General features: G+C 34.7%; 4 protein-coding genes across 26 annotated transcripts; 3 read left to right on the plus strand and 1 right to left on the minus strand.

Moving 5' to 3' along the window:
- Positions 1–23,815: 23,815 nt before the first annotated feature.
- On the minus strand, positions 23,816–28,931 carry LOC18430847 (cysteine-rich receptor-like protein kinase 2). Its single transcript, XM_006840987.3, has 7 exons — positions 28,181–28,931; positions 27,951–28,076; positions 27,724–27,860; positions 27,128–27,338; positions 25,616–25,850; positions 24,732–24,867; positions 23,816–24,459 (listed from the first exon to the last, which is right to left on the minus strand). The coding sequence occupies exons 1-7, from the start codon at positions 28,926–28,928 to the stop codon at positions 24,145–24,147; spliced, it is 1,908 nt and encodes a 635-aa protein (XP_006841050.1). The 5' UTR covers positions 28,929–28,931; the 3' UTR covers positions 23,816–24,144.
- A 16,964-nt stretch (positions 28,932–45,895) lies between these two features.
- On the plus strand, positions 45,896–58,744 carry LOC18430848 (cysteine-rich receptor-like protein kinase 2). 2 transcript variants are annotated; one of them, XM_088860197.1, is made up of 10 exons: positions 46,005–46,157; positions 47,001–47,127; positions 47,980–48,101; positions 49,883–50,677; positions 51,998–52,111; positions 54,741–54,880; positions 56,957–57,167; positions 57,392–57,626; positions 57,837–57,987; positions 58,202–58,744. In XM_088860197.1, exons 4-10 carry the CDS (start codon positions 49,909–49,911, stop codon positions 58,523–58,525), a joined length of 1,944 nt encoding a protein of 647 aa, XP_088716323.1. In that variant the 5' UTR covers positions 46,005–46,157; positions 47,001–47,127; positions 47,980–48,101; positions 49,883–49,908; the 3' UTR covers positions 58,526–58,744. The 2 variants fall into 2 exon arrangements, with proteins under 2 accessions (XP_006841051.3, XP_088716323.1); XM_006840988.4 differs by lacking the exon at positions 47,001–47,127 and having other exon boundaries at positions 45,896–46,157.
- A 16,350-nt stretch (positions 58,745–75,094) lies between these two features.
- Positions 75,095–92,101, plus strand: LOC18430849 (cysteine-rich receptor-like protein kinase 2). 6 transcript variants are annotated; one of them, XM_088860198.1, is made up of 8 exons: positions 75,095–75,274; positions 87,195–87,974; positions 88,134–88,250; positions 88,346–88,485; positions 89,892–90,102; positions 90,258–90,492; positions 90,654–90,804; positions 91,480–92,101. In XM_088860198.1, the coding sequence occupies exons 2-8, from the start codon at positions 87,236–87,238 to the stop codon at positions 91,801–91,803; spliced, it is 1,917 nt and encodes a 638-aa protein (XP_088716324.1). In that variant the 5' UTR covers positions 75,095–75,274; positions 87,195–87,235; the 3' UTR covers positions 91,804–92,101. The 6 variants fall into 6 exon arrangements, 2 of the variants coding, with proteins under 2 accessions (XP_088716324.1, XP_011622120.1); XR_016050792.1 differs by lacking the exon at positions 75,095–75,274 and adding an exon at positions 86,540–86,668 and having other exon boundaries at positions 90,258–90,485; XR_016050793.1 differs by lacking the exon at positions 75,095–75,274 and adding an exon at positions 86,540–86,668 and having other exon boundaries at positions 90,258–90,352.
- A 3,460-nt stretch (positions 92,102–95,561) lies between these two features.
- LOC105420369 (2-phytyl-1,4-beta-naphthoquinone methyltransferase, chloroplastic-like) lies at positions 95,562–110,666 on the plus strand. Of its 17 annotated transcripts, none has more exons than XM_020665196.2 (8): positions 95,562–95,818; positions 95,941–96,005; positions 96,156–96,246; positions 106,241–106,329; positions 106,451–106,584; positions 107,919–107,980; positions 110,030–110,129; positions 110,323–110,666. In XM_020665196.2, the coding sequence occupies exons 1-8, from the start codon at positions 95,672–95,674 to the stop codon at positions 110,421–110,423; spliced, it is 789 nt and encodes a 262-aa protein (XP_020520855.1). In that variant the 5' UTR covers positions 95,562–95,671; the 3' UTR covers positions 110,424–110,666. The 17 variants fall into 17 exon arrangements, 14 of the variants coding, with proteins under 14 accessions (XP_020520855.1, XP_088716328.1, XP_088716331.1 ...); XR_016050798.1 differs by lacking the exons at positions 107,919–107,980; positions 110,030–110,129; positions 110,323–110,666 and adding exons at positions 96,648–96,723; positions 97,526–97,571; positions 100,651–100,724 and having other exon boundaries at positions 95,575–95,818; positions 96,111–96,246; positions 106,451–106,493; XR_016050796.1 differs by lacking the exons at positions 107,919–107,980; positions 110,030–110,129; positions 110,323–110,666 and adding exons at positions 96,648–96,723; positions 97,526–97,567; positions 100,651–100,724 and having other exon boundaries at positions 95,575–95,818; positions 96,111–96,246; positions 106,451–106,493.
- The last annotated feature ends 9,905 nt before the right edge of the window (positions 110,667–120,571 follow it).

Below are 120,571 nucleotides of genomic sequence, written 5' to 3' on the forward strand. Positions count from 1 at the left end.
GTAGTTTACAATTTTTTTGTCTTCATATTCATAATTTTCATGTTAAAGATTAAATATTCTCTAAAAATTAGGATCAAATTATATTTTAAAAATATATTTATCGTCAAGCCCGCATTTCTACATGTGCGGGCTTGGCCGCATGCTAACCGCGACGCATCATGAGATTCTAACTTGCGGACACGGTAGTGGCTGTATATGAGAGGGTAAAATAGTAAATTTGCTGTTTTTATTTAAATATTTTAAAAGTTAATAGCCGTGAATTATGAAAATTGGAGGTCAGTGTGGTCCACGCGGGCGCCAAGGGAAGCTTCTAAAAGCTCAAAACATCAAATTAATCTCAAAACATAAAAAAAAAAAAAAAATCTCATAAGTAAGAAAATATATTTAAAATAAAATTAATCAAAACACAAAGTTAAAAAAGTAGTAAAATAATTGATTTCTTTTTAAATCAATTTGTGACCGAGGTAATTTAAAAAAAAGTACTTCAAAAATAATTTTAAAAAAGAAAAAAAGAAAAAATAAATATTCATATCCAAAACACTTTCCAATCTTTATCAAAATGATAAAAAAACATAAAAAACAAATTATAAATAAATTTTTTATTTTTAAAATTTTTTGAAACTTTTTTTTAAGATCCTTTAATCTGACCACCCAACTCAGGATACTCGAACTTGTCAGGATAACAAGTTCGAGCTACTTGGACAAGTTTTCCCTACGTCTTGTCCAAGTTCGTCAAGTTTTACGTCTTGTCCAAGTTCGTCAAGTTTTCCCACTCTGGGTCTCTATATATATATATATATATTATTATTATTTTATTTTTTCTATCACTTTTTATTTTTTTTTAACTAAATTGTGGGAACATTTGCCTTCTAGTGAAAGCATTTCAGGGAAAAATTTATGATAGGGTATTGTCATCAATGTTCCTAAATTTAGGACCATGGTTCAATATGTACCATTATCCCAAGTCAAAAAAGTGAAATTCTTAGCACTTGTCCTTTTTGCAATCTCTCTCTCTCACAGGTGTGAAATCCCCCATAAAGATTTGCAAGTCCTTGTTGACTTAGCCCCCGACCCTGGTTCTCTTACATATGGATGTCCCCTTAACAGTTCAGTATGTCATATCGATTCCCTGGTTTTACAAGTAACACAAATTACAATGGCCAAATGGAATGGTTATAATTTGGGGTTTAAAATTACCCATTAGGGATGGATTCGGTAGGAGCCCAACAAGGTTCTTTAATGAAACCCGGATTGGTTCGGCTCGGTGGGAATTGTGCCTGACTCTGTCAGTGATCTTGGTAGTTTTGTCAGCGAGATTTACTATTTGATTCAAAGAAACCCAATTCTCATTTTGTCTTTTTAATTTTCAAATTTAGTTTTTTTTTCTTTTCTGCGGATAATTGTCTATGTCAGTCGACACAGTGGTTGGCCGATCCCATGCCTGATGTTGGGTTGTAAAACCCCATTATAAATAAGAAGTCGAGAAAAGGGTTGGGGTTGTGGTGGTAGCACCACGACACCATAGTCACCATGTTGTAGTTTTCAATCCCACTAATATTTTCAAAAAAACTAATTCGTAAACTATCTGAAAAAATGAGTAGGGACTTGTCTTTCCCACTAAATTACCGAAAAAAAAAAAACAAAAAAAAAGTGTAGCAATTGAAGTGGTCACTATGAAAGAAGCAACCGTGTGGTAGCAATTGAAGTGGTCACTATGAAAGAACCAACCGTGTGGTGTGCTTGTCCCCGAGATTTTGCAACAAGTCTCATTTTTCATGACGCTGCTAGTGTTCCCTTGAAAGGGTCGTATGATTCTTCATGTAATATATTTTTTTTTTGGCTTTTTAATAAATGGGTAAGGCCCGATATGCCCACTGATTCACTTGAAACAAAAACGAAACAAAAAAAAAAAAAAACAAGGGTGGGGGTTCAGTTTCCAGTAGTCCAAATGCGACCATGTTATTTCATTGATTTGAATAATGGAATATCATTTTGGCCTTAAGATGTACAAACTATTTGACTATTCAAGGATTCAACTAATACATACATATATTTGGGCAGTTAGATTAATTACATTTAGTTTATCCTAGCTCACTCAACCTTGGCCAATAAACTAAATAAGGGTCAATAGATTAAGAGCCTGCCTCTTGACTTGTATAATAAAACCTTGAGCGTCATCCATTAGGGTGTCGTCATTTTCTTTCCTTTTTTTTCTTTTTTCTTTTTTCAAAACCTAGAATGCAATATGTAAAACCTTAAATTTCTAATTAACCATCATTTTTTTTGGCTAATTCAGAGGGAAAGACAGGTCCTACCATATTTAAAGTAAATTAGGAGTTAAACTTTTTGAAGGTGTTAGTCGTGGGAATAAAAATTACTTTTTTAAAGTAAATTAGGGGTTAAACTTTTTGAAGGTGTTAGCCGTGGGAATGAAAATCACAATGTGGTGACTAGAGTGTGGGGGGTGGATCAAATTGTTTTCAAATAAAAATTAAAAGCATTGAATGAGTGGCATGCTATATATGTGCTGAAATGGTGTCCCAATTTGTTCATATATATAGTGCAGTGTATGAAAACTTGGGCGATCCAACTTGGACTCATCCGAGTGACTTAGACTTGGTGAGTCTGAGTATCTTCGAGTTGGGTGATCTGACTTTAGGATCTTAAAAAAATTTCAAAAAATTATAAAAACCTAAAAAAAAGAAATTTATTTTTACTTTATATATATATATATATATATATATATATATATATATATATATATATATATATATATATATATATATATATATATATATATATATATATATATATATATATATATATATATATATATATATATATATATATATATATATTCTATCATTTTGGCAAAGATTGGAAAGTGTTTTGGTCATAAATACTTATTTTTGTATGTTTTGATTATCTTTAAAATATCCCCTGTCACAGATTGATTTTTTCAAAATCTATTCTTTCATTGCTTTTTTAAGTTCATTTAGATATGCTTTGTTTAATTTTACTTGAAACGTATTTTTCCTATTTTTTGGGGATGTTTTATATTTTTTATTTTATAACACTTTTTTGCTTGCTAGGACCCGGCACGACTTGAGTCGAGTAACTCGGACTCGACCTGAGGTACTCAGCTCGGGCATGGGCTGAGTCTTGTCCCCAAGTTGTGCTTTTATGCACTGATACAAAGAGAAATTCAATTGCTGATGATTTAACTAAGGTAGGTGTTAGTGCTAGTACGCTAACAATTTTTTAAGAGAATAAACGTTTTTGAATTTGTAGAATTAGGAATTAACTGATTGTTTTTGTACATTTGGGCTGATGGCTTTTCTTTAATATATGTAATAAGTATTTTCTTTGAATAATAAAATTTGTTAAAGAAAAGATACTAAAAATGTAGCATTGTTTTATTGGGTTCACAGTCACTGTTATTTTACGTATTGTGATGAGAGTTCCCTTTTCAACTTTTAACATCACAATGCCCCATGGTGCAAGGATGCTTTAGTAATAGCTGATGCTTAGGGCTTGTTTGAATGTTATTTTAGTAAGAGTTTTGTTAGGCTATACCCTTTGGTGGTGTAGATTTTTAAAGTGCTCAATATTTTATGACACTAAAATATCTTTGAATTGTAATATAATTTTTTTTAAGTATATGCATTTTTGGTCATTTAAAAAGGTAGAATGAATATTTTTATAAAAAATAGTGACATTCTATTAGTAGTTAAAACAATTAATACATCTTGTGAGTGATGCCACACACCATATTTGTGATGTCATTATCCACTATTGTTAATAAATGTTTTTGTTTTTATTAAAAATTTCTAGTTTACCCTTGACTAATTACTTCAAATACCCCTAAACAAAAAATTACTACACTATAAGATAAAGGTATCTAAATATCTAAAAATACTTAGCACTTTAAAAGTCTATACCACAAGTGGTGTTGTCTGAGAAAAACTTTTTAGTAATTGATAGGATGCTCACCAATTCCTATGGGAATATTTGATATTTAGGGCAAGTGTGGATGGACGGCTAATTTTTATTATTATCTATGTTACATAGAAATGGATGTGTGTCTATCAGTAAAAAATGATGTCTGAATACATGACATGTCTGTACAAGATATAGGTTTCTACGTATATCCAGATGTTTATATATATATATATATATATATATATATTGAAATTTATGTGTCATGCACATCTGCATTTTACATATTCAACAATTCATACTCATAACAATGGTAAAGCATTACAAAAAAAATCAAAGTAACAGTTACTTTGTGAATTATAATTTTATTCATCAAAAATTTTTTATACTCCAAAGTAAGGTTGTTCCATAAAAACATGGAAAACACTAAAAAGCATTAGCTAATTATTAATTCAAAGTATAGCACCCTTATTGTATGGCTATTGAATTCATCCAAAATCATATTCTAAAATATTTTTATTTTTAAAACGAAATTATAATTCATTGAAAAATGACATTTCTAAACAAAGCATTGCCGAATTCCAAAATAGAAATGTGTCCAAAAAGGGGCACACCATTAGACACTCTATAGAAGTGTCGTATGCATTTCTAGAAGTATCGAGATGCGTGTCCATATCTACCAAGTGTCCACAGGTAGTCAGCCCTTTAGACACATATGTCCATTTTTAATAGATGGAAAAAGTTTATATTAGGGTGAGGCCTTAAACAATCAAATCAAGGTACACCTAAAAAATTCACTTGAAGATGTTGTTTTGATGTAATTTTGTTCCATAATAACAGTGAAGGGACTAATAACCCAAGGGGCATGGTCCAGTTGTCCCTAGTGTACCATGAAACATGTTCATTCAAAAAGAGTAGATCAAGGGACTACGAAAGCTATAGTCCTTTGGATATATATATATATATATATATATATATATATAAGGAAAAGATAGGATTAGCCCACTAGCTCATATGAACATATGAGCCCAACGTTCCAGATTGATTATGGACCGATCTGGCGGTCACAGATGTCTGATAGTATTTGAATTTTAGTTTTTTTTTTATAAATCCAAATCACTTAAAATTTTAGGTGTGTTTTATAAAAAATAAGTGAATCTTCAAAAAATATCAAAAAAATATTTTACATGAAATAAATTGATCAAAATACCCCTGAAAAAATTCAGAGGGTATTTTAATCATTTTGTTCTTAATTGTAGTATACTTTCATGAAAAAATCTGCACTACAATATGTGAAGTCTAAAAATAATAATGTCTTATTAGTGAAAGAAAATGTATACAATGAAATCTTTTACTTTTGATATAAAGAGGCCACAATCATTAATGACCATTAGATGTGAATCGGGTGGCTGAGAATGTGTCAATAGTTGAGCACAAAGTCCAATTCTCGAATGTTGTTACACGCTTCACTCTATTGAATTTCACATATAATGGTAAACGATGATTGTGACTTTCTAGTACTAATAATAAATAGTCACATAGTATACAATCGTTTTATAAAATACTCCATACATAAGTCCATTTTTTAAGGCTTAGTTTGGATTGACCACCCACTTCAAATATTGCCATTTTTTTGCCAGTGCTACATCCAAGGTTTCAAAAACATGGATCGATGACTCAAATTGCCCATTCGAAAAATTGACCCAGATTGGCGATTCGGCTAGGTGAACTGGCCAATAAAAATTGTAAACAATTAAACAACAAAATACAAAAAATTTAACGTGGAACCAGTTCTCTAATAGAAGTGGGTGGTTCTATTAGAGAACTAGCCGGCCGATTTTGTCAAAGAACCAGCCAGAACATGTTCATGATACTTTGGCAGAACTAGAATGGCCCGACACGTTTGCAATAAAAAACAGCTGGTCCCAGTCCAATTCGCTGACTTTTTAAAACAATAGTTATATCGATCGATTGTCGTATTTATCACATATATAAAGCCCATAACATGTTAATGTAAAAGAGCTAGGATTGGCGTCACAAGTCCAGCTAGACATCATTTGGAATAAAACAATAGACCTTTTATTCCAAACCATCAAAGTATGGTTTGCATAAGGTTGCAAGTTTAAACAATCAAAGTAAAGTGCACCTGCAAAGTTTATCATAAGATGTAATTCTGATATCAAATTCTTTTAGGATGGTATGAGAATCTATTTTCATCTCTAGTCATAAAATTTTAAACTCCAAAAATGGTTTGTATCAAGTAGATCTATAAATACGCGAAAATCTTGAAAATAGATGGTTCAGATAATGCATTACAAGATACAATATTTTTAGGGATCGAAATTAATTTTTTTATATCCATATATCTCGATGTCAAGATGACCAATTAGAGGGTTTTCTAACATTAAAATAACTCTTTTTGATGGAGTTTTTAGGTGCACCTTTATTCTACAATTTAAGGTTGCACCCTTATATTAAACGTTTTTCTAATATAATGTTTTCTTTAAATACATAAACCACAAAGTGGCAAAATTGTAGTGCATGGAGCTCTCATGCAAAATCTCCCATCACTCTAGTAACTTAAAATAGGGAAATTTGGTCTGCTCTAGCAAATCAAGAGAATTATATTCACTCATCCTCAATGAAAAAGAAAAAAATAAAAAAGAAGTAGCAAACCTCTCTTTTTGCTATGTCCCAAATCGTGACAAAGAGATAGAATTATAGATCACATTTTGTGACGCACGTCCCAATGCTCCCCAAGAACTAAAATATCATACAAGTAAAATATCATAAATGACTTCCATTATAATTTTTAGTTTGTTAGGTCTTATAACTTAACAAAATTACCAAAGTGCTTGTGTTGAAACTTGCAACTTAAATGATGGTTTTGTAGGCACGTATAATAAAAGATAAAATTGCTTCCAGGCAAAAGTGATATGCAACTAGTTGGAAAATCTAACATATTGATAGCTATATTTGAATAAAGTTGAAGGAAGAAAATTTTATGGTCCAAAAGATAAAATATAACTTGGGTAGTTTTTTGTCCAAAGTTTCTCTATCATCTTTGATTGCTTTGTGAACAACTTTGAAAAAAAAAAAAGAGTCAAGGCTTTGCTCTCTTCAAACCATAGAAAAATAGGCAGTGAAAAAAATTTGTATTCATTAACTATTATCAACATGTAAGTCTGAGTTCAATGAAGATAAATTACGATACGTAATGTACATATGAAATATACACTTTCTATGTACAATATGATACAAAATAAACACAGGATCTTCAATGATCTCTATACTCCCCTTCAAACTGAGGCTAGTTGAACAATATTAGTTTGTCAATGAGATAATCATGATGAACACAAGTCATTGCTTTGGTAAAAATATATGCAAGTTGTTGTTGTGAGGCAATGTGTGGGAGTGTAACTTCTCTAATAATGAATTTTTCATGAATGAAATGACAATCAAATTCTACTTTGTGCACTCATGAAACACTAGATCGGAGGTCATATGTATGACGTAATCGAAGAAGAATATTTAGGTCTTGTAGGAGATATGTCAACCAAGTAATTTCATTGCAAGCAGAGGACGAGGCTCGGTATTTAGATTTTGCATATGATTTTGACACAGTTTGTTGTTTCTTACATTTTCATGATATGAGAGAATTCCAAGAAATACACTATTCAGTGGTTGAGCGTCGGGTATGTGAGCATCTGCATCAACATAGGCTTGTAATTGAAAAGAAGAGTCAAAGGAGAAGAATAACTCTCCATGGCATGTACCCCATAGATAACAATTGATGCGATCGACAACTGAGAGGTGGATACGATGGGATATGCAACAAATTGGCTAATTACCTGCATAGCATGTGATATATCAAGACAATTCATAGTGAGATAAAGTAGATTGCCAACCAATTGTTTATAAAAACTAGGACCTCAAAGTCTGTGTCTATCAGTCTATCTATATTTTACATTCGCCTCCATTGATGTATTTGCTCACTTATCATCAGTTAGTTGGCCAGTTTGATCAAATATTTGATGTACTTTCTTTGATTAACTATAGGTCCATCAGGGACTAATGAATCTCTAAGAAAAAAAAGTAACTTAGTGGACCCAAATTTTTCATTTTAAATGAGTAAATGAGAAGCGCTTTTAAGTATTGTGTATTGTTATGGTTCTCTCTTGTGATAAGGACATCATTAACATATAAGAGAAAAAGTGTTATCCCTGAAAAACAATAGTGAGTAAATAGCAAATAATCATGAGCACTTTTACGAAAGAATGACATGTTGAAATTGTGCAAACCATGCTCTTGAAGCTTGTTTAAACCATAAAAGGATTTTTTCAAAAGATAGACTATAGATTTGTTATGCCAATACCTAGGAGGAGGTCGCATATATATTGTCTCTTTCAAATGTCCATGAAGAAATGCATTTTCTCATCCATTTGAGTGATAGTCCCTTGACGATTAGCTGAGAGGGCAATTATTGCACGTATAATCTATATATCCTACTGCTGCTTGTAACCTTGAGAAACTAGCCATATTTTATATCACTCAAATCTCTCCATCAAATTTAAGCTTTAAAGAATAAACCCATTTCCTTCAAAAAATAGATGTATTAGGAGGGAAAGGTACAAGTTGCACATATCTCTGCATTCATGATCTCCTTTCAATGGAGCATAATAGAAACTTGCTAATAGGTGAATGAAATATCAACTGAATCTAAAGGGGCAACAATGATCTATGAAGTAAATAAAGATATAGGGTATTGGGAAAAGTCAATATCATCAGGGGAAAAATCATATTGGTCAAGTAGGTGAGTTACAAGTGAGGAATGTCATAACTTAGTAGAATTATCAAAAGAAATAGGGTTAGGAGAAAAGGAAAGGGGAAGATAATCACTTGTAAGTAGGGCGGAAGTCTAAACTTGCTTTGGTTGGTGAGCTATAGGAGGCATAGATTGATTTTGTTTGCATGTTGTTAATGCATCAAAAGCTGTGGTGATTTATCAATGGAACAAACAATTGAGAAATTTAGTAAGAAAGAAGCATAAGTCCTTGTTGATTAGCAATTGAAGAATAATAAATAAGCTTTCTTGAAAGATGATATTGTCAGAAACATGTACCTGATGAGCAATTGGATCATAACATAAAAATCCCTTTTGGTCGGGACTATGACCCACAAAAACACAAGTGGTTGCTTGAGCAAAAAATTTTGCTATTTCATGTGCATGAAGATGAACAAAACAAACACATTTAAAACTATGCAAGAGAGAACAATCAAGATTAGCATTAAATAATGAATAACATAGAGTATCTTTATGTAAAACTGAGGATGTGAGACGATTTATGAAATAAATAGTCGTTGGTGCAACTTCAAATAAAAAACTATAAGGAATATAAGAGTCATGCATAAGGGTTCTAATAACTTCTAAGATATGACCATTTTTCCTCTCAGTTATGTTATTTTATTGTGGAGTATAGAGACAAGTTTTCTATGATTGAATACATTGAGTTTTCGAACAGTTTCAAAAGTCATGTGAAAAGTATTTCCCTCTAGAGTTTGGCAGTAAGGTTTTTATATTTGTACCAAACAAGGTTGCAATCATGGATAAAAAAAATTTTGAAATAGGAGAACACTTGAGATTTATAGCACATAAAGTATATCCAGGTATAACACGTACAATCATCAATGAACAAAATAAAATACTTATATTCCATCCTGGATAAAAATGGAGGAAGACTCCATACACTACTATAAATAAGATGAAAATGTGCAGTTGCTTTATCTATTTAAGTAAGAGAAAAGCAAACTAGTGTTTTTATTTAAAAGAACAACCAATACAAGTTTTATTGACAAAATTTAAAGAAAATGCTTTATTAAACAATAAACCAAAACGAAACTTAAAATGTCATTTACTTGCATTCGGATAACCAAGTCTTTGATGCCACATATGTCATTGTTTATTAGAAACAAAAAAATTAGAAACCGAATAAGAAATGAAAAAGGCATTACGACTTAGTTTCTCAAACTCTAAAGCAAACAAACTACCAATTCTACGCCCCTTCCCTTTTATTGTCCCAATGCGTAGGTCTTGTGTCACACAACCATCACGAGAAAATTGAATATTGTAACCATTATCAACAAGTTAGCCCACAAAGATTAGATTAATCATTAATTTAGGGACCAAAAGAACATTATGTTAATGAAAATATGCATCAAGCAGACATAAAGTGAGAGATTATCAACCCAGTAATATCCACTTTCTCCCAATTAGCTATGAGAATCTAACTATTATATTAGTATGGTTTAATAGATGAACTTATATTCACTCCAATTATATAATTAGAAGCACCAGAGTCAATGATCAAAGGGGAATCACAATAGGGGATAGGTGAGAGTTCATACCAGACAAGCCCATAGCAGAGAAGCATAAAATATAACCTTAGACACAGAGTTTGATACCAGTTACTGAATATCACATGACATAGCTACGGTCTGGGACCCAATCATATTTATAGTGTGAATAGTATTTGTTCGAGGGATCTCTGACCTTGTATCTACCATTAATCCCTTTGATGCATTATTAACATCTTGGTATGCCATGTAAAAATGTTTCCTTGTATCTGATACCAGTTTGCCTCGTTGAGGACGATCTCGACACTCTATGATAATATGCCCAAGACATTTGCAATAATTACAAAAAAATTTCTTCTTACAATGGGATGCTATATGACCATACTCTTTACATTTATAACATTGCAGCAAAGATGAGTCTTTTTGTAATTACTTTCCACTGACCCATTACTCTACAAAGATAGACTCTATATCATTTTTTTCCCTCAATGGTGACCTATATTGTAATTCTCGTTTCATCACGAAGTAACTCACTTAGAAGGACACCCATGTTGGATAATGTTTCGTGATTTAAAATATTAGCTCAAAATATCTCATATTGTTAGTGCAACTTTATTAGGAACTGCATCACTTTTCCATCATCATTTATTTCCTTTGAGTTTTTAATGCAATAAGCACTAGTGATAGTCTTCGTACTTATAGATTTTTATTCAGCCCACAAGTTCATAAAAGCAACATAATATTTTTGGATGCTTTTTCCCCCAGCCCCTAGGTAAACATATCAAACTTGATTCGAAATCACCTTGCAAGATTTGATTGTTGATAGATCTTTTTCAGACAATTCTCATATTTAGTTCGTAGCGTGAAAATCTCTCATTGGCCTTCCAATATCTATATCTATAAAGCTGATGATCCATGAGATAATTTTTGCATTATTAATCTTCCATTGTTGGGTTTCTTAAGTGTTGGATGGAGCATGTTGTTGTTCAGCTCTATCAATATACCCCAATAAACTTTTTCTTTTAACAAAAAAATTAAAAATCAAAGCGTTAATCGGGATAGTTTTTTCCATCAAGTTTTATAGCCAACACATCTCTTTTTTTAAAAAGCCATGTTCAAATGGTGAGAGCGCCCTCAATGATATTCAAAAAACGCGGTCAAAAAGCGTATAAAGAAAAATATAAAAGAGAGCGAGAGAAACATAGAGAAGAGAGAATCTCATCCAATAGAGAGACAAAGTTGGATAGATATGAAGAGAGAGGAGAGAGAATAAAAAGTTATTTGAGTTTTGCACAATGGGGTTCATGTAGATACATTTTTCTTTTTTTTTTAGTCAACTTTGACTTTTAACTTTTAATTTTAAAAAATAAAATTGCTAAAAATATATTACTCATGTTTTTTTATTCTTTATGCCCTTGGAATATTATGAAATATCATGTTTACTCGCATCTTCTTTGGCTTAATCTTTATTTTTCGGCCGAATCGACCCAAACCTGGCCGAAACAACTAAATTAGGCTGAACTACTTGATTTTTTCTTCGTTATGCTTTGGTTCAAAGTAAAAACCGAAGGCTTCGGCCAAAGCAAAGCGCAACACATTTACCAACACTGACTTGTACAACAAGATAGATTACATATGAAATATATACTTTCTATATATGATACGATACAAAATAAATACAAGATCTTCAACATTTTCTACAGTTCCCACATGGATGGTTCAGGGTCTACTAGGAAATTGATTTGGGCTCAACTTTTTTATTTTATTGAATTTTTTTTTTTTTGTTGAAGAAGAGTACTTACTTTTTATTTACTAATAAAAGGGGAACCAGACAATGTTTAGATAAGAACAGAAGCAACTCTCAAATATTCCAATTGAACCCCATTCTTAAAAAGATCATCCGCTACCACATTAGCCTTCCTATAAACGTGCTGAAGAGTAACCACCAAAGGAGACAACAAGTCCATCACTTAGAAGTAGATTGATCTTAACCTCCAAGGTGGTTTCGATATATTTTATTGAATTTATTATGGGCACAACTAAAAATGACCTATGCAATTTTAATAGAAAAAAGTTCCTAAATGTGTATTTAGGGGGCAAGACGACCTAATTTGTATTGGATATGGTGATATCCAAAATTACATCTATGAGGAAATTCTATATATTTTTGGATTGAGGGCAAATTGATATTGATATTGATATTGATGAGTTTGATATTTATTGAGATTCCTAATTTGTAGGATGTGAAATCTCTTATTTTTAGGGGATCAAATTATGCAAAAATATGTTTCCCAATGGCATAAGGATTTATATTTGTTATGGGATTTGTAATCTTATATATATATATATATATATATATATATATATATATATATATATATATATATATATATATATATATATATAATGATTTCATGCAACTGTTGTATAGTAATATGATGCAACAACTTTAAAAAACCATCTTACGGCCATTTGTTTGATCCAAATTTTGAAATATATACTATTTTCATTCTAATGAATAATCAACAAATAAATAAATAAAAAATTGAAAACACAACCTAAAATGTATTTTTTAGCCCAATTAACATAGGCCGTTCATTTTGGTGAGATGCTTAGATCTAGGCCTTAGGATGATTTTTTCATTTCCAATTTTTTTGGATGGCTTTATTATCATTAGATAAAAAATGTTAAAAAAAAAAAAAATTGATTTTGAGTTTATAAAGGTTAAGATCTTGAAACTCACAAAATGAATGGTCTAGATTCGTTTTTGGAGCTAGGATTCAAATTAAACTTTTTTTTTTGGGGGATTGATTATTGAGATGAAGGTGTGTGAAGAATTTAAGGTCATACAAATACCATAAATAAGGTCTTCTTGAAATGTCATTACATTATACTATGATATGACCATTGCATTAGATCATTGCTATATATATAGAGCAATTATCCAATCCAACGGCTCCAATGCAACGGTTGTATCATAGTATAATGCAACGACACTTCTAGAAAAATATGTTTGTGGTATTTGTATAACCTCAAATTTTACATACGAACTCTTTTCATCTCAATAATCAATCTCCTAAATAAAAAAGTTAAATTTGAACCGTAGATATGGTCAAAATGAGTTTCCCTCAAAAAACGAATCCAGACCATTCATTTTGTGAGTTCCAAGATCTTAGCCTTTATAAACTCAAAATCAGTTTTTTCTTTTTTAACATTATTCATCTAATGATAATAAATCCATCCAAAAAAATTGGAAATGAAAAAAATCTTTCTAAGAAAAATGAATAGCCTATGTTAATTGGCTAAAAAAATGCTTTCTAGATTCTGTTTTCAATTTTTCCTTTTTTTGTGATTGTTTATTAGAATGAAAAGAGTGTATATTTCAAATTTGGATCAAACATATGGCCATAAGATGGTTTTTTAAGGTTGTTGCATCATATGACTGTACAACGGTTGCATGAAATCATTGCCTTATATATATATATATATATATATATATATATATATAAGATACTACAAAACGCCTATAGGCAAAAATGAATAGTGATTTCGCCTACCCTCATCACCGTCCAAAGTTCATCACACGGTCACGATTGTCTGGTAGTGTTTCATTTTTCATTTGTTTTTCTACAAATCAGAATGACCTGAAATTTGGAATATGTATTCATAAAAAATAGGCGAATCTATGAAAAATATCAAAAAATATTTTACATGAAATAAATTGATGAAAATACCCCCAAAACTTTTAGGGGTATTTTAGTCAATCATTTTTTGTAAATTAATTTTTTATATTTTTATTAGATGCATCTCACTAAGATGTACACACGGTCTAAATTTCATATCACTCTGATTTGTAGAAAAAAAAAATAAAAAATAAAACACTACCAGACAATCGTGACTATGCGATGAACTTTAAACGGTGATGAGGGTAGGCGAAATCATTATTCATTTTCACCTATAGGCGTTGGGAAGACTTTTCTTATATATATATATATATATATATATATATATATATATATATATATGTGGATGTGATATATATGGATGTGGTTTATACATTATTAGGATTATCTCATAATCTATTTTTATATCTAAATAAAATTTAAAATTCTAAAAATGGTTAAAATCAAGTAGATCTATACTTGAAAATCGACAGTCTAGATAATGTATTGCAAGATGCACTATTTTTGGGACTCAAAATCTTTTTTTTTTTTATATTCCTACATTGCGATGTTGAGATGACCAATTAGAGGTTTTTTAAACATTAAAACAACTTTTTTTGATGGATTTTTTAGGTGAATCTGTGACTACATTTTAAGGATGCAACCTTATATAAACTTTTTCCTATATATATATATATATATATATATATATATATATATATATATATATATATATATATATATGTGTGTGTGTGTGTGTGTGTGTGTGAGACATATTTGAGTGACCTTTTGGGAAGTAGACTTTCCTCTAGAGAGAGGCAATGGTCTATGTATGGGGCAGGAGCCTCTAGAGAGAGAATTGAGCTTTTGGTAAGAGAAACAATTTACCTATGCCTTACGTGAAGAAAGATGTTTGTTTCTTGTAGAGAACCGGTTCTCCATTGAGATTTTGGATAATATCCCCTATTTGAAGAGAAAATTGGTTTCTTGTTGCTCTCTCACCTCTATTTGGTGTGGTAGATAATAGTTGTTAGAAGTAAAGAAAAGGAAGAACAACATGCGGTATAGGTTGTGGTTTCAAGGGTTTTTAGACTGGGCATTCTCAAAACACCTATTGTATCCCATAATACGGGATACATTCTCATGAATAGAGTGGAGTTTCCCCATGCCCATGGACATAGTCACATATGTCATAAACTATGTAAATCCTAATATAGTCACATATGTGATGAACCATGTAAATCTTGGTGTTTTTTTTGTGTTAGTTTTTCTTGAATGTGGTTTGCTTATTTGTGGTTTTATTCTTTCTTGGTCTTTATTTGTCAAAAATCAACCTTTTGAGTTTTAAAGCTTTTGCGCACCACAATTTGTTCCTTCAAGTTAAATTGACTAAGTGAATAAAAGAAGAGTAATGATCTTATAAGACCCTTCCCCACCCATGTGTGTAAGACCCCAAAGGGGCACCATTAAATTTGGTACAGATCCCTAAAAATGTTATCACATGAGTATAGAACTTTATTTTTTAAAAAATCCATGTCAAATTTAATAGTGATCATTTAGGGTCCTACATATATGGGTGGAAGAGGGTCATATAAGATCATTTCTCATAAAAGAAATAGAAACAAATATTTTTATAGAGATATTATCTACCGTTATTAATGTAAGGACCGTTAGAAAACATTACACAAAGGGTTCAAATATAATAACCGAAGAACTACTGTATTTTATTTGTTCCATGCCTATGCTAAGCATTGTTCTATATGCGCAAATTACATATGTTGTTTTTTCTTCATTGAACAACAGAGTATATGATACTTTATGCTGTTTTTGGTAGGTAAGAACTCTCCGAAAATGGAGGAGAAGAAACCAATTGATTTGTTTCACTTGTAGCTTCCCTTTATACAAATAAAAATGGAAACTCATCATATATGTTTTGAAATTTATTTTATAAAGCAATGTGCATTCAAACCCACGCTAACACCGTAGAAAGAAAATTTTTTTTTCCCTTCTTTTTTTGACAAATAGTGAAATGCTTACTTATGAACAAAATAGAGAGAACTAAGAAAGAGATGAACAAAAATAGAAAGAAGAGAGAGAGACGTTTTTGTTTTTTGAATGTTAAAAGTAAGTATTCATTAATAGTATAGTTCCAAAGAGGAAAAACAAGCCGCACCGACTTGAATCCTCATCAAAGCACCTTCCATTATGCAAGAAACACACATGCCAGGGGTCGGGGCGAAATACTCCCCATGGCAGTGTCTAAAGGGGTCGGTAAAACCAGCAGCCAAAAGTAGGGTAAAAATGAAAGTCGACGAAAAGAGATAGCAAGCAGGAGGGTGAGAAGACCATGACAAGGGTGGCGATTGGTAGATATGGAGAAAAGAGATGACATGAAAAGGAGGAGTTAGCTGCACAGAGCCCAAACCCTAGAAGACAAACCCTAGCAGAGCTTTTTCAGGAGGGAGTTATTGATGGGTAGAGGAAGAGACCGCTGCTCCTATTGCTGCTCTGCTCTTGGCGGTGGTGGCTAAGGCGATGGCTACTGCTAGACGAAAGAGGTGGTGGTGGCGACTGAGTCCAAATCCTAGCAAACCCAAACCCTTGGTGAAATCCGAGAGAGAGAGATATATGTTTATTTTGGAACCCGAGGGATAATCTGTATGCAATTAGAGATCCATCGTTTGGAAAAGCTACTTGGGAAACATATTTTGATCTGAAACTTCAGGATCCACTTCAGAATCTCCATATGATTAGTTTAGAAAGCGGATTTTGAGTTTCTCTAATACTTAGATTTGGCTATCAGAAAAATAAATCATTTTTAATTTTTTTAGTTTTGTCTTTTTTGAAGTTAAGAGAATATATCCCAAAATTTCAGGTACTAAAAATATTCCTATAATGAGATTTACCATTAGAGTAAATAGACGCTATGCTCCCCCATGTCAAATATTTTGATTTTGATACTCACGCTTACATCACAATTTTTAAAAATAATTATCAATATATTTTATATATTTTTATTTAGACATCATATAGAATTAATCATATGTACTCAATCACATGGATACCTGTCCCTTCTCTTCTAAACTCTGAAGCAATTAACAATGGTTGCACGTTGTCTGAAGTGTCAAAACTGTAAACAATGGACGTAAGGGACATACCCAAACTTTGTTGGAAGATAGAATTTTGGTGCCAAAATCTCTATGTTGGCATGAAAATCAACTTTCACCCTTATTATTTAATTATGAAAATTAAAGATAAAAAAATATTTTATATCAAGTCAATCTATAAATATTTGAAAATCTTGAAATAGACGGTCTAAATAATGTGTTACAAGATGTACTAATTGTATAATTTTTAAATGTTTTTTTTTCATATATGGTCGTCTCTAGGTCGAGACAATCAATTGAAAGATTTCCCAACATCGGAATAATTTTTTATCAAGTCTTTGAGGTAGGCTTTACTCTTGTAGCATAACATTTATACCATGCATAATTTTTTTTCCATAACTAAATAGAAACCACTTATGTAATAATACTAATAATAATAGATTTTTTTTGCGTAGACATAATAATAATAAAAGATTATCTATCAAATTTATCTAGAGGTACATTTATGAGATAGAAAACTTTATGATGATTTGAAAATGTATTTTCATCTCTAATTATAAAATTTAAAATTTGAAAAATAATACAGGTTGAGTGGATCTTTTAACACTTCAATAACTTTAAAATAGAAGGTTTAAATAACTTTATACAAAATGCACTATATTTAAGACTTAAAATATCTTTTTGTCTTTGCATCCATATTCTCAAAGTTGAGACTATCAATCAAAGGGTTTTCCAATATTAGAACATAATGTTCTAAAGTATTTTAAGGTATACTTCAATTTTTATTTTTTTTGAGTAATTTAGTGGCAATAACAGGCTCTTATAGGGGGATATCAATGAAAATGAAAACCACAACATGGTGAGTAAGATGTGGGGGTGCTACCAATACGATCGCAATCTCTTTCCCAGATGTACCTCACTTCAATAGAACAAGGCCCACACCTTATATAAAGCTTTTCTATAATAATATCCACATTTTCTACTTTGCCAGCTTTGGGTCTTCCTCGGCAGCGGCACGGTGGGTGGGTAAGATTTCACTCTCTTCATCTCTAAACTTTCTTCCGCGCATGTTACATGCTTTTTCCTCATTTCTTCAGTACTTCTTGCCTGTGGGCTCTATAAACCACTGTACCCACCCATGTTCTCTCTCTACCCAATGTGTACCTCGAGACAAGTATATCACGCCACTTTTTAATCTTTTGTGGTACCCAATGCTGTATAAATAAGTGTACAAAATTATTGAATACAATAATAAATTACTTTATAATATATGAACAACCTAACATAACCCATATATATATGGGCAGTGATTTCATGTAACAGTTATATAGGAATATAATGCCACAATCTTTAAAAATCATGTTAGGGCCATTTGTGTGATCCAAATTTTAAAATGTATACTTTTTTCATTATAGTAAACAATCATAAAAAATAAAAATTTGAAAACACAACTTAGAAAATATTTTTTAGCCCAATTAAAATAGGTCGTCTATTTTGATAAGATGCTTAGATCTAGGTTTTAGAAAGATTTTTTCCTTTATCAATTTTTTAGATAGCTTTATTATCATTGGATGAACAATGATAAAAAAAAAAAAATTTGATTTTGAGTTTATAAAAGCTAAGATCTTGAAATTCACCAAATGAATTGTCTAGATTCGTTGTTGGAGGGGACTCATTTTGACCATATCAAAGGGATTGATTATTGAGATGAAGAGAGTGTGTCCAAAATTGTGGGTCATACAAATACCACAAATATGGTTTTTTAGAAATGTAGTTGCATTATACTATGATACAACTGTTGCATTAAATTATTGCTATATATATATTTATATATATAGAGACGAAGCTCTAAACAATCAAATTTGAGCCTACCTAAAAAATTTCACTAGAACATATTGTTTTGATGCCCAAATATCTTCAAATCGATCATCTCGACATCAAGATACATGGACATGAGAAAAAAAATGGATTTCAAGTTTTGAAAATAGTGCATTTTGTAACACGTCTTTGGACCGTCAATTTTCAAGATGTTCAAGTTTTCATAGATATGTCGATCTATACTATTTTTGAAGCTTTAAACTTTATAAATGAATATGAAAATATATTTTAAGGCTATTACAAATATTTTCAATATTAAAACCACATTTCTTGACACTAATTGAAGGTAGGCTATAATTTGATTGTTTAGGCCTAAGCTCTATACAAACCACACCCTATATATATGGAAAAAGCTGGGATTAGCCCACTAACGCATATGAACATATGAGTTCAAGGGCCCAGATTGAATCTGGGCAATCTGACGGTCATGACTTTATTTCGTGTTTAAATTTTAATTTTTTTTTTACAAATCCAAATAACTTGAAATTTTAGAGTAATGATCTTATAAGACCATCCTACACCTATGTGTAAAGGACCCCAAAAGATCACTATTAAATTTGGCACAGATCTCTAGAAAAGTCAAGTCTCACACCCTTGTGATAAATTTTCTAGAGATCGGTGTCAAATTTAATGGTGATCCTTTGAGGTCCTACACACATACGTGTGGGAGGGTCGCATAGGATCATTACTCTATATATACTTGAAAATATAAATTTATTTTATGCAAGAAAATATTTAAAAGATGTTTCTATTTCTTATTTTCCAAAATGATGCTTTTAAAACGTATTAGTAATACTAATAATATTTTGCTTAATATTGTTAATATTTTTTTGTAATTGTGTTAGTAGAAGTATTAGTATTTTTTTAGAATATTCGAATCTAAAGTCCTGCAAAGTATGGTATAAATTTTAGAATGTACAAATATTTACCTTTTATATATGGAAGTCTTAATCATTGTTGTCACTTAAATTTCAAAAAGGGTGATTGTGAAAGCGTCATTGAATAGACATAAAGTTCTAAAACAATTTCTCGAACTTCGTGACTCAACCCAAGCTATTCATTTTGAAATCTAATGAATGGAAATAATTGTGATCTTCATGTACAAAAAATAAATAGTCTTTTTATAAACAATCCTTTAATTATGTCCACATACATTTCGAAGTTATGACTAGAGCGGAGTGGTAGCACCCATGATGCAATATAATAATCACGCCATTGTTTTCATAAACCCTCAACTCTTCAAGAGGTTAGGAGACGTTTTCATAAAAAGTATTGACACTATGCTCAGAATTGCAATCATCCACCTCGCACAGTCATGTGTTGATAACCTGTCTAACCGTGTCGATATGCGACACTTAGCCCCTTTGAAGTGTCGAGGTGACACTCCCACAAATATTCCCTCAATCCCCTTTTCCCTTGTTTACTAGTTTCATAACCAATATCTTGGTCCAAACAAACCGTGGATGGAATTTTTGGCCAGGCATTTCAACAGAGTTTATAAAAAGTTTTTTTATTAATTGGGACAAGGCTAAGGCTCGGATGATAAGTAAGCTTTTACTGATTCATATATTTTGACCAAAACACTCACAATTTATGCTGAAATATACATTTAATGGACTCATCACAAAATGTTGTTGAATTTCTTCCGAATATCGATGGCGTCAAATCTGATCAAAGTTACAAAATGTGATGGGAATTTCACACCACATTTGTTGGGTCTCTAGTGATGCCAAAGACTTATAACATTCAACATCATTACTTGTTTGATCAACACTGAATTTTGTCCAAAGAATCCCACTAGAAATACTCCTTTTGATCTTGATTGAAATGCTTTGAACGGCCAGATTTGTTGACCCGACGGATTAAGGAAACGTTCACCAACTATTCATTATGTGCTAAATTTCTTCTAGATTAGTATATACCTAGGTCCGAAAGGTTCACCAACTCTCAATAGTCTTTCTATGGGAAACCGCACGCAGTTTTGGAATATGTTATTTTAATATTATAGAGATAGTGGTTTTTTCCAAGGTTTAAAAATACGGTTCAGTGACACGGATCGCCCATCTAGAGAATCGGTCTATCGGTGGTGAACTAGTGAACAATTTATTTTAAAAGAAATATTTTTGGGACAGGCTTAAAGAGTTTGAAACTTTGATCTCCCTTGTTTAATCACTTAAACAAAGGGCAAAAGACAAATTAATATAAAATTTTGAATACTAGAAATCAGTAACGGGATGTCTACAAAAAGTCTTTTTTATTTTTGCATATGGAGGTCACAATCATTCCTACTTACAAATTGGATAGCATGGGGTGAGTCACGAAATTTGAGAATATTTTTTTTGGAACTGTGTCTGTTCAATGACACTCTTATAACCACCCATTTTGAAATTTAAAAAACAAAAAATTTCGTTCTCTTTTGGTTGAGTCCGTGGCCCAAATGGAAATGTTGTTGAAATTTGGGGGTTGAAACCCAACTTTTCCATAGAGAAAATTTCTATGGTTCCCTATAGTTCAATTATGCCTGGAACTCATTATATGGTTGGTTACAAGCGTGGACCTCAAGGTGTACCACGTTTTTGCATATTCATCTTCCTGGTAGAAAACCATACTGAAAATTTATTGGAAGGCCCATGGGTATCACATGTTTACATTTCCTAATCAAAACACTGAGTGCTCCCTATGGCGCAAAGTATAGCGTGCTTAATTAGCGCATTAGATGGTGGCTTTGGGGACCATGCTATATCTGGTACTCTGTTCCTGTGAATCTAAAACATTTTATCATGAATCATTCACTAGATGTGTGTTGTAATGTATTTTCCATTCGCATTATTTCAAAAAACCATTTTTCCAAGGGTCTAACTCTTTTAGATCAACCTTACTAGAATCTTTTTTCATTGAGATGTGCATGGGCCCTCTCCCTCGCCTTTCGGCATTGATCTTCTTCCTAATAACACTGACCTAGCGATCAAATATAGTGGATTTAATAACTTTCATGGTAGAGAAAATCAGAGAAGTCTTAGCAGAATGATGGAATAGGATTGATATAGCCGACCCTAAATAGTTGGATAAAACTCGGATGGTGATGATTGATAGAGAAAGAATATCCTTGTAATTAACTTAGGAAAATGTCTTCTATTACAATTTGTAATAAATTCTTGAAGATTAGATACATGTCATTTTCATGCTTTTCCAAATAGAGGCCAGGTTCTCTTTCTACCACCCCTATTGATATGAGAATGATAGGCCCACCCCTTCCCCCTATCGTGCTGTTTAGGAGCAGTGAAGGCAATGTCGGTTACGAGCAAAGCCTATGGTAGCAAGGACAAAGCCCTCAATAACGAGATCTTTGACAAGAATTGGCTACCTGCCATAGTCGCGAGTGCTTTGATCGTCAACTGGAGTTCTCACTTTACACCTTACTGATGTCCCTCCTTGACATCCTAACAAGAAGGCCAAAAAAAAAAAAAAAGGACCCCACTCTTGTCTTCTTACCCTACTAAAAAGAGAGAACTAAATCATTTATGGCCTTAAAATGTGGAGAGCTTGTACCTCTCTAGAGTCCAAATTTTGTCAAAAACAAAGGCAGAAAGCAGCATTCATATACTCAGTGAAAGAATCATTGGTGGTCTGCAAGTGAACTTGTGGCTTTATTAGGAGAGTGGCGGACTGTATATAAGATAGGTGTCATTCCACTTAGAGCTGGCCTACGCATTCATACATATTGCGGCTTCTTGTATTCACACTTATAATTCTCTGCTTAAAATCCTCTTGGTTTGACCTTTTGTGAGACCTTTAGTGGTGGATACTACTCCTTGGGTCCCTGGCTAGCCCTGGCCCTGTTAGTGCTTGGGCTGGACCAAAAATAAATGAATAAGAAAAAGAAGAAGAAAAAAGAAAAAACGAGGCTCGGCCAGGCTGAACCAGTAGGGTTAAGAATTTTTCGGATCGGGTCTGGGTCCGAATCCACCCAGATCCAGATTTGGATCCAAAAAGTATAAAGATCAATTCCAATTTTGTATATTATGAAGTTAAAATATAATTATAAAAGTTAAAACAATTATATAAATAAATTAATAAATATATAAGTGGTGACATATATTATATATTATTTTAAAAACCTTGGTGGGGTCCACCTATTCCCAAATCTGACCAGAATTTACTATTCGGATCTAGAGTTTGGATCCAGATCTGAATTTCAAATCCAAATCGTAGATCCATACACAAATCCAGATAGGATCTGAATTTTGGGTTTGGGATCTAGACTGGATAAATTCTCAACCCTATGAACCTGGCCTGCAGTGGCCCTAGCTCTGCCCTGGGGCCCTACCTTTTTAGGGCCAGGCCAGGCCCATTGCCAGCTTTATTCGTTCCATATCAACCATTGTATCAGGAGCAACGTTTTCACCTTCTTAGGAGATTAAAGCTATGAAGATATATGCTCGAATATCTTAACAAGCAATAAGTGCTTCACAAAACATTGATGCCAAAAGAAAGTATTAAAAAGGAACTTGACTAATGTATGAATTATAGTTTCATGTATAAATACATGAATTATAGGAAAAATGATCCAATTGCACCTAAGAGTTGACCTATCTGCCTTTTGATGTAATTTCAAACAGTTCATCGTTATTTTGATCAAATTTCAAATAACCTAACAAATGACTCATAATTGTGGATTTGAAATCACACTTACTGTGAAATTTTAAGTACCTTAACTTTTGGTACAAGTTGATAAATTTCTCTAAATTATATTGTTGCTAATTTTATGTGCAAATCCTTAAATAAGAGAGAGATTCTGAACTTTTCTTTTGTGTGCCCCAAAAGATTTTTGGTGCAACACGAACCAACTAAGGCTATACCTTGAAAAGACATGGATACCATATCAATAGGCTTATCCTAAAAGGTTTCCTTAATTTGTTTGAAAGGTACATTCAGATTATGCGTCAGTTTCCTCCATGGCAGGCCTTTTGACAAAAGAAAGACCTTCAATTACCTAAACAAACAAAATGAACGTGAAATTATCAACAAATGAGTGGGTTATGTAAGGTTGCAACCCTGCATGACTACATGTTCTTTGAGTATATCACATGGTTAAAAAAAAGGGGAGGGGGGATCAATCATCCATCCTCCAAGGGATCAATCAAAGGGTGCTTAATGTCTTTGGGGACGTGACGAAAAGCAGAGAAGACACAAGGGGATTACAGTCATCTTGGCTCCAAGTCATTGTATGATTGAGAATAGGAAACTGATAGTTTCAATGGAACTTCAGGGGACTCAGATGTGCTACAGCTACCCGCACCTAATTCATCCATGAACGGAGGTTTAGTAGGTGAGGGGAGTTGTACAGTCTGCTTACTCAGGTAGTCAACGACTTCGGCCATGCAAGGCCGCAACGACGGGGACTCTTGCGTGCAAAGGAGACCTATATGGATAACCCTTGTTACTTCTGCCAGATCCATGATTGACATTGATGGATCAACTATTCGCATGATTGCATCCGACATGAAAAGCTTCCACGACTGTAACAGTGAAAATTGAAAGGAGTTTGAGAAACCATGAGTATGTCGAACAATGGTAACATGAGAGAACCAATAACAAATAAAACATACGATAAGCAAAGAAAAGGGGAAACATAAAAACAAGCAAAAATGAAGATCACTTAGGCCTTTTTTTCACTTGATTTGCAGGGTTACCTTTCTTATTTCTATCTTGTTGAGGGAAGAGTTGGTGCCAATGATTCAAAAGGGAACCAAGAAAAATGAACAGGAAAGAAAAGAAGATTAGGACATACAGTTGGGACAAGGGTGTCAACAGATCTGTTGTTTTGTTTGCCACTGATTATCTCCAAAACAAGCACTCCAAAACTATACACATCTGCCTTCTCTGTTAATTGTCCATGAGCAACATACTCAGGTGCCATGTATCCCCTAATGAAACAATCCACACCAATTTATAATTATCATTCTGGTGATATTATAACTAAATAAGCAGCCTTTCAATGAAAAGAATGAAAGCATAAATGAATTTCTCAAAGTTAAGATTATAAATTATTATGGCTCTTAAAATTTACTTTCTTATTATGGTATCTACGTTTCTTTCACTACTTTCCATTTTTTCATAATTGTTATTATTGCAAGTTTCTTGTTAAATAAATTATTTTCTAGAGAAATAAATCCTTAATCACTTTTATTTTAATTACTTCTTTTTCCTTTTCTTTTTTGCCTTTTTGCACTTTCTTTGTTAATCAATTTCATTTTTTTGGTTTTTGAATTATTTCCTTTTCTTTTTTAAGAATCTTTGTTTTCTTTTCCATTTCCACTCAAGTTCATTTTTCTTTGGATGAAAAATTTGTTTTTATTTTTTTAACCTTCTTGTCATATTTGTTTTTCTATTTCTTACAGGTATTTTCTCAATTTTCGTCATTGGTCTGAGCTATTAATTATTTGGGTATGAAATTTATTTTCTTGAGTTTTGTTTCGTATTTCAATTTTTTTCAAACTTTTTGGTTCATTACTTCCTCCCTGTTGACTGCTAAATTTTCATTAAGTGTATATTAATGCCATTGTGTAGATGGTACAGAATCTTGCCTTTGAATATTGGCAGGACTGCATAAAAATTATATCTAAAAAGGAAATTGGATGAGTCCATAAAATTGAGATAGGTCAAATTGCTTACAGAGTGCCGGCAATTGCAGTGCTTATATGGGTCTTGTCGCCAGAGAAGAACCTCGCAAGGCCGAAATCTGCAATCTTGGGTCTGAGCCTAACATCAAGTAAGATGTTGCTGGCTTTTATATCTCTGTGAATTATTCTCACCTCACATTCTGTATGCAGATATTTTAGGCCTTCTGCAGTCCCCACAATTATCTCCAACCTCTTCTTCCAATCAATTTCTTTCTTTCTAATTGAATCTATGATTGAGAGGAAAAGAGAGAGATTAAAGCAAAGATTTACAGTATTTTGACCGTGAGCGATGCAGCCACAATGCAAAATGTAGTTATAAAAGTAATACTCAATGTCAGAATTGTATACCTAATTGACTACTCTAATTATATAGCAAGATAGGGATACATTTTCACCTAAAACAGAATTTGCACTCACTTACAATTTAACTATTGATTAATTGAATGAAGGATTTTGATTTACAACTAGTGATATAGCAGTGATGTCTCCAAAATAAAATCCTTTCGGTTCTTTTAATGTAAAAAATTTAATATTTGGACAGTATTCACCAAGTTATTGGAAATCATTTTGCATTATGTAGAGCTGCACATGGTATTCAAACTATTTTGCATTATATTTTGGTAAATATCAAACTATTATAAGGAACATAAAGCTGATTGTAAAGCGATATTCTGCATTATAAGATGGTAGAATGCTTTTCTACTAAAGAATAAAATAATTAACACACGAAGATTTTTTTATGTATAAACTGCAGATTTGATCCAACCCTTTGCAAAGAAAGGAATACAATAGAAGCAATGTACTAACAACAACAACAGCAACTACTTAAAACAAAAGCATATGAGTGACAAGAATTATTGTGCTAGAGCAGTTCTGACATAGAATAATTGGGACTTAAAAAATTTAGTTCTGACAAAGAATAATTGGGACTTAAAAAATTTCATAACATTAAGCTCATGATAATTTTAGACCTATATTGATTTATTTCCAAAATAAGGAAAAGAAAAAAGTGAGTTTTTCCATCTTCTTAGCAATACTTTCTAAATCACATTCAGAAAAAAATGAGTACAAAACTTAAACATCATATGAATAACTCCCATACATCAAGATGAATTCATTGACATTTGAGTATCTTTCAAAGGAAAATACAAGGAATTTTACTGACTTCCATATAGGAAACTACACTTAGAAGCACAAGTAATAGAAGACACTAATTCTATATCAAAACAACAGGAAATACCTATCAAAAACAATTATTTTGATCAAGCTCACTATGTAATATCTAAAGTAGAGATTACTGAAAATATGCTTAAAAGGAAAATTCGAGTTTTTTCCCTTATGATTTTTGCTAGATTTGTTAACTGCTATACAAATACTCCATGTAATGCAGTTTTTCTGAATGATATCTCAGAATCACAAATGTAGCAACCTTAGAGACACAATTACTAATTCTGAAAAAACATTGGCACTCTAATGTGAAACATTGAGGGATTATTTCACACACCGAAAAGGAAGCGATCGAGGCTCTTGTTGGGGAGGTACTCATAGACAAGGAGGCTGTCAGTGCCAGAGAGGCAACAACCTAGAAATCTCACGAGATTTTTGTGCTGCGCTCGACTGATTACATTCATTTCATTGTAAATATCGGAACCCCTGTTCTTTGGGTTCATGAAGAGCCTCTTCACTGCAATCTCTCTTCCATCTAGTAAGGTTCCCTGATGGAAGTATAGAACAATATTAGACTAATAAGTAAAATTGCATAAGGAGAGACAAAACAGATCAGGTAATGAACAGAGGAATCATAGGATCCCTCCATGTCTCGAAATGGAGGAAGCTTCTTCTGTCAAATTTGAGTATCACACACCACTACTTATGCCAAATTTGGTTTCCCTCTTCACAATTTTAACGAATTATGGTTCGAATGTGGCATTTTGGCTTGGAGAACACCAAAATGGTGGTATTCAGGGATCAACAGTCATGGATTTTCTCTTCTGCAATTATATTGGATATGGGAAGCATGTCCTCACACCTATAGGTGTTATTGCCTTTTTAATGAACTCAGAATGCAGGTTTTGAAATCAGAGGTTTGTGTGAGATTACCTTATAGACTTCACCAAATCCTCCTTGACCCAGCTTATTAGATTCTCTGAAAGAGCCGGTTGCTTTTTGAAGGGTTGAATATTTGAAATTCAAGCTTCTTTTAAAGAGTGAAGCATCCATTTCATCATGTTGCATTCCTGCAATTTATGATATAGTTGTTTATATATACAGACTACTAAGAATGGAGAAACATTTGTTTCGGGTCGTAGATTGAGGGTCATTGTTACCTGTGTTCTTGATTGCAGTCCTTCTCTCCTGTATGGATTTAGCAAGGATCACTCCGACGATGATTGCCACCGCAAGCACAAATATACCAGCTGCCAGAGTTCCAAACGATTGCACCATCTCACCCACTAAAATCAAACAAACATAAAAACGGTTAATGGCAGTTGGTATAAGGCTCGGATAATGATGATGATAGATTTGGTGCGAGTAAAGGAGAAGGAGGAGGGCTCACTGTTATTGATCTCGATGGGCATGTCATGGCCCTCATTCAAAAAATTCTGGTCGGAATATCGGAGGAAGCAGCCTGCATTCATGGCCCTCCCCTCAGTGGTCGGTAAGCACGAGAACACCGCAGCGGCTGCCTTCTTCAGGCATGCTGAGCATGACTCCTCATCGAGGATCCGCCAGCAGTTGGCCAGCCCATAAACCCTATCCCCTCCCTCTCCTGTGGACGACGCCCTCCCGTACCCGCCATTCCCCGGTGCCCACTCCACCAAATTGCTCACCAAACCCCTCGCCACCGCCTCATATCCATCTCTCGTCGTGCTCCCGCAAACCTTCATGTCAATGTTGGACACAGCCTCAGAGAAAAAGCTGTAATTTTCCGATCTAAGGAAGCACCCGTCGAGATAAACTCGACCACCAGTAGAAGGGAAGCAGCCTGATTGGATGGCCTTCAGCTGGGCGAAGCAGGTGGCGCAGTCTTGCATGGAGAGATCCCCCATGCACTGGGAGAGGGTGTAGAATTTGTCATCAGTGGTGCCGGCCGCCGCGAGACCGAACCCGGTGGTGGTGAGCTGCGCGGTGAGGGCTCTCGTGGCCTGCACGAAGTTGGCCAGGTACGTGGTCATGTTGTGGGCGCGGCTCTTGGTGCAGTAGACGGCCACCACATTTGTGCGGGGGTTCGAGAGGGCCACCCCAATGTGGACCATGATCACGACCAGGAGAAGGAAGCGGCCATGGCTCAGATCATCAGCCATGGTAGAGAGAGAGAGAGGCTGGCATTTCCATTGCCATTGGGAAATGGCTACATTATGGAAGAGATGGTGGGTCCTGGGCTGGATCAGTTTTGCTTTCCATTTTTGGGTTTTTTTTTTTTTTTTTTCAATTTTTATTTATTTATTATTATTATCCCTTTCAATGTTTTTTTTGGTTTATTCTTTTTCTTATTTATCTTTTTTTTGAAAAAAATTATATAAGGTTGTAACCTTATACTGTTGAAGTAACCTGTACCTCCAAACTCCTACAGTAGAGGGTTTTCCTATGCAATAAAACCCTCCAACTGATCATCTCAATCTTGAGATGAATGTTCATGAAGACAAAAAATAATTCTAAGTCCAAAAAATATTGCATCATGTAACAAATTATCTTGATCGTCTATTTTCAATATTTTCTCTTGTTTCTTGATCCGCTGGATCTCTACTGTTTTTGAAATTTTAAAATTTACAACTATAGATAAAAAGATATTTTGAAGCCATCATATGGTTTTCGACGCCCAAGTGACAACTCTGAGTACATTTTATATGTGCGTCCTACTTCTACAGTAGAACAAGGTAACCTCATACAAACCTCACCTTTGTTTTTTTCTCTCCCTTTCAACGTTTTTTTTGGTTTATTCTTTTTCTTGTTTATCTATGTCTGCACATATTATGCTCCAGCAGGAGTAGAGGAAATCTTTTGCCATTTTTAATAGTTCTATATAGTGTTTTTATTTTATTAATTAATAAATAATCTCAATACCAAACTTCCTATACTCACTCGCATGAACAACACGTGGAATGCTATATCAAATAGATCATTGGGCCCTTGGGACCCCTCTAGAGTGTTCGGTTTCAGATTTCGTTGAGTAACAAACTTTGGACAAAAATGGGTTTTTAAAAAAGTAGGAAGGAAAGATAGGAAGCTCGAAATTTCAGACCGAAAACATAGGAAGCCCGAAATCTCGAGGGGTAGTCTAGAGAGAGTGAGAAACAGATGGAGAGAGGTATAAGAAGTTGGAACAAATATAGGGGAAAAAAAATGAAAACCCCTATAATTTGGGGTGGTGGAGAGAGAATCACTTATTTTAGTGCCATATTTGAGAACGGGGTTGGAGTTGTGGCGGTAGGATCACTGCTCCACATGCTAAGGTCTAAGTTTCTAATCTCATTTAACATATATTAATGATTTGAAAAAATGGAACCCGTCATTCCCACTAAATTATCAAAAAAATATATAGAAATAATTTCCACTGAACTACCAAAAAAATATACAAAAGGAAGGTTCTCAATTCTCGTCATCCCCACTGAATTATCAAAAAAACATACAAAAAGAAGGTTCTCGATTCTCGTCATCCCCACTGAATTACTAAAAAAAATACAAAAAGAAGGTTCTCGATTCTCGTCATCCCCACTGAATTACTAAAAAAACATACAGAAAGATGGTTCTTGGTTATCTCCATCCCCAATGAATTACAAAACAACGTACACGATTCTCGTCATCCCCACTGAATTACCAAAAAAAATACAGAAAGAAGGTTCTTGATTCTCGTCATCCCCACTGAATTACCAAAAAACATACATAAATAAAAAATTAACCATAACCAAAGGTTCTCGATTCTTGTCATCCGCACTGATTTACTCAAAAACATACATAAATGAAATTAACCGTAGCTTTTGTTACAGTGATTGCCTTGTGGGGTCCAGCCCCATAAGAAGACAGAATTATCAAAAAAAATACAGAAAGAAAGTTCTCAATTCTCGTCATCCCCACTGAATTACCAAAAAACATACAGAAATAAAAAATTAACTGTAGCTTTTGTTACCGTGATTGCCTTGTGGGGTCTAGCCCCATAAAAAGACAAAAAGGATTAGAGAGAGTTTTTTTAGAGAGAGAAAAACAAGGGTGTTTTAAGATAAAGAAAATAGGGCTCGGTTGAGAGACTCTCTTGCAATAAAAAAAATAGGGTTTTTGAAGGCCCTTGGCTAGAAGAAAGTGCAGGGCTGCAGTAAGGTTCCTATCACCATTTTAGGTCATTCTAGAGTTCATTTCTGCTATCTCTCAGGCTCAACACTCAGCTGGAAAATCGGAACAGTTGGTGTGCTCTCCGGTTACATCTCCAAGCCATTGGAAGACCATTTTTTTTGGCCTTTTTGAGGTGGGACAGAGATGATCTTGTTAGTCTTTGTGATGTAGCTTTATATTTTCTCCAAGTTATTGTTGTTCTCTCTTTTGGATTGTAAGCATCAAGTTTTGGGTAAAAACTTGAGAAGAAACTCATATTGTAACGTTCATTTGATTTTAGTGGATTCCTCACTCAGATTTGCTCCATTGTTTTCCCCTTCACATTGAAGGGTTTTCCACATTAAACCTTGTGTTGTGATTGTCCTTGGTGGAATTTTCCTTTTTTTGTGATTTGTGATTTCTACATTTCTTGGTACTTAGCAAATTGCCCATTTTTTGTATTTGCACAAACGTACATTGTGAGATTTTTTTTTTTACCATTGATTCACACATAGAAGGGAAGGGCATTGCTTCCCAATAATTAGTATCAAAGCACACCAGGTTTGGTTTTTTTTATTCGTGTGTGAATCAAAGATGGATACAAATACCTCTACATGGTAGATTAGTTTGAATGGGGGTAATTGGTCAATTTGGAAGGCCAAGATGGAAGACCTTCTCTATTCAAGCGACCTCTATTTGCCAATTGAGGGGATAGAAAAGAAGCCGGAAACCATCATTGATAATGATTAGAAGAAGTTAGACTGAAAAGCAATAGCTTGCATCCGGCAATGGTTGGATGATACCGTGTTCCACCATGTATCAACAAAAACTAGTGCAATTTCCTTGTGAAAGAAATTGCATGATTTGCATGAGAGAAAGACGACAAAAAATAAGGCATTTTTAATTAGAAAACTTGTAAACTTGAAGTTTAAGGAGAACAGGTCGATTGCGGAACACTTGAATGAAATGCAAAGCATTGTAAATCAGTTGGCAGCCATGAAAATGGTGCCAGTTGATGAGCTGCAAGCATTAATGTTGTTGAGCTCATTGCCGATACTTGAGAGACCCTTGTTGTATCCCTTAGCAACTCTCAGCACCCAATGGGGTTGTTACCATGAGCCAAGTTACAAGTAGTTTGTTGAATGAAGAAGTGAGAAGAAAATCTTTAGATTTGTCCCACTCACACGCATTAGTCATTGAAGAATGTGGGAGACCAAAGAATAGAGAAAATCATAACCGAAGAAAATCAAAAGAGAGATACAAGTCGAGAAAAGAGTGATGTGTTACTATTGCACGAAGCCCGGATATATGAAGAAGGAGTGTCGAAAGTTCAAAAGAGATAAAAAAGAAGGAAAATGTACTGATGAAAACAAAGAACATCTGGAAACCATTGCAGTTGCATCCAGTGATGTTATAATCTTCTGGACATGTGGTGAAGTTTGTGTTAGTGCAGCATGTGATGATTCAAATTGGGTGATTGATTCAAGAGCATCCTTCCATGCTACTTCACACAGAGATTTCTTTACCATGTACAAGTTGGGAGACTTTGGTTCGGTAAGAATGCGAAATAATAAAGTATCTAAAATTGCTGGAATGAGTGATGTTTGCATTACTACCAATACTAGCTACAAGTTGGTCCTCAAGGATGTGAGACATGTTCCAAATTTCACACTTATGTTGAGTGTCAATTTAACGAGCGAGTGAATTAGAACTAGCTTGCCTGGAAGTTTTAGCTTATAGGATTGAATCAGAATGTCTAGTGGGCTTAGCTGCCCTTTCCTTTTCTCACAACACCTGCCGTGGATCTAGACAGACAAGGGAATGCAGACATGCTCTTTTGCTCTCATTCTAAGCATATAGTTTACCAGTCACGATCTCCTTTGGAACCAAAGGACCCTCTCCCCACGGCGGTAGCTAACGCTCACTTGATGGGCGAGAATGCTCCCTTCCTTAACTGCAAGGCAAGCTCGCACTCCCGAAAATCTGATCAGTCGAATGTTTCCCTTTGATATGTGTTGTAAAGCGTCTCCCACACTTCTTGAGCGGTTTTCAAATCTCCGTTGCTTTTGCGCCTGATCTGACGGTGCTTCAAATCTCGGGTCTTCATTTAATGCCCTTGTTCCTCTCTCCTTCGAGTAACGGAATTTTGTCAAATACCCATGGATTTGCTGTTTGCTTATTGGCTTCATATAATTCAGGAATTGAATTTCTTCCTTTTTCTTGGAATGTTGGCACACGTTCTATCTATTTCCTTAGCCCCCGGATCAATCAAGAATGTGAATCTCATCTCAACAGGAATGCTTGATGATGAAGGGTATGAGTCACAGTTTGGCAATGAAGTGTGGAAGTTGAAAAATGGCTCTCTTGTTGTGGCAAGAAGCAAGAAATGCTGCTCTCTCTACAAGACCGAGGCCCAGCTATCCAAAGGTGAGATGAACACTACCTTTGAAGAATCTTTATTTGACTTGTGCCATCAGCGACTTGGTCACATGAGTGAGAAAGGTTTGGAGATTTTTGTGAAAAGAAATTCTCTTCCAAGTCTCAAAGGTACGCCCACAACCCCTTGTAATCATTGTCGAGTAGGAAAACATCATTGAGTTTCTTTTTCACATGCAAAAACTAGACGGGATACTGAAATACTTGATTTAGTTTACTCTGATGTATGTGGCCCTATGACTGTGAAACTCTTGGTGGTGCTTTGTATTTTGTCACCTTTATTAATGATGCATCCAAAAAAGTTTGGAGCTTTGCCATGAAGAGCAAAGACCAAGTATTTGAAATTTTTCAATAGCTCTATGTCACGGTTAAAAGATAAACATCAAAGTCCTTGAAATGTCTTCACACAGATAATGGTGGAGATTACACCTCAAGGAAGTTTGACGACTATTGTGCCACGCATGGCATCCGTCATGATAAGATTGTTCCGTCCACACGCAACATAATGGTGTTGCAGAAAGAGTGAATTGTACTATAATGGAAAGCGTTAGAAGCATGCTTTCCTCAACTAAGTTACCAAATGAGTTTTGGGGTGAAGCTATGAATACGACGTGCTACTTGATAAATTTATCCCATTCGGCGCCATTGGAAGGGGATGTGCCAAAAAGAGTGTGGACCGATATATCCTACTCACACTTCAGAGTTTTTGGATGTAAAGCTTTCATACACGTACCTAAAGAGTATCGAAGCAAGTTAGATGACAAAGTAACCCAATGTGTATTTATGGGTTATGGAGATGATGAATTTGGATACAGGTTGTGGGATCCCTAGGTCAAGAAGTTGCATAGAAGTTGAGATGTGATCTTTTGTGAAAACCAAACACTTTTTGATTTTGATAAAGAAGAACCACCAAAGAGGCTTGTAGATGAGCTGCCAGAAGCACAAGTTCCTTTACCCATACATGATGATAATGGGCAGCAAGTTCAAAATGAAAATGACCAAGTTTGGGGTAGTGAGACTCTTAAAATAGATGATGTGCATGCCAATGATGACATACATGGTGATGTTGAGCAAGGGGAGCAACCTCCTCAAGAAGAATCGCTTATGATGACCTTCTCACAAAAAGAACGAAAAGCCTCAACAAAATATCCATCATCAAAGTATGTCTCACTCACTAAAAGTGATGAACCAAAATGTTTTAAAGAAGCTATGGTACATGAGCAAAATGAATAATGGAAGAAAGTCATGAAAGAAGAACTTGAATCCTTGCATAAGAACAAAACCTATGAGCTTGTTAAGCTACCAAAAGGATGAAAAGATTTGAAGAACAAGTGGGTATTTAGGTTGAAAAAGAATAAAATGAGGTACAAGGCAAGGCTAGTTGTCAAGGGATTCGGGCAGAAAAATGGTGTTGATTTTGATGAAATCTTTTCTCCCATTGTGAAGATGATTTCTATTCGCACTATCCTTGGTCTAGCTGCTAGTCAAGATTTTGAGTTTGAGCAGTTAGATGTTAAGACAACTTTCTTGCATGGAGATCTAAAAGAAGAAATATATATGGAACAACCATAAGGTTTCTTAGTGAAGGGCAAGGAGCACATGGTATGCAAGTTGAAGAAGAGCTTGAATGGATTAAAGCAAGCGCCACGTCAATGGTACAAAAAGTTTGACTATTTTATGATGAGTCATAGTTTTATTAGAACCACTGCAAACCATTGTGTTTACCATAGAAGGTATTCTGGATCTTCATTTATTATTCTCATGTTATAAATTGATGATATGCCTATCGTTGATCAAGATGCTAATTTGATTGACAAGTGGAAGAAAGAATCGAACAAGGTTTTTAACATGAAGGACCTAGGGGCTGCAAACAAATTTTGGGCATGACAATCAAGCGTGATAGGAAAACAAAAAGTTGTGGCTATTACAAGAAAAGTACATTGAGAAGGTACTTGAAAATTTCAATATGAAGAATGTCAAGCCAGTCAGTACACCATTAGCTAGTCACTTCAAGTTGAGTGCCAAGTTATCTCCAACCAGCAGTGAAGAGAAGTAGGAAATGGAGAAGATCCCCTATGCTTCAGCCATAGGGAGTTTGATGCACGCTATGGTGTGCACAAGGCCTGACATAACACATGCCACTGGTGTAGTTAGCAGATACTTGGCAAATCCAGGCAAACAACATTGGGAAGCTGTAAAAAGGATTCTAAGGTATCTAAGAGGCACATATAAAGTTTGTCTATGTTTTTGAAACTCATTACCTTTGGTGGAAGGCTATATGGATGCGGAGATGGCAAGAGATCTTGATAGAAGAAAGTCTACTTCGGGTTACTTGTTTACTTTTGCAGGAGGAGCCATTTCTTAGCAATCAAAGTTGTAAAAATGTGTTACACTCTCGACTATAGAGGCAACCACAGAAGCCTATAAGGAAGTCCTATGGTTGAAGCGTTTTCTTATGGAGTTGGGTTTGAAGCAAATGGAGCATGTAGTTAGATGTGAGTGTCAAAGCGCCGTTGATCTGAGCAAGAATGCTACATTCCACTCTAGGACCAAGCACATTGAAGTGCTGTACTATTGGATTCGAGATGTCTTAGAAAATGGCGTGATGAAGATTTGCAAGATTAATCCCGATCGAAATCCGTTAGACATGATGACGAAGACAGTGCCAAAGGAGAAACATGAGCTATCTAGAGTTTTTGCAGGCATGGGTGCCATGTGAGCATCCAGTATGAGGGAGCCCTCCTCATGGGTCTGGAGGGGGAGTTTGTTACGGTGATTACCTTGTGGGGTCCAGCCTCATAAGAAGACAAAAAGGGTTAGACAGAGAAAAGGGTTAGAGAGAGTTTTTTTTAGAGAGAGAAAAACAAGAGTGTTTTAAGACAAAGAAAAGGGGGCTTGGTTGAGAGACTCTCTTGCAATAAAAAAATAGGATTCTTGAGGGCCCTTAGAGAGAAGAAAATGCAGGGCTGCAACAAGGTTCCTATCACCATTTTAGGCCATCCCAGGGGTCATTTTTGTTTTCTCTAAGGCTCAACACTCAACTGGACAACCGAAACATTTGATGTGCTCTCCGGTTGCATCTCCAAGCCATTGAAAGATCGTTTTTTTAGGGCTTTTTGAAGTGGGAAAGAGATGATCTTGTTAGTACTTGTGAGGTAACTTTGTATTTTCTCGAAGTTATTTTTATTCTCTCATTTGATTATAAGCTTCAAGTTTTGGGCAAAAACTTGAGAAGAAACTCATATTGTAACGCTCATTTGATTTTAGTGGATTTCTCTCTTGGATTTGCCTCGTGGTTTTTCCCTTCACATTGAAGGGTTTTCTACGTTAAACCTTGTGTTTTGATTGTGATTGTGATTGGTGGAACTTTTTTTTTTTATGATTTGTGATTTCTACATTTCTTGATACTTAGCAAATTGCTCATATTTTGGTATTTGCACAAACATACATTGTAGAGTATATTTTTTTTACCTTTGCTTTCCAACAACTTTCCATTGATGAAATGAAAAATTACAAAGAAAAAACAAAAAAACAACAAAACGAAAGGAGAGAGAAGCAGAAGGTGTAGTCCGAAAAAGGTCAAACCGCAATGCCCTGGTCAAAGCATCAGCACTTCCATTTCTCTCCCTATGAACATGTACAAATTGCATCTCCTTACGATGAAGGCATTGTTCAATACGATCCCATATATAAACCTACTGCCAAAGGGTAGAAAAAGATTACCTACACCACTTAATAATATTTAGAAAATCTCCTTTAGTGACCGCAAGTGTCGTCAAACCTGCTGACCCATTAAAGAGGGCTCAAAGCTCAGCGTCACATATTTTACAAGTAAGTACCTTATTTTTTTTGCCTTTTTTTATTTACCATAAGGTTAGTTTTTATAGAGTTTGACAGTACAAGGTTCTTTTTGTTTCTTTTTTACAATTTTTTTCAATATGGCAGACTATGGCAAGACTTTTTTCATAATCTATAAAAAAAGGTTTTCTTTTCGTTTTATTTCCTATTTGGCTTACTATAAGATGGAGTTTTTTTTTACTGATTTTTAGTTATATTGTGGGTTCCTTTTGTACTTAGAGGTTTCAAGAAAGTAGAATGTTTACACATTTTACAAGAAGTTTTTTTTTCTAATTATTTTTCCAACTAGGTTGTTTCTTTATGAAATCTAGGAATCCATGGATAGCAAAGTTTTTCTTTTTCAGATTAGGTTTTTTTCATAAATTGGAGTTCTTAGCTATTTTACAGGTAAGTTTTTAATCCTTTTGGGTTTACTATATGGTTTAGTTTTTACATATTTTTATAATATAGGTTTCATTTTGTTTCCCTTTAAAAAAAAATTATAGAGTAAACTTGTCATCAGCCATGGTAGAGAGAGAAACGCGTTGTGCGTGGAAGCTGTAAACCCGATGGGTTGATTTTTTGGCAAATAAAGAACGAAAAAAAAGGATCGACAAAAAACAAGCAACAAAAATAAAGCATGAAAGAATGACAAAAAAAAAAATACCAGGATTTACGTGGTTCGTCACAGATATGACTACATCCACTGGTGAAGACGATCGATATTTTTTACTAAATCAAAGAAAAAAAATTACAAGGCATCTTACCTGTGAGAACCAAAAACTCAATCTCCCACAAAGTCTTCTTGTCTATAATTTAATCTCTCTAAAAAAACCCCAAAAGTTTTTTTTCTAATTTTCTAGAACTTTTTCTCGCTACAATATATCCCAATATAGAGAGAAAAATAAACCAAAGAGTACCCCATGTGATGGCCTCTGCTTTTTCCCATAAGTTTTCTCTCTCTACAAAAATAATTTTATGTAGAGAAAATAAATCCGCCCAAAAGTGGTACATTTTTCCTGAGCTTTATCAAAATGTAATTTTGTCCGTATCCATGTGGACTCAATGCCTCATCCTAATCTAAGTAGGATTTATCTATAAAAAAAGATCTTACATAATGTAAATTATCTAAAAACTAGGAAATCTAAATTAAAAAGAAACAAATCCCATAAACTAGGGATCAAGAATTCAAGAGAATTATCATCAAATCTCCACCTTGGCTTAAATTTTAAAAAAGATTATTAGCTGCCGTCTTCTCTACACGCGCCCTTATAGGCGCTTACCTTGGCAACATATTTGTCAAGTCCAAGCATAACTTGAATTTCTGTAATGGAACCGACTTTGTCAACATATTTGCAACATTCTTCTTGATGTCAATCTTCAGTAACAAGATATCACCTTCAGCTATGATCTCATGGATAAAATGATATCTGACATCAATATGCTTTGCCTTTACATGATATACTTGATTTTTCGCCAAATGTATTACACTATGACTATCACAATGTCACATCCTGTCATAAGTCCAAATCGCTTACAAGCGCTCTAAGCTAAATAGCTTCTTTCACTGCTTCGGTAATAGCCAGGTATTTTGCTTCAGTCGTAGACAAGGCAACCAGGGGAGCTCCTGTAAGTGTAAATATGTAACTTGTAATAGATCTCCTACAGTCGAAACAACCTGCAAAGTCAACATCAACATAACCAACAACCTTGTCATCAAACTTACTATCTCTATCAAATACTATACCCACTTCTGATGTACCCTTTAGGTAATGCAGAATCTATTTTACCGCATGTCAATGTTCCTTTCTTGGATTAGCCATATATTTGCTAACAACACTAACGACATGATAAATATCTGAACGAGTGCAAACCATTGTATACATGAGACTTCCAACTACACTCGCATAGGGAACACATGACATGTATTCCTTTTCAATATCTGAACTTGGAGAAAATGATGCCGACAATCTGAAATGTACAGCAAGATGAGTACCCACAGACTTTGAATTTTTCATCCCGAATATAACGAGGACTTCTCAATGTACTCCTTCTGAAATAGCCACAATTTACCCCTCTTTCGATCGCTGCGAATCTAATGCCCAAAATTTTCTTTGCTAAACCTAAATCTTTCATATCAAATTCTCTAGCAAGTTGAGTCTTCAATTTACTGATTTCTGAAGAATTCTTTGCATCAATAAGCATATCATCAACATAGAGCAATAATAGATGAACGACCTATTGGTAAATCTCTTAAAATAGATACAATTGTCATATTTACTTCTAACATACCCGTGTCCAATCATATGAATGTATCAAAGCGCTTGTACCATTGCCTAGTAAATTGCTTTAGGCTGTACAATGACTTCTTCAACTTGCAGATATGGTCCTATTTTCTTTAATAATAAGCCCTTATGGCTGAGCCATATAAATTTGTTCTTCTAACTCTCCATGAAGGAATATGGTCTTGACACCAAGCTGCTCTAACAATACCCGAATAGAAGTATGTTTCATAACTGGAGAGAAAATATCATTATAGTCAATCTACTCTTTCTGCATATAGCCTTTTGCAACCAAATGTGCTTTAAATCGATCATCACCAGTCTCAGGTGACCCATCGTTTTTCTTATAAACTTATTTACATCTAATGACTCTCTTGCCTTTAGGCAACTTCACAAGATCCTAAGTATGATCTTTGTAAAGAGATTTTATTTCTTTATCCATGACATCACTCCACCTGCTACTGTCACTATCCCGTGTAGCTTCCTTAAAAGTTGATGGCTCTTAGCATATGGCAGTCAATGCATAAGCCACCACATCCTCAAAACCGTATCATACCACAGGTGTTTTTATTCTCTTTCCATTTTCAAACTGAAGCTCTTCCTCAAGTAGAGTAGACTCAGTGACCTCCTCATGATCAACATCTTCATCCACTCTCTCATAGGGACTTTTTGACACATATTTTGGAGTATTTTCTGGAGTTATCAATTCCACCCCAACCGCATCACTACTGCTGTGATTTTCTTTTTATGTACCCTTCTGAATGTGCTTTAACATGGCTGACTCATCAAACTTGACATCACAACTGATAATAAACTTAGGTGACTTAGGATCTGAGCACTACATCCTATAACACATAACCTGATTTGCATAACCAAGGAAAATACACTTATTGATCTTGGACTCAACTTATCATCCTTCACATGAATATAAGCAAGACAACAAAAAATTCTTAAATGAGAATAAACAAGAAGTTTACCAGACCATTCATCTTGTTGTGTTACATAATCAATTGTTGTAGATGGTGTGACCTGTTGACGAGGTAACACGTTGTATTGACCGCCTCTGCCCAAAAGTCCTCTGATAAACTAGCGTTAATTGATATGTTGTGGGCCTTCTTTAGAAGTGTCATGTTTATGCGCTCAACAACTCCATTCTTTTACGGTGTCATCGGAGTGAACAATTTTTTTGCTCTTGCAAAAATTCACAAACTCCGTTGAAGTGTACTCTCCACCATTATCAGTCCTCAAGCACTTGATCTTCTTCCCAATCTGTCTTTTAACCATAGCTTTCCAATGTTTGAATGTATTAAATACATCTGCATTTTCTTCAATGTGTAATCTACACCTTCATTGAAAAATCATCTATGAAGGAAACAGAGTATAGAGATCCACCTATTTAGACAACCGATACAGTGTCCCATACATCTGAATCAATATAGTCAAAAATACCTTCTGTGGTATGTTCTAACGAGCGAAACTTCACCCTACACTGCTAACCATAGACACAGTGCTCACAAAAGTCCAACTTGCACTTCTTCACGTCACTGATCAATTGACATTTGCTAACTTATGTCAAAGCTCTCTCACCCATGTGGCCCAATCGCCTATGCGACAATTGGTCAATTCAGAATCATCATCATCAGATATGGAAGCCGCTGCTTTATTTGTGATAGTATTCCCAAGCAACACATTTAAATTCGATTTGATCTACGTGCCTTTTATAACAACTAGAGCACCCTTAAGAATCTTTAGAACTCCACATTCTCCAACAAATTTACAGCCATTGAAGTCTAACATACTCAAAGAAATAAGATTATTCTTCAAATCTGGAATCTGTCTAACATCAGTCAAGTTTCTGACAACTCCATCATACATCTTGATAGTAATTGTCCCAACACCAATGGTCTTACAAGCTGCATCATTCCCCATCAAAACTAATTCAACATCAATGCTCTTGTATGTGGTAAACCAATCCCGATACGGGCACATATGATAGGAACATCTTGAATTAAGAACTCATGAGTCTTAGAGTTGTCACAATTTATCGAGACCGACAACACATTATATGTTTCACTTACTGAGCTTCCATCAACTATATTGGCTGCTTCAAACTCTCATATTTCTTTCTCTTTGAGTTTCTAACATTCTTTTATTATATGCTTATTTTTCTTACAGTAATTGCAACAAATATTACCTTTTATTGATCTTGATTTGGATTTGAACCTACCCTGTCTTTTCTATCTTTTTTCACTTCTTTCAACAGATCTCCCTCTAGCCATTAAACCATCTACATGTGGTTGAGCATCTACCTCGCCCGGGCTCCCTCGGGGACCTAGGTTCAATTGACCCCGTCTCGAACAACCGCCTTGACCCCATGAGCACGTGTACGGCTCATGTGTCATGTGCTGATATGTATGCCCAACTATGATAGGATTTTAAAGCGATGAAGAGATGGACTCGAGCACCTACCTCACTGTGGTTTGAGTTCATGAGATAAGTCCGGGCTATTGCCTTCTTAAATCAATGAACGAAAGCCCTCCGGCTGTCAAGCAATTCAGTTTGAATTCGACCCCTTCTCTAAATTCAATACCTCACCTCAACTCTTTACTGAAAAGCTGCTAATAAAATCCAAATGTAATGTAATCCTCTTTTATGTATTTTATAGGTTAATGGTTCTAGTTTTGGGATAAAGTGGTAGGACAAGAATAAGAGGAGATTGATAAGAAATTGGTTAAGAGATGAGAAGAAGAAGAAGAAACAAAAAAAAAAAGAAGTAAAAGAAGTAATGGATGAACCAAAGAAAATTGGGTAGTCTCCCCGGTGTAACCTCTCCCATGAGTTATTACCAGAGATAAGGAAAAGTACGAGGCATAAAGCCTTGGTACCTAGAGGAGTTGGAAAGAGGAGTTACAAGACTGAGCCTATAACTATGTCACTAAAACAAAGAGCCTCCTAAATGTGATTAAGGGAGAGAAGAAAGTGAGAAAGAGAGAGAAAGAAAGAGATGATAACCTCTCATAACCCGAATACTGTGTGACTCGGTGGTTAGAGTAATGAAAATGTTCGAACTCTAAAGAAAGCTAACTCTGGATGATCCCAACTCGAGTGACTAAGTGTAAGATAATCAGTGTCTCTTATGACCCGACTTCACTGTACAAGCTGATGGTTAGTGTAGCAATCTGAGAGTTATAACCCTAGGGCATTATCTCACGACGCCCCAAATCGAGTGCTCAAGAAGGGAAAGAAGTAGTAAGTGAATAAGAAAGTAAAAGAATGATGAAATAGAAACGAAATAAAAATGAATGAGTAGGTGGGGTATGATTTAGAGAGAGAAGAAAATGTTTAAAAATGAGAGAATGGGATGAATAGGGTCACGAAATGATGGACCCACCTAAGGTGCAAGTCCAGGCTACGTATAAGATAGCTTGGGGTAAAAAAGGGTAAGTAGGGATGAAAGGGGATAGGGAAGATAAGAAAGAAGAGATGGAGAAGATGGACCCGCCTATGGAGAGGGTCCGAGCTCTGGGGAGGTTAGAGAGTAGAGGGGAGAAGAGAGTAGGAGAGATAGAGGAGCAGAACCGCCTATGGCGTGGGTCCGTCAACTAGGGGAGAGAGTAAGAGTAAGAGAGGAAAGGAGAGAGGAGCGGACCCGCCTATGACGCTGGTCCGTGACACGAGCGAGAGGGAGGGAGAGAGAGAATAAAGAAAAGAAAGAAGAGAAGGGAGAGGGGTGGAGCCGCCTATGACACGGGTCCGTAACCCGAGCAAGAGAGAGAGAGAGAGAGAGAGAGAGAGAGAGAGAGAGAGAGGAAGGGAGAGAAAAAGATAAAGGAGAGAAGAGAATGCCGAGCCCGCCCTAGGCACGGGTGCGTGTGCTCGGCCGTGAGAGAGAGGGCGTGGGAAAGAGTGAGAAGAAGAGAGAGGTTCGAACCTGCCCTGGGTCCGAGCAAAGAAAAAGGAGAGAAGAGGGAGGCTCGGACCTGCCCTGAGTCCGAATAAAGAAAGAGGGGTGAGGAGAGAGGCTCAGACTCATCCTGGGTCAGAGCAGAAAAAGAGAGACAGGAAGGGAGAGGAAGAAGTGAGAGAAAAAAGGAAAAAGAGAAAGAAAGAAAGAGAGAAAGAAGAGAGAGAAAGACGGGAGGAAAGAGGAGAGAAGAAGAAGAGAACAGAGAGAGAGAGAAAGATGAGAGAGAAGGAGAAAAAGAAAGAAAGAGAAGAGATAGAAAGAGAGACATGAGAGAGAATGGATATGGAACGGGCTTGAGCCTAGGTGGGCTTTCATCGGTCCCTTTGCATGCACATGAGAGAGCAGTCTTGATCTTATTGGGTCAAGGTTAGGACCTAAGGTTTAAGTGTATGGCTTAAGTCAGTTAGGTTAAGGTATGGTGTATAGGAACTAGGGTGTATAGTATAGGGTAGGATGTAGACTAACTAAGATGTATAGGATAGGTTAAGGTATATGGTACACTATGGTGTATATTGTAGGGTAGGGATTAGGCTAGCTAAGGTAGAGTATATGAAGTATGGAATATGATTAGAAGCTAGCGGTTCTAAAGTATATGGAAGCTACGAGTCTTAGAGAGCCCATTGAATTACGCACACACACAAAAAAAATTTGATACAATCCTTCTTCATATAGGTAATGAATGCTATGATTGCAAGTGGTGCCAGTATCCTATTAATTGATGGACGATGATGTAGCGGGGAGGGGGCGTCGACTTGTCTCACATATCCTTTAGTATGGTTCTTCCTGGGCTGCCATCACCATCCGTCAATTTATTGGATGGTACTATAACGTATCACCCCATGATATCGAAGACAACATATAGTATGATAGATTATCTTATGTACTCAACGACCCACATCCAAACAATAAAAGTACAGCATGATACATGATTGCACAAAATCTACTGTCCCATCGCGAAATTGTCATCACACCATCTAATGAGTCAAGAGATAGACCATACAAGCCAAGTTGTAGGTTTAGTTCTCCCCAAGAACATCTATTAGTCATGTATTTTATTTTTTATTTTTATTTAGATAATATATTTATTTGAATTTTGGGGTATAGGTTTATTTTTTTAGATCAAATTACAAAAAAAAAACAAAATAGACGTTCTAAGCAATTTACCCCCACCTAAGTTTTCCTAGCAACTTCCCCCAAAACCATGTTTATTAGCAAATACCCTTCCAATATAAAAAGTTTATTTTTTTTACGAAAATACCCTTCTTTTACATAACAAATCATTTTCACTGGAGAGGGCGGTACGGCATTTGGAAGAGGCAGTTTGGCGATTATTTTGCTCGAATGGCCGGTCCGGCGATTATTTTGCTTAAGTGGCCGATTCGACATTTCATTGTGGCGGCCCAAGGATTATGCTATTGGAGAAACGAGCAGTCGGCGTTTTGAAATAGCTGTCCGGCATTTTGAAGGGACGGTCTAGTATTTTGAGGCAGTCCGACGTTTCATTGTGGCGGTCCAGGGATTATGCTATTGGAGAAATGAGCAGTCGAACGTTTTGAGATAGTGGTTCGGCATTTTGAAGGGGCAGTCCAACATTTCATTGTGGCGGTCTAAGGATTATGCTATTGGAGAAACGAGCAGTCGGCGTTTTGAAATAGCTGTCCGAAATTTTGAAGGGGCGGTCTAGTATTTTGAGGCAGTCCGACGTTTCATTGTGGTGGTCCAGGGATTATGCTATTGGAGAAATGAGCAGTCGAACGTTTTGAGATAGCGGTCCGGTATTTTGAAGGGGCAGTCCAACATTTCATTGTGGCGGTCCAAGGATTATGCTATTGGAGAACTGAGCAGTCCGTTTTGAAATAGCAGTCTGGCATTTTGAAGGGGCAATCCAACGTTTTGAAGTGGCGGTACGACATTTTGAAGGGGCAGTCCAACGTTTTGAAGTGAGCAGTCCGGTGTTGTACAAGTGTGGTCTGGGATTTCCTTTTATTGGGATCTGAGTATGATTTGTTATGTACGGGAAAGGATATTTTTGTAAAAAAAAAAATGAACTTTATGGATTGAGGGTATTTGTTAGAAAACATGTATAGTGGATATTAGCTAAGAAACATGGGTTTTTTGGAAATTTACTAGGAAAAGTTAGATGGCTAAATTGCTTAGAAAGTCCATGTTGGGGGGTTTTATGTAATTTTTTTATTTTTTTATTTTCAATAAAATTTACCAAAGAATAAAAATAATCAAAGAATATTTTCAATAAAAATTTACCAAAATATCTCTAAATTTATTTGACCAATATTGCATATTTAAATATATATTTTTTATTTAATTCTATATATAAAAATAAAAATGTATCCTAAATTTGATACTAAATTATTTTTAAATAATAAATAAATAAATAAACAAAATTTAACTTATGCTCTGGTTGAATATGAACCGAACTATTAAAAGTGGTTGTAGACTCTTTAAGGGTACACAGCATGTGTACGCAATACCAACCCATAAATAATCTTACTGCCCGCGTGGTTTATAAATATTTACGAATATTTAAGACGCGTGTGTAAGAACTCCTCAACTGCCCTTCTCCAAAAGTAATTGACGCAAAATTCTCTCTACTTCTCCCATGGCCTCTTTGCTTTAGTTCTTCAGTGGAGGCGTTCGCCTTGGAGCTCACAGTACTCCTATGATATCTCCTGTAACTAAATTTACAGGTAACAATCTCTCTCTGCTCTGGTTTTTTCACTCTTGGGTACAGCTTTGCAGATCTTACATGAAATTTCCTTTTGTTTATCTCATTATATTGGGCAATTATGAATGAAGTTTTACTGGATTTGGATTTCAAATGTATTGGAAGAAGTCTTGGAAAGTTACAATCAATTTAAAGTAATTTCGCTTTGTTTCGTTTTTTTAATGAATGAAATAACTGATCAAATTTATCGAAAAGGAAATTGGATTTTAGAGTTGTCCCTTCTGATTGACTGTTCAATTCAGCCATGTAAATTTGCACTTTTGCTTTCATGGAAGTTAAACTCTGCTTCTTTTCTCTCTCTCTCTCTCTCTCTCTCTCTCTCTCTCTCTCTCTTTTCTTTTGTTTTATTTTTTTAATTTACTTCTCGAAATTTCCAAAAATTTCGAACGAAGAATTAATACAGAGAAAAGAAGCCCTCCATATTTCATTCAAAATTCAATCCAAATTTCACCGGAAACCAGCGGTTTTCCCTCTATTTTCCCTGGTCTCCAACCGAAAATTTGCCCCAAATCCTTTTCTTTCATGAACAAATTTCGGACCTTAATTCGTTTCACACGCGAGTTTGAATTTGATCAGCTCCCTGACATTTCCGGGAAGTTTCTCCGAAATTTCGTTATCTTCCGTACAAGATGGGGCGAAATTTCAGAGCGCGGTTTTTAATGCGATTTTGTTGTGGTCCCGAGAGCTTACTTGAGTTTGTGATTAGAGATACTTTAATGGGGGTTTTGGAGCCCGGGAAACTTTTCATTTCCATGAAATTTTTAATTAAGGAACGTTACATTATTTTTTCCATGGAATTTATTAGTAAGTGGGGGAGGTAAACCTACTCTTGTGAGATGTGACGATAGCGATGCTACGCCGAGACATGTGGCGCACCAAGCGGGCACCCAGATCGACGGTCTAGATTGATTCAATGAGATCAATGATTGAAAGTAAATCTTCGTATATTTCCTTGCATTGCATGTTCAATCTTAGTGCGAGCTTAACGCCTTCTCTCACATGAGCCATTTGTTTTTTTAGTCTCTCTCGCCAAATTTACACGTGTCATAAGTCAAAAACACTTCACGCGCTTCAAACTTAATTAAAACAAACTAAAATAAATTGGCTTAATATATGAAATATCGGGCTCATGCCTTGCAAAGATATTTGGGTTCGGGTCTGATATTATTTTTTGGGTCTTAATATACTAAATATAATTCGATATTGTAATTTTTGAGTTGGATCCGATCTGAGTCCCACACTATTATTTGGGATCTGGGTCCCAGGCCTGCTGGACTGGACCCGACCAGACTCATTCCCAACCCGACTCAGACCACTGGGGTTTTGTCATTGACACATCATTATAAAGTTTTAGTGCATTATAGCTAAAACCATGGTGTGAACCCTTCGGCCCACCCTGTTTTAGAGGGCTGGATATCTGTTCTCTTTTTGACAATGGACTCGTCCTTACTGCACCCTTCTTTTGACTATGGGGTCATTCTTGCGACTTTTTATTTATTTTTTATTCCATACACATTTGACTTTTTATACCTGACAGAGAAACTCAATATAACATTATAGCTCTGTGAAAATGGTTGTGGCTTAGAAAATTGGACTTTAAAAGATACTCCAGTTGGTTTGTTTTTTACCATGTAAAATTAGCACTTTTGCTTTCACGGAAATTTATACTCTTGAGCAAGGATCTTTTTCTTCTCTCTTTGGTTTTAAATTTTCTTACTTACTATCATAATAAAGTTTTAGTGCATTATTGCATCCTTTTGTTTTTTGTTCACATTATTTTACAGGTGGAGAGGGTTTGAATGATGCTTTTATGGAAACTTGAGCTCGACGGCGACTTTTATCTCAGGGGTCTCCTTTGTCGGTTTTGAGGGGTGTGTGCCGTCGAAGTCTTGAATCATGACATCTGGTATTTTCCATACAATTTTGGCTTCTTCGAATTCGATTCCTGCCGCTTAACCACCCGAATAATTAAAAAGTTTCGTATCCTTCTCAACAGCTACCATTTATTTATATATATATATATATATATATATATATATATATGGAAAAAGATAGGGTACGCCGCTTTAGATAAGTTAAATGCACAAACGGCTTAGATTGAATCTGGGGATATCTGACGATCACTGATGTTCGGTAATGTTTGAATTTTAATTTTTTTCTATAAATCTAAATCATTTGAAATTTTAGGCGTTTGTTCATAAAAAAAAAATAAATATTTGAAAAATATTAAAAACATATTTTACATTAAAAAATAGAAACAAGTTTAAATAAGAATGGAACCTTATAATGTAGAAAGACAGATGCACCTAAAAAATCCATTGCAAAATGTAATTTTAATGATGAAAAACCCTGTGATGGATCATCTGGACATTGAGATGTATGACCATGAAAAACAAAAAGATTTTAAGTCTCAGAAATAATGCATTTTACAACATATTATCTACAATGGCCATTTCCAAGCGTTATATGTTTAAAGCTCTACTTGATTTTAACCATTTTTTAAATTTAAAATTTTATAATTAGATATTAAAATAGATTTCAGATAATCCTAAGAACATTTTACATCAAAATTATATTCTATGATAACATTTGAAGGTGCACCTTATCTCTACACCTACGGATGCATCCGTATGCCAACACCATATATATATATATATATATATATATATATATATATATATATATATATATATATATATATATATATATATATATATATATAATATTATAATATTCTAAAACAACTGGGTTGGGTCCAGGGTTCACCTGGACCCAAACCCGACCCAATTCACTATTCGGGTCTAAGATTTGGACCCAGACCTGAACCGGGTCAGGTCTGGGTAAATTCCCAGCACTATTTGACCCCTATGAGGTCTCATCCGAATGACTAAAATACCTCGAGTTGTTCTGCGTTACAAATAAGGACCATACTGTTAAGTATTAGTGATGCAGAACATTTAAGGTTATTTTTGTCATTTTACATTTAAACGCTTTGCATGTATCAAATTATGAAGGTACCCTTAGTTGTTTTGTATTACTAATGCTGAAAGAGTATTTTTTAATTATAATAAAAGGAACAAATAGAGGTATTTTTGTCATTAGTTGAAAACTCTTTGGATCAAATTATTGAAATGCCCTTCTGTTACTCATTTCAAATACTAAACAATAACAATTTGGGTATTTTTTAAAAAAATTGAAAGAGTTATCGAAGTAAAAAAAAAAAAAAGTATACCCTCATATCTCATATGATAGGGTAATTTGACCTCTTTAATGACCTTTTAAGGGATTTCATGCCCCTGAATGATATTTCCCTTATTTTAATTAATAAGACTGTCAGCATATTGCTCAATAGTTTAGCGGAATATTAGTCCTCCAGTGTCAACAACAAATGGTTGCTGTCAACCATTCATCTGTTTAAGTCTGTCATAACTCAAAACTGGATCAACCTTTGACATCTGCCGTGGATTGTTGGTGAGTGCTGGGTAATATTTCAGGTTGTGCCATGTTATACTTTCCCATGGAAAATGAATCCCCTCTTCACTAGAAATGAGTTCCTCCTTGGTCCTTACTCGCCCCAGAAGGAAAAAAGGCCAAAAAATGAAGAAAAAAAAAATAAAAAAAATGATGCTATTTTCTCATGCTTAAGTGTTTGTTAACCCCATCCCATTTGTAATTGTTCTTGTTCAGGAGCTATGTGAAATCAAAACAAGAACATGGAGCAACCATCTATTATTTCCCGTCCTCTTTTGCCTCTGCTGGTTCTGCTGCTGGTTCTGCAATTTCTATATACAGGACATGGCGATTCTCGCAGTCACAGCATAAGACTCATATGTGGCTTGAAACCAGAGCACAACGCAAGCTTGTATGTGCCCAATTTCGTGTCCACAATGGAGAAGATTAGCGACCAAATTCGTGTAAACCGCAGCAACTTTGGTCTCGCAATCACTGGCTCGGGCCCTGACACGAGCTTTGCAATGGCTCAGTGTTATGGAGACCTGACACCAAATGACTGCATCTTGTGCTATGCAGAGGCCCGTACTCTGCTCCCACAGTGTTTTCCAGTAAATGGTGGACGCATTTTCTTGGACGGATGCTTTATGCGAGGAGAGAATTATAGCTTCTTTGGGGAGTTTTCGGGGCCTAATGACACCCACATTTGCGGGAATTTGAGTAAACCGGGTTCTGAGTTTAGAAGTGCAGCACAGAGAGTTGTGCAGAGGGTTGTGCTCGAAGCCCCTGGCAATATGGGTTTTGGGAGGGGGTCGGAGGGGGTGAATAATGCATCAGTTTACGTGTTGGGGAATTGTTGGAGGACATTGAACGAGAGCGCGTGCAGAGCATGCTTGGGGAGTGCAGCAAGGGCCGTGCTCGGGTGCCTGCCGATGTCTGAGGGCCGCGCCCTCTACACTGGCTGCTTCTTGAGATACTCGGACTTTGATTTCTTGAACAATGTCACAGCTGCAACTGGGGGACAGTCTAGAGGTGTGTGGTGGCATAGCTCATTCATCTACTTCACTCTGTCATACATACATTACATACACAAACTCAAATACGTCTATGCGTGTGCACGCACACACACACATTCGGTAACTCAAACACGCATACAAGTAGGTGCGCCCACACACATTCAGTTGCATACAAAAACAGGCTTGCATTCTTGCTTACACACTCTCCTCAACAGGTTTGCCAAGCTGACTGTACACCATTTTATTGAGTATTAATGTTGAAATAGTTTGAAAAAGGAATTTTGTTTAATCTATTAAATTAAATCCCTTAAAAAACTAAAAATTAAAAAATAGTAGGAAAAACAAAAGAAAATATCGTCATTACTGTGCTCTTCAATAATCGTGAAGCGGAGCTGCACAATGAGATATTTGCTTATACTTTGCTCGGGCTTGAGACAGAGCCGAGTAAGTTGGACAAGTCCTTCTGGACTTCCTTAAAGAGTGTATGGATCCAAAAAGAGTTCAAAAGAAATTCAAAAATGGTTTTAATTTTTTTAAAAAAAAATCAAACGAAACTATAAACATATTGAAACTCTAGAAAAGATGAAAAAATATATAAAAGATTAAGTTTGGAAAAAAAAAACATTTATTATTATAAACAATTAAGGAATATCTAAACAAGAAGAAAGTAGAGCATCTCATAGAAAAACACAAAACACAAAACCTACTAAAAAATATCATAATTATATATAAACATTTTATACATCGATCTCACAAATTCATTTTATGATTTTATTATGATTTTTCATATTTGCGAGTTTGCACCTAAGACTCGGATCAACAAGTTACTGAGTCAGACTAACGCAGCTGAGTCCTAGTGGACTCGACTAAGATTTAAAACCTTGGGATTTACTGGTCTAAAATCAATGAGGCTATTCCTTATAGGAAAGAGTTTATTGCAGAGCCGAGGCTCTAAACAATGAAATTAGAGCCCACCTCAAAAAAAATTATTAGAAGAGGTTGTTTTGAAGGTCAAATATCCTCAAATTGATCATCTCGACATCAAGATGCATGGACATGAAAAAAAATGGATTTCAAGTTTTGGAAATAGTGTATTTTGTAATGCATTTTTGGACCATCAATTTTCAAGATATTTAAGTTTTTATAGATCTGCTCTATTTACACTATTTTTGAAGTTATAAATTTTATAATTAAAGATAAAAATATATTTTAAGTCCATCACAAAGATTTTCAGTATTGAAACTACATTTTTCGACACTATTTGAAGGTGCACTCTACTTTGATTGTTTAGAGCCTCGGCTCTATACAACCTTGGACTGATCATTGGTAATTGCAGGCAATATGGTGGCCATGGTGGTCGGCATTGTGAGTGCGGTAGCGGCGTTGGCCCTGGGTGTGGTGCTAGCTCTATTTATATTTAAACGCAGAAAAATTCAAAAGAAAAGGCGAGGTATGGGAGATTTTAATTCTTTTTCATTTTCGTTTTGTTTTAGATTTTTTTAAAAAAGTTTTGTTTTTAGAAAATTTAAATTTAGGGAATTACCCTTTGGTTTACATTTTTGTGAAATTTACGGGGAGGCTTTTTTCTTTTTTATATTTTTTATTTATCAGTTTTGCTCTCGATTCAAACATCTTTATTTTTTCTATTTTTTATTTTTTTTCTTTTTAACAATTTGGTGGGCCATCCGTCCGATGGACAAGATATCTCTGATACCCGTATGTTAGTTGGGTCCATACTTCAATTTTTTTAATTAAATATACCTTCATCATCCCCTGAACCTTTGTTTGGATTGGAACATTAAAAAAAAAAGAATGGATTATATCATAGGGTGGTCCGATGTTGCTATTATCAAACCGATGTAGAAATAGCACCGGCCGATATCTTATCATCAAACCGCTCTACAAATGCCAAAAAATAGAAATATAAAAAATAAAAATGTTTAATATTTGAAACATAAACATCGAATCAGGGAAAAACTATGATTATATCATAGGGTGGTCCGATGTTGCTATTATCAAACCGATGTAGAAATAGCACGGGCCGATATCTTGTCATCAAACCGCTCTACAAATGCCAAAAAATAGAAATATAAAAAATAAAAATGTTTAATATTTGAAACATAAAAATCGAATCAGGGAAAAACTAGAAAAAAATAAAAAATACAAAAAAAAAATAAGACTTCACCATCAATTTTCTAAAAATATAACCCAAAGGGTAATTTTGTAAATGTTACCAAGTTGGTACGAAATTTCCCTTTGATTTTTTTTTTCCTGCTTTTATGCGGGTATACTAGTACTATTAGCATACTTAAGGCCAGTGTAATGGGACTCGCCCGAGTCCTATTCGACTTGGAATACGGCGCAGCCAAGTTACCGCGAGCTGTGTACAACTTTGGGGTAAAAATTCAAAAAATCCCAAAAAGGATTGCTCTATTTTTTGAATACATAAATTGGATTTTTTTGACAAAGATTAGTGAGTTTTTTTTGGCATAATTTTTTTTAAAATATATTTTAATTTTTTTTTTAAAATATCTCCAACTATAATTTTTTTTTAAAATCTATTCTCAATATTTTTTAAACTTATTTGGATTTTTTAAAGTCTTTTTTGGTTTTATTAGACTTGAAGCAGCTTCATTTTATTTTTTTAAATTTTATTAAAAAAAATTTATCTAGGGGTCTTGGCCTGATACTAGGCTCAGCCAAATCCACTGGTGGCCGAGGATAGTTCCTAATCATTGGCATCCTGATCTATCGTAAAAAAATTTAAATTCTACATGACGTGTAATAGTTTTTTTTTTTGGTTAAATATATAAGATGTAGTTGTTCATTCTTAAATAAATGCAAGTTTTAGTTGTGCTCTCCAATTGATTAAAATAGTAAAGACCGAAAGGCCCCAAGTTTTATTTTGATTGTGCAAATTTACATATTATGTCCTAAATTGGTAAGCAACGTTAGCTCTCTTCCCATATATTAACAATCCTCAACTGATTAAATTGTACTTTCTTCAACGCCCCTTAAAAAGGAGTTTTGGCTATTAATTATTTCTCCCAGGATATCCCAATTAAGACCAACGAATTTTATTTTATTTTTTCTTTCATTTTGGTTAGGTGTGGAAATGGGTTGGGTCGGGTCTGGTTGACTTGGAATCGGACCCAACTTTGATCCAGGGTTTTGGACCTGTTGACTTGGAATCGGACCCAACTTGGATCCAGGGTTTTGGACCTTGGACCTGGATCCAACCGAGTTCAGGTCTAGAACCCAATAAAAACATATATATATATATATATATATATATATATATATATATATATATATATATATATATATATATATATATATATATATATATATATATATATATATATATATATATATATATGGGTGGAAAAGTCTTTCCAACACTTATAGGCGAAAATGAATAGTAATTTCGCCTACCCTCATTACCGTCCAAATTTCATCTCGCGGTCATGATTGTCTGGTAATATTTTATTTATCATTTTTTTTCTACAAGTCAGAGCGACCTGAAATTGAAAGGTATGTACATCTTATTGAGGTACATCTAACAAAAATATAAAAACAATTATCCGTGAAAAATGAATTGATCAAAATACATTCGAAACTTTTTGGGGGTATTTTGGTCAATTTTTTTCATATAAAATATTTTTTTTATAATTTTCAAATATTTCCCTATTTATAATGAATTTACACTCCAAATTTCAAGTTATTCCGATTTGTTAAAAAAAATTGAAAAATAAAACACTACCAGACATTCGTGATCGCACGATGAATTTTGGACGGTAATGAGGGTAGGTGAAATCACTGTTCATTTTTCGCTAATAGACGTTGCGTGGTGTTTTCTTATATATATATATATATATATATATATATATATATATTTGGACCCAAATCCAACTCGGCTCCAAGGTTTTAAACCCAAATCCGACCCACTGGATCCAAAAGTTGGACCCGGACCCGAATCAATTTCCACGCCTAATTTTGCTCATTTTGGTATCGGAAGATGGCTCTCCTGCTTGATATACTGTAGATTAGGGTTGCTCAATACTTCAATGGAATTGCAGGTTCTAATTATGGCACAAAATTGACACCATCACTGTACAATAGTAGCTTGAATTTTAAGTACTCCACATTGGAGAAGGCCACAGGATCATTTGACCCTGCCAACAAGCTCGGACAAGGAGGATTTGGATCAGTTTACAAGGTAATTATGGCCATGCTAACATGTCCTGAATTTAGTAAATATTCTTACCTCGTTAAGGGGAAAGGGTTTATTGGTCATTTCACGTATGTTGAAGATTCGAAGAAAGTAAATTTTGGTGGTTCCCTAGGGTTCCTTCAAAAATAAAACCCTGTTTTTGGATCGGCCAAGCAATCCGCCTTTCTTAAATTTGGTTTGGATCCGTGAACCAAAAATATCGAATCGGTGATAGATTTGATCCAAAAAAATAAAATAAAATAATTTATAAAAAATAAAATGTGAATACAATAAAAATATAAAATAGATGAGAACTGGATTATTCACGCGATCTGGATTCCTTGGTCCTTGGTAGATTCGACTAGTTCTTTGACAGAATCAAGTGAGTCCATCAAAAGCGATCAGATCAATTCTTGTTCCAGACCTAGTTTCCCGATCTAGATGGACAAATTTTGGAGCATTACAATAAAGATTATGCATATAGCGACAATATACTATTACAATTGATGTGTGTAGGTATGTGCTTGTGTATGTGTGTACCCACAATAAATTTCTTAACATGTGTGTATGCAACCATAGCCTTCGGCTTTCATTTATTTAATCATAAGTGACAAAAAAAAAAGCAAATAAAGAAGATTATATCTTATCCTAAACCAAGTCCATCATGTATAAAAAAGTTTATCTCTACTAACAATCGTAATTGCTGTTAAAGAAGGAAACCTTCCTTACAAAGTCCTAATAAATAAGGTTTTCATGCATGTGAAAGATAATTTAAATTTAATTTATTTTAAAATTTAAATAAAGAAAGATGGCACTTTCCTTTTCATTTTTTAAATTACATTTTTTTTAATTGTTTAAAAGAATTTTTTGTGCTTGCAAGGGTTTAGTTTAATCATAACTTTTGTACATACATTATCTTGAGGCTAGTGAACAATCTCGAACTACTTAAATAAATAAATAAAAAGAGCACTAGATCTCTTTAGGGTAGAAAAACTTAAGCGAGTGTCACCATATAAGCCTTTAAGAGCCTGTTATTGACTTTTAAAAAAGAAAAAAAAAATTGTTATTTGGGGATGATGAGAACATCTACAAACTTTGGGTCCAAGTAAATCTCCCAAAGATGTCGTCTATCACCATTTCTCTTTTCTAAATGGACGGTTTGTGTTTTGCATTTTCTCTCAAGAAAACCATTTTTTGGATTTATTTTGTTTTTTTAGATTGTTTATAGGGATGAATATATGTCGCATACAAAATTTGGGTTCAAACAAATTCCATCTAGATAGATATATTTAGGAACTTTTGGACCCAAAGCTAATGTTATAGCTATTAGGTGTGCATTTGGGTATTGAAAAAGAAGAGAAGGATGACCATTCACTATATTTAGGTAATTAGGGCCTCCTTTGTCTAAACTTTCTTTTAACAAAGATGACATAAAACAATATTCGGTGTAGTCCGCATAAGCTTGCAGCCTTAAACAATCAAAGTAAGGTGCACTTCTTATCTTTGTCATGAGATACAATTTTGGTGTTGAAATTTTTTAGGATGGTGCGATAATCTCTAATAATATAATTTCAAACTTCAAAAATAGTTTATAGCAAGCAAATCTATAAACGAATGAAAATTTTGAAAATAGACGGTCTAGATACTGTATTGCAAGTTGTACTATTTTTAAGACTTGAAATTACTTTTCTCTCTCCAAATTTATGTATCTCGATGTCAAGATAAGCAACTAGATGTTTTTCCAACATTAGAACAATCTTGTTCGAAGGATTTAGAGGTACACCTTAATTCTACATTTTAAAGTGTCAACCTCATATAAATGTCTTCCAACAATATTTAAGTAATTATCATTATCATCGCCACCTAAGTCTTATCCCAATTATTAGAATCGGCTACATGAATCTTGTTCTACTATTATGCTCATAGGTCCAGGATTTATAACAAGATTTAGCAAAGTTTTATGTTGGCTACCCTACCTAACACAACCCTGCTCCTTTACTCGGGCTTGAAACTGACATGACGGGCTTGGGGCTGGCCAAGGCAGAGTTCTTACAATTTAAACAAGTATATGTCATTTTTCAGGGGGTGTTGGGAGATGGAAGGGAAGTGGCTGTGAAAAGACTCTTCTTCAACAATAGGCATCGTGCTGCTGATTTCTACAACGAAATTAACATAATCAGTAGTGTGCAGCACAAGAACTTGGTCAAATTACTGGGTTGTAGCTGCTCAGGACCAGAGAGCCTTTTGGTTTATGAATTTGTTCCCAACAGAAGCCTTGATCGCTTCCTCTTTGGTATGTTTCTATGGAACCATATTTTCCCCTTTCTTCTTTTAAGAGTGTTAACGTTCATGATGCTTGAAATAGCTCTACCACTTTTTAATCTCTCTCTCTCTCATTCATTTTATAACAGTGGGATTAGCCTTTGCGTTTGTTATTATTTGATGAATTCTGTATGCATGTGTGCGTGTACAATTTACTATGTGGATCCATAAAACCTTGCCTATTTTATACATTAGAACCTGAGGTGGCAAAGGAGTTGGACTGGGAGAAAAGAATGGAAATAATCACAGGAACTGCAGAAGGATTGGCATATCTCCATGAGGAATGTGAGATCAAAATAATTCATAGAGACATCAAAGCTAGCAATATCTTGCTTGATTCAAGGCTCAGACCGAAAATTGCAGACTTTGGCCTGGCTAGGTCCTTTCAAGAAAATTTAAGCCACATTAGCACAGCCATTGCTGGAACACTGTAAGTGTTACATGCATGCTTGAATGAAGTTATGGCTTGGATGTTCACACACAATATACATTTGCTCGACTCTCTCACATATAAGCACACAATATGCATATCAATGCTCTCTCTCACGGACACACATACACACACGTACGCACAGATCTCCCTCTTTTAAGTTATTTAACTTATTTTCTATTTTATTTTATATAAATCTTTATTTTGCAGAGGATATATGGCCCCTGAGTATATAGCCCATGGTCACCTAACCGAAAAAGCAGATGTTTATAGTTTTGGTGTTCTCCTCCTTGAGATTGTTAGTGGAAAGCAGAACAATAGGAGCAAATCCGTGGAGTACATGGACAGCTTACTCACAGCGGTATTCCTCTTCCCACATTTATTCAACCCTCATTCACATGCCATCTCAAAGTTACCCTGCCATTCTTTCACTTCACACTTCTTCCCTTCTGTCTTCTCATAGTATACTTACTTTCCTTCTTTCTACTCTATAATGTGAAGGTAGTTCCTCAAATTATTTGCAGCAAACCTTTGAATTTGTTTCCTTTTTTCTTTTTTTTTCTTTTCTTGAAAAGGCATGGAAGCACTTCCAATCGAACACAGTTGAGGGACTCATTGACCCCATTATTTATAGCAATAACAATGAAAATGTGAAAGCAGAGATATTAAGGGTGGTTCATGTTGCACTTCTGTGCACACAAGAAGTTCCAACATTGAGACCATCCATGTTGAAGGCCCTGCAACTGCTTGTAAAGAAAGAACAAAATCTGGCATTGCCAACTAGCCCCCCATTTATCGACGAGAAGACAATGGAATATAGTGACGCAACTGATGGCCCTCCCCGCCCTCTCTATCCTTCATCTGCGACAGTTTCTTATAGTGAAGTTTACCCTAGATAGCTGACCATATGGACAAGAGAGAAAAAGGATATGAAAATGTCCCATAAATGGCATACTTGTGGCCATGGGAGCAATGGGGCCTTCGGCATCGCAGAGTGCATTTCTGAGTGTTTTCTTTTCTTTCTTTCTTTTTACGAGGAAATTTTTCCCTGGATAATTGTGTACAAGAAAGAAAAAGAAAATAAAGTTAATTGAAAAAGGGCCATGATTATCTTCAAAGCAAGGGTTAGGTGGGGCATCCAGGATTGTGCTGTATGTATTTTCAAGTGTATCTTTCATGTAGAGAATTCGGTCTACATGCATGTCACACGCACACACAGACATGGACTCATACTTACACATGCACCAAGCAATGTTAGATTCAATCAAATTTGGCCTCGGCACCTCGCCACGTAGGGGTTTTGAATCTAAGAGTGCCATGAATTTAACCTTCATCATGCTAGTGGTAAAGAAGGATGCCATAGAATCATTGCATGACGTTAGGCTTATTAGCCTGCTCACCAGCCTATACAGAATGATAGTAGAAGTATTGTCTTAACGCCTAAACATCATTCTTCAACAATTATTTCAACATCTTAGTTGGCTTTCTCTAAAGACCCCAAATCTTGGATAGTGTCCTCACTGTTCATAAGTGTGTTTATTCTAAGTTCTAGGTAGTTGGACTTTTAAGCATCAAGAAGGATTTGGCAAGAAGATCCCTTATCCCCTATTGCCTTCACTGTAGTAGTTGAATCTTTCAGCCAAATGATTAGAGCTGTTAATGCAAGAGGCCTTCTCATTAGTCTTGAAGTGACAAGAAATGTGCTGGAGGTGCTCAACATACAGTATGCTGATGATATGTTGATATCTTGTGATGACTCGTGTTTTAAATGAAGAATCTATGAATTGCACGTGAAGAGGGGATTATCCGTTTACCATAATTGGTTGGTTGCGGTGTCGTCTCCCTCCTAAGTAAACACCTCTTACAGCGGGTAGAATTTCAATACCATTATGGGATTCGGTGTTGAAACTTTTCATAGGAAGCTTGATCTTTGGAAGACTAGATACATTTCTTAGGGAGGTAGGGAAACATTGATCAAATTCACCCTATCCAACATACTCATGTATTTTACTCTGTTCCACTTCCTAGGTGGAGTTCTCAGATGATTAGGAGGCATTGATGAAGCAAATATTATGGTGAGGGGCTGAAGACAAAAGGAAATTCTACCTAGTGAATTGGGATGTTGTATGATCTCCATAGAGGTTGAGTGGGCTACACATTAGATGTTTGAAGTTCATGAGTGAAGCTTCTCATATAAAGTGGTACCGGCACTTCAATGTAAGGGCAAACATACGTGGAAAGAGCTGTTAAAAAGGAAAAGGTTTACACACTTTCCTTACGGTATAGAAGTTCTATACTTTACCCCATCCAGCCGTCCAATGTTGATCAAATAAGCCATTGGCCATTTGATCTAGATCTGATGCATCAGAGTATCTTATTTTTAGTTTTTATTTTATAAACTATATAAATATGAAATTTGGTATGTGTGATCATCTCAATGGGATGCACCTAAAACAAGTATTTTAATAAAATAAAATGATCAAAATACCTTTGAAAGTTTCAAAGGTATTTTGGTCATTTTATTTTATCGGGAATATTTTTTTATATTTTTTGAAGGTGCAAGTTTAAAAGAAGAGTGGACGCTCAAAATTTGATGTCAAAATATTATGTAGAAAAATAATAAAAATAAAACGATGTAGAGGCATGACATTGTAATTAGATCCATCTCAGCCGTTCATTTAGATCCTATGGCTAGGGGAAGTATATAACTATTATACATTAAAGGAAGTATAGAAAGCTTGCTTATAAAAAACAGAAATATGGTATGGATCAAGGTGGTATGACGAATAAAAGATAATGGCCAGCAATGGTGCATCTTTTTCAAAACCTTCGCTGGCCATTATTGAAGGTTTTGAAAAAGATAACACAATTGCTGGCCATTATCCTCTTGACCTATGTAGTGGTGGGAAAAGGTGTGAGGACCGGCCACAAATGGTTGAAATATGTAGTTCTCAAAAATATTAAAGAGAGTGCCTACCAAGTGCGATATAAATGAAATTATTTATGGATCTGGCCATAACACCTTTGTGGTCCCTCAAATTCAAATACCGCAGGATCAATGACCAAATTCCCATGAAATTTACTACTCTACAAAGTAGCCTACATCAATTCTACTACCATCAAGAGTGAAAATTTCTTAGTTGGCAGACGATATATAAAATAAAATAAAAAACAAAAAAATAAAGAGGACCAGGCCAAGCCAAATCGGGCTGGCACTAGCCTTAGCCTGGACCTCCTGCCTCCATTTGTGGCCCAAACTCTACTTTTTTATCGCAATGCCGACCGGGCTGGGCCCCATAGTCCATTTTTTGAGAAATGCGAGATTCATTAAGATAATGAAAATACAATACAAGAAAGCAAAAAACAAACAACACAACCAAAAAAATGTCGCATGGTCCAGGCCTAATTGTATACTTGACTACACTCTGATGGAATGATGCAGCCTGCTCATACAACTTCAAAGGTTTGGAGCCTTCTCCACTCCACATAACAGTCAAGCTTTTGCATAGTTAGCAGCAAGGAACAAGACCTTGACAGTGGATAAGTCAAGGGAAAGTGCTAGGCCCCCATTGGATGTCTGTTTAATGTGAAGCACCAAAGCCCCTTTCTTTAGAGGCCAAATCAAAGAAGCCTTTATCTGTATATCTATATTGATATATATCATTATGAATATATACTCTAATACAAAAAGCCTCTATCTATATATCTATATTGATATACATCATTATGAACACATACTCTAATACAAATATCATCACATAAGCAAGTAATGGCATGAACAAAGGAAGTTCACAAAGAATTTTCCCATAAGCATGCTACGATCTAAAATCAAATATTTCCTTCTTTTTAAAGAAGGAAAAGTAGTTTATGCGCCGGGGACTCATTTCTACATTTGCGTTCCCCAGGGGATAAACCATCCATCTAAAGATGGATGTAAGTGATGGTCCCTCAAAAACGAGGTAAATTCAATGGCACAAATTTTTCCTTCTCAAAATATCATTTTTAGTTTTAATTTTTTTTTAACACATTAATGATTTTCATGTTACGGATTGTATATTCCTTAAAAATCAAAGTCAAAATTTATTTCAAAAATAAATGGGCCCAAATTTCTACATATGAGTCCAGAGACTCGTAGAAACCGTGTCATTGAAAGAAAGAAATAGCACATACGCCATCTCTTGGGGACATGCATCGATCTAAACCTATTGATGGAAAAAGAACGATCACTTATGCAAAAGCTTAGAAAATATTTTTATATGTTAAAACATGTCCATCAAGTTAAAATTGGCCATCCAACTAAAATAGCACTTCCACACTAAAACAACTGAGTATATATCTCAACAAAATAGATATATATTTGTGAAAATAATTGTCAACGTTCAAAATAAAAAAAACAAGAAATTGATAAAAATAAAAGAGGAAATTACATATTGAAAGAAGTACTTGTAAATAAAGAGAATGTACCGGTAAGGAGGAACTCGGGGGGGTGGGGGGGGCCGCGGGTTATGCGTGTGTCCAAATGTAAATTTTTAATCCTAGAATCCCCTAACCTAAATAGGTTCTCTCTAAAATATAGATTACTTATTAGAATCATATTTTAAATAGTTCATAAGCTCATCTAAAAAATCAGTTTTTTCCAGATAAATGCTACTTTCTATGGAGTTATAATTTCGACACCTGCATGCTTTCATAAAATGTATTTTAATTTTATAGTTTCTTGTAAATTTATTGCATGTAATTATCTTTAAAAAAGACCAAATTTATCTTAGATATTTATTTCCAAACAATTAAAGCTCTCTCGTCTATTTATGCTAATTTTTTGTCTGACCAAAAAAATTGCCATTACCTACTACTGCATAACATAAATTTGATTAGCCATGAGAGTTGAGCCTGGCTTAACCTAGTGTAGGCCAGGTCTAATAGATCTCTTTATGCGACCAAAATATACTCCTCGAGGTTGGCCTGAGTGGCCTGTGGTTCTAGCCCATTTCAAGTTTCAACACCATTCTGTAGGGGTGTAAACGGGTTGGAATTTGGTCCAGGTCAACCCTTACTTGGACCTAGGTTTGGTCAGGTCCAAGTCATTTGGACCAGGGCCTGACCTGGATCAGCACAACAAATTATAAAAATCATAAAAAATTATTTTATGTATTATTTACCATATTTTTATTTCTTTTGTATATTTTATGACAGGCAAGGTTAGGTCGGTCGACCCTGCCGACTCGATAGGGACTCGGTACTCAGATCCAACCTATCAGGTCCAAAATATAGATGCAGACCTGGACCCAGTTCGGGTCGACCGGCCCGATCTGATTGCCACCCCTATCGTTGAGAGGTACATCTCCAAATAATACTTTCAACAATATTGAGTAACTAGAGCTAATGGAATGCAATAACTCAAACCAAATGGTTTAAAAAGCGGATCGGTGACCCAGATCGGACACCTTAAAATCGATCTGGATCGACGATCTAGATCGAGAATCGGGTGAATCGGTCAGAATAAAGCTTCAAAAAAATCCATAAAAATTATTAAAATTCATTATAAATATTATTTTTTAGGAATTCAATAAGAAATGAGGGTACTCCATTAAGAATTTTCATGTTTTTGCATGAATATGCGAATATTGATATGTTCTTTCCCTGCGTGAACTACTACTCAACATTTAATTTACATCCCACAAAAGGATAAACATAGAATTATCATGGAATAAGTATATCAACATACATGGGCTACAATAAAGTATACAATTAGTAACATACGATCTAAATATAAAATAACAGACGACGATGTTGTTCTTCTTGGTCACGCTGGTGCCATTGAATGAATTCGTTTGACACTTCATTGATTCGATCTAAAACAAATCATCGATATTAGCAGGCGTCTGACTATACCCAAATCCCTGAGTATTAGTGTTTTGTTGTGTTCCCAATCCAAAATCCCTAAAGCTTGTCCATCCTTCATGCTCACCTACACTGTCGTGCTCATCCCTACACTGTTGCTGTTGGGACTCGATATGTGAATAATATGGCTGGGATAGGGTGGCCTCAGAATCATCGTCTCTCTCATTTTCTCTTAGACCCCCTTCCCACTCTCCCTCATTAGGTACAATATCACTGACGAATTGTGGATACGTTAGTTGGCCGCTTCCTCTTTCATGTTGCTCATCACCTTCTTCCTCACCAATAGCCTCAAGGAACGCTCTCTTGTGCAACACTGGCTTCTCCTCTTCTACTACCCATTGGTCTGCTGTGTCTGTGACAAATATTGTATCTAAGTCTATCGGCCCATAGTCTTCAAGCTTCCTTCTTATTTGTCGCTCTTGGAGGTTTAAATTATAATGAACGTACACTAGTTTATAAAGTTTTTCAGAAGCAAGTCGATTCCTCCTAGTAGTGTGCAACCATTGGAACGTACTCCAGTTGCGCTCACAGCCAGTAGCAAAACATGTCTGGGAGAGCACCTTGATTGCTATCCTCTTTAGGTGAGGTGCATCAGTACCATGTATCTCCCACCATTCAGCTGGATTAAAGTGCAAAAAGCACTGTAAGGGCAAGAACAATTCATAAGATTAAATATATGAATGAACAAAATATTAGTGAGGGGATAACCTGGATCCATCATAGTTCGAGAATTTCTGGCAAGTCTAGTTCCGAAGGATCCTATAGCATCCCTATACATAGCAAGCTAAAACAAATATATTACGTTTTAGTGCATTATTCCTCACAAATATAACAACTCAATGAAGTTCTTACCCAAACATTAAATAATACCTCTTCTTTTGCTGCTACTTGGTTTCGATGGCTTATCTCCAACCTTGCAATAATGTATCTGACCCCTTCCATAATCTTGTGGGGATGTTCAGGTGTCAAATAGAAAAATTTTAGGTTAAAGTAGTAACGTACAAAATATATAGATAGAAAAATGTCATTTACAATTTCATAAAAAAATGATTTAAAATGAAACATTGTAATGATATAAATATATATTTACCAGCATAATGAATTGGCGTTCAAATTTGGTGTTCCACCTCCTTTCTATAATCTCGATCACTTTGCCAGCAAAACTACACTTCTCCCCAATAGCTGATTTCGCCCTCTCAATACCTTCATAAAGGATACCCATGGTAGCTTTCTTGTCAGCATCCACCATTCTTAACACCGTGACCAAAGGGGCAGTGGCCTCTATAACACTGGAACTTCAAGACCAGAACCACCTATTTGAGACTATGTTGTCCACTTTTATGCCGGTACTGGACTTCGAGAGGCGGTCATTTAACCACTCTTCACCGGTAAACAATCTCTTTAATGCACCTTTAGATTCTCGAATGGAGTCCACAGCTAAGTAATCGGTCGCAAAGCGGGTTATGGCAAGCCTGATTATTTTTTTTTTCTTAGAGTGTTCTCTAAACAGAAATAAAATTTTAGAGTGGTTGTATATAAATCTCGACACCAACCTTGCTTCATCTAGAGTCTCCTTCACAAGTTTGATCTCACCGATCTCTTCTAACATAAGATCGATGCTGTGTGCAGCACACGGGGTCCATACTAGATGCTTCTTCTTATCCATCAACTAGCTGCCCGCAGAAACACATGCACGCACATTGTCCGTAATAAACTGGACTACATGCTTATCTCCTACCTCCTCCACTATCTGATCATATAGTCGTACGTAAAGTTTGCATCTTTCTTCGTCCCTGATACTTCTTTGCTAGACCAAAACAATGTACCCTTTGGGGAATAGGCCAAGAAGTTTAAAAACTCATTTTTGCTAACTTTATTCAACCAACCATCACTCATGAAAGTAATGCTTGTCCTTGTCCAAATATGTTTATATTCTTCAATCCACTTTGTAACTTCCTCCACCTCTTCATCTAATAGTGGCCCAGTGAGTTCATATGTCGTTGGGGGTTTTACCCCAGGCGCGACTCTCTGGATTGCACTGACCATAGGTAGAAAATATGGGCTATTGGCTGCATCAAAGGGAATCCCTTTATCGTAGAACCATTTACCAACATATCTCCCCAACATGTTTCTTGTACCTTTAACCATGCCTTTTAGGGTCATCTGTTGTGACTTAGGCTTTGAGAGAAATGAGTCTTTACGACCATGACCTGCAATACTAGCACTCCTAGATAACTTAGAAACAATTTCTTCAATATCTGATTCTCCTTGATACATATTGCCACCAACCCCTCCATACATATTTGAGCTGGACCCTCCATACATGCTCGAGCTGGGCCCGCCATGCATGTCTAAGCTAAGCCCACTATGCATGTCTGAGCTAGACGCTCCGGGCATTCTAAACCCACGTTCCCTCTGATATTGTTCATGTAAACTCAATCTTGTAGCCATGTCCAGGTCATTATTATATTGTTCTTCTAGGTCATTATTATATTGCTCTTCTGTATCATTCCTGCTTGATAGCGTATATAAACTAGCTATCTCCTCATTCATCCTATGTTTGGCAATTTTTTTACCTTTGTTAGCATTAAGAATTGCCGCCATCTGTTTTTTTATATTACTAGGGACACTAGTGCATGCAGAAACATCTCCCTTAACGCCTGCCAAGTGTTACTTGGACCTATGTACCCCACTACTTATCACTCTTTGACAATAATTACAAATAATTTTGTCTTTTTTGTTGGGATCAAGTCTGACCCCATATTGCCATGCAGGGTCTTCTGTAGATCTTGACATGATTCAACTGTTTTAAGATGTAAAAAGTTAAAAATTAACCTGACAGTTCAACAAGAAAAATAATCACCATGTGTAGTGATAATATGTTGGGGTAGTTCATGTAGTCATATTTGTTGTTATTTGTTATTGCAAAATACCTCTAGTGACAATAATATTTTCGTACATATCAATTACAAACATTCAGGATAATATAATACAAAATGCAAGCTCCAAACATAGCTACAACTCAATTATCAAGAACATACATTTTTTGTATTAAAAAATTAATAATAAAAACAATTCTTCACAGAGCCACCTAACATCAGTCATTCCAACTAAAAATGCATTAACAACAAATTAAAAAAATACAGTTTTGCATTAAAAATATAATAACATGCATTTTTTTGCATAAATAATCTATCAACATACAATTTTTCAACAAAAACTTTAACAATAAAAATTTAAAATATGGTTTAATACCTCATGATAATTAAACCCTTGTCACAATTTTCACATCTTTTCGGAAAATCATCATTTTTCAAAAAATTCAATCATGAAAAAAAAAAAAAAAAGTACAGCAAACTCAAACAATAAAAATTAAAAATTGGGTTTAAATACATCATGATAATCAAAACCTTATCACAATTTTCACATCTTTTCAGAAAATCATCATTTTTCAAAAAATTCGATCATGGATGAATAAAAATTTAAAAAAAAGTACAGCAAATTTTCAAAAAATTCGATCATGGATTACAAAAAAAAAATTCAATCATGGATTAAAAAAAAAAAATAACAAATTTTCAAAAAATTCGATCATTGATTACAAAAAAAAATTCGATCATGGATTAAAAAAAAAAATCAAAAATTTTCAAAAAATTCGATCATGGATTAAAAAAAAAAATCACAAATTTTCAAAAAATTCAATCATTGATTACAAAAAAAAAAATCGATCATGGATTAAAAAAAAAAAACACACAAATTTTCAAAAAATTCGATCATGGATTAAAAAAAAAAAATCACAAATTTTCAAAAACTTCGATCATGGATTGAAAAAAAAAATTACAAATTTTCAAAAAATTCAATCATGGATTACAAAAAAAAATTTGATCATGGATTAAAAAAAAAATCACAAATTTTCAAAAAAATTCAATCATGGATTACAAAAAATTCGATCATGGATTACAAAAAATTTGATCATGGATTACATAAAATTCGATCATGGATAACAAAAAAAACAAAAACAAAAAAAAACAAAAAATTCGATTATGGATTACAAAAAAAGAAAAAAACAATTCGATCATGGATTACAAAAAATTCGATCATGGATTACAAAAAACTCTATCATGGGTTACATAAAAAAACAAAAAACAAAAAATTCGATCATGGATTACAAAAAAAAAAAACAAACATTTCGATCATGGATTACAAAAAATTCAATCATGGATTGGAAAAAATTCTATCATGGGTTACAAAAAAAAAAAACAAAAAACAAAAAACTCGATCATGGATTACAAAAAAAAAAAAAATGACAATTGGATCATGGATTACAAAAAATTCGATCATGTATTACAAAAAATTCGATCATGGATCACAGAGCCATCTTACATAAGCCATTTTAACTAAAAAATCCACGTCTAGGTGAATAAATTACATCCAATTGAGTACATTTTCAGATAAACAACAATATAAGGAATCAAAACCCTAAATTTTGAACACATTATTATCAATAAATCAAATCAAATCGATTAAATTGAGCAAAAAAAAAAAACGTAGTTTTTTTCTTCACAGACGAGTCATTGAATCTAAAAAATGAAGCTCAAATTGAATAAATCTAATCAAATTGAATACATCTAATTATAAACAACACTATAACGATTAAAAACGTTAGAAATCTAACACATTATTTGTAATATATCATGAACAAAAAATCGAAAGGCGGAAAAAAAAAAGAAACAATAGAAATTTTTATCCACAGACATCATTGTGTTCATCTAAAAATTCATGCTGTAATTGACCAAATTACATAAAGTTGAATACGTTAAATCATAATAGACACAATAAAGATTAAAAACCCTACAAATTAAACTCATTATCTTCAAAATATGCAGTGAAATTAATCATATGGCGGAAAAAAAAAAAAACCCAAACTTCTTACCTGGTTTTGTGAACCCGAGCCTTCAATATCCAAATAACTATGTTTTTCTCAATGATTATTACAAATTCGTAACAGAAGGTTTTGATGAACAACTTTACGATCAAAATGCCTACAAATTTTGACAGATTCATGCCCTATTTGGCATGAAACACAAGGAAAGGCAGAAACCCTAAAAATGCAACTTTCATGATCCAAAAACACAAAATTTTTTAACCATTTAATCTGTGAAAAAGCTGAATAAAGCTGTTTAAAGCCTGCATATTAGATCACATGCCAAAAAAAACAAGAAAAATGATAAAAAAATGACAAATTTTGAAGAATCCCGTGAAGAACACTGTGCAGCCCGTGTTCTTCACGGGACTCGCCGATTCCGTACAGTGAATTGGTGAGTCACTGTACAGAATCGCCCGGTTCTCTCTAGAACTGGGCGATTCCCGATTTTTTGAGCGATTCGAGACATCTACTGTCGATTCTCGAGTCGAACCGGGCGAGTCCGACGGTTTTTTAAACACTGATCAAAACAATGAAGGATAAGAGGACGAAAAGGAGTATCACTTGCTTCGTCTAATCAAATTGTGATGGGTGGGATGTCTCTTTCACCAAAGATTAGGCTTATTATTAATCAATTAATTGCGCACCTCCAAGCAAAATTTTGTACTAATAGTCAATACCTTGCTCATGAAGTGTGAACCACTTACTCGAATCAAATTGCGAATGGTTGGATGTCTCTTTTGCCAAAGACTGGCTTATTACTAATCTTTTGATTACTCGTAATCTCTTGAACATGGAAGCATATTAGTTTAAAATTCATTCATTGAAATAAAAAAACGAAAACTGAGTCAAACTCATCGCACAACATGGTAAAGGGACCTAAACAACATGATTTAAGTATTTTGAAACCTTTGACTAGAGCACAATATAAAAGGGAACTAAACTAAGGAATAAAAGGATAATTTTTCACTCTTAGTGATATAAAGTCATCAAGAGAATCTGTATTCTAAACTCTAAGACAGTCATAGTAAATCACATCTCTATACCTTGTTGGAAGATGGAACTAAAAAACACATATGATAATAAAAAAAAGTATTTTAACCCCTAGTTATGAAATTTAAAACTAAAAAAATAGCACGGTTCGAGCATATCTATAAGCACTTGATGATCTTGAAATGAACGTTCTAGATAAATGTGTCACTAGAAGCACTATATTTTAGGACTTGGAATCCTTTTCTTTTCATTTTCCATATATCTCCATGTCGAGATGACAAATTAGAGGGTTTTCGAGCATTGGAATAACCTATTTGGCTGCGTTTGTTAGGTATGTCTTGCTTTTATAGTTTAAGTTTGATGCCTTCTACAAGCATTTTTGCACACATATGCAAACACACAGATATAACAAAAAAAATATTTGAGGTCTGGCATTATGATAAAGATAAAGTTGCACCTCAAAACCCGTCAGGAAAATGTAGCTCCAGTGCAATGCGAGCATCCAATTTAATCGTCTTGATCACAAAAATTGTGGAATTGGAAAGAAAAATAGATTTCAAACCCTAAATATAGTGTATCATGTGGCATATTAACTGGGCCATCTATTTTCAAGAGTTCGTAAATCTGCCAAATTTGCAACATAGAGTTTCAAATTTCATAATCACGGAGAACGATAAATTTCCCAGCCGGTTTCTAGCATTAAAACTACATTTTTCCTTGAGATTTTGAGGTTAGATTTTACTTTTTCGCATAAAGCCTCAAGCCTAGGCCTTATGCTAGCTGCACCCTATATTTAAACTTCAAACACACTCAATCGTCTCTATCCGGAATTTTTGAGAAATTTTCTCTAGCTAAAAGAGCCCTTATATATATATATATATATATGAGCGATGATATCATGCAACCGTTGTATAGTAATATGATGCAACAAGGTTAAAAAACCATGTTATAGCCATTTGTTTGATCCAAATTTTGAAATATACACTCTTTTTATTCTAATGAACAATCACAAAAAAAGAAAAAATTGAAAACACAACCTAAAAAGTATTTTTTTAGCCCAATTAACACAGACCATTCATTTTGGTGAGATGCTTAGATCTAGGCCTTAGAAAGATTTTTTCATTTCCATTTTGTTTGGATGGTTTTATTATCATTAGATGAACAATGTTAAAAAAGGAAAAAATGATTTTGAGTTTATATAAGGCTAAGATCTTGAAATTCACAAAATGAATGATCTAGATTCGTTTTTGGAGATGACTTGTTTTGACCATATCTAGGGTTCAAATTTAACTTTTTCTTTTTTTGGATGATTGATTATTGAGATGAAGAAAGTGTGTGTGCAGAATTTAGGGTCATACAAATACCACAAACATGATTTTCTAAAAGTGTCGTTGCATTATACTATGATACAACCGTTGCATTGGATCATTGTTATATATATATATATATATATATATATATATATATATATATATATATATATATATATATATATATATATATATAGGAAAACACTACGCAATGCCTATAGGCGAAAATGAACAGTGATTTTGCTTACTCTCATCACCGTCTAAAGTTCATTGTGCTGTCATGATTGTTTGATAGTGTTTCATTTTTCATTTTTTTTTTATAAATCAGAATGACTTGAAATTTGGATCATATATTCATAAAAAATAGGAGAATCTTTGAATATTATAAAAAAAATATTTTATATGAAAAACATTGACCAAAATATACTAAAAAAGTTTCAGAGGTATTTTAGTCAATTTATTTTTGCTGATAATTTTTTTTATATTTTTATTAGATGTGCCTCAGTAATATGTACATATCGTCCAAATTTTAGGTCATTCTGATATGTAGAAAAAACATAAAAACTAAAACACTACCAGACAATCGTGACCGTCCGATGAAACTTGGACGGTGATGAAGATAGGCGAAATCACTATTCACTTTCGCCTTGGTAAGACTTTTCCATATATATATATATATATATATATATATATATATATATATATATATATATATATATATATATATATATATATATATATATATATATATATATATATATATATATATATCAACACTTTTCAAAGATACACATAAGACAAAAAACACTTTTCAAAGATACACATAAGACAAAAAAATATATATATATATATATATATATCAACACTTTTCAAAGATACACATAAGACAAAAAAAACTAGATGGTCCGAAGAGATTTTGAGATTTTGAGGAGGATTACTAAGCAATTTCCATTTTTATTAATTTAGCCCCTTCAGCAACCGACTAAGCTCGAGTCTCTATTGAGTCACAAGACTCCTGTTTTGTCTTCTAATTTTGGAATGAATTGGAGGATTCATTTGGTACTTTTGAGAGTCAATGCGACTCAGTTCTGCACTAGGTCAAGTTCCAACTAGAGTATGGCATTTTGTAATTTTGGTTTTAATATTTGACTTGTCAATACACACACCATGACATTTTATATTTTCAAGGGATTGAGGAGACCCAAAAAACCATTCTGAATCTGAAATTTATTTTGGCGTTAGAAAATGGTTTGAAGCTACTTGGCCACGACCACCTTATGGATTTAGAAAAATTGATTCAGGGTTAGAGAAATTTGAAAAAAATTAAACAAAAAGAGGAAACCATAATAATAGTGCATATGGAAAGAAAAACTTACAAATCAATGTGAAAAAATATAAATTACATATATAAATTTAGTAAGGGTGTGGTTTCTATAAGGTTGCAACCTTAAACAATCCAATTAAGGCGCACCTCCACGTTTTATCATAATATGTAATTTTGGTATAAAAAATTCTGAGGATTATCTCAAAATCTAATTTCATATCTAATTATAAAATTTTAAACTCCAAAAATAGTTAAAATCAAGTAGATCTATAAGCATATTAAAATCTTGAAAATGGATGGTCTAAATAATATGTTGCAAGACAATCGTTTTTCGTTGTCATATTCATATATATCGATGTTGAGATGATCAATTAGAGAGTTTTTCAATACTAAAACAACTTTTTTGGATGGATTTTTTACGTGAATTTTTAATTCTACATTTTAAGGTTGCAACCTTATATAAAGGTTTTCCTTTTATTAATTCTATACTTTTTTATTTTTATATTTTTTATTCCTTAATGAGCTCGAGTTTTACCCAAGTAGCCATCGCCAAGGAGCCAAGGCCAGATGGACTTATCCAAGTCCTTAGAGCACTAGGTTCCATGAATGTTAGCTTCATTGTTGAACAAAATTAGACATACTGGGATCCTTAGAGAATTGAGTTTTACCCACGTTTATAGAGAAGCCAACCAGAAGGCAGATATATAGCTAAACAAGGTGTTTTGGGCAATAGTACGGTTGTACATGGGTACTAAGAGACAATTGTTGGAATATTTGTATAATCTATATTTTTGGGCCTTATGGCCCCAGAGAAGATGTATTACAAAACCCCCACAATATTTGTGCAAGAACCTTATTTTTATAGGGTTATAGGTTTATTTTTATAGGGTTATAGGTATAGTTGTTGGAAGTGGGAGTGGAATTAGTTGGGGGAAACGCTGAACCACCATAGGGTGGAAGCTCATTGGGGTTAGGATTGGTGCCCATATAGTTAACAAATTAAAGACCTAGATCCTAACATAATCGGGAGCGAGATCCCATACCATTGGGATCAAGGTTTTGACTTAGAGGGATCTAAGCTCTGCTATACATAAACGAGATAAATTAATGGTATATGATAAATTGGGATCCAGCCAATGCCCGCTCAATCTACTATCATACATTATAAGACTCCAATTTACTGTAATAACATACTTCAATAATATCATAAATTGGTTTACCGTAATATTAAGCTGCAGTTTTTTAATACCATAGCTTCAGTATACCATGATGTGATATGCACCATGGTTTAACATATCCTAATACCAAAGAGATGACTAATACCCTAGTTCAATTAATAGTGTAGCTCCTCTCCTTGAAGGGATCCTACAAGCACGTAGATCGAGATCACATTTTATAGGGAGCACGATCCCTATTTCTCTAAGTCTAGCTCCCTCTAAGATCCCTTAGAGGAATCATGGGATCGAGTTCTTAAGATGGGACCGTGGCCTTACCTCCAAGGTTCTTGCAACTTTGATTATAGGAATGGTAAACAACAGGTATACAGAGCGTACAAACTATTCACAAAGTCATTAAAAATGCCTACATCTATGCATATCTGCACAGGTAAAAAACGTCATGTTGTGCATGTAAAAATAGGCTGCACAGGTCAAATACAACTTTCACTTTCCACCCTTCCCCTCAAGCTCAATATGCTTTAAGAGAAAGCAGCTGAAGTTTGGATAAGAAAAGGCAAGGCTTAAAAGCAAGGCAAGAACAGAAGAAGCTTGAGCAACAACAAATCAGCAATCCTCATAAACATAAGCTTCAAATAAAGTAGGTAGGAGTAATAACAAATTAGCAGGCCTCAGGAACAACCAGCCATATCAAAGTAGATTCAAGCAATCAAACAAAAACTCCAGATCTTCGTCGAAGATAGAAAAAACAATCGAGAAAACATAATGGTGATTGGAAGAGCCAATAAACCTCGATGTAAAACCGAGACCCATCCAGCTGCTCGCAGACAATCAGACATGATCGAGTAACGAAAAACTCAACTATACAAAAATGGCAGCAGCTAGTAAACAATCAAACAAGATCGAGCAACGGACTTGATTATACAAAAATAAATCGAGCAATAGAAAACTCGATCATACATAAATGAATCGAGTAACGGAAAACTCGATCATACATAAAAGATCACAATCTAATAGAGTAATAAATTCTATCATATATAAATAGACAATGATTTTTTTATTTTTTTTAAACAGAAAAAACCTACTATTTTAGTGGTCTAGTCAACAAAAAAAACATTCACTCTATTTATAAAGCCTATAACAAACAAGACCCACCAAATTCAAAGGAATAAGATAGGCCACCATAGAACATATAAGGGGCACCGACCAACCCCCCCCTTTTTCTTTAATACATTTGTTTTTTGCAAGCCTGCTTATTTTTAACATGTTAGTGAGAGAAAATGTGACATCAACCAAAAACCTAACAAAGAATGGGAAATTGGGAAAAAGAATAGAAAATTGTGAATAAATGAATACTTACTCGAAGTAACTATTGCAAAATTGTAAAAATTAAGTGTGGTCCCTAGGACCATGCAATTTGGGTAAGAAAAAGTTTAGAGGGAGATCGAGAGAAAAATAGTGGCTATGGGTTTTTTTAGAGGGGGCAGAGAGAGAAGAATAGGGCAACACAAATAAAACGAGACAGATCTTAGCTTGAAACTGGGAGCATCGATCAAAATGAAAACCTCAAATAAAGGTAAACAAAATGTGAAGCTTGATGTGCAGATCAAGTAAAGAAAAAAAGAGATCTGATCTCAAATACAAACCAGAAGGAGCACAAATCTGATCCAAGGCAGATAAAGTAGATTTGAGGCAAATAAAGAAGATCAAAGGGATTGACTATGTTGGGGCGTGATGCTAATCACCCCTTATGGCATTAACTCTTTTGATAAAGGGCATCCTCGTCAAGAAAATATGCTTTTCGGTGAAGGCCCGTAAAAAGGGATTTTTTTAAGAGAGAAAAACGTGGGTGAATGAGGAAAGGAAGGAAACCTTGTAGAGAGAGAAGCATGGGGTTGGAAATTGGGGGTTTTTGTAACAAAACCCTAACACCACCACTGGGGGCTCATCTTGGGTCGTTTTTTGGGCATTTCTTCGCGGCATCGATGAGTCGAAGAAAAGAGTCCATTGTAGGTGATTTTGTGGTAAGATGTTCTTTGATTGAGCATTCCTTGAGATTGTATGAGGTAACTCTGTATAACCCCAATCTTGTAATTTTTCCTCTTGATAGTGAATACATATTTGCAGTCTTACCCGTGGACATAACCCATCTTGGGTGAACCACGTATATGTGTGTGTCTTTCTCTATTTTCGTTTATGTTGTGCTTGGATGATTTCCCATATTGCTTGATTTATTGTTCTTATTTTTTTTCAATTATATTGCACTTGTTATTGTATCTTGGGCATTTCATTTGAGTGGTGAAAATGGGATTTGAGATATCCCAATTTGTTCAAAGTGGGGATTGGGTTATCCCAATTTTATAACAAGTGGTATCAGAGCTCAAGGAATTAGTATAGTATTTTTTGAGAAAATGACATCTCACAAGTTTGAGGTGGAGAAGTTTAATAGGAAAGATAGTTTTTAAATTAAAAATGCAAGATTTATTGGTACATTGAGGGAACCACAAAGCATTACTTGGAAAAGATAAGAAACCGGTAAATATGACCGATGATGATTGGGATGAACCTGATATGAAGACACGGGCTACTATTTACTTGTGTTTAGCGAATGAGATTTTGTTTAATATTGTTGACGAAAAGACAGCAAAAAGATTTGTGAGAAAGATTGGAAAGTTTGTATCAAACAAAATCTCTCACAAACCAAATTTTCTTAAAGAGAAAATTGTATACCTTGATAATGAAAGAAGGTGCAAATATGTCACAACCTTTGAATGAGTTTAATAACTTCATCTGTCAACTTTAGAGTATTGGTGTGAGAATTGATAATGAAGACAAAGCGGTCACCTTGCTTTGGTCATTGCAGGAATCTTATGATAACATTGTTACTACATTGAGTTGTAGTAAAGAGGATTCTCTTGATTTGGGCTCAGTGTGTAATGCCTTAATTGCCGATAAACTTCGAAAGAAAGCATTTTTGTGAAGTTCGGTAGAATCGAAGACGGAAGCTCTTGTGACAAGAGGTCGATCGAATGAACGAGGTGATTCATCGATGAATTATTCAAGAACTAATTCAAGATTTCGATCAAAATCTAGAGGGCCCAATAACAAGAATGTGTGTTAGCATTGTGGGAAGCCCGATCATATAATGAAGAATTGTTTTAAAAGAAATTGAATGAATTCTTCCAAAGCTCCTAATACGGGAAGTGAATCCAAGAATGAAGCAAATCAAGTTAAAGAGTCTACATCTGGTTTCATTGAAGATGAAGTATTTATGGTGGCATATAATTCAATGTTCTATCAAAATTGAATACTTGATAGTGGAGTCACCAATCACATATGCCCTCATAGATCATGGTTTGACTCATATGAGTTATGTGAAGGAGTATCGATATCCATGGGAAACAATTCCACTGGCAACGTGGTTAGAATCAGTTCGGTTCGCTTAAGGATGTTTGATGGGTCTATTCGAGCAATTAAGAATGTTAGGCATGTGCCAGAACTAAAAAAGAGTTTGATTTCCCTATCTTTTTTAGATTCGAAAGGTTATAAGTTCACCGATCAAGGTGGAGTAATCAAATGATCAAAATGGGCTTTAATTGTGATAAAATGAGTCCTAGTTGGGAGCTTATACAAGTTATTAGGAAGCACAATAACAAATAATGAAGTGAATTCCGTGGTTGAAGGTGAGGAAGTTTCATATGGCCTATGACATAGAAGATTGAAGCATATGAGTGATAAGGGTATGGAGGTCTTGATGAAGAAAAATTTTATTACTACACTTAAAATTGATGAATCTAAATTTTGTGAGCATTATATCTATGAGAAACAACATAGACAACATTTTAAGGCTGAGAAACATACAAGCAAGCGTAAGCTTGATTACATTCATTGGAATGTATGGGGCCCTTCACCAACTGCATCTTATGGTGGTGCATTATATTTTATTTCATTTGTTGATGACTTCTCAAGAAAAGTATGGATCAAAACTCTCAAGTCCAAAAGTGATGTGTTTTATGCATTTAAGAATTTTAAAGCTGAAGTTGAAAAATCTATGGTGAATCACATCAAAGTTCTTCAGATCGATAATGGTGGGGAGTTTGTATCAAAGGAGTTTGACAATTTTTGCAAGGCCGAGGGAATTACGAAGCATTACGTAAATGCCTACCATCCTCAACAAAATGGTATCACCGAGAGGATGAATCACACTTTGATAGAGCGTACGAGGTGCATGTTAAGCCATGCCAGCCTAGAGCAAGAATTATGCGCGGAAGCCGTATCAACGGCTTGTTATATTATCAACTGATCACCTTCGATAGCATTAAGAAGTAAAACTCCTAATGAGGTATGGTATGAGACTCCAAGTGATTACTTCGATTTAAAATTTTTTGGTTGTGGTGCATATGCAGTTGTTCCAAGTTGCCAAAAAAACAAGTTGGATCCAAGATCAAAGAAGTGCATCTTTGTGGGTTATAGTAAAAGTGTGAAGGGTTACCGGTTATGAGATCCAAGTACCCAAAAAATAATCACTAGCCATAATGTGCATTTTGATGAAGCCAAAGTATTGGCAAAAGGGATGATGATAAAGGACAATTATGCAACAAGAGAGCCAAGAATTTCAAGGCAACCCCGAAATACTTCCATCAAGTACAATTATGTCTTATTAGAATATATCAATTGATCATGGTGATGAGCATAAAGGACTAAGAAGTCAAGATGAAGAACCACATGGATATCATGATGAAGTTGTGCCTTTAGCACAAAGGCGCCTACTAGAGAAACTCGTGCACCCGGGTGACACAAATATTATGTAAATTCTAATACTTTGCATGCTTTGATCGTTGAAAATGAAGAGCCAATATCATTCCGTGAAACCATTGATAGCAATGATACCGAGCATTGGAAAAGAGCTATAAAAGAGGAGATATTGACCCTTCAAATAAATAAAACTTGGGATTTGGTGGAGTTACCAAAAGGTAAAAAGTCTGTTGGTTCCAAATGGGTGTTTAATATAAAGAAGGGGCTTGATGACAAGCTTGAAAGATATAGGGCAAGATTGGTGGCAAAAGGTTTTTAGCAAAAGGAAGGGATTAACTTTGATGAAATTTTTGCACGGGTAGTCACGTTGGTTTCAATTCGCTTGGTGCTTGGGTTAGTTGCTATACATGATTTAGAGCTTGAACAAATGGATTTGAAAACAACTTTTTTGCATGGAGAACTTGAAGAGGAAGTGTACATGCAACAACCGAAAGGTTTCATAGAGAAAGGCAAAAAAGGACTTGTGTGCAAATAGAAAAAGTCCTTGTATGAGCTCAAGCAAGCATCAAGACAAATAGTATAGAACATTTGATATGTTCATGTTGAGAATTGGGCACATAAGAAGTAAGTATGATCATTGCATCTATTTAAAGTTCTTTGATGATGGTACATACTTGATTTTAGTCTTATATGTAGATGACATACTTTTGGTGTGCAAATATAAGGCAAAAATTGATGAGCTCAAGACTTCGAAGAGCAAAAGATTTGAGATAAAGGATCTCGGGCCGGCAAGGCAAATCCTTGGGATTGAAATTGAAAGGGATTGACAAAATGGAATTTTATCATTATCTCAAAAGGGTTACATAGAAATGGTACTTGAAAAATTTGGCGTGAAAGATGCAAAGCCGGTAAAGACGCCTTTAGCGTCTCACTTCAAATTGTCTTCAATGTAAAGTCTGAAGACGGAAGAAGAAAGAAGAAGCACAACTAAGGTTCCCTATGCAAATGCGATTGGAAATTTAATGTTTGTCATGGTATGTACAAGATCGAATATCGCACATGAGGTTGGTGTTCTAAGTCGGTTTATGGCAAAGGTTCATTAGGAAGCAACAAAATGAGTGCTTCGATACTTAAGTGGTACAACTAGTTATGCAATCACATTTGGAAAGGGCTCAACCCAAATACAAGGTTTTGTGAATGCAAATTTTGCTGGTGATCTTGATAGAGGTACGTCAACTACCGCTTTTATTTTTCGGTTTGCAAATGGACTGGTAAGTTAGATGTTAAGGCTCCAAGACACGGTAGCATTGTCAACTACCGAAGCTGAGTACATGACGGCAACAGAAGCATCGAAAGAAGTTGTATGGCTTCAAGGATTGATAGGTGAGATGGGCATTATATGCAAGTTCATGGAATTATTTTGTGACAATATGAGTGTTATCCATTTAGCCAAGAACCTGGTTCACCACAAGAGGTCAAGGCACATATTGGTTCAATATCACTATATCCTACAAGTTGTTGAAGATAGAAGAGTTCGATTGGTCACGATCAAGACCGAAGACAACTTTGCGGATATGCTTACAAAACCATCCAAGTAGAGAAGTTAGAATTGGGGCGTGATGCTAACACCCCTTATGGCATTCACCCTTTTGATAAAGGGCAATCTCATTAAGAAAATATGCTTTTAGGTAAAGGCCCATAAAAAGGGTTTCTTTGAGAGAGAAAAACGTGGGTGAATGAGGGAAGGAAGGAAACATTGTAGAGAGAGAAGCTTGGGGTTGGAAATTGAGGTTTTTGTAATAAAACCCTACCACCACCACTTGGGGCTCATTTTGGGCCGTTTTTTGGGCATTTATTCGTTGCATCGGTGAGTCAAAGATAGGAGTCCCTTGTAGGTGGTTTTGTGGTAGGAAGTTCTTTGTTTGAATATTCATTGAGATTGTATGAGGTAACTCTGTATAACCCTGATCTTGTAATTTTTCCTCTTGATAGTGAATACATCTTTGCCGTCTTGCCCGTGGACGTAGCCCATCTTGGGTGAACCACATATATGTGTATGTCCTTCTCTATTTTCATTTGTGTTATGCTTGGATGATTTCCCATATTACTTGATTTATTGTTCTTATATATTTTCAATTATATTGCACTTGTTATTGTATCTTGGGCATTTTATTTGAGTGGTGAAAGTGGGATTTGAGATATCCCAATTTATTCAAAATGGAGATTTGGTTATCCTGATTTTACAATAGGCTAAATGCCTATTTGGGTGGCAGAGGGGCTTTCAGGCTCACAGACTAGACCTGCTCTAATACCATATTAGAATATCTGTATTTTCTATATTTCTAGGCATTAAGCCTCCATAAAAGATATATTACAGAACCCCCATAATATGTGTATAAGAGCCATATTTTTATAGGGTTACAAGAATGGTATACAACCTATATACAAGTTGTTCAAGCTATTTACAATGTCACATACAACATGTATACAAGTTGTTCAAGCTATTTACAATGTCACTGAAAACGCATACAGTTGTGCATATCTGCATAGGTCAGAAATATCAGGTTGTGTATGTCAAAAGATCAAATACAATTTTTACTTTCCACAACCACAACCCAGCTCAGCCAGCTGCCTCTATTGTAGTTTGTATTATGTGAGATTAGTGAAGGTGAATCCCATATTAAAATAGCATTCAATATGGGAATGGGGGTGGGGTAACGGTGGTAGTACTATGTGAGCCCAATTAAAGGTCTTGACCATCATTCTTACTGATGAATTCAAAAATTGACTCTTCAAAAAACTAGTAGGGGCTCGTCTTCCCCTTTTTTTTTCTTTGTTCTTTTGCATAGATCCATTGGGTAGGCAAGCGAATGGATCCACAAAGATTTTGATCCTCCAATAGAGAAACATGGACTCTACACTTCTTAATACTGTAAATTTGTTCTGTCCTTTGATTATTCAAAACAGCGTTTCAACCTATGAATTGTTCTATGCATCCAAGAGAGAGCTGCTTTGAAAAAGTAACAGGTGGATATTTTTTTTATATCCTTTGATGTTTCAACCTATGAATTGTTTTATGCAGTGTTTAAAAAAACGCCGAGTCGCCCGGTTCGACTAGGGAATCGCCATGGACGGATTGAATCGACGAAAAAAACGGGAATCGTCCGGTTCTAGAGAGAACCGGACGATTCTGTACAGTGACTCGCCGATTCACTGTACGGAATCGGCGAGTCTAGTACGGAATTTTATTTTATTTTATTTTATTTTATTTTATTTTTTTTTTTGTAATCCATGATAGATTTTTTTGTAATACTTGATCGATTTTTTTGTAATCCATGATCGAATTGTTTTTTTTTTTTTGTAATCCATGATCGAAATTTTTGTTTTTGCTTTTTTTTTTGTAACCCATGATAGAATTTTTTGTAATCCATGATCAAATTTTTTGTAATCCATGATCGAAATGTTTGTTTTTTTTTTTTGTAATCCATGATCAAATTGTTTTTTTTTTTTTTTTTTTGTAACCCATGATAGAATTTTTTGTAATCCATGATCGAATGTTTTGTAATACATGATCGAAATGTTTGTTTTTTTTTTGTAATCCATGATCGAATTTTTTGTTTTTTGCTTTTTTTGTAACTCATGATAGAGTTTTTGTAATCCATGATTGAATTTTTTGTAACCCATGATCGAATTGTTTTTTTCTTTTTTTGTAATCCACGATTGAATTTTTTGTTTTTTTTTGTAATCCATGATCGAATTTTTTTTTGTAATCCATGATAGAATTTTTTGAAAATTTGTGATTTTTTTTTTTAATCCATGATCGAATTTTTTTTTGTAATCCATGATAGAATTTTTTGAAAATTTGTGATTTTTTTTTTTAATCCATGATCGATTTTTTTGAAAATTTGTTTTTTTTTTTTTTTAATCCATATTATTCAAAGAGAAAATGAGAGAGATGATGATTCTGAGGCCACCCTATCCCAGCCATATTATTCAGCAACAGTGTAGGGATGAGCACGACAGTACAGGTGAGCATGAAGGATGGATAATCTTCGGGGATTTTAGATTGGGAACACAACAAAACACTAACACTCAGGGATTTGGAAATAGTCAGACGCCTGCTAATATCGATGATTCGTTTTTAGATCGAATCAACGAATTGTTAAACGAATTCAATCAATGGCACCAGCGTGACCAAGAAGAACAATAACGTCGTCTATCATTTTATTTTTAGATCATATGTTACTAATTTTATGCTTTATTGTAGTCCATGTATGTTGATATACTTATTTCATGATAATTATATGTTTATCCTTTTGTGTGATGTAAATTAAATGCTGAATGGCGATTCATGCAGGGAAAGAACATATCAATATTCGCATATTCATTTAAAAACATGAAAATTCTTAATGGAGTACCCTCATTTCTTATTGAATTCCTAAAAAACAATATTTATAATGAATTTTAATAATTTTTTCGGATTTTTTTTAGGCTTTATTATGACCGATTCACCCAATTCCTGATCCGGATCGCCGATTCGCCGATCCGGATCAGTTTTTTAGAAGCTCGATCCAAATCACCGATCCGTTTTTTAAACCATTGGTTTTATGCATCCAAGAGAGAGATGCTTTGAAAAAGTAACATGAGGATATTTTTGAGTTAAACATCATATACAAATGTATTTTCTTTCATTTCATTTTTCTTTTTTTTTTTTTGGGTGAGTAAGTGGGGAGAGGCCCCTACCCCTTGTAGGAATTGAGCCTAGGACGCAATATTACAAATGGTCGAGTGCTAACCAGTTAAGTCTCTTTTCCCACCCATTCCTCTGGTTCTCTGCGTTAACATGCACTTCAATTTCTTACAGAAAAGGACCTCCAACCATAGCATTCCCTAGAGTACCAAACAAATACCTAGAATAAGATTGCCAAGCAATTAAGGGAAACGTTTACATAGAGCCTAAGCTCTAAACAATCAAATTAGCGCCTATCTCAAAACTTTTACTAGAAGACGTTGTTTTGATGCCCAAATATCATCAAATCGATCATCTTGACATCAAGATGCATGGACATGAGAAAAAAAATGGATTTCAAATTTGAAAAATAGTGCATCTTGTAACGCATTTTGGAACCGTCAATTTCCAAGATTATCAAGTTTTCATAGATCTATTCGATCTACACTATTTTTCAAGCTTTAAATTTTATAACTAAAGATGAAAAATATAATTTAAAGCTATCACAAAACTTTCCAGTATTGAAACCATATTTCTCGACACTATTTGAAGGTGGGCTCTAATTTGATTGTTTAGAACCTCGGCTCTATACAAACCGCACCCAACAATTAAATAGTTAAAAATTAAATATATTTATTTGACCCTACAAATAGGACCCTAAATTCAAAGTGAGAAAATGAAAAACTCCTTTTGATTTCATTTTGGAATCCATTCATGATAATTTATTTCATTTGAAGGACTCCTTTAAAGGTTACCGATCCTTGCACAATGGTGCTTAATTAAATTTTGCTTTGACAATGACTTATCGAGACCTTGGAATGCAGCCTTCTACCTGGGTCTATGGTAAGTTACAGTATGTCTCCAATATTTCGTCCAACTAAGTAACCAATTTGGACTTTTTTTAAATAATATTTAATAAAAATGAAACTCTAAATCTCCGGGGCACCTACCGTAAGCACCTCAGCCTCAAATCCATGGGCTCGGTTTGGAATATTAATTAAAACAAAGTAAAACCTCACCTCGAATTTTAATCCAAAAAATATTTTGGCCATCACAGATTTCCAACGCTGACTATGAAATTTGAAATTAAAAAAATAATATAGTTTTTGTAGACCATTTTTATGGTGAAATGGATGGTTTACACAATGTGTTAAAATACATATCATATTTAGAGCTTGAAATCTTCTTTTTTTTTTCACAGCTATAATGGTCAAGGTTGAGATGACGGACTAGAATATTTTGTGATGCCTAAACTATAATTTTTTTTTACAAATTTTATTGTGAGGTTTTACTTATTTTGATGGGCTGCAATCCTATCACAATATTTTCTTAAAATAAATAAATAGTTCATCACCAATGAGAAAAGGGTTGTCCTTTGTTCTCCAATTTGCGGGTCCCACCAAAATTCAAACAATTTACCTATGGTCAAAATCATTTATAATCACATTTAGAATTAGGGAAAATTCTTGGAATTCTCATTTAGCTTTTCCGCATAAACGATTGATTTTGTCCACAAATTTGTCCATATCTATTATTCCATGGTTGAAAAGTCGGGAGAAAAGTTATGTCTAGACCAATGGTTTAAAAAACGGATCAGTGACCCGGATCGGGCTTCCAAAAAATCGATCCGGATCGGTGAATCGGCCATCCGGTTCGGGAATCGGGTGAATCGGTCAGAATAAAGCTTAAAAAAATTCGAAAAAATTATTAAAATTCATTATAAATATTGTTTTTTAGGAATTCAATAAAAAATGAGGGTACTCCATTAAGAATTTTCATGTTTTTGAATGAATATGCGAATATTGATATGTTCTTTCCCTGCATGAACCGCCATTCAGCATTTAATTTACAGTATTTCATGCTCATCCCTACACTGTTGCTGTTGGGACTCGATATGTGAATAATATGGCTAGGATAGGGTGGCCTCAGAATCATCATCTCTCTCGTTTTCTCTTTGAATAATATGGATTAAAAAATAAATAAATAAATTTTCAAAAAAATCGATCATGGATTAAAAAAAAAATCACAAATTTTCAAAAAATTCTATCATGGATTACAAAAAAAAATTCGATCATGGATTAAACAAAAAAAATCACAAATTTTCAAAAAATTCAATCATGGATTACATAAAATTCGATCATGGATTACAAAAAAAAACAAACAAAAAAAACAAACAAAAAAAAACAAAAAATTCAATCGTGGATTACAAAAAAAGAAAAAAATAGTTCGATCATGAATTACAAAAAATTCAATCATGAATTACAAAAAACTCTATCATGGGTTACAAAAAATTCAATCATGGATTACAAAAAAAAAAACAAACATTTCGATCATGGATTACAAAAAAAAAACAAACATTTCGATCATGTATTACAAAACATTCGATCATGGATTACAAAAAATTCTATCATGGGTTACAAAAAAAAAAAAAAAAACAAAAAAATCGATCATGGATTACAAGAAAAGAAAACAAACATTTCGATCATGGATTACAAAAAATTCTATTATGGGTTACAAAAAACCAAAAAATTCGATCATGGATTACAAAAAAACAAAAACAATTCGATCATGGATTACAAAAAAATCGATCAAGTATTACAAAAAAATCTATCATGGATTACAAAAAAAAAAAAAAAAAAAAAAAAAAAAAAAAAAAAAAAAAAAAAAAATCCGTACGGAATCGCCTATTCACTGTTCGGACTCGCCGATTCCGTACAGTGAATCGGCGATTCACTGTACAGAATCGTCCGGTTCTCTCTAGAACCGGACGATTTCCGATTTTTTGGGCGATCCGGTCCCTTTTCACGATTTTCCGAGTCGAACCGGGCGAGTCCGGTTCGACTCGGCGTTTTTTAAAACGCTGGTCTAGACTGAAGCGAGGCGAAGTTTCAGGACATTTATTTTAGCCTGCTTCGGGGGGCTTCAGTCCACATTGGTTGTATTCGGCCTCTCACAAAATAGTCTTTATTATTATTATTATTTTATTTTTCATTTGTTTGTTTTTTAAATTTTATTTTTTTAATAGATTTTTTGATATAAGTAATATATTTTATTATATTAATTTTTTAAAAAATTCCTTCCAAATTTGTTGCCGCACCGAATGCCTTCGGTTTGTCGACCAAATTAAAGAAGACTCCTAAACAAATCCGACAACAATGGTGCAAACTAATGATTTAAAAAACATCATATCGGCACGGAATCGCCTAATCCGACCTAGGAATCGGTTACCCCATATTGATTCTATTAATATATAGGAAATCGTTCGGGTTTAGAAGAGGACCAACAATTTGCTATTGTAAAACAATATTTTGCTATAATAACAACAGTGTTTTGCGATAGTGAAAACGTCAATTTACCAATCCGAATAAGTTTTTGGTCGGTTCACTGTTTTTGCACATATTTTTTTGCCTGTTCACTATTTGTTCTGTACAGTAAAATGGTGATCAAGATTACGAATTCATCGATCCAGACCGATTTTTACGATGCCTGATCTAGGTGACTGATCCGTTGTTAAATCACCGGTGCAAACTGGGGCGCTTGCGTAAGTATGCATTGAAGTAGGAACGAGTCGTATGCAATGAAGTAGGAAGGAGTCACGCACGTTTTATATTCACGGACTATTAGAAAGAGTTTTCCTTTGAAATTGAGATGAAGCAAAAGTACATACGTAAGCTGAAGCGTGTTGAAAAAGATATTTTTTTTTTTTTTTTGACAAGAATTTATAAAGACCATTGTTGTTAAATAATATAGGAGCACAGAGGTCAAAATTCAAACTTATATGCTGAATTGAACTAAACCAGGGAATGTTCAGCATAAATATTCCTCCACAGTCCTATGATGATGAGCACAGGCTCCCCCTAGTCCTATCAAAGGTGGCTTTGAATCCTGTTGAAGCATCATCCACACACTTCTTCTGTGAACTTGGGTAATACAGGTCAGGTTCCACCTCCCATGAAAATTCAAATGTATTTGGCTTTCCATTTGGGCTTCATTGAATTTTTAGTTCCCATGAATACTGTTGTATCTTTTGGGTTCTCTTCTGAGCACTTTGGCATGTCATCTATTTTTATCGTCCTTTGCATTTGCTTCTCATATTAGGGTGGTTTTGTGCTTTTTCTTTATGCTCTGTTTGTTTATGGTTTGTCATATTCGAGATTAGAGTTAAGAACCAGAGTTAAATCTTCATCCCCTTAAGCTTAAATTAATATGCTCATCAAAATGCATAGCATTCAGGTTTGTGAAGTGGCGAGCAGAGTACTATGATCGGAACCAGTCCATCTTTTATTATTGCAACAAGAATGTGAGATATTTTTGTTGTTGCACATGACTTAGCATGTTATCTGATAATAGTGATATGTAAATTTTGTTTCTGCGATAGTTGAGCTATTTTTCAGTTGACAGATGTTGTGTAGGGTTCACTTGTAGGCATGTAACATCCTGCTTTATTGCTGTTCTTACAGTTTTTTCATGCTAAAAGATCCAAATTGAAGTCCAAAAAGATATGAGATATCTTCAATCATTGGTTGCTGGAGCTTTATATCTCCTCATTGTAGCCATGAGGACCCTAGGTGATCCGCGTAATACTGAAGTAGCCCGTCTCTGTAACTCCACTCAAGATATGGATCCTATGAGGCTAGCCGAAAATTGTCGAAGGATTATGGACTCTCTCAATGACCAGATTGCCGATAAGGGTTTTGGATCTGCTGTCTCTGGTAATGAGAGCTGGAAACTATATGGGCTAGCTCAATGCATGGGGGATCTGTCAGAGACGGATTGCCGACTCTGTTTTGCAAGTTCAAGGTTAAGTATTCCTTCATGCCATCCATCAGTTGAAGGAAGAGTTTACATGGATGGATGCTTCTTAAGATATGCTGAACATGATTTCTTTAATGAAACCATGGATTTCATGGACCCAAAAATTTGCAACTACAGTACCAATATATCTGATGAAATGGGTTTTCTTCAAGCTATTGGGAACCTTACAAGGAATATCGCAGTTGATGCAGTTAAAAATGGAGGATTTAAGGTGGGTTCTATTTCTTTATCAAGATACACGGTTTATGGTTTGGGACAGTGTTGGAATTCCCTTGATATGGAGCTCTGTAGAGATTGTTTGGTGAAGGCTTCTTCTTCTGTGCTTTCCTGTGCTCCTGCCAGTGAAGCTCGGGCACTGAATACTGGGTGTTATATGCGATATTCTTTGACGAAATTTTACAATGATCCTAGTGCTTCCTACAAAGGCAAGCCCTCTTTCATGAACTCTGCATATGGGTTGACTGGCTACAATGTGATTTATTTTCTTATTTGTTGTAATTTTGTAAGAAATAGGTCCCAAATCAGGGTAATTTACTTTTTCTTAATTTGATAATTTATTTTATATTACTTGGTTAATTTTGCAGGAAACAAGTCCAAACTAAGAATTGTACTCTCTGCAACTTTACCTTCTTTATTTTTGGTACTGGGCCTCGTATTTGGGTTCTTTATTCACAGATCTCGGTTCTTGGAAGCAAAGCGAGGTAGTTTACTGTGGTAGTATTTACAGAACTATTTAATATAATTGAAAAAAGTGTGTGGAACCAGCGATGAAACACATGTTCCTGTGTGTTTGTAGATCGATCTAAGCTGCCTGAACTGCCAGAGACATTTTTCAACTCTAAGTTGAATTTCAAATATGAAACGTTGCGGCAAGCCACTGGTTCTTTCAGGTTGTCAAGAAAACTTGGTGAAGGCGGCTTTGGTTCTGTGTATAAGGTAGGGAATGATCCCCGCAGAATAAAAGAAGTGTCAGTCTTTCAATAAGAGGGAGGCATAGTGGCTTTAGTTGTGCAGCATTTGAGAAATTTTTTCTATTTTTCTTAATGAAATATTTAACTTATTGTGATTTACCATTTTCATTGCAAATTTAATTATTGTGATTTATCACATCTGCCTGATATCTCTATGCTTTTATGAAGAACATTTACCTTTACTGTTTCTTGAGAATGTCAATGCCATGAGTTGCTTGAAATGCAGCAACTAAAGACAGCAGTGTGGCATCTTTCTTTGACTTCATTCAATCATGGTATAAGATTTCGAGTTTATGGACCTTTCTATTTAATCACGTTAGTGTAACGTTGCATACCATTTCAGTTTTTTGTTAGGTTTACCAGCATTAAAGCATCATGTAGTTCCATAATGCTCCCTTGTCTTATGTCTGGACCAACCATGTGAGTTATATGCCTAGGTGTATGAGATCTGGTTCTGGCTCATGGAATATGCAACATTCTATGATTAATAGAGTACCCTGTTGATGTTTTACTTTATTGCTATTGGAATATTACTGCTAGTCTTGTGTTTAAACATTAAGTAAAGAACTTATCTTTATCTTTCGTTTAGGGTTTATTGTGCAGGCTAGCATGGTTACAGTGAGTGTTGACAGTTCACAGTACATCCTGGGTTTGAATCCCAGCATTTACCTAATATGTCTAGAAGACAGATGCGACATTTAAAGATTACTATTAATTAGCTATAAAAGGAAGAACCTACACAATCAAACTGACATTCAGAAGCACTTCACTGGGGGGATTAGAAATTTCATGGCTTCAGCATGGATATGATGGAAAGCTATCTCGGTCATATGAATAATTGCAAATTTCCTCCAAAATGTCCCTTCAAGGAAAAGAAAGCCGCATTCGTCCAATAGACTGCATTGAGAAAATCCTCTTTATTGATTAGAGAGTCAAAAAACAATGGCATAAAAATTCTGAGGTTAATAGAGCTCTAGCTTTGGCTTTGATGTAGTCCAATCTTAACACTTCTCACCATTCTCAGAAAGATTTTGACATTTTGTGCATAGCTGTATGCATATCAGTCCAAGTCTTTTCCCACATGCAAGGTTACTTTAACAACTTTCGTTATCCTGGAATTTCCTAGAAACTCAGGTATTTCCTAGAATCTCCTGGAAAAAACTATAATTTAAAACTTATACTAGACAGTACCTATGGACAATAGAGGTCTCAGATATTTGAATGTTAAAATCAGAGTGCCTTGGAACAAATAGGGCATGATGAAGCAATATTTTGTGCCACAACATGTTTGGAGGATTTCTTTTGCTTTCTTCTTCTGGAATTCTTGTTTCTTCTTTTTCTGATAATTATTTAAAATTTGTTCTTACATAGGGAACTTTTCCAGATGGAAGGGAGATTGCTGTAAAGAGACTCCTGGTAAACCGAACACAATCGATGAAAGAATTTTTCAATGAGGTGAATGTCGTAAGCAGGGTTCAGCACCCTAACCTTGTGCGCCTGTTGGGCTGCAGTATCGAATGCTCTGAGTCGCTTCTAGTTTATGAGTATCTTCCCAACAAGAGCCTCGACCTCTACTTATTTGGTCTCATACTCTTATTCCTCATTTTGTTTTTTGTGTTTTATTTGATATTATTTTGTTTTAACTGGGCCTCAAAAGTTTCCCACATCTATATATTTCTTTTTGTATGGGACTTCCCACATTTATATTTATATAGAATTTTTTTCTCATTCCCTCAGATTCAGACAAATGTATGGAACTAGATTGGGATAAGAGGTACAAGATTATGCTAGGTGCTGCAGAAGGATTGGCTTATCTTCATGAGGAATGCGAAGTAAGGATTATTCATAGGGACATCAAAGCAAGTAATATTTTACTTGATCATAAGCTGAGGCCTAAGATTGCAGACTTCGGCCTTGCTAGATTTTTTGGAGTAGATCGAACACATCTTGATACTGGAATTGCTGGTACAATGTGAGAATTTTGATTTCCACTTGAGATGGATGCCCACTTCCCAAATAAGAAAGAAATAAATCAAGTTTATTTCATTCATTTTGAGTTCGGATAACTGGATAGTTTATTGAAATGAAATTTTTTATGAAATTTATCTCTTCTTTCTGGATGTGGTTTTGCAGGGGTTACATTGCTCCGGAGTATGCTATTCATGGTCAATTGACAGAGAAAGCAGATGTGTATAGTTTCGGCGTCCTTCTTCTTGAACTGTTGAGTGGGAAAAGAAATAATGAGGCTCATAACTCGGAGAATTGTGATACTCTTCTCAACATGGTAAAAGAAATTGATTGCAAAAATATCCATCGCAGTATTCTGCTCCCATAGCTCTCTCTCTCTCTCTCTCTCTCTCTCTCTCTCTCTCTCTCTCTCTTTCTCTCTTGCTCTCTCTCTCTCTCTCTCTCTCTCTCACACACACACACACACATTTGCATGCATGCGTGTGTGTGTATTTAAGAGAACATGCCTTTCCAGGGAGAAGCTCTGTGAAATGTCAGAAGTTCAGATGAATGGAATTTCATGTTATCATCTTATTCATGAATTTTGAGGTCTTTGGATTGTCTGCCTGTTTTTGAAGTTGTGTCAAAGGTGATTTGGCTTTCTTCCTGTAGTGGTTTGCTATATGAGTAGAATAAGAAGATTATGAATAGATTAAATGATACAATCAAATTTGTTATGTACTAGTTTAACACCCTGAATGGTTCTCTTTGCTGGACCTTTTACACTCACGCACTTTCATTAGGAATGTCCAGTCATCATTATCAATACTTTGCTAACTAACTCACACCCAGGTGCACATAAATACCATGATATCCACATAAAAAAGAATGGTGGCACGGTAGATTTATTGATCTCTAGCCATTTGTTCAAGCCTAATGGATTCAAAATCAATGAATTGGCCATTATATGCAGTCATGATTTATATAATGTCTATTCGTTTTCTCTCTGCAGATGTGGAATCAGTATGAGAAAAATGAAGCGTTGGAAATTTTAGACCCTGTACTTGAATCCAACTGCTCAAAAGAAGAGGTTTCATGGGCCTTACAAGTGGGCCTATTATGCATTCAAGAATCCCCATCACTCCGGCCTACAATGTCAATGGTGGTTCAATTCCTTAAAAGAAAGGTACCCCAACTCCCACAACCAAGCCCACCACCATTTTTCTATTTTTCTGTCATGGAATCAGGCCAAGCTAAAGAAGCACCTGGCGGTGTTCAATCGGACCAGTATTTCTCTTCGACTACTTCTTTATCTTCTTCTTTTGGGCCCCGGTAGGCACTGTTATATATATGTCATTGGCCACTTTAAACTGTATTTCTATCTGTTACAACTGAACAAGAATATGTTCTCTCTTATTAAACAAAGAAGGTGGGCACACTGCATAGTTGCCCAGTTCTAACCTTGGAAACCAGCATTTCCTGACTTCTACAATGAAATCTAGTGTATATTTCACCACAATTTGTGAACTTTAATAGTTTTGTGCGTTCAATGACATCGTGTATATTTCAAACATAATTTGTGAACCTTAATAGTCTTGCAGGTGCAATGAAATAAAGTGTATATTTCACCATAATTTGTGAACCTTAATAGTTTTGTGAATTTGATACAGCCTGTCTTGATATGATTGTTGTTTCTCATGTTTTTGCAAAGAAAAGAAGAATTTATACAAATTTTTACTTCTTGTGAAATCATCATCATCATCATCATCATTAGAACCTTTTCCCAATTGCAGTCGGTTTTTACTTCTTGTGAAATCCAGAACAACAAATATGCCCAAGTTGGAGAAAAATTAGGGACTGTGCTGGTATTCCCCTCGAGAGATTGGAAGAAGACTGGCAGTGGAATCTTTTGCCAAATAGTAGTTTTGGACGTTTTAGTTACATATAACCAATGGTTTAAAAAACGGATCGGTGACTCGGATCGGGCTTCCAAAACACCGATCCGGATCGGCGAATCGGCGATCCGGATCGGGAATCTGGTGAATCTGTCAGAATAAAGCTTAAAAAAAATTCGAAAAAATTATTAAAATTCATTATAAATATTGTTTTTTAGGAATTCAATAAAAAAGGAGGGTACTCCATTAAGAATTTTCATGTTTTTGAATGAATATGCGAATATTGATATGTTCTTTCCCTACATGAACCGCCATTCAGTATTTAATTTACAGTATTTCGTGCTCATCCCTACACTGTTGCTGTTGGGACTCGATATGTGAATAATATGGCTGGGATAGGGTGGCCTCAGAATCATCATCTCTCTCATTTTCTCTTTGAATAATATGGATTAAAAAAAAAAATAACAAATTTTCAAAAAAATCGATCATGGATTAAAAAAAAAATCACAAATTTTCAAAAAATTCTATCATGGATTACAAAAAAAAATTCGATCATGGATTAAAAAAAAAAAATCACAAATTTTCAAAAAATTCAATTATGGATTACATAAAATTCGATCATGGATTACATAAAATTCGATCATGGATTACAAAAAAAAACAAACAAAAAAAACAAAAAATTCAATCGTGGATTACAAAAAAAGAAAAAAACAGTTCGATCATGGATTACAAAAAATTCAATCATGGATTACAAAAAACTCTATCATGGGTTACAAAAAAAGCAAAAAACAAAAAATTCAATCATGGATTACAAAAAAAAAAACAAACATTTCGATCATGGATTACAAAAAAAAAACAAACATTTCGATCATGTATTACAAAACATTCGCTCATGGATTACAAAAAATTCTATCATGGGTTACAAAAAAAAAAAAAAAATCGATCATGGATTACAAGAAAAGAAAACAAACATTTCGATCATGGATTACAAAAAATTCTATTATGGGTTACAAAAAACCAAAAAATTTGATCATGGATTACAAAAAAACAAAAACAATTCGATCATGGATTACAAAAAAAAAAAAAAAAAAAAAAAAATTCCTTATGGACTTGCCGATTCACTGTTCGGACTCACCGATTCCGTACAGTGAATCGGCGATTCACTGTACATAATCGTCCGGTTCTCTCTAGAACCGGACGATTTCCGATTTTTTAGGCGATCCGGTCCCCTTTTCACGATTTCCGAGTCGAACCGGGCGAGTCCGGTTCGACTCGGCGTTTTTTAAAACACTGCATATAACATTAGGAATTTTGTGCAAAAGGAACCATCATGTGGTCCATCTCGAAATACCAAATAACTAGAATAAGTTTGAAGCAACATTAGTCCAAATTTTGTGCATCTTCTTCTAAATTTCGGCTGAGCTCTCACTAAGCTATTGTCCTCTCAAAATGTATACGAGATTCCATCTTTCATGTGAATTTGAGCAACTTTATTGCAATTTCTAGCAATGCTTTAAAGTGCAGATCAGAGCAAATCGCCCAACCTCAGATCCATGTTGGATCATTGGATCAATGATCTGTATTGGATAGTTGGATTAGTGATCCGCGTTGGATTTGGATCTGTCAGGGATCCAAAAAACATTGAAAAATAAATGGAATAAGATAAGAATCAAAATAGGGGATTATAAAATGGTGATTTAGAGGGGCCTATGAAAACATTAGTATAAGCTAAAAAATATATATTGGGGGTTTTAGGGGGAACCAATTCAGTCCTGACAAATTGCCATCTATAGTGGAGATCTAGATCGGAAATCACTGTGTTTTAAAAACATTGATTTAAGCGATGCTAATACAAAAGGGAAATGAGCTTCAGGTTTAGCAAAATATTGAAAATAACGGCTTTAATTACCTGTTGTTACTTAATTACACTCAAATCCCCAGATTAATTACAGAATTTTACGCTCAAATCCCCAAATTAATTGCAGAATTTTACGCTCAAATCCCCTAATTATCTGTTGTTACTTAATTAAACGTAACTGTAGTTTGATTTCGGTAATATGTCATTTTTTTACTTCAATATAGTCCTTTAGGAATTGCTCAATGTACATGAGTCCAACAAATCCTGATGGCATTTAAAGATGCCAGGAATCAATTAATGTGTTATTTTATGATGTGAATACCATGTTCCGCTGAATCATAGCATACATCTGCTCCCTTACTCATAAAATCTACTTGGGAAGGGAAGATTTTTTCAAAATGAAAATTTGAAAACCACCTAAATATCACTAGATGATTATTGGTAAATTAAAAAATAAAAATTAAATTTTAAGTTTTCTAATGCATAGATCTCACCCTCTAAAAATTGGATGGTCCTATTCAATTATGAGATGTTATTTTCAAGGGAATAAAAGCTGCAATTGGGAATTTTTATTTATTTACTTAAAGTCAACATATATGTTGAAGAGGTTGTCTCCCCAAAATTTAAGGTGCTAAAATTAATCCCAGGAGTATAATATGTTTTGACAAGTTCCTCTCATGTACCTGCATCAATCCCTACTATTGTTCTATGACTCCCTCCATTGGGAGATTCCAATTCTGAAAGAGATTTTCTTGTTTCGGGTTCCAATGCCGATTGAGAGACAGAAGAGTAAGTTTATAAACTGTTTATCAAGCGATAGCTCCAGCCAAGAAAGGCAACGAATATTATCAACCGCCCCGTAACGTACACGCATGCATGTATATTATATACTATAATTTATATTTACTCCCAGGTTTGGAAGACTATTTGGGGAGGTTTTATTAATATGAAATTTTAAGAACTATTTGAGAATTACTAAATGATTATCCTAAAAAGTAAAAGAATTTGAAATATCATTTTTTAACATTCAATATCTTTTATCTAATTTAAAATTAGATGAGACACTCCTACAACTATCGATTTTAAAATTTAAAGAACAATAATGATTGGGACCTCTACGTATCAAATAAATGCTCATTATAAACAAATTTTTTTTCTTTTTTTCTCCTTTCTTCTTTCTTTCTTTCTTTCTTTCTTTTTTCTTTTTTTTTTTTTTTTTTTTTTTTTTTTTTTTTTTTTTTTTTTTTTGAAGTATGTAAAAGTTACAATATGATTTTTTTTATTTTTTTTATCGAGGTTAATATATCGTTGAAGACGTTATATCCCAAACTTTGGATCCCTAGGGTTTTAGCCGAGGGAGTAAATAGATAGTCTACTTCCGAGGGAGTATACTATCACTTGGGGTTTCCTTCGCTTTCTTATCTCACTTCTTCTCCCTCCTCCGCCAACTTATGGCGCTTCTTCACCTTGCCCCACCCTTTCCTGGGCGCCTCCCTCCACTTTCCTGTAAATTCCGGCCAATATCCGGCGAATACTGGGCCTCCCAACCATCGCAAAGAAAAGAGCTTTTCAACCGAATTGCTCCGTCCTACGATAATGTACTACACATAATATAGTCTTTCAGTCTTTGAACGATTAATGTTCAGAGAGAGAGAGAGAGCTTTCAATGGCATCAATCGCTTGTGTTTGAACTTAAAAGCTGCGTAATTTATGTTAACAGTTGAACGACTTGTTTAGTCTAGGGCAACATCGTGTATGGAAGCGGATGGCAGTCTCATGGAGCGGGTATATATGCACACCGCAAGTATTTTGTTTTTAGAAAGAATAGTTCATCATTCTTTTTGTTTGCGTTTTCAGTTTAGTAATTAATTTCTTGTTTTCCTTTAAGAGAGCTACATTAGGGTTGGTTTTTTTTCGGCTTTCTGATGGCTACAGAGCGAAGGATGGAGATTATGTTCTTGATTTGTGCTGTGGAAGTGGAGATCTCACGTTTCTTTTGTCTGAGAAAGTTGGAGTTTCAGGAAAGGTGTGTTTTTTTGCTTCGATTTTGATTCAAATTTTGCAAATTTGCTTCTTTTATTATTATTGTTATTATTATTATTATTATTGTTATTATTGTTATTATTGTTGTTATTGTTGTTATTGTTGTTATTATTGTTATTGTTATGAAAGAAGAGAGAATAGCTTGCCTGCGGGCAAAGATTTGTTTGGAGACAAGGTTTTGAACATCTTTAAGAAGAACATCACGAGCTGCTTTACAATCGGTCCGAATTAAAAATGTGGTATTAAGAATATCACTTTGGAACTTGGTTACACAATGAACTATTGCAAGGATTTTTGACTGTTGAATAGTTTTGCTGAGTATTGTTCCAAGCCTTAGAAGTAAAACGAACTAATTGTTCTTGATTATTGATTTTTTGTTTTAAGATTCCTGCTAACCCAAGTTCGGAGGCATCGCATTCAATTATTTTAAAGGCATTCGGATCTGATAAAGCCAAGCAAGGTTATTCTTTTGCTTTGCTTTTCAGTTTTTGGACTGCCAATGTATGTTCCTCTGTCCATTTAGGAGGATTTTTCCGTAATCTATCATATAAAGGTTTGGCATCAAGTGCTAACTCTTTATAGATATCGGCAATATAGTTTAAACATCCTAAACATCTTTGTAATTCAGTTTTATTTAGAATTATATCAAGAAATTTATCAGCGAATTGAATCGCTCTATCAATGGGAACTATAGTTCCTTGATGAATATTATGGCCAAGAAGGCATAAATTTATTTTTCTAGCAGATACTACCAAACCTGCATTCTTGATGGCTTTTAGGAAAGTATTAAGGTGCTTGAAGTGCTGTTGCAGATCTTCTGAAAAAATTAACACATCATCAATATAGACAAGCATAAATTTAATATATGAGTTAAAAACCTCATTCATTATTTTTTGGAATTCTGATGGGGCATTTTTTAGTCCAAAGGGCATAACATTCTATTCATATTGGTCAAAAGGCACATTAAAAGCTGTTTTATATTTATCTTTTTCATTAATCTGGATTTGCCAATATCCGGATTTTAAGTCAAACTTAGAAAAAATACATGCATTCACTAATCTGTCTAGTAGGTCTTTTTTATTTGGTATAGGATACCTTATCCATTTAAGAACTTTATTTAAAGGCTTATAATTAATTACAAGTCTTGGAACTCCTCGTTCATTTCGGCTGCGTTATTTACATAGAATGCAGCGCAGCTCCATGGCGATGCACTTTTTCTGATTAATCCTTTATTTAAAAATTCATCTATTTCTTTTTTACAGATTTCGAGAAGTTTGGCATTCATTTGACTAGGCCTTGCCTTGGTAGGTATTTTACTTTCATTAAATCATTCTTCATATGGTAGGCTAACCATATGTTTTTTCCTTTTCCAAAAAGCATTAGGCAAATCATTACAAACTTCTTTTTCTATCTGGCTTCAAAGATTTTCAATTTTTTGTTTATTTTCTGGAAGTACTAACTGTTCTTCTATTAGTTCATATTTAACCTCTATTTTTAAAGAACATAAAATTTTTTCTTTATTTTCTATTTTTTGTTTCATATTATTAATCTCTTTTATTTTTGGTTTATTAATAAATTCAAATTTAACTGTTTGTCCAACTATATTTGATTCTATTCCAGTATTGTCTATTGTTAAAGGATAAAGTAGACCTAGAAATGGTGTTCCTAAGATTATTGACTGACTTAATCCTTTAACCATGATGAAAGGGGTTGGAAAACAATGTCCATTGTTACAAACACCAGCTTTGGACAATTTATAGTTAATAATAAGTCTACTGCCATCAGCTGTATTAAGTATTTGAGTGGTTTTATCAAAGTATTTGCTAGGAACTAATCCTTCATTGATACAGTTTAAGTCTGCGCTTGAATCAATTAAAGCTAAAGATTGAAAATTGTAGTCATCGTTTACAATAATTTTTACTAATGTAAACCATTTTTGCGTAATGACTTTATTTATAAGATTTAAAGCATTATTTTCTATCGTTTCAGAAGATTCAGGTTTTTCACTGATTATAAGGGGTTTATTTGTCTTTATTAATTTATCAAATTCTAATTCATCTTCTTCTGAAAAAATTTTCAGAGAATTCTGTATTGAGTTCTAATATTCTAATTCTATTTTTGAGTTGTCTAACTTCTGCTTTTACCTCATTGATCTCTTGTTTTATTTCTGGTATAGTAGGTTCTCTTTGACCGGTTACTCTTTTATTTATTCTCTTAAGTATCTCTGAAAAACTATAATCTTCTGGTGTTTTTACTAAAGGAGTAGGCTTATTTTTAGACTTAGCTATTTTTATGTACTGAGATATTATTTCTCTTTTTTCATCAGGATCAGATATTTTATCTATTAAATCTAATATTAAATTTTCTTCATTAGTAAGGGTGTTACAAAAACATTCTTTCATGCGTTCATTAGTACTAGTACTGTCATCTGAACTACTTTCTGAACTACTCCATATTAGATTTTCATCACTATTTATTTGAGCTATAAGCTCAGTATCGTCTGTCGAGGATGACTCAGACGAGTCTTCTCTTATCTGAATAATATTATATATCTGATTTCTTAATTCTTTATCTAATATGATAGCGTTGATTTGCTTTTTAACTTTACAGTTATTTTTGTAGTGACCTATTTTACCACATTTATAACAAACTGATAATTTTCTTTTTATCTTTTTATTTTTAGGGGAGAATTTTTTAATAAACTTTTCTTTTTGAGTTCTTTTCCCTTTATTTTTATGCTCTCCTTTGGGTTTTTTATATATTTTTCTTTTTTTATTTGGGGAAGTATTAATACTGTATCCAAATTGCTCGCAAAAGTCTCCTAATTCCTTATTCCCTGTCATTTTATGTTTATCTAATTGTCTTTTGAGTTTTAAATCTGTACATAGGGCAAGCCCTTCTGCACAAATTTCAGCAGAAAGTTCTCCTAGGGGTATAAGAAGAATATGGTATGATCCCCCCATTTTTATTTTTGAGGCGGGTACGAACTTTTTCTGCAAACAAGTGTGGCAGGCTAGCTATGAATTTTTCCTTCCAATGGTCGGCACTACTATCTTCTCGAGTGAGTAATCGAGAGAAAAATATACCTTTGTACCACTTATAGTGTGATAATGTAGGACATCTTAAGTTTGACAGCAGATCTTCGGATCTAGCATTTAGAAGTGAAGTACTTCCTACAAAGTGTAGAGTTATAGTATATATGAGCGTATTAACAGCGTCACTTTCGCTATAAGGTATGTCTTGATTTTGTTCATTTTTAACGATCCATTGCCTTGTAGCATTAAGTATTTGATTTTTTGAGACTTCATCCATATGAAAGTCCCACCAGCCTCTAAACCATCCTGTAAATCCACAGACAATGGCTTTGGCTACTTCCTGATCATGATTTCCTGCTATTTTACATGCTGAAGCATACATAGTCATGTGCTTCATAGTATCCAATATTTGATGGTCGGACATACCATCAATATTCCAATTAACTATAGTTCTACTAGAATATGATATTGTATGGGATATAAGGTCCTCTTCAAATTGTATGTCTACTAGAGTAAGCCTTGTATAGTACCATTCTGGCCGGGGCAGTAGGTACCTATCTCTTACCATAGACTATTCTATTAAGATTCAGGGTTTCTATTAAAGCATCTTCCATGTTCTCTATGGTATTATTAATTATTGGTTTTTCTTCTTCTTGAAGAGTCAAGGCTTCTGATTCTAGAGGAATTCCTTTTCCTTTTTTGTCTTTTATTTCTAACTGGGATAATTTTGAAACTAACTGGTCTATTAACTCTGTATTTTCTGATTTATCTTTTAATGTAAATCTGTTCTTGTTTATTTCAGGAGGGGGTTTAAAAAAGACTGCATTCTTTTTCTCTTCTATTTTCTCTTGAGGGTGTCTTATCATATTTTCTATCCTAGTTGTTTGCTTTCCTATGGATTTTAAACAAAGATTGGTATAATTATTTTGTTCTAGTATGTTTGGTAGTAATTCTATTTTATGCGCATGTTCACTGGGTGCTATTTTGTAAGGTGTTGCTCTGGTTTCAGATTTTTCTTTAGAGATTCCTTTTATTAGCAAAGCTTTCTCTGGGGGATGAATACTAGTAATATTTTCTCCTTCACTTGTAGAGAATACCTGGTATTGGGATTCTAAAGTATTTATTTTGAAGTCGGGGATTATTACGTCCTTTTCTTTGAGGGTTTCAATTAACCAATCAAAGAACCTTATAGTTTGCTTATTTTTCTTTAGAAATCTTTTGTATTTTCTATAAATTATATCTATTAAATTTTGTGGGAATTCTTTTAAGTACCAGTTCCTGATTTCAGTATTATGATCTGCTAAGTAATCGTTTCTTAAAAATTCATAATCTACCTTTTCCAATATTTGTAGGGTTAATACATCGAAGTCTAAGTCAGAGAAAGGCTGATTATTTGGAGAACTAGTTTGAATGGGTTTATATTCAGGTATATGAATATTACTTCTAGTTCGTATTAATCCTTGAATTATGGGTTCTTTTATTGAAGAAGTAGAATTTCTAGGTGGTATAATATTCCTCTTATTTGGTCTTACAGTTATATCATCTTTAGTATTTTTTATATTTGTTCTTCTGTTATTACTAAATCTTAATTCTATTTGTCCGTCAGGATGTTCTATAATCTGCTCAGGGTTTTTATTAATAGGAATTCTATATTTCTGATTCTCATTTTGAATAGACCATGTTTTAGGTAATACCACTTGGGACCAATTTATGGATTTTGGTATAATAGTATTTGACTTTTCTATATTGGTCTGAAAAAATACTGTTTTTCCTTTAGTATCAATATGTAATACGTTTGGGTTTAGAGTATTCATAACTTTATAACAAATTCTATATATTAAGGCTAAATTCTGAGATCCTGGGTTCATATCGAATCCTTGGGTTTTCAAATTAAGAGTTAATACTTTAAGAATATTAGGATCACTTAAAGATACTGAATAGTTGGGAAAGCAGTTGAAATAGACCGGTCCACTACAAAAACTTGATTCTCCAATTCCTAACAGTGAATCGAAAATTGATTATGCCTATTATCTCTTAGACATAGAAGTATAGAATTGTTTAACCCTAGCCTTGTAAGTGGTTTTATAGTTATCTGTATTAGTCCTATATGCAGATATTTATATTCTTTCTTGATATGAGATTGAATTATTTTTTCTGATAGCAATTGGAAATTTTCTTGTTTGCTATGAACAGATAAACTCTGTTCAACAGTTTTTATAGCTTAACCTATTATTAATTCAAAAGTTCCTTTCTTATAAACGTCAGTTACAGGGACTTTTGGTATATTCCAGTTTTGAATTTGATTTTCTATATTATCAATCATAATTTCTTCTTTATTTTTTATTCTTAGAGTGCTACTAGATGGCGCTAATACCTTATTAGATAGGTTCCTAATAATTTTTTTTTTTGTTAATATGCAAGTTAAGTTAATTTTCAGTATTATTATTATTATTATTATTATTATTATTATTGAAAATGGGAAATATGATGATTTTTTATGTGGGGGAGTTGGTGAAAATTCCTCAATTTTCAGGGAACACATAGGAGCTAGCTATGCATTAGATTTAAATTTGGCTATAATTTATCAAAAACTGGTGACAATTATATGTAATTATCGAAAAGGGTTGAAATATAATAGCATTATAATTCGAAGCATGAAATCGTGACAGGTTTTGGCAAAACATTTTCTAAATTGTGGCGGCCTTTGGACTTAGAATGGACGCGTTTATTTCATGGTTTTTATAATTTGGCATCCCAATCAACCAGAATCCGAAATGTTGTGCCCTTTGTTTATGAATTTGAAGTACGAGAATGAGATTTGATACTTGCTTTACCTTTCCTATGTATGACAAGTTCCTGCATATCCGTTCCGATTAGGCTCAATAGAACTGAAATATTCTTTGTTATCATGTTGGAAACAACTACTTTGAAGAGTCCCAATTAAACAAAAGGCCATTTTAAAGACTGGATGGCTATTTTTTTCTTCAAACTATTTGTTAGGAAAGTACGACTTGACTTTGTAATCTGTTAAAATGGTTTGGAGTTTGGTTGCTTGTGAGACTTGATGATTATTTACGACCTGTTTTTAATGGGAGGAAATTGGAAAGGTTGCTCAAGCTTATTTTACCTCAACAGAATACGCAACTTGATCGAGATACTGCCCTTAATGCTTTTAGGATGGTCATGTAGTTTAGTGGTGACCCTACCACAGTAAAGTTCTCTTCTTTTTGGAAGTGTTTGTAATTGATACATTTATAATTTTTTTTATTTCTTTCAAAGAAGTATCCATTTATATTTGGAGTCAAAAGCGTTTGTTTCTTCTTTGATTTTATGCTTGTGTAAATGGGGACATCTCTTCATGAATAATTGTGGCTCCTCGATTTTATATGAATATTAACACAATTTCAGAAATTTTCAGAAGGGTTAACACATCCATAAATTGTATGTATAAGTGACTGTTGTTATATAGTAATCATTTTCAATGAATTGTGATCTGAATGGGTTTTGCCGCATGATCACAACTCGAGTGTGATATAGTATGAAACTAGAGGGTCATGTAGTGCTATAGTTAATGGCATCTTGAATGTAACATACTAAACTCCTACATTTGAAATGGAACTTTTGGGAGAATGACTCATTCTCTTGTTCCCTACCTTCTTGAATTGATGGCAGGGACAGGAACTATACCTTAAATCACAGTTTCTATCAGTGAGTTAAAACTCGGACTTGTGCTGGAACTCAGTTCCATCTCCATCCCAAGTGAACAGTCCAACTTGCCTGAGTCAGATATCAGACTCAGCCAAGTCTTTGAAAATAACAAAGAACGTTCAGTAACCCTGTGAGCCTTGGTTTAGTCTCCTGGTTGAGGAACTGAACCTGGCAACCTGTCGGGGTGCTGGTAACTCGGGCGTGTTTAAGCCCTACTACCCAAGTTTCGAATCACATGTTTTTATTGTTGCCTTTAGATCTCGGGGTTTCATATCAAATTGCCTGTGAGTTCTTATATATTTGTCAAATCACGAACTTGTGAAGACTCTATCATGTAAAGATCCTTTTTGTTTTTTTCAATCAAGAAGAAAGTTTCATCAAAATTATATGGCTTTTTTTTTTTTTATATTGTTGCAAAGTTAACTAGGAGGTAATGTTTCTGAGTTATGTATTTTGTATAGCCTCAAGAACTTATGTTATTTATTAAATAATTTGCAATGTGACCACTCGTAGAACAGTGTGAAATCAAAGACATTATGAAAGAAAAGAGACTAGTCAAAAGAATGGGAGCTAGGAGAGACTAACAAGGCCCATCATAGGATCTTAAGCCATTGGATGGCAAGGAGGAAATTTCTGAAGTGCCCACCTTTATTCGGAATCAGGGGAGAAGATTCTTTAAAGCCATTAGATTAACCTTTTTAGGATATATTTTGTGCATTTATGCCAATCATCCCAGATAGTAAAGACAAAATATGTAACAAATATGTCTTTCATGGCTTCACCAAAAGAGTTTAGACTCTTATGGTGCTTAATGACTATGGGATTGGGGAAGTCACATCAAAAAGTGCCTATGAACTTACTAGAAAGTTTGGGCAAAAATAAAACTCTCAAGGCCATATGGGATAAACTAACTTGAGGGCCTTGTGATTTGCATGGATAGCTTATCCAAAAAGGCTTCCAACCACCAATGGAGTGCAAAAATGGGAATTTCATAAGTGCAATAGATGTTTCCTAGAGCAAGGTCAACATCGAAGACCACAACCACTGATTCATGACATGTGCCTTTGTTGCAGAGATTTGGAAAGAACTTATGTGGAGATTCAACTCCAGAGCCATAGTTGATTAAGACATGCGAAGTCTTTCAACCAATTGGTCCCAAAAGAAGTTCCATATCGAGAAGCTGAACATGCTTGGGGGAGTCTCTCTCTTCACTCTGATTTGGATCACATGACAAGAAATAACCGAAAAAAATCATTGCCATACATTCAATGGGTACTAGGGAGATAATATGAAAGATTTGGAATAGTATCGCGGAAGAAAAAATAATAGCCACGAGAAATGAAAGAGAGAGTAATATATGAAAGATGGGAAATACAAATTCACAATTACCTTGAGTGAAATCTTAATGTATATAGAGAGTTGGAACGATATTTGTTGTGAGGATCTTCGTAAATATTATACCACACAAGGTTTATTACCTCTTGCAAATTTTTATCCATATTTAGCATAAAGATGATCAATGGTCTCAAATCATGGGGCATATGCAATATAGAGAGGCCAGCTAAACTCATCCAGTCCAGATTGCGGATGAACATCCTGCTCATGGACAAGCACCCCATCCTATTGGAAAGAGAAAATCACACATTTCTCTTGTTCCCAAGTTAACCTATCTGGCATAGGGAAGCAGGGAAGCATGATCTTTCCCAACGTATCCAAGGAATCCTGTAGGCCAAAGAAGAGGCCTATTAGAGACACTTTCCACTTGGGAAGCTTAAGGGCATCAAGATGAACACTTCCCTTATGTGCCTAGGATGTCTAGTGGCTAAAGGTGCAGCCTCTAACCATTTATTAGACAAGAAAGAAACCAAGATGTCATCCCCACTAATCCACCAAGACTAGAGTTAGAAAAAGCCAACAAACGACCATCACAAATACCACACCACACTTCAGAGCATCCAAGCAAGGATTTATGGGGATTATTACATGTTTCCTTTCATAAAATCCACCAGGAATCCTCCCTATTGAGTATCTCCTCTAGTAATAAAAGAAAATATCTGAACAACCCCAAAGACCTGATTTACACACTTCGGTATTTTCTCATTAAACCTCTTTGTTTTTGCAAATCAGCCAAAACAAATTCAGCATAACTGTGTTGGATGGATTCATTTGATCCATCTAATATTTAGGTACCATAATTGTCACGAATGAGTTCAAAATTGTGGCTCAACAAAGTCAGCTGTGCGTCGAAGGATTGCTCCTGCCACTATCTTCTTGTCCACTTGACCCTTGAACTCTAATCTGGAAAGCTGGTTTCTGGTGACAATTAGGTTGAATTTATTGGTCAACCGTATCTCGAACAAATTTGAAGTGGGTTAACGAGAAAATGATTTTCATTCAACTGGCCTAACCTGTTGGACTGACAGTTGAACCGGAGTCTACGTAACCTTTGCTCTAGTTTTCAAAATTCAAAATATTACTGAATCATTTATATATCAGTTGATATTCCAACTTTACAGTAGTTCCCACCAACCATAAAAATAGATGTTATAGATCACGAGAAAATTAACATTCTGCCTTTGTTAAAAGAACAATAGTCAGCCAATGTCTGTAAATATATTTATGTAATTCTGTGAGGAGAAATCTATGCATGCAGTTTCTTACGGAATACAGACAAAGGAAATATGCTATTATTGACATTTTTCCACTTTTCTAAAATGATGGACTTTATGGGCTAGAACCAGAAATGCACATAGCTGGAGTGGAAATGTAAGCGGGAATGGGGAGCATCAAAATTTAGTAGGGTTAGGGCGAAGCAACTAGGAGACAAGGTTCCAGACCAGGTGTTGGTTCACATGTTCAGAATAGGATGATTGGTGCCCTAAATAAAAGATCCATGCAACTAAAGCTTGATACCTTCTCTAAATGTGTCATTCTTACTCTTTTAGCATTGTGATTCCTCGGTCATTCAAGTACCTCATTCTATCTTGTGGGGGACACATTTTTGTTTAAACTCTTCATCATATTTCCCTGTTATTTTCTGCATTTCTTTTGTATCTAGATGTGAGGAAAGAATGAGGGCTCTTATGCTTTTATGTAGCATGAGGAGCCTTGGTACTCTTATAGTTTAGTTAAATAGCAAGGATATCAGTGTTGAGGTAGTGCTTATGTCTGTGTGTGTGGGGGGGGGGTGAGGGCAACAAATTCATTCCTCTTGAATTGAACTAAAATTTGCAGGTGACTGGCCTTGATTTCTCTAGAGAGCAGTTGTCCATTGCGTTTGCTCGCCAACAACAATCATTGAAGGCCTGTTATAACAACATCGTGTGAGAGTAAAATGTATTTAAAGTAAAATGAATATAATATTGTATCACAATTCTTTTTCCAGAAATTATGATAAATGTAATCCTAGATGTTTACTTCATATTCTTTCTCACTTGTTAGCAGATGGTTTGAAGGCGATGCTCTTGATCTCCCATTTGAAGACAGGTCTTTTGATGCAGTGACAGTTGGTTTTGGGTTGCGCAATCTGGTTGATAGGCGTAAAGCGCTGATGGATATTCATAGAGTTCTAAAGAAAGGTTTTCCGTCCTAATTTTTTTTCCCCCTTAATTCTCTTTCAGGGTAATGAAAGAAATTTTTTTTTATTTTTTTATTTGGGTGAATGCTAGAAAGTTTGTTTATTGAAAATTAAAATGGTTAAAACAACTGAAACTTTTCGTGCTTGGCCAGAATAATGTGATGTTTGATAAATGCTCCAAACCCATTCAAGTGATCAAATTTCTTAATGTTTATCGTAACCAATTTGCCCTCTATTTGACATCTTTTTATTTGTTTATTTTTTAACATGGTTTTTTTTTCGTGTCAATTTCCCAGCTAAAAAGGGTTTTTGGCTCTTCCCACACTATCTGTGGAAATGTTTTGTGTTACCTTTGACCTTTTCCATCCTTTTTTATTCCTATATAGAGGAAGAGAAGTTAGAAAAAACCAAAGAAAATCCGAAAGGTATTTTTAAGTGAGTCACTAAGTATCATGTGGGGAGCTGGGATTGGTTCCATCACTCTCTAAACCCCTCACCATACATATACTTCTAGTAAAAATATCTTCCCCTTTCCTCCATGACATATGGTATTTGTAGGCTGGTAAGCCTGGAAATCAAATCCATTAATGAGAGTTGAGATGAAGAGTTCCATACTAATAGGAAATGAGGTTGGACCATAAAGCGGTAAGCATGGAAGTTGGATTAGCTACAAAGTTTTGTAGATACAGACTTCCATTCTACTAAGCTACAACTTTGAATCATAGACACACTAGTGCACAAAACATAGGGTGCTCAACACTTTCTTGTAGCTTTCAAAAGAACATAATGTTTACCAGAAACTTGATATCGCTAGGTCTTGATCTGTGGTCTTAACATAACTTAGTGTCATGGATACCTTGGCTGGAAACATTTATCCTCCCAACTCTTCTTCCATTGGCTTTTTGTGTTTATCTTCTCTTTCTTGTTAATATTGTTTTTTAACCTAGCAATTTCCTTTTTCAATTTCACAATCTTTTGGGTCCGAATCCACACCTATGCATTTGACCCATCTATTCCCTCAAACCTACCATCCAGCTTCTTGGCATTTTTTAAACTAAATTTATCTTCATTTGTGTCAATGATTCCTTTTCTAAATAAAGTTAAAACTACAATAATTTCACTGAAGGAAGAATAATAGAACTAAATTGTTGTCTCACTAAAGAGTGCAAAATGGAAAGCAGGTGGGTAAACTACTTATTGTAAAAGAGGAGGAAACCTTGTTTGGGATGCCTGTGAAATAACTTGATTTTTTAGTTATTTTGCCATGCTCATGTTTTCATGCAAATTTTCTGTTGTTTTCTTTATAATTTAATTGATTTAATCCATTGCTTTCAGATTCAAGAGTTTCTATTTTGGACTTCAACAAGAGCGAACAACCATTCATTACATTGTTCCAGGTTTAATAATTACTACTTGACTTGATGACTATCTTTAATTCATCACTGTGCTATTGCTCATGCCTGTATTGAACCAAAATAAAGGAGGCTGTTAATAAAATATTACCAATTCAAGAAAAAGATAAATTATGATAAAATTGAATTAGAAGCATAAGATTAAAAACAACAAAGAAAAAATGTGTGTTGCAACAGTGTCATAAAAAGAGAAACAGGCAAAGATGGAAAACAACTATAGAGAAACTGACCAATGTTGGAATGAAAAATATAAAACACATCAAGAAACCAAAATACTGGATATGGGTGGGGACTAATTGCTTATTTTATTCTTAACTTTTCTTGAAGACTGGTCATCAGTCTAAAAACAGACCTTTTTGGACCACGTTGGAGCATTATTGTCACCTAATGGATGAGGAGGCCCTTTCATTTGGCAGGTGATTACATTCTTTGGGAGATCAACCTGGTTCAACTGTTGATCAGGAACCTTGGGCGTCATATGGTGATCACAAACCAAATTCCCCTAGCATCTGAGCAAGAGAAGTCCTCTTTCAGTCTAAGAAGATTGTTATGTGTGATTATGTAGAAACAACTAGAGACCATATATAATTCATGTTTGCCATAATTAATACTTAAATATGAACAAGAGAAGTCCTCTTCAGTCCAAGAAGATAGTTATGTGTGAATATGTAGAGACGACTAGAGACCATATGTAAATGATTGAATGCCATAAATGATACTTTGATATGATTAGCGTTACAGCCCATTGATGGAGTTGACAACCAGTTTGCCCTTGAGCTTTAGATGGTAAGTGGGGCATGAGCTATATTGTGAAAGTATTTTGTAGAGTGGACTTGTGCATGAATTTATTGTGAAAAAGTTTTTTTGGTGCTGTTTGAAGCCTTCATGTCCTTTTTATTATTCTTATTATTCTTTGTAGATTCTGATATCTACCGAAAACAAGAATGATCCCCATTGTTCAGTGCTATAATGGATGTAGGTGTTGTTTTATCATTGTTGATTTTGTCATTTTAGGCCCTATTTTTTATGGGTCACTAAATGGTAATCTGACAATTTCTTTACCTTATTTGTGTGGGAAGTTTCCTGCCAGTTATTTGTCTCTGTCCCTTTTTGAATCCCTATCATGTGGAAAATTCCACAAATTATGGCCTAGACGGAAATAAGTGAAACGGAAAAAACTTGTATTTCTAGTGTTATAGGGTAATACTAATGTGAATACTCCTAGGTTGTCCATATTGGTCTTGTCTGACAGGTGGGTTCAATTGGTTTCAATTTTGTGAAATGTGGGAAAAAGGAAAGGAGAAAACATTACTATTTTTTGGTGCCATACTAAGCTTGTTCTCCTTCAATTTGAATATTCTCTTTTTTCGATTTCTTTTAGATGCTATCCTAAAAATGCTCTATTTTGCTCTTTTTTTTAGTCAAATTTTTGTGTTATTGTTTTTGTTCTTGTTTCTCTTATCATTACTATTTCTATCTTTCTTTTATTTTATGGAAAAAGCAATGTCATTTTCTTTGCTTAGCTACTTAGGGGACAAAATTATTTCTTTACTCCATTGAAATGGGGAGAAAATGAGAAAGTATATCTTTTTACCTCTATATTGTTTTTGAGGGAAAGAAAAAGGTGGTTAAAAATACATCTCTTTACTCTATGTTGATGTAAGTTTGTGTAGATTTGCTTCCACTTTGTGGTACCTTTTATCAATGGTTCACATTAAACAACCATTTTACCACTTGTTTGGTTGTTGCATGTCACTGTCAGTATCCGTTTTGAGTTCCAACAAAAACCACTCGTTTGCATATAAGGTTAAAGTTGGTATTTTCTGATTTTTTGACACATGAAGCGGCACCGTTTCTTGTGTATCCTCTCCTAAAATGATATAATCTGGGAAAGACCTAGGAAAAGCCGCCCAAAAAGTGCATGGCACACATTCTGCGGCAGCATCTGGACACACCCTTAAACTTGAATTTTTCATTCTTTTCATCAGCAAAAAATCGCTTTACTAATTTGATGCATTCTGATTTATTTCCTAGGTATGGACATTGGATAATGTGGTTGTTCCAATTGCAAATCAGCTTGGTCTTGAGAAAGAATATTCTTACTTGAAACATTCCATTGCAGAATTTGCTACAGGTATGCATGTCTATATCTGTACCTTTGATATAATCTCTCTATCTGTGTGTCTCCAGAAACACATGCACTACAGTATTTCTTTATTATGTTTTAGTTGGATGTCTTGCATGGCGGAATTTCAGATGATTTAGTTTTAGCTCTTTATAACATATTTCCACCATTTGATTCTGATAACTTTTGAGGGTGGTTGCAGGAAAAGAACTGGAAGAATTAGCGAAGGATGTGGGATTTTCTGAGGCTAAGCACTATGAACTTAGTGGAGGTCTAATGGGAAACTTGGTTGCAACTCGTTAAGAGGAATTTGCAGAGAGATGTACAAAAGTTAGGAGAGGATTAAGACTCCCAACAGTGAAAACACAATAACAAGAAACCTTCAATGAAATGTGATGGAACATCATTCCTCTAGGCATAATGCCTATTTTGTATTTGAATGAGACTTGCACGGTTACCAATCCCATGATCCAGATAAGGGTTATTGTTTATGGCAGTTGCCTTGAGAAAACATTGATTTGGGAGTATGAATTTCATTTTCATGAAGGACAAGCTGCACAGTCTCAACCTAATCTCTGTGGAATGAGGGGTGCATGTTGGTTCACCTAGATCCTTTTAAAAGATCCCCGCTCGTGCTACATCCAAGCATGTAAGAGTTGGGCAAATAAATATCAATGTTGTGAGAAATGCTGGGTTGAATCAGGTGATGCCGGGTCGAACTGGGTGATGTTGGATTGAACCAGAATCGCCCGGGTTGACCCAAGTTGATGGATGGGTGGGTGATCCTAGTCTATGGCCATGGAGTTGCCCGGTTTCCACCCTTTCATTTTTTTTATATTTTTCTTCAATTTGGCTGATCTGGCTGATTCGACCAATTGATATCCCGTAATTATGTTGGTCGAGATCAATATACCTGAACCAATTCAAAAACCATTTATGGGTTTTGAAACACTGGTGAAATACAAAGTCACACAATACTTCGAGAGTTTAGGGTCAATCGAGATCCGTTGTTAGTATTATGATTGGTATCATAACAATTCGCATTAAATCTCAATGGCATGACTTTCTCAAACTTAGTTCATTTTCTCACATAATTTAGACGATAGTTAGAATATTTGAACAAATCTTAGAGCTTCTTGTGGTTTTTTCTCTGTGAAACCTTGAAAAATGCCCAATGAAGAAAGCAATAGTATACAAAGAGGTCATTTACTTTTAGCACAAGGAGGTCTCAATCACTTTTGTCCTTTAGATTTCAAATGGGATAGTTGTAAGAATGTCATTAATTTCACTCAAAATTAAAAAAGGATTTATCGAACTTGTGAGACACTCCAAGCCATCCAATTTGATATCTAATGGCTATGTGTAATTTTGAACTCGTAATAAAGATGAATAGTCTCACCGTTCACCATAATGAAGAAGAAAAGTGTCCTTAATCTCAACCTTGTTTATGATATCGTATCCGACGTAGCAACCCAATGCTAGAATAAACCAGCTTTAGACACGGGCAAGATGTTTCTTCATTTTTCAATGTCATTGTTGAGCATGCTGCTTGCAGTTTAAAATTTCTAAAGTAGGTGTAGGGATGTAATGGTTTGGGTCTAGTTTTGGGTTGTGTTAGGATTAAATCGAAGACTAGCTGGTTAATTCAAAGGCCAATCTGTCTTGGATGTTAAATCTGCTTTATCTGAATTCCAGACAGAATAAGATATGTTTGACTCAGGCTTGATCTGCCAAGTCTAGGCCATGGATTCAAACATGGATGTAAGACGATCCATGCGCCGAGTCACCAGGTCAAACTGACCCTATTTCTTGTGAGATACGGGCCAGGCCGATGAGTTAAATCCAAATCTAACTTGCTCAATTACTAACCCAGACCCTTTCCTGATCCATCATAATTCATAAGTTGTGAGCCTAAATAGGACTTGGTTGATATTCCTAACTGCATGTCGGTCTGATTGTGCTAATCCCCTGCGGAGGTTGCCATCTGTTGAGGAACTAAGGCTATTGGAGTGATTCATGGAAGGGTGCTTAGCCTCGAAAATGTACCTTCTAAACCCTCCCCCTCGCTTTTCAGCAAGGATTTGCAACTAGTGCCATTTCAATCCCCTACATTGCCTTGCCTTTTCCTTGATTTAGGGCCCCTTCTACTTTTGTGGGTTTTGTTGTCTTGTTTCTCTGTGTTTCTCTTGGTAAGAAGGAGCATTTCCTTTGATTCAGTTCTTTTTATGGCTTCCCTTATTACTATTATGGAGATTGTCCAAGAAAGAGAGAGTGTTATCTGGCCCGCCAAATGCCCCTGAAAATGCCTTGGCTATGTCCTTATCCAATTGGAAGCATAGTCGAACTTGGGGTAGGCTAACTTTTAAGGAGCCTTCCATGAGGGCCACTCAAAAACACAGGGATAAAGGTTTATTTTGGCCAAGATTCCTGAAGTTCCTAAGGCTCCTCCCCTCTTGGTCACTTAAGTCATTGGACTCCTCCGAAGAAGATCTGCCTTAGGATGCTAGCAACTGGTCTATCAAGGCTTACAAGAGGGAGCTGCTAGGGAACGTGCTGCCAAGCTCTTGGAAGAGATGAAGGTCACCTTCAAAGGAGAGATCAGGCTCATGGAAGAGACTATCACCCCAGAGGACATCCCTGCCCCGCACCCCAGGAGTCGGAGGAGTCGTCTTTAGAAGGAGGTTGCGGATCTTGCTGCTGGACTGAGGTTCAACCCACTTACGCCTGGCGCCACGGGTGCCACGAGGAGGGGGAAGGGTTTTCGTCCTCAATGATCATCATGTCTTGAAATGTGTGTGGGCTTGGAAGTGTTAGAAGGAGAAGGGTACTGCGCCAACTTATTCATAGATGTAGGCTTAACATTTTTGTTTTGCAAGAAACCAAGCTCACTTTTTTTGATTTGTCTCTCCTTAGATCTTTTTCGGGCTCTCGCCCTATAGACTGTTTTTGTTGCTTCTCGTCACCTCTTCAGAAGCCCTCTTTCTTTTGTTTTATTTATCCCTTCGTGACATTTTTGTCTCCTTTACTGATTCTGATGGCTTTGTATGGTGCATATTTAATGTTTATGGATCGAATGTAATTGGGGAGAAAGAAGAGTTTTTAAACTCTATTTCGAGCATTATCACCTCGTGTGGAACCCCTTGGTGTGGTGCCGGTGATTTCAACCTAGCAAGGGGTCCACATGAAGTTTCTACTTGTTCTACTATTAACCCTTAAATGCTTTTTTTCTATGCTTCTATGACCTCTCATGGTCTTTTCAATTACGAGGTGGTGGGTACCAAGTTTACTTGATCAAAAAATTCCTCCACAGACCAAAAAATGTCCAAGCTGGACTGTTTTCTGATTACGGAAGGTTAGCAAAATTATTTCTTCAAATCCATGGTTAAGGTTGCCTCTCAGCTTGCCTCAGATCATGCCCCTATCCTCTTGGATGCCTCTGGGGTGGTCTCTGGTCCTACCCTATTTCGTTTTGAGCTTATGTGGTTGGAGGATAAATCCTTAGCTGATGTGGTGAGAAGCACTAGGGAGTCCATCCTGGTCTCTAAATGGCATGATTTTGTTCTTACCAATAAACTTAAGGGGCTCAAGCTTAAACTTAAAGATTGGGGTAGAAGTAACGTCAGAGATCTAGCTAGTAAGATTAACTCACCTGAAAGGTATATTCTCTCTCTCAATTCTTTGGAACAGGCTGATGCTGCCTTTAATTTAGACCAGAAAATTGAGAGAGAAAGGAAGAAAGCTGATCTGGATGACCTGCTTAGTATGGGAGAGATCTTTTATTTCAAAGATCTAGATCCAAATGGGTCAAACATGGTGATATGAATATCAAGTATTTCTATACCATTGCCAACTCCTGACATCGATCTAACTGCATTAGTGATTTATCGATCCTTGGTATTGACAAGGAAAACCCCTTGTTGTGGAAGACGCTATTGTGAACCATTTTCGTTCAGCCTTCTCGTCGGAACATATAATGCTTTTTGATATTTCGCATGTGCCTTTTAAGACATTGTCCCCTAGTTCGGTTGCAAGTATTGAATGTGGTTTTATGATTAAGGAGGCTAAAAATGATGTTTTTAATCTTCCTAGGGATAAAACGCCTGGTCTTGACAGCTTTCCTTTGGCCTTCTTTCAAGAATTTTGGGATATTATGAAAGCTGACATCTTGGACTGGCTACACCAGTTTTACTTGGATGGTTTTGTTAGTAGCGCTATTAACTTTACTTTCATATCTCTCATTCCCAAGAAGAAATCTATTCAATTCCTTCAAGATATAAGGCAATTAGCTTGCTATTGGCACTATATAAAATCCTAGCTACAATGTTAGCTAATCATCTACTACTGGTCCTCAATGAGGTGGTGGAGGGCCCTCAAACGACTTCCATCAAAGATAGGTTTATCATAGATGGTACTTTGTTGGCTCAAGAGATCGACTGAGTCCATGGGCATGAAAGGGATTCTTCTGAAGCTTGACTTTGAAAAATCTTACGACATAATGGAATGGGATTTTCTCGATAAAATTATGGAGCTGATGGGTTTTGGTGTTATTTGGTGCAAATGGATTTTTGGGTGTCTTTCAACTACCCACTTCTCCCTTTTGGTCAATGGTAAGGCGAATGGTTATTTTCAATCCACTAGGGGCTTGCATCAAGGAGATCTTTACCCCTTTCTCTTTACCTTGGTGGAAGAAGCACAAAATCCTTCAAGGTTTGGTGGACTTTGGGATGATCCGTTAATAAAGCTTTATGAACTTATATCAAGGTCAGAATAAATATAGACAAGTCCAAAATCATTGGCATTAATTGCCACCCTTTCGAGATGTCAGCATGGGGTCTTGTTGCTAGAATATGATATAAAATCATTTCCTTCCCCTAGGTCTCTTTGGGATCCTCTCATTTAAAGAGCTCAAGTCAAGCTAGATGGGTGGAAAGCAAGATTCTTGTCCTTTGTGGGCAGGTCAGTTCTTATTAAATCTACCCTTTCAAACTTAGGAAATATTTCCATGTGGCCCCAACAACATATAAATTATATGTGACTCCACTTCTTAGTCATTCAATTTGAATCAAACGACTACGATTGTTCATACCCCTATGTCATGCCAAACACAATTTTATTTTTTATTTTTTTTTCTACTCAATATTTTTGGATGAAATTTTGGGCATCCCATCATAAAATTAGGGCGAACTTGGGGAAAATAAAAAATAAATATTTTCTATAAAAATAAATGACCAAAATGCCCCTATATTTTCATTGGTATTCTAGTAATTATTCATCACTGAAAATATTTTATTATTATTATTATCATGTGCGTCCCATAACAGATTTATGCATGCCCCAAATTTTTATTTAAAATGATTTATATAATAAAAATAAAAAATAAAAAACTTTTAACCATCCGATCAAGATCTGACAGTTAAAAACCAATTTGTGACATTGTGACTCAAGCCATCTTAAAGCCAACTACTTAGATCTGATGGCTGAGACTAGAGGTCACATATATTATATATATGGGTGAAGTCACAAAGAAAGTCTTCTCTTCGAACCTACCTATTTATTATCTCTCTCTTTTTCAAGCTCCTGCTTTGGTGATCCACAAGGTGGAATCCTTAATAAGGAATTTTCTATGGAGTGGTTTGCAACGAAAAAAGAAATTCCATCTTGTGAGATGGACTTCGGTTTGCCTACCCAAAAAAGGAAGGGATTCTAGGCATCCTTAGACTCAGGGTGGTCAACGAGTCCAACAGAGATCAACTCGGCTAGGGTCATATTTGACAAGTATGGCATGGACGCGGATGATTTCATTACAAAACGTTGTTCCGGACTGGCTAACATGTCTCCTAAATGAAAGGGGATTCAAGGAGTTAGGCATCTATTCCTTGCTTACTCAAGGATTCTCTTGGGTGATGGATACCGTACTCACTTTTGGTATGCCAAATGATTGGGTGAGTATCCCTTGAAGCTACTATATCCGGAGTTGTACAGAAAATCTACTTAAAAGCAAGAATTGGTTGCGAATATGATTTTCTTTTCAGGAGATCAACTTGTCTGGAATGTGAATCTTAACATTAGAAGGATCGATTGGATAGTGGCTGAACAATTTCAGGCCTTTACTTGCGAGGCTTTATGCCTCTTTCTTCTATCCTAGAAAATCGAATAGGATCATTTGGTGTTTGGAGCTTGGTTGTATTTTCTCGGTTTGATCTCTTTACCAAATTGTAAGTAGGTACCGATATATTGAAGACCGGCCTTCTACGGCTAAATTATGGAATTGCAAAGCGCCTCATAGAGGTAATACTTTTATTTGGCTGCTATGCCTCAAGAGGCTTCTCACTATTGACTGGCTTCGTAAAAGGGGTATGATTCTTACTAATATATGTCTTCTATGCAAAAGTGATGAGGAACCCATTAATCATTTATTCCTCCACTGCCCCTTCATTGCCGCTCTGTGGGAATGGTTGGTGGCTAGTACTAATTGGATTGGACCTAGGCTCATGGATGTTCATGCTCTGCTACGGCAGTTATGGGCTCCTCCTTTCTTACCTTTGGGAGTTAAACTATAGAAGATCTCTGTTGCAACTCTGTTATGGAACATTTAGACAGAGTGAAACTTGAGAACCTATGAAGGTCGCAGTAGAGATTTGTCGTCCTTCCTCTTGGCAGTTCAGCACTCCATTGTGGCTTGGGCTTACCCTTTTCTTCCCCTTAAAGCGAGTACTTAAGGACTTATTCTTCACACATTATAGATACTTGATGCATTTCAAACCTAATCGCTTCCTAGTGCTATATTTGGAATACTCCTCTAGAAGGATCGGTTAAGCTAAATTTTGACAGCAGTGTTAAGGGTCAGGTTGCCAGATATGGGAGCCTTCTTCGAGACCATTTTCGGGTCTATGATTTGGACTTATTTTGGGAGGCTTCATCCTTGTGAAATTAATGAAGCTAAGCTATGTGCCTTGAAAATGGGAGTATATAAATTGGGCCAATCTTTCCCTAGAGTTATTATTGAAGGTGACTCTGCAAATGTGATCAGCTAGTGCTCGCATCCATACACCACTATGTGGAGGCTTAGTAGTCTTATGGATGAAATCTTAATCCTTCTTAGGGATTATGATGTTATCTTCCATCATGTGGTCCGTGGTTTCAACTCTGAGGTGGATACGTCGGCTAACAAGGTCACATCACGATTGACAATGCCACCCCCTTTTCTTCTTTTGGTAGACTAAAACATTGGTAGCAAGTCGGGGAATAATAAAATATCGGTAGACTAAAACATCGGTAACAAATTGGTTTTATTCCATAAAGTCCGAGAAAAAAATCATGTAGAAAATACGGATATCCAAAAAATAAGGTAAGTTATAGAATCGTGAATATTTCAGATTTGGTTCAAAAAATGTATCAAAAAAATCGAATATGTAAAGATGACACAATGTAGGATTATGATTTACAGCTATTGTATAGATATATTAAAGCCATTAAACAATAATTTTATAGCCTTACTAATATCATTAGAGTAATATTTAACAAATTTTGTTGAAACTTTCAATAAGTTGCTTACTCTTTTGTCACATCACAAAACATATTGTAGATTTATTGAGAGCACAAAATGAAACAATAACAACAATACTAAACATAAAAACTAATTAGCAATAACAAGAACTGTGAACCAAGATATAGGATTATTTTTCAAAAAAAAAAAATACCCCCAATATAGGATTGCAGCTAATTAAAAGAAAACGCAAAGACCCAAATATGTAAAATCATGCTCCATTCAAAATATTAAGTTGTATTCACCAATAAAATACAAAAATAAAAAATAAAGTATGAAATTAATCAAATTTTTTATGCATGAAAAAATAACAAAATGCTTAAGAAAATTTGAATCTCGCACTAAATTCCTAGCTACCTAAATTAAGTATCATTGAATCTCTCTCTTGCTTTTTATAAGGACTCTATGGGTTTAAAGAAAAAAAAATAGATTTTTCATTAGGTTACTCTTCTTCTAATTCTGCTTATTATTTTAAGATATATGAATATTTTAATTGTTTTTTTTTTAGGAATATATTGCTTGTATTTTTTCGTATACATTTTTTAAGGGAACTCATTGGTGAAATTTTTGAGGGAACATTTTGTTAAATCAAAACTCTTAATTTACTCCCACTGTTAATGTACTTATATTTAATCCAAAATATAATATTATTAAGTTAATGAAGAAATAAAGTTACAGGAAATAAGTCTTTTTGAAAAGTTTTTTGCAAAAAGATAAAATACGGATTTATATCAGTTCCATTAAAAAAATGTGTTTTTTTTAAGATCTTTTGAAAAACTCGGAGTTCTAATCGTACTTCAAAAAATCAATTTTTTTTTAAAAAAAATCATGTTTTAACTGGAGATTTGGTAACTTTGCGATAGTGATATTGAGTGGAAGAATGGGTAATATTTATGTTGGCATGTTTGAAATATAATCTTTAAAATCAATGGGTCATGGACATGGCAAATAAAATGTTTATAGAATGCAGTAGAAACTTACAATAATCATCCCCTTCTCAATTTACACAAAGGGGCTCTTAGGTCAGAATTTATCTTTCAAATTGAAACTTTATCGATTTTAATCTCTCTCTCTCTCCAGAGTGCATTTTAGTTATTTAAAAAAAAATCTAAAAATCATTTAATTATTTAAGTGTTTCTAACCGAGCTGGCAATGGGTTGTGTAGCCGTCAAGGGTTGGGTTAGGGTCAGCGTTGGCCCGGCCCTATGCAGATAAGGGCTCGGCCATGGCCGAGGCAAGCCTAACCTGTTGCCACCCTTAGCTTCTCCATTTTCTCTTGATAACAGGTCACTACCATTATGCAACAACAATAGCTATGTATGACTCACCATGAATCATTCACTGTATCAGATTTTTGAAATTTGGGATTAATGGTGGCAACAGGCGGGCTTGGGCTGGGCCAGCCCTGATCCTAACTCAACCCTTGTCTTCATAGGGCCTTGTTGAGTTTGCTTTTAGTCACTATACAGACTAAATACATTTTAACAACTGCTCGATAGATTGAAGGCATGATTATAATGTAAAGTCTTTGACAAACGTTTAATAACTGTTTTGACAAACAGTGGATATACCCCTGATATGGTATGAAGATGTGATATGCCTTTGATATGATATACCCCAATATAATATGGTATGAAAGATATGATATGCTCAAGATTCATGATATGAAGACCTCAATATGCCTTCTGAACCCTGACTAGTTGGTTAGCCTTTATATATCCTGACTTACAGTTGATAATATAGAGGGAATTAAATCGTCTTAATATGGGATAGACTCTAGGATACATATGCTCCTAAATGCCTCTTCACAAGGATATTTAATATATTCGATATGATATTGATCAGACGTTAGCTAAGTACATTCATCTTTTGACGTATGGTTGATGATAGGAGATATTAAGGTTATCTCATTGTGAGACAGGTTCTAGGAAACATATACTCCTAAGGCCTCGATATGCCTATCCATGTGATATGTGGACGAACCTGATGCGATTTGATATACGTATGTTCTTGAATCATTTATCAGTTACACATGTGCATTGTGACTTATGATTTATAATAAGAGATCATAAAGACGTTTTATTTTGAAACAATACTCTAGGATACATATATTCCCATAACCCATATGTGCCTCTCCACTGGATATTAGAGGAGTTTTTGATGAGATATAACATGACTCTTTAATCCGTCATTCACTAAGGATATGGGGCTTAACATATGTGTTATAAGGAAAACATCACCATATGATGACGTGTTGAGGTAAATCCTTGAATATATATATATATATATATATATATATATATATATATATATATATATATATGTGGAGTAGATTTTGTAAGCGCACTAGCTGACCGCTACAGTAAACGCCAATGGCCCAGATTGATCTGGGCCAATCAGATGGTCATGACCTCATTTTGTATTTTAATTTTAATTTTTTTTTTACAAATCAAAATCACTTGAAAGTTTAGAAGTGTGTTCTTCTCATCAAGGTGCACCTAATAAAAATATAAAAAATTCCTATTTTTTAACAACACAAGCCTAAAATTTAAAGTCATTTGAACTTGTAGAAAAAAACTTAAAATTCAAACACTACCGAACATTCGTGATCGTTAGATCGGTCCAGATTCAATATGGGCCATTGATTGACACTATAGCTATCAACCCGCCATATATATATATATATATATATATATATATATATATATATATATATATATATATATATATATATATATATATATATATATATATGGGCCTCGTATTCCTCTAAGTCTAAAAATGATATAAATTGGGCAATGTTCGGAAATGGCTGAACCCAATCCAACATTAGTTAAGATATGCATTGACCGACACCCCCAAATCTTTATGTTCTAGGATTGAGCCAAGACTTTCAAGGAATCGT

This window comes from Amborella trichopoda, chromosome 3, assembly GCF_054954075.1.
Source record: "Amborella trichopoda isolate Santa Cruz 75 chromosome 3, AtrichopodaSantaCruz75HAP2 v2.0, whole genome shotgun sequence".
Classification (NCBI taxonomy): domain Eukaryota; kingdom Viridiplantae; phylum Streptophyta; class Magnoliopsida; order Amborellales; family Amborellaceae; genus Amborella; species Amborella trichopoda.

Bases quoted from the DNA above. Each gene is read 5' to 3' on its own strand.
- LOC18430847 (XM_006840987.3), bottom strand. From the start codon at position 28,928: ATGGCTGATGATCTGAGCCATGGCCGCTTCCTTCTCCTGGTCGTGATC. The intron at 27,861-27,950 runs GTAACAATGACC...CATAAATTGCAG, and splicing joins GACTGCAATCAAGAACACAG to GAATGCAACATGATGAAATG. The intron at 27,339-27,723 runs GTAATCTCACAC...TACTTCCATCAG, and splicing joins GATTTGGTGAAGTCTATAAG to GGAACCTTACTAGATGGAAG.
- LOC18430848 (XM_006840988.4), top strand. From the start codon at position 49,909: ATGGAGCAACCATCTATTATTTCCCGTCCTCTTTTGCCTCTGCTGGTT. The intron at 52,112-54,740 runs GTATGGGAGATT...ATGGAATTGCAG, and splicing joins AATTCAAAAGAAAAGGCGAG to GTTCTAATTATGGCACAAAA. The intron at 57,627-57,836 runs GTAAGTGTTACA...TTTATTTTGCAG, and splicing joins ACAGCCATTGCTGGAACACT to AGGATATATGGCCCCTGAGT.
- LOC18430849 (XM_088860198.1), top strand. From the start codon at position 87,236: ATGAGATATCTTCAATCATTGGTTGCTGGAGCTTTATATCTCCTCATT. The intron at 87,975-88,133 runs GCAAGCCCTCTT...TTAATTTTGCAG, and splicing joins TCCTAGTGCTTCCTACAAAG to GAAACAAGTCCAAACTAAGA. The intron at 88,486-89,891 runs GTAGGGAATGAT...GTTCTTACATAG, and splicing joins GCTTTGGTTCTGTGTATAAG to GGAACTTTTCCAGATGGAAG.
- LOC105420369 (XM_020665195.2), top strand. From the start codon at position 95,672: ATGGCGCTTCTTCACCTTGCCCCACCCTTTCCTGGGCGCCTCCCTCCA. The intron at 96,006-96,110 runs GTATATATGCAC...TTCCTTTAAGAG, and splicing joins ATGGCAGTCTCATGGAGCGG to AGCTACATTAGGGTTGGTTT. The intron at 106,585-107,918 runs GTTTTCCGTCCT...CATTGCTTTCAG, and splicing joins TCATAGAGTTCTAAAGAAAG to ATTCAAGAGTTTCTATTTTG.